Source organism: Hemitrygon akajei, chromosome 13, assembly GCF_048418815.1.
Source record: "Hemitrygon akajei chromosome 13, sHemAka1.3, whole genome shotgun sequence".
In the NCBI taxonomy this organism is placed as follows: Eukaryota; Metazoa; Chordata; class Chondrichthyes; order Myliobatiformes; family Dasyatidae; genus Hemitrygon; species Hemitrygon akajei.
In genome coordinates this window covers 17,022,229-17,145,770 of record NC_133136.1, presented here as the reverse complement: position 1 = coordinate 17,145,770, position 123,542 = coordinate 17,022,229, and the positions used below count along the sequence as shown (strand labels likewise).

Genomic DNA, 123,542 nt, shown 5'->3' with positions numbered 1-123,542 from the left:
TGAAGTCAGCATGTAAGTCCAGGTCAGGGTCTTCAAAAGAACCCTGAAAGGGGAAAATAGAGGTATTAAAGATAGAAATAGAGCTGTTGCCAAAAACGCAAGCAAAGGAGTTGCTGTTAGGCGCCATCATTCTCCTAAGCTCCTAAAGTGTAAACAATTCATTAATTGGTCATACACTTGGGTAGAAGAAATGAAAGAGCTGACTATTTTCTAAGTGGAGAGAAAATGCAAAAAACTGAGGTGCAAAGGGACTTGGGAGTCCTTGTGCAGGATTCCCTACAGGTTAATTTTCAGGTTGAGTCTGTGGTGAGGAAGGCAAATGCAATGTTAGCATTCATTTCAAGAGGACTAGAATGTAATGTTGACAAGGATGTAATGTCGAAACTTTATGAAGCACTGGCGAAGCATCACTTGGAGTATTGTGGGCAATTTTGGGCCTCTTATCTTAGAAAGGATGATTTGAAACTGGAGAGGGTTCAAAAGAGGTTCAGGAAAATGATTCCAGGATTGAATGGCTTGTCATATGAAGAGCATTTGATGGCTCTGGGTCTGTATTCACCAGAATTTAGAAGAATGAAGGGTGACTTCTTTGAAACCCATCAAATGGTGAAAGGCCTTGATAGAATGGATGTGGAGAGGATGTTTCCTATGGAGGGAGAGTCTAAGACCAGAAACATAGCCACAGAATAGAGGGGTGTCCTTTCAGAATGGAGATGAGGAGAAATTTCTTAAGCCAGACAGTGGTAAATCAGTGGAATTCTTTGCCACAGGCAGTTGTGGAGGCCAAGTCTTTCTGTGTATATATGAAGGAGGTCAGGCAGCATCTGTGGACAATGAAACAGATTTAATATTTCATATTTGAGGCCCTTTATCAGATCAGTTCTAACAAAGAGTTGCAGATCTGAAATGTTAATGCTGTTTCTCTTGCTACCGGTTCTGCCTGACTTGCTGAGTTTTCCAGAATTATCTGGTTTTCATTTCAAAATTCTAATGGGTTTTGACAATGTAACTGTAGAGTTGATGTTGCAGTTCACGATGGTGTCCAGATTCAGAGTCTTGGTTTTAGTCCTCCGATGGTCAGGGTCCATCATGGATGTTATGTCCTAGCTGTCAATGCACAAGCCAAGGCAAAACAATATGGAGAGCGAGTGGTTGCCCATGCAAGAGACTCCCCCTCCCTATCCAGCAGATGAATCAAAAGGAACAGGGAGGGCGTACTTCACGCTGTATTGCTAAATAAATATGATAAAATAAAATATCCAAAACCTGTTCTTCAGTGCAACTCATGGTGTATTACCACAAACTGATTACCTCATATAGAACCAATCATTTGCATAAACCTTGCTATTTCATTATTATGATGCACATAATGTCACCGGGAAGGCTTTGCGAGTAAACCCCCAGGGAAAAATCCAGAGCTGGCAGTCCTATGTTGAGTTTAATGCTGACTGGCACCTCCTGTCATGCTACTGATGCCAAACTGTACTGGTCTCCACTTCCCGGCAGTGGAGATTCGAGGTCAGAGTTTTCCTTCTCCTAGATGAGCTGCCAACCCCCCATCTGCCTGAAGCAACTGACTGTAAGATGCCAATAATCCTTCCTTTGCCCCCTTCTCTGGTCAGTAGAAACAGCACCACCAAGCTTAATAGCTAAGCCACATGTGAAGACCAGGAGCCCGACTTGGTTTTCAGAGGCAGATGACATTGGGAGCATTTAATGGGTAGTGGGAGCATACCCCCACACCTCCTACCCCCTTAAGGAATCAATCCAGAGTCACATTTGCAAAATACCGGGGTTTGGCCATTCAGGACAGAGATGAGAAAAAAATACTTCACTCTAAAACTGGTAAACTTGTGGAATTCTCTTCCCCAGATGACAGAGATGACAGTTAAAGTTCAGTTCAGATTCAGATTCAGATTCAGTTTATTGTCATTTAGAAACCACAAATGCAATGCAGTTAAAAAATGAGACAACGTTCCTCCAGAATGATATCACAAAAGCATATGACAAAACAGACTACATCAGAAAATCCACATAACGTTTGGCAATCCCCAATCCAGAGTCTGGAGACGCTGCTGCGTATTAATATCGCGCTACTGTCTTAGCGCGTTCCTTGGAAAGGAGCTCCAAATCCACCAGACAAAACAAAACCAAAAACTAAAGCTACAAGACCTGCACAAAACCACATGTGCAAACAATAGCATAATTGATAAAAAAAACAGACCATGGGCACAGTAAAAATAGTCCAAAGATGTTAAAGGACTGTAAGTTCAAAAGAAATCACCACACAGTTTCCACAAGTCCCCAGGGTCCTGACAGACTCGCCATCCCACACCGGCGGCAGAAGGGAATACCCCCGCTATGGACTTCCATGGCGCCGCCCGACTCAGCCTCGCAGACGCAGCACACAATGACAGCAGCACACACCAACAGCGACCTGACCACAGTGGACTCCAAGTCTGTCGAACCTCCGAGCCGACGACCATCCCCTCCGGCACAGCTTCTCCGAGCACCATCCTCTGCCAAGCGTATTAAGATGGCCCCGCCAACGGCCATCGGCAACGTGACCCCGAGGACTGGGGGCCTGTTCTTCCCAGCAGAGTATTCAAGGCACAGATTAATTGATAGCTAGAAATCAAAGGATATAACATGAATTGAATTGACTTTATTATTTACATCCTTCACATATATGAGGAGTAAAAATCTTTACGTTATGTCTCCGTCTAAATGTGCAATGTGTGATTTACAGTAATTTGTAATAAATGGTATGTACAACTGGACAGTTAATATAGCATAGAGATACAATTGTGTCAGCGTGAGTTGATCAGTCCGTTGGCCTGGTGGAAGAAGCTGTCCCGGAGACTGTTGGTCCTCACTTTTATGCTGTGGTACCGTTTCCCGGACGGGAGCAGCTTTAACAGTTTGTGTTGGGGTGAGTGCAGGAATGTGGCATGGAGGTAAAAAGTCAGTCAAGATTTTACTGAATGGCAGGACAGCTGAATGATGTTTCCCTGCCTCTTATGTACTTAGGAACATGGTTATTGTAAGAGAATTGTATTTGATAACCTATCTGCTCTTAACCAAATGGGCAGGTTAAGGCAAGTCAATGTTCCCTATAATTTTATTTTTCCCAGCTGTGCAGATATTGCTCTGAGGAGGCCTGAAACATTCACACAGCCTGAAAACTGCACTGCACTATAAATGTGCTTTTTTGGTAATATGCATACTATGAATACTTAGAGTGAAAACTGAAAAATCACATGCTTTTGATTTTATTTATTAACAGAAGGGTATATTGAAATATAGTACAAAGAAAATCTTTCGCGTTTCATAATCTTTTTCTTTATTCCCCTGCGTAGCAACAAAGGCTATGTTCTTGGGAGCATTTCAGTTACACCTGTGCAACTTAAGGGAAGCAGTGGCTAAGATCTAGGGAACGCACTTTGACCATTTGGTACTATCAAGCTCGAAGCAGAAGAATGACTTGCAGCTGACAATGTGTGTATCTAAATAATGAAATAGCAAGGTTTATGCAAATGATTGGTTATATATGAGGTAATCAGTTTGTGGTAATACACCATGAGTTGCACTGAAGAACAGGTTTTGGATATTTTATTTTACCGTATTTATTTAGCAATACAGCGTGAAGTACGCCCTCCCTTCCCTTCGAGCGGTGCTGCCCCAGCAACCCCACAGCCCTAGTTAACCCTAACCTCATCATGGGACAATTTACAATGACCAATTAACCTACCCAATTTGTCTTTGGACTGTGGGAGGAAACTGCCACACATTGGTAAAACACATGCATCTTATGAGGAGGGTGTACAGAGACTGCTTATGGAGTAGTGCTAGAATGAAACTCCAAACTCTGGAATGCCCAGAGCTTCAATGAAATCATGCTAACCTCTACACTACCGTGGTGTAACATGGGGCTATGCTAACGTAACACAGTGATGTATAAACAACTCAATGGGGAAGTGCTATACGACATGAAGTACATTAAATGATCAAACCTCTGTCATTCTTCTTCTTCTGAAGCCCATCACCCTGTGGTGACCTACATATACCTGTCTGGACACGCCCCCCCCCCCCCCCCCCGCTGACTGCTCCTGTGGCTCCTCCCACTGACCCCGGTATAAAGGCGATTGGAGACTCCGCCCCGGCCTCAGTCGCCAGGATGCAGTATGGTGGTCAATTACTGCTTGTTCTTTCTTCCAGCCAATGAAAGCCTATATCTTGCCTCACGTCTCCAAGAGTTATTGATAGTGCATCACACCCCTACTGGGCAATTGGCTACTGACAGGAGCTCACTGGAGTCCTCTGTCCTATGCCAGTCTTCCAAGTTGTCTCCAGGTGAGGCCATTTTAAGAGTTCCAGGTGAACATCCTTCCTCTCCCAGGGATGAGGTCTCTGAAGCTTCTGTTGATGTTTTTGTAGCTCTGAGTGTTTATGGGATGGGCTTGCTAGCCCCATGCCCAACCCTCCTCCTTCAACAGCTGGGTCTGGGACTGTCCATGGCAGGGTTCAATTAAAAAAATAACCTTATTGGTGCTGCATTTTAATGAAAAGAGAGCTAGAGCTTAGGTTTACAACTGAAGGCTGAAGGGATCTATTGGTGAGCGATAATTATCTATACAATTAGAGGGGATCATTGAAGGAATTTACAATGACAATTTGGATTCCTTGCTAAATTATAACATCTGCAAGTTGCAAATCTGATGTGTCAAAAAACATTGTAACTTTAAGTAGCAGCTCATGTGGCCTTTTGAAGATGCATTTGTTTTAGTTACAGTAATGTGTGACGTTGGTCTTGCAAGATAAGTATTTTTACCACCAAATCTAGTCTCACCGAGATAAAGGAGGTCAGATATGGTTCTGGAGAAAATGGATTGATAAACAGTCAGTCGCAAGGGGTCATGTCATTAGTGCGATTCTCCTTGGTGAAGGAAGTGAGAGTTGTGACTCCACTCACTCTGGTAGAGCCTTGGCTTCTTGGATATGTACTCTAGTTGAACCATTAACCAAACACTCTGTTGGAATCATTTATTCAAATTCAGTTCAGTGATATTAAAGCTGGTTCAGATATCGATTCACTCACTTCAACACTAACTGATTCCCCAAACTCTAGACTCAATTTCCAGGACTCCACAACTCATCTTCTCAGTATTATTTATTTACTTGGAGTATTTTTTTCATTTACACATTGGCTGTTTGTCAGTCTTTGTTTGAGTGTAGTTTTTCATTGTATTTCTCTGTTCTGCTGTGAATGCCTACAGGAAAATTAATTTCAGGTGTTGTATATTGTATGTTGTTGCAAGGACGTGGTGGAGGACGGACCCAAGTGCAGGACACAGGCGCGGAGGCAGAGTTGTGAACGGGGAACCGGTATCCAGGAGAGTCTTTACACAGTGACAAGGTTTAACGTAGAGTATCCAGGAAATGATACAGAGCTTAGAACTGACAGTCCTAAGGAATCAGGCAACAAGGTTTACTCACACTGGAGTCAACCAACAAACTGGCAAAGCATGGCTGTGACACCCGAATTTTATCCTATGTTTGCTAATAGGAACCAGGTGTGCTGTATTTACTGGAACTGGGAATGATTGGAAATCAGACGAGGGGATTAAGGCCCAATTAAGGAGGTTATAGCAAGATGGGGAATTGCCAGACGGGACCATGACAGTATGTACTTTGATAATGAATTTTCTTTGAACCTTTGAACATATTCAGACAAAATTATTGCCAAATTTATTGATTTCTATCGATACCCTCTATAGGTTCATTCATCAGCCACCCACAGGAAGAGTGTGTGCCATCAACATTGCAAACTCCATCTGACTGACATTTACTAGCACTGTACAACACACACACACACACACACACACACACACACACACACACACACACACACACACACACACACACACACACACACACACACACACACACACACACACACACACACACACACACACAGTAATATTCCCAACCCACAAAGTCAATGAACAAATAATAAGGTGCATTTACCTCACAAGTTAGAAGGTAAACAGTATAATGCTGCTGGTGCTTCATATGTGATGAGACCTGGGTTGTGGCAGGGAGTTCAGTAGTCTCACAGCCTGGGGGGAGGAAGCTGTTTCCCATCCTAACAGTTTTTGACCTAACACTACAGTACCTCCTGCCTGATGGTGGGGGGAGTCACAAAATTACAACCTCATTAGGTCTAAAGAGTTTAGCTTCCCTCCATCTCCCCATCCTACTTTGGGAGTGAATTGGACAGATAAGCTTAAAGGTAAATTACGTAAGCCTGCGACTGGTCGAAACAAGCGTAAGAAAGGTAATGAGGGAGGGAGGAAATGCTGTGGAAAATGTGGGTATGGTACTGATAACTGGTCGCTGGTTTTCCAGTTCAAGGAGCTGTGACTGTACAAATATGGGCTGAGGCAAGAGTAAGATCCTCCTGGCCTTACCGTTCACAGAATGTCTCTGAGAAAAAGGGGAAAAAATAAGAGATTTGCTTTATCTGTCATGTGTAAGTAGAAATATACGATTAAATGCATTCTTTTGCAACCAAACCAACGCAGTCTGAGGGTGTACTGGGGGCAGCCTGCAAGCGTTGCCACACTTCCAGCACCAACATGGCACACCCACAACTGACTAACTCTAACCGTATGGCTTTGGAATGTGGGAGGGAACCCACGAGGTCGTGGAGAGAACGTACGAATTCTTTACAGACGGCAGCAAGAATTGGACACTCATCAGTGATCACTGGTGCAGTAGAGAGATCAAACAAACCGCTATGCTGCCAGGATGCCCTAAAAAATGATACCATGTTGATATAATGAAAGTTGTGTAAGCAACTGGGTGGACACATTTTTTACTGTGAATTGTAACACACTGTATGAAGTTATAAAGTTTCAAGTTTTACTGATCGGTCGTGTCTTTTGGAAAAATCCGTTGCTGCGTGGTATCAATTGGAATACAGAATGCAGTCGGTTGCAAGGTCACTGGACTCTGATGAAGGATCACTGAGGGAGGTTCACTGAGCACTCAATCTGAATTTACTTTACTTGTTTAGAGACACAGTGCAGAACAGGCCCATCTGGCCCTCTGAACCACGCCACCCAGCAACCCACCAGTTTAACCCCAGCCTAATCACGGGACAACTTACAATGACCAATGAACCCACTGATTGGTAGTCCTTGGACTGTGGGAGGAAACCAGAGCATCCGGAGGAAACCCACGCGGTTCATGAGGACAGCATCCAAACTTCTTACAGGTGGCACTGGAATTGAACTCCGAACTCTGGACCACCCGAGCTGTAATGGTGTCGCGCTAACGGCTAGTTTACTGCTTATTACTGTCGTTGGGAGGGAAACTGATGACTTGGTCAGTCAAGCTCAATATGACCTGCCAAGAGTGGATGTAATCACTGACACCTTCTCAGCATATTTATTGCACCAACTGCGCATAATTACTGACATCTCTTGAGGAATACTTATTGCCGTTTTGAACATATTAAACAGCCTCAAGCACAGTTACTACCCTTCAACTATCAGGCTTCTGAACCACCTTCAACAGAGAGATTGCTTGCCTGACCATGTCAAGGACATCTTCAAAAGATGATACCTTAAAAAGGTGGCATCTATGAATAAGGACCTCCCCCCATATCCTATCATCCAGGACATGCTCTCTTCTCCTTGCTACTATCAAGGAGGAGGTACAGTACAGAAGCCCGAAGGCAGACGCTCATCATTTTAGTAACAGCTTCTTCCCCTCCGTCAACAGATTTCTGAATAGACAATGAATCCATGTACACAACCTCACTATATTTCCCTCTCTTTTGCACTTCGTATTTAATTTAATTTTCTATATATATTTATTATTTATAAATAATAAGAAAAATAAGACATTTATTTTATTTATACAGTATATATTTTTCTTGCCGTAACATAGTATTTTATTATGTATTGTACTCTACTGCTCCTGTAAAACAACAAATTTCACAATATATGCCAGTGATATTAAATCTGATTCACTCACTTCAACACTGAACTTTTCCCCAATCTCTGAATTCACTTTCAAGGGCTCCACAAATCATGTTCTCAGTATTATTTATTTATAGTTTTTTTTTCATTTGTACATAACTTGTTTGTCTTTATGTGTAGTTTTTCATTGATTCTATTATATTTATCTGTTCTGCTGTGAATGCCTGCAAGAAAATGGATCTCAGGGCAATATATATTGGTGTGATACTGTATGTACTTTGATAATGAATTTATTTCGAACTTTTGAACATAGTTGGTGGCGTTTTTGAACGTATTCAGACAGAATTATTGCCAAATTTATTGATTTCTCCTGATACCCTCTATAAGTTCGTTCATCAGCCACCCACTGGAAGAGGCTTTGCCATCAACTTTGCAAACTCCATCAGACTGATATTTACTACCATTACCACCATCCAATACCGGTCAGAACTCTGCTTCTCACCTCCTCGCAACTGCCACTAGTAAATGCAAGTGATGATACAAATTAGATCCGGGATTAAACAACTCAGCCCCTCAGCATTCAATAAGATCATAGCTGATCTGACTGCAAACTCAAAATACATCCTCGCCCATCCACAGTAACGTGGCATCCCTTTGCGGCCTCCCTCTGGGATAAAGGTCATCTGAACGTCAGCAACTGAGCTGCATTATGCAGATGGCACTTGCATTTGCTCACACTTTGAGACCAAGCTCCAGGCAATTGTTGACTTATTCATTGAAGCATGTCAGAGTATGAAACTCAATATCAAACAGACCAGAATCTCTTAAGCATAGCTCCCAGCCATTGCTGAATTAACTGATTCTAGGCAGAACATACTTGGATTCAAAAGGCAAAATACCTGAGATCCTGTTCCTGGTCACTATTCCTATTGATTTTATTTTAATTATTCTGAGATACAGGCTTTTCTGGCCTTCTGAGTTGCGCCACCCAACAACTCACTGATTTAAACCCTGTCCTAATCACAGGAGAATTTACAATGACCAATCAACTTGCTAACCGGTACATCTTCGGACTATGGGAGGAAACCAGGGCACCGGGAGGAAACCCACGCACACACAGGAAGGACATACCAACTTACTTACAGAGGATGCTGGAATTGAATTCCGAACTCCGGCGCCACAAACTGTGATAGTGTCGCGATAACAACTACACCACCGTGGCATGATCTGCTCACTTAGTTTCTCTTCTCATTTTGTGGCCTGACTTGCTGAGTATTTCCAGCATTTTCTGTTTTTGTATTAAAATGTGCAGTTACAAGAAATTTCTCACTTTGTTTGCCTTGATTCATATTTATCAGCTCCATATATCTGAAGTAGCAGAGGACAAATGTGAAATTGCACTCACCATAAATACGAATTTTTGGGGATGGAAGCAGTTAAAAATAAAGAACCCATAAAATATCACCTAATTATACCCCAATATTTCAAGGGAAATTAGCAGCCTTGCAGCAGTACTAATATCCTACCACCTCCAAAATTCACAAATTACCTCTTGAAATATTGTCTGTTGAACTATTTGTTAATCAAGTTCAAATGATTTTCATAAAACTGAAACAATTATTGAATTTCAAATGGGCGATGACAGGTGTATTTTGCAAAACAATATTCTCTAATAATAAAAGTAACTTATATTCCAAAAAATACTTATGTGTGGAAGTAGGACATGGACGAGAATTATAAATCATTTGCGTGTTTTACTTGCAGTATTCCTGTCAGCTGAACTTCTTGATCAAATGACTATGCTATGTTGTAATCATTCTTAGGTATTCATTATTCAACAGATGGAACACCCACCTTTTCATTTTTTATGAACCAATTTAATTTAATTGGTAAGCAAATACTATATTTTGAAGGCAAATACTTTAAAAATTGGAATTTGGATTTATTGCTTAAGAGTATGGTTTTGATGACCTCTCGCACCAAATGACGCTATTTTTCTGATAAGTAAAAGAAAACTATCCAAGAGCATAAAAAAGCCACTCATTTAAAAAACTTCGTCCCTCAGATTGGATCATTTGCAATTCACTTCATCATAGATTCCTGCTGCTCATCACATTTAAATCTGTAATGGAATATGCTGTTTAAATATTTAGACATTTCAAAGGTAACTACAACTGTGGAATATTAATGCAACACAATATCATTCCTAACTGCCACTGCTTGTGACAAATGAAAATCCTGTTTATACAGACCCTTGCAAGATCTACAGTATTTCGCTAGTCTTAAGAAAAAGCATCCTTTCTTCTTAAAGAAATATTTTATTATCTATATCACAAAATTCTGAATCAGTATCAGAATTAGGTATAATATCACTGGCATATGTTGTGAAACTTGTTAATATTGCAATATCAGTATAATAGAAAAAAAACTGTGAATTACAGTATCTAGGTAGATTAAATAAGCGGCGCAAAAAATAGGAATAAACAAAGTAGTGAGGACGTGTAAATGGGTTCAATGTCAACTCTGAAGTTAGATGGTAGAGGAGGAGAAGCTGTTCCAGAATCCAGAATCAGATGAGGACAAGGCTCGTCCCGGTTACTGGTGGTCCTTACCGATGGATGCCACCTTTTTGAGGATTTGCTCCTTGAAGATGTCCTGGATACCATTGAGGGTAGTACCCATGATGGAGGTAACTAAGTTTACAACTCTGCAGCTGACTTTGATCCTGCGCAGTAGCAACTTCCCTCCAACCCCCCCCCCCCCCCACGCCAGATGGTACTGTAGCCAGTTGGAATGCCCTCCTCCACAGTACATCTGTAGAAATTTGTGAGAGCTTTTGGTGACAATCCATTATAAAATTATAAAATAATAATGGAGACAAAGGACTTCAGATTTGACAAAGATTTTCCATCAAAATAACGACAAGGCTAATTTTGATGTTAATTTGGTTAACAAATGCCAACTATTTCATTAAAGTAATTGACAAATGTTGTTCCTTGTCCTATCATGTAGATATCAAATAAATTTACTACAGTTGTTTGAATTATTTTACATCTTACATATCATCAGAAAGGTATGACAAGGTAAAGTCCCTCCGACAATGAAAATAAAATCATTACCAGTGTAGGGTCTCAGCCGCTAGGAGTTTAAAAAAACTGAATCATTTTACAGTGTTCCTTTTCCTATTTTCCACCTCTTTTAATACAATTTTCTGTAATTTTTCCACCGTCAAGGACATCTTCAAAAGGCAGTGCCTCAGGAAGGCAGCATCCATCATTAAGGACCTTCACCATCAGGGACAAGCCTTCGTTTCATTATTACTGTCAGCTAGGAGGTGCAGGAGCCTGAAGACCCATGCTCCACATTTTAGAACCAGCTGCTTCTCCTCCACCATTAGATTTCTGAACCGTCCACTAACTCATGAACACTACCTCACTATTCCTTTTTCGCACTATTTATTTATCTTTTACTGTAACCTACGGTATTTTTTTAAATAACTTACACTGTACTGTCGCCACAAAACAACAAATTTCATGACTTACTTCAGTGATAATAAACCTGATTCTGATTCAGACTTATTTCTCTGTGCTTGATTTGTCATTCTGACTTCAGCGTCCTTACAAAGGAAATACATAGTTGCTCCAGGACCCACTCAGTCAGCTCACAGATGCACTTCACTGTTCCAAACTTCAAACCACGTGATGGCGATGTGAATTGTCGAGCTGGATCCAAAGTTGTCTTGACAATTGGATGCTGAGCGTAGTGGTGAATGGATGCTCTCCTGACTGGAAACCTTCACCAGGAATTGCTGCTTTGCTGTTTGTATTCAATGTAAATGAGTTGATTGTGTTATTACTAGGTTTGCAAATGATAAGAAAATTGCTGAAGTCATTGATAGCAATGAAGCTTGTTTCAAGATTGCCTTCAGATTATCCAGAGGTAACCTTCAGAATTCAGATTTCTGAATGGACAATGAAGTCACGTGCACTACTTCATTTTTTTAACTCTATTTTTGCACTACTTGATTAATTTCATTTTTGAAAATATACTTTATTGTAATTTATAGCTTTTTATTATTATGTATTGAAATGTACTGCAGTAGATAATAATCTAAAAATTATGATTTTTTTTATACTTCAAAGAGGACCAGAACCCTGTGTGCCTCAATGACCCAGAGAGCTATGCCGACCGCGATTTGTGCTTTGGCTCTTGGTAGGGTCACCCATGCCAAACAGGTCAAAGGGTAGGGGGACAGACTAAGAGTGGTCCACTGTTACGGAAACATTCTGCATGTGAGTGTGATGGTATTCCTAAGTCTCCACCCGGGACTTGCATGACTGGCAGTAGTGAAAACTGAAAGGAAGTTATTGGCACGATGAAAGAAGCCCCGAACACCGCCAGAGATGGAGGACCTCCATTGCCACTCTACATGCCAGTGACGTAACAGGTAGTAAGTAAGTACAAATTTTTATATTGTGAAATCTGTGAAACAAATTCATGACGTATGCCAGTGATATTAAACCTGATACTGCTTTTGATTCTGATATAAATCAGCAAGAAACACACACAAAATGCTGGAGGAACTCAGCAGGCCAGGCAACACCTATGGAAAGGAGTACAGTTGACATTCCAGGCCGAGACCCGTCATCAGGGCCCTTCCTCCAGCATTGTGTTTGTGTGTTGCTTAGATTCCAGTGTCTGCAGATTTTCTCTTGTTCTAAATCTACAGGGAAACTGGGCAAGGCAATGACAGATGGAATCTAATGCAGATGAGTTGTGGTGAAGTATTTTAGGAAGTCAAATGACTGGGACCCTAAGAGTTTTTGATGTACAGGGAGACTTTAGGGTTCAAGTCCATAGCTCGCTGAACGTGGTGACACAGATGGATAGGGCAGAGAAAAAGTCATTTACTATGCTTGCTTTCATAAGCCAAGGAATTGAGTAAGAGTTGGGGCATCATGCTGCAGTTGTACATTTGGGGCGACTGCACTTAAAGAACAGTTCTGGTCACCACACTTCAGGAATGATATAATAACAGTAGAAACAGTGCAGAGGAGATTCATTGGGAAGGAATGCATGTATGGAGAAATTACACAGATTGGTTTTATATTAACTTGAATGTAGGTGGCTGATAGATAACCTTATAAAGATATCCAAAATTATGTGGTTTGTAAAATTATGTTAAAACTATATAAAATATTTTCCCCAGGACACAGGATGTAGAACTGAAGAGAACAGTTTCAGAGTGAAATAGGAGAAATTTAAAAGAGACCTTAAGGGCAGATTTTTCACACAGAGGGGTGAATATTTGGAAGAAACAGCTCCATTGCAATGGAGGCACAGATGCAATGTTTAAAAAGAATTTAGACAGATGCCTGGAAAAGAAAGGCGTAGAGCAATATGGACACAATGAGGGTAAATGGAATAGCATAGAAAGGCATCACAGTCAGCATTAGGGCATATTTTTACAAGGTGCAAGATTCAAGATTGTTTAATTTCATTTCCAGTACATAAGTACAAAGGAGAATGAAATAATTGTTACTCTCAATCTGAAGCAGCACAAAAGAACACAATAAGATAAAGAGCACAATAATAAAAAACACTATGAATAGAAACAGAAATATATAAGAATGCTGTATACATACAGTACTGAGCAAAAAGTCTTACGCGCTCTGGATTTTTGATATGGTTTCAGATGGTATGGCCTCCATTGAACCTGATCTCAACATAATTGAAGCTGTCTGGAGAACCAGAAGCAATCAAGACAGCCATAGTCTGCAGAAGAACTGTGGAAGTTCTCCAAGATGCTTGGAACAACCTAACAGCTGACTTTCTTATAAAACTGCACGGCAGTGTACCTAAGAGAAATGAAGATGTTTTAAAGGCAAAGAGTAACCACACCAAATAATGATTTCTTTTCTTTTTAAATCTTTTTATTAATTTTTAAGCAAACATAAATGAAACATGAATACAGAGAGTTTGAGAGTACATAGTTAACAGTTTAAGTAGACATTCAAATATATGATAATCAATATATAATAACCTCCTAAACTCATAGTATTTATGAACAAAAGAAATAACCCCCCACCCAAAAAAAACCACACTAACCAACATGGGCCATTGCATAATGTCAAATATATACAGTAGTGCCAATAACTCCGAACCTCCATCCAAATAATTAAGGATAATAAAAGTGAGGTTTAGGAAAAGACAATTTAACTCATATGAAAATGTTGAATAAATGGTCTCCAAGTTTCTTCAAATTTAACTGAAGGATCAAAGACAACATTTCTAATTTCTTCTAAGCTCAAACAAGAGATAGTTTGAGAAAACCACTGAAATATAGTTGGAGGATTAATTTCTTTCCAATTCAATAAAATAGATCTTCTAGCCATTAATGTAACAAATGCAATCATTCGTCGAGATGAGGGGGATAAACGACTATTATCTGCCATTGGTAAACCGAAAATTGCAGTAATAGGATGCGGTTGGAAATTGACATTCAGAACTGTTGAAATAATACTGAAAATATCTTTCCAGTAATTTTGCAAACAAGGGCAAGACCAAAACATATGGGTCAATGAGGCAACATCAGAATGACATCTGTCACAGGTTGGATTAACATAAGAATAAAATCGAGCAAGTTTATCCTTAGACATATGAGCTCTATGTACAACCTTAAATTGTATTAGGGCATGTTTAGCACAAATAGAAGATGAATTGACTAATAGTAAAATTTTCTCCCATTGCTCAGTGGGTATAAGACAATGAAGTTCTTTTTCCCATTCCTTCTTAATTTTTTCTGATACTTCTGGCTGTATTTTCATGATCATATTATAAATGACAGATCCTAAACCCTTCTGACAAGAATTCAGAGCTAAAATTCTTTCCGTAATGTCCGATGGACATAGTTTCGGAAAAGACTGTAACTCATTATTCAAAAATTTTCTAACTTGCAAATATCTAAAAAAATGAGTTTTAGGTAAATTATATTTATTAGATAGCTGTTCAAAGGACATAAAGCTATCATCTAAAAATAGATCACGAAAACATGTTATACCTTTTGTTTTCCATAAAACAAAAGCTTGATCCATAAAAGAGGGCCGAAAAGAAAGTTAAATATTATAGGACTTGATAAGATGAACTTATTCAAACCAAAAAATTTACGAAATTGAAACCAAATTCGCAATGTATGTTTGACTATAGGATTAGTTATTTGTTTATTCAATTTAGATAAAGAAAAAGGAAGTGAAAATCCTAAAATTGAAAACAATGAAAAGTCTTGTACAGATTTACATTCCAAATTTACCCATTGTGGGCAAGCTGCTATAGTCGATTCTTGTGTCCAAAATATTAAATATCGTATATTAACTGCCCAATAGTAAAATCTCAAGCTTGGCAAAGCCAAACCACTCTCCTTCTTAGGCTTCTGTAAATATTTTTTGCTTAGTCTAGGATTTTTATTCTGCCACAGATAGGAAGATATTTTGGAGTCAATAATATCAAAAAAAGATTTAGGAATAAAAATTGGTAATGCTTGAAATAAATATAAGAATTTGGGTAATACCATCATCTTAATAGCATTAATTCGACCAACCAATGACAAAGATAATGGAGACCACCTGGTAGCAAGTTGCTTAATTTGGTCAATTAAAGGTAAGAAATTAACTTTAAATAAATCTTTATGTTTTTTGGTAATTTTAATACCCAAATAAGTAAAATAATCTGTGACAACTTTAAATGGTAAATGTTTATAAATTGGAACTTGCATATTTAATGGAATAATTCGCTCTTATTAAAATTCAATTTATAACCAGAAAAGTTACTAAACTGAGCAAGCAAGGACGAAATAGCAGGAATAGATCTCTCAGGGTCGGATATGTATAGTAATAAATCATCAGCATATAATGATAACTTATACGTCCCTTCCGCACGAGTAATACCTAAAATATTAGGTGATTCATGAATGGCTATAGCTAAAGGTTCCAAAACAATGTCAAATAGTAAAGGACTTAAAGGACAGCCTTGCCTTGTACCATGGAATAACTGAAAAAAAGGAGATCTTTGATTATTGGTAAAGACCGAAGCAAAGGGTTTATAGTATATTAATTTAATCCATGATATAAATTTCAAACTAAAATTAAAATGCTGCAATGTATTAAATAAATATGGCCATTCGACTCTATCAAATGCTTTTTCAGCATCTAAAGAAATGACACATTCTGGTATTTTGGGTGAAGGAGTATAAATAATATTAAGTAATTTTCTAATGTTTAAAGATGAGTAGCGGTTTTTAATAAATCCAGTCTGATCTTCAGAAATAATTTGAGGTAATATATTTTCTAATCTAGTGGCCAAAATTTTACTAAAAATCTTAAAATCCGCATTCAGCAAGGATATAGGCCGATAGGATGCACATTCAGTAGGGTCTTTAGCTTTTTTAAGAAGTAAAGAAATAGAGGCTTCATAAAAAGATTGTGGCAATTTGCCTATAATTTACGCATCTTTAAGAATTTTACAAAGCCAAGGAGAAAGTATAGAGGAAAAGGATTTTAAAAATTCTACAGTATAACCACCCGGACCAGGAGCTTTACTGGAATTCATTGAAAAAATAGCCTTTTTTATTTCAGTTTCCGTAATAGGTGTATCTAGGAATACACTATCCTCTACTGTTAATTTTGGAATATTCAATTTTCTTAAAAATTCATCTATTATAGAAGAATCCTCAACAAATTCTGATTGATATAAGGAATTATAAAAATCTTGAAAGGCTTTATTTATCTCTTTATGGTCGATCGTCAGAGTGCCATCTTGTTTACGAATCCTAGTAATCTGTCACTTAACCGAAGCAGTTTTCAATTGATTAGCCAATAATTTGCCAGACTTATCTCCATGTACATAAAACTGGGTTCTAGATTTAATTAACTGATTTTCAATCAAAGAGGATAATAACAAACTATGCTCCAATTGAAGTTCCACTCTTTCTTTATAAAGTTCTTTGCTGGGGGTCAGTGAATAAATCTTATCAATTGCTTTGATTTTATCAACCAATGTTAATATTTTAGAATTAGTTCATTTCCTAACTCCAGCAGAGTATGAAATAATCTGTCCACGAATAAATGCTTTAAAAGTGTCCTATAAAATTCCACTAGAGATCTCTGCTGTAGAATTTGTTGAGAAAAACAAATCAATTTGTTGTTTAATAAAATTAAGAAAGTCTAAGTCCTGCAATAAAATAGAGTTGAACCTTCAAGATTTAGCATTAGTAGATGAGTCCATTGTCTTAATAGATAGCTTCAAAGGTGCATGGTCAGAAATGGTAATAGGGTCATTTTTACAATTGATAACATCTGTAAGTAAACGGTGATCAATGAAAAAGTAATCAATTCTTGAATAATTATGATAAACATGAGTAAAGTATGAAAACTCTTTGTCATTGGGGTGTAAAAAACAGCAAATTTCGGAAATTGCAGAATCAGTCATAAAGGAATTAATAAGAGAGGCCGATTTATTCGGAAGAGCTTGGGTGGGCTTAGATCTATCCATCAAAGGGTTTAAACAACAGTTAAAATCCCCACCCATTATCAGCATGTACTGATTCAACTTGGGAAAGGATGTAAATAGACACTTAAAAAATTCAGGACAATCAGTGTTTGGAGCATAAACATTAACTAAAACAACTTTTTGATTAAAAAGTAGACCAGTAATAAGCAAAAATCTACCTTGTGGGTCTGAAATTGTTTCATGGTGTATAAAGGAGGTTGAAGAATCTATAAAAATGGAAACGCCTCTTACTTTGGCTTGGGAATTCGAGTGATACTGTTGGTCTTTCCAAAACCTAAAAAAGCGTTGACTATCCACCTTCCTCACATGAGTCTCTTGTACAAAGATAATATTAACATTCATTCTGTGGAATACTTTGAATATTTTTTCCCCGTTTGATCGGATGATTTAAACCATTAGTATTCCAAGAAACAAAATTAATAATCTTATCCATCTTGTCAATATTTATTACAATTAACATATAAGGTTAAACAAAAGATGACCTCATGAATCCGGAAGAGGGAAGTAAGTTCAAGGAGGAACCGGAAGTCGTGACACTGCAACCATTTTTGTAGTTTCGAATGAGCCCATGAAGTAAAACTAAGCGTAAAGCAAGCAAAAAGAAAAGAAAAAAGAAAAATCCCCCTCCCTCCACCCTCAAAACCCCAGGAAAAAAGCCAAAAAGAGGCAAACAAGCAATCTAATACTAAAATTACCCCCATGTCTCAAGACGGCAACTCAAACAAAAAAAAGTTGAATAAAAGATACAAACCACCCATATTATAAGAAAGGGTTGGTATAACAAAAATTAAAGTATAAAATTAGTATTATATATATAAAACAAAAGGATTAAAAAAATTAAAACGATAAAACCCATAAATCGATAATATTGTAATAGTGTTTTAAAAGAAAGTCCTTAAACTTATTCAGACACATCAAAACAATAATGATTTGATTGTTTTTTTTACTGTTTATTGTTCTTTATAGTTTTTTTTGATATTTAGAGACTTCTTATTTCATTATTTTTGAAAGCATCTTCACTTTACAGCATTTTTTTATATGTAACTAAGACTTTTGCCCAATATTGTAGATTGTATGTCCAGAAAGTGTTGTGAGGTTTATAAGATGACTCTGTCAGGAAATGATAAAGTAGAGGTGTTTCAGGTTGTGGAGGGGTGGGTTAGTGGGTGGAGGTGTTGATTATCTTCACTGCTTGGTGAAAGTATCTGTTGTTGAGTCTGGTGGTCCTGGTGTGGATGCTACGTAGCCTCCTCCCTGATGGGAGTGGGACAAACAGTCCACGAGCAGGGTATATGGGAACCTTCATTATGTTACCGGCCCTTTCCTGGCACCTTTCTGTTTAAATGCCCTTGACGGTGGGAAGGCTGGTGCTGGTGATGTGTTGGACAGTTCTGACTACCTGTTGTTGAGTCATCCTGTCCACCATAGTGCAAAAATGCAGCATGTTTGGGTGTGCATCTGTAGAAGGTCGCTAGTACAGATATGCATAGTCCAGCTCTCTTCAGAAAGTAGAGGCATTGCTGAGCTTTCCTGATTGTGTAGAATGTGTTCTGGGACCATGAGAGGTTGTGTAAGATGTGCACTCCTATGAGTACAGCAATGGGCTCAGCACACAGCCCCGGGGGACGCCCTTGTTGAGGATGATGGGGAAGGAGGAGTGGTTGTGCATCCTGACTATCTGAGGTCCTCTATTTAAGAAGTCCAACACCCAGTTGTGCAGTGGTATACTTACACCGAAGTCTAGGGGTTTGTTCACCAAGGACTGTGGGACAGCAGTGTTGAATGATGGAACTGAAATCCAGAAACTCTATTCTGACATAAACGTCCTTGTTTTCTAGGTGTGTCAGGTGTGCACACCTGTTGCATCTGTTGTTGAGCGGTTCTATTGGTAAGCATATTGTTGAGGTCCAGTGTGGCAGGAATAGATTTATGATGTGCGCCATTTGTTCAAAGTACTTCATGATGATTGGTGCCCATTCCACTGGGCAGTAGCTGTTTCGTTCATCATCCTCTTCAAATAAATCTTGCTGAACCACCCAACTTCTAATACCATTTATCACGAGTCACACTATGCGTGCTGTGGTGAACTAGATATACCTGTCTGACTGCTCCTGTGGCTCCTCCCACAGACCCTGCTGACTGCTCCTGTGGCTCCTCCCACAGACCCCTGTATAAAGGCGACTGTGGTCTGCTGCTCTCCCTCATTTTCCCAGGATGTAGTGTTGTTCTTCAGTCAATAAAAGCCGATATCTCACTTCCTAAGTCTCAGCGTGAGTTATTGATGGTGCATCACGTGCTATCATAGATAACTTCCTTAACTTATTTAATGAAACTAACTATTCTACATCATCTCAAAGATCAGTTCTAAACTCACCATTTATATTGTGCTAATCATGCCAATTGATTCATGTGTCTTCAGAGTGTTAACTTAAGTGATTGTGGGAAAGTAAGAAAAGCTTAAGGCAGGAGAAGTTTTAATGCAGGTTCAAATAAATTCCTGAGATGAGTATACAGTAGTTACTCCTCTAATATTGTGCAGTGTCTAAGAATTACAAGGTGGCCAGGACTGGGCGTTCAATAATCCAAGTTATCCTGTGTTCCAAAACAAGAGCCAGTGGAGAAAGGAGGTGAACTGGCATTGTTAATAAGGGAAGGTATCAAAGCAGTGTTGAGTTGTCAAATAGAAGCACTGGATTGAAATCACTTATAGCAGCAGAAAGAAGACATAAGACCATAAGATATAGGAGCAGAAATAAGCTAGTTCATCCATGGAGTCTGCTCTGCTGATTGTGGCTGATCCATTTTCCCTCTCAACTTCACTTTCCTCCCTTCTCCCATATCCCTTCATGCTCAGAATAATCAAGATTCTATCAATGGTTCAATATACAAACTGAAATTAAGGAAACAGACAGCCTGCAGAGAGACTTAGATAGTTTAGGGAAATGGGCAAAGAAGTGGCAAATGAAATACAATGTTGGAAAGTGTATGGTCGAAGGAGTCAGCGGGAGACGCTCATGGAGTGAGTACTGTTTTAGATTCGCTCCATAACCTTTACTTTTTTTAACCTTTGATCACCCTTATTCAACTTATTTTTACCTACACCAAAAGATTCTTGCTATTTTTTTGGACTTATCGTTAAGAGTTTATTGTGAATTTTTGAAGATATGTACTCAGAAATGGCTCTTAGATCTGAAGGACGAGAACCTGGGCGGAACCCGAATGGTAATGGAAAGAAGCAAGCTCATCCGCAACGCACTGAATTAACTTATGAACTGTTTATGGAGGTTTTGGATAAAAAATCTGATGAACAACAACAAATTTTTAAACAAGATATAAAGGCTTTTCGAGATTATATGGATAAGACGGATTCAGTAATTAACCAGCAGCAAGTTCTTATCGCATCTCTGCAAGAAGACGCTCGGAAACGAGATTTGATCATTGAAAAATTGCAACAGGACTTACTTTTGACTACTGGTGGAAACACTTAAAACCAAGAGTGTCAACTTTGAGAATCGGTCCAGAAGACAGAACCTACGTATACTTGGTCTCCCAGAAGGTATCGAAAAAGACGACCCCAGGGAGTATTTCGCTCAACTTTTAAAGGATGCGTTCTCGTCTGTTTTCCCAGACAGCCCGCCGTTACTTGATCGCGCGCATAGAATTATGCGTCGATCACCGAGTGCTTCAGCTAAACCTTCGGTTGTAATTGTCCGGTTCCATTATGTACATATTAAAGAACAACTTATTCGTGTGGCTCGACGTGTAGGTATGATTAAATTTCAAGATCACAATTTCCGCTTAGTGGAAGATTTTAGTCCTGAGGTAATGAGGGCACGGCTTCTTTTTAAACCGCTGATGTCTGAATGTTATGAGAAAAATTTAAAACCAGCGCTCTTATACCCTGTGAAGCTCAGAATTTCTCCACCGAATGCTCCTCGCCGGGTTTTTCTTTCTACATTTGAAGCGAGAAGTTTTCTGAATGAGAACTTCCCTACTGCTATGGGCTCTCAGGCCGAATGAATGAGTGATTTCGATCGTGTAAGATGGTTTTTGATCCTCCAAACCAGATTTTGTTTCTGGTTGTTGGTGTAGGTTTACTCTACACTTTATACTCAAGTTAAAGTGTTCTTTCGACATATTAATCGTTTTGTTTTACACACCTTAACCATTATACTGTATCGCTGCCTATTTTCTGTTCCTTCGAAGGTGAATACTTTTTTACTAAGATGGTGGTTTTTTGATAAAACATTTTTGGTGTCTTTTAAGATGGCGCTATTTTTTTTCTCTTGTCTTCTTCCTACAGTGCATCGCTTATCACAGTTTAAATTTTTTTTTGGTTTGTTTGGGTTTTAACCCGATTTATAAGTTTTTAGTGTTTATATTTTCTTCATTTTTTTTCTACTACCAATTATATTAAGAAGTCTGGTTCTAGTATAGTGATTATAATTTTTAAAGTTTGGGTGTTTTTTTTAATATATATCCTTTATATATGGAGTGGTCTTCCGCTGATATGGGGGTAGGGTTAGTTTCATTTTTGCTTTTTCCCGGCCTTTTTTTGGCTCTGGTTTTTTTTCCTCTTTCTTGAGTGGGAGGGGGTGGTCTTTTTTCTAATTCTATATTTTACTATCAGTTTTTTTTAGTTTTTTCATTTGGGCTGATTTTGAACTACAAATATGTCCGCGATGTCGTCACTTCTGGGTTCGCTTTTTATTTTTGTTCTTCTTCCGGGGGCATGAGTTTGTAATTTGGTTAACCCTTTTTATACCAAAGGGTTGATCTTAGAACTATGGCTCAGACCATTAATTTTGTTTCTTGGAATACTAATGGTTTAAACCATCCGATTAAACGAAAGAAGATTTTCAAAGTATTCCAAAGACTTAATGCTCATATCATTTTTGTACAAGAAACTCATGTGAGGAAGGAGGACAACTATTGCTTTTTTAGGTTTTGGCCTAAAAATTCGAATGCCGAAGTAAAGGGAGTTTCAGTTTTTATTGACTCCTCTATTACATTTGTCCAACATGATATCTTTTCGGATCCGAATGGTAGATTTTTGTTAATTACGGGTTTACTTTTTAATAAAAAGGTTGCTATGGTTAATGTCTATGCTCCAAATGTGGATTGTCCTGATTTTTTCAAGTCCTTATTTACTTCTTTACCTAATCTAAATGAATATAAGCTAATAATGGGTGGTGATTTTAATTGTTGTTTAAATCCTTTGATGGACAAATCTATATCTACTCAGACTGTACCCAATAAGTCGGCCACTTGTATCAACTCTTTTTTGACTGATAATGGAATTTTTGATATTTGGAGATTTCGGCATCCTAAGGACAAAGAGTTTTCTTTTTTTCTCATGTGTTTATCATTCTTATTCAAGAATTGATTATTTTTGTATTGACTCTTGTTTGATTCCTTCGGTAAATGGTTGTTATTATGATAGTATAGCTATTTCTGACCATGCTCCATTAAAACTTTCTATTAAATTTACGGACACAGTTCCTAATGCTAGACAATGGTGATTTGATCCTACCTTATTGCAAGATCCGGACTTTATTAAATTTATGAATGAACAGATCGATTTCTTCTTCTCAACCAACTCCAAGGAAGATATTTCTTACGGAACACTTTGGGACACTTTTAAAGCATATATACGTGGACAGATTATTTCTTATTCTGTTGGTCTGAGAAAACGCATAAAGAAGGAAACTCTTTTATTGGTTGATAAAATTAAAGAGATTGACAAGAAATATTTGATTACTCCTAGTAAGGAGCTTTACAAACAAAGGGTTGAACTTCAAATAGAATATAGTTTATTACTTACATCTTCGATTGAAAATCAACTGATGAAGTCCAGATCTGATTTTTATATACATAGTGATAAATCGGGTAAACTATTAGCTAGTCAATTGAAGAATGCTTTGGTTAAACGTCAAATTACTAAGATCCGTCAGCAAAATGGGGATTTGACAATTAACCATGATGAGATAAATAAATAATTTCAAGATTTTTATACTTCCCTGTATCATTCTGAATTTCCTCAGGATTGCAGTGCCATGTGTGATTTTCTTGGGAAATTGAATTTCCCAAGATTATCACCAGATGATCTTTCAATATTGGAAACTCCTATGACTGATGCAGAAATCAGAGGGGTTATTTCTTCCATGAATTCAGGGAAAGCACCTGGTCCGGATGGGTATACAGCAGAATTTTAAAAATGTTTTTCCGCTACTCTCTCTCCTTGGTTATATAAGGTTTTTGAAGAAGCAATTAGATTGGGCAATTTGCCACAATCTTTTTATAGAGCTTCTATTTCTTTAATATTGAAGAAAGATAAAGACCCTACTGATTGTGCATCTTATAGACCAATATCCTTACTGAATGTAGATTCCAAGATTTTTTCCAAGTTACTTGCATCCAGATTGGAGAAGGTATTACCCCTAATTATTTTGGAGGATCAAACCGGTTTTATTAAAAATCGTTATTCTTTTTTTAATGTTAGGAGGTTATTGAATATTGTGTATACTCCTTCACATAATATCTCAGAATGTGTTATTTCATTAGACGCGGAGAAAGCATTTGATAGAGTTGAATGGCCATACTTATTTAATGTGTTGGAGAAGTTTAATTTTAGTCTGACATTCATTTCCTGGATTAAACTGATTTATCATACCCCAGTAGCCTCAGTGTTTACTAATAATCAAAGATCTCCCTTTTTTTGTTTATTTCGGGGCACTAGACAAGGCTGTCCTCTTAGTCCACTATTATTTGATATTGCTTTAGAACCCTTGGCAATTGCTATCAGAGAATCACAGGATATTCTTGGTATTAATCGTGGGACAGATATTCATAAGTTATCTTTGTATGCAGATGATTTATTATTACTTATTTCCAATCCTGAGAAATCTATTTTTTATCATTGTAGTTTTATCATTGTTGGCTCAATTTAGTGATTTTTCTGGGTATAAGTTAAATCTTAATAAGAGTGAATTGTTTCCTTTAAATAGACAGGTCCCAATTTATGGAAACTTACCTTTTAAATTAGTTAATGATTCTTTTATTTACTTAGGGATTAAAATCACAAAAAACCACAAAGACTTATTTAAGGTTAATTTTGAACCCTTAATTGATCAGATTAAATGCTTGTTTACTAAGTGGTCACCATTATCTTTATCTCTGATAGGTCGAATTAACACTATTAAGATGGTTATTTTACCTAAGTTCTTATATATTTTTCAAGCGGTACCAATTTTTATTCCAAAATCTTTTTTTACTAATGTTGATTCAAAAATTTCCTCATATATTTGGCAGAATAAAAATCCTAGGTTAGGTAAAATATACTTACAGAAGGCAAAGAAGGAAGGTGGATTAGCATTGCCTAATTTTAGATTTTATTATTGGGCAGTTAATATCAGATATTTGATATGTTGGTTGAAAGATTGGGATGGATCTTTTAGCCCTCATTGGGTGAGCCTGGAAATTGAATCGGTACCAGGTTTTGCACTGGGTTCTATTTTGGGGACTTCTCTCCCTTTTCCTCTTTCTAAATTGCCGAAACGAATTGACAACCCGATAGTTAAATATACTTTACGTATATGGTTTCAATTTCGGAAATTTTTTGGGTTGACTCAGTTTGTTTTAAATATTCCTATTGTATCCAATTGTTTTTTCCACCCTTCAATTATAGACCAAGCTTTTTTGGCTTGGAAGACTAAAGGAATACTACGATTTTCTGACTTATTTTTGGATAATTGTTTTATGTCTTTTGAGCAGTTATCTAATAAATATAATTTGCCTAGATTTCATTTTTTTAGATATTTACAGATTAGGAATTTTTTAAATACTGTACTTCCTACTTTTCCAAACTTTGTGTCTTCAGGCATTTTGGAGAATTTGTTTGAATTAAACCCCTTTCAGAAAGGGCTTATATCAAAACTTTATAATATAATGATGAAGATACATTCAGAGCCCCTTTATAAGACAAAAAATGATTGGGAAAGAGAGCTCAACATTATTATTCCTATTGAGAATTGGGATAAAGTTCTTCAATTAGTTAATATATCATCTATATGTGCTAAACATTCATTAATACAGTTTAAGGTTGTACACAGGGCTCATATGTCCAAGGATAAATTGGCTCATTTTTATTCCTATATAAATCCTATTTGTGATAGATGTCAATCTGAAATAGCGAATTTAACTCATATGTTCTGGTTGTGTCCGCTTTTGAAAAAATATTGGAAAGATATTTTTGATATTATCTCTGCGGTATTGAACATTGATTTACAACCCCATCCTATTACCGTAATTTTTGGCTTACCAATGATGGACTCACTTCATTTATCTTCTTCCGCTTGTCGAATGATTGCATTTCTTACACTAATGGCTAAAAGATCTATTTTGTTAAATTGGAAGGAAATTAATTCTCCTACTGTATTTCATTGGCTTTCTCAAACTATGTTATGTTTAAATTTAGAAAAAATTAGAAATGGTGTATTTGACACTTCTACTAAATTTGAAAAGATATGGAGACCATTTATTCAATATTTTCATATGATGTAATAGGACCCTGTTCCAGGCCTATTTGATTTTCCAGTTTTGATTGCATATATGTCAAGAGGATCAGAGTTGACGACACTGATGATTTTGTATTTTTGTGAGATATTATAAACAGCCCCTTTTTTTTCTTTTTCTTTTTTCTTTTTCTCTTTTTTTGTTTTTTTCTCTTCTATTAGTTATTAGATTTTTAGATTAGTTTTTTGCATAATGATTTTTTTTTTTCTTTTTCTTTTTTTATTTTATATTATGATACACTTAGGTTTGCCTTGTCTATTTGTATATTGTATCATTTATGATGTGGGAATACTCATTTATACTGTAATCATTGCTCTTGTAATCTTTTATAGTTAGTTGAAATATGTATGCTTGTAATCTCATTATCTATGTATCAATTTTATTTTGTTGTTATTAATAATGATAATAAAAAGATGGAAAAAGGAAAGTGTATGGTCATGCACTTTGGTTGAAGAAATAAACGGCCAGGCTATTATTTAGATGGGGAGAGAATTCAAAATGCAGAGATGCAAAGGGACTTGGGAGTCCTTGTGCAGGATACCCTAAAGGTTAACCTCCAGGTTGAGTCAGTGGTGAAGAAGGCGAATGCAATGTTGCCATTGATTTCTAGAGGTATAGAATATAAGAGCACGGATGTGATGTTGAGGCTCTATAAGGCACTCGTGAGACCACACTTGGAGGATTGTGTGCAGCTTTGGGCTCCTTATTTTAGAAAGGAGATACTGATATTGGAGAGGGTCCAGAGAAGATTCATGAGAATGATTCCAGGAATGAAAGGGTTACCGTATGAGGAACAGCTCTTGGGCTGTATTCCCTGGAGTTCAGGAGAATGAGAGGGGATCTCATAGAAACATTCTGAATGTTAAAATGCCTGAATAGATTAGGTATGGCAAAGTTATTTCCCATGGTGGGGGATTCTAGGACAAGAGGGCACGATTTCAGGATTGAAGAACATCCATTTAAAACAGATGAGAAGAAATTACTTTAGTCAAAGTGTGGTAAATCTGTGGAATTTGTTGCTATGAGTGGCTGTGAAGCCAAGTTATTGAGTGTATTTAAGGCAGAGATAGATAGATTTTTGATTAGCCAGGGAATCAGAGGGTATGGGGAGAAGGCAAGGGAGTGGGGATGACTGGAAGAATTGGATCAGCCCATGATTGAACAGCGGAGCAGACTCGATGGGCTGAATGGCCTACTTCTGCTTCTATATCTTATGGTTTTATGGACTAATTCCTAATTCTTTGCAGACATCCAAGAAATACAGAGAAAAAACCCAAAGAAGGAATTACAAAAAATTAGAACCCCAAAGGCCCCCTCCCCTCTCCCATGCACAAACAGAAGCAAAGCATCAACTCCCCCTCTTCTTCTCCCCCACTTATTCCAGCAGAAAGCATCAGCCCCTCACCCCACTCACCATGCAAGCAATGGCAAGCCTGCAGAGACCATGATTTATAGTCCATCCAAAACTACTGCCCATCCCAACACCTTGACATCCTACAGGTCCCCTCTCTCACTAATGAGGGAGAGAGAGATATTGCTCCTGCAACAACAAGACGGGAGGCCAACAGTTCACTGTTCTACTGTTACAGTGCCTTAAATATACCACATGACATGACCTTCAACTCATTACATCGGCCTTCTGACTACTCCTCCCTACTTTATGTAGGAGTAGTCAATAGACCCCAAAGTGTGACCTCTCCATGGAGTGAGCAAAAAGGCGGAGTTGTCTCTGACATGTCTGAAGGGAACTGCAATTGTCATGGAACATGGTGAATGGGTGAACAAAATTGGCAAGGAATCTGTGGAGTGCACCAGGGACTGCTTCATAGAATAGAATGTTATGGAACATATCCAGGTACTGGCTATTTTAGATTTGGTCATGAGTAATGAGAATGGATTACGAAGTGATTTTATAGTTAAAGATTCCCTTGGAGCCGTGACCACAATATAAGACCATAAGACCATAAGATATAGGAGCAGAATTAAGCCATTTCGCCCATCAAGTATGTTCCGCCATTTCATCATTGGCTGATTAATTTTCCTTCCCTGCCCCAATCCTCTGCTTTCTCCTCAAATCCCTTCATGCCCTGACTAATCAAGAATCTATCAACCTCTGCCTTTAATATACCCAATGACTTGGCCTCCACAGCCTCATGTGGCAATGAATTCCACAGGTTCACCACTCCCCGGCTAAAGAAATTTCTTCTCTTCTCCATTCTAAAAGGATGCCCCTCTATTCTGAGGCTGTGTCCTCTGATCCTACCTGTCAACTTAATTATAATAATTATGATGGTATTAAGCTGAAGTTGTCTAGGGTGGATTGGGGAAATAAGTTCAGAAAGCATTCAGTCAGTGAACAGTGGCAGATATTCTAAATGCTCAGAGTTCATCTTATTCAGGAGGAAATTATTCCACTTAGAAAGAGGAAATCTAAGAAAAAGGGGTATAATCTGTCAGCAATAAAGAAGGTCAAGGATAAAGATTAAATTGAAAAGTAGGACATTCAAAGTGGCAAGGGCTGTGAAGTTTTAGGCTCCTGTAATGAAAGACTTAAAAAAACCTCAAAAAACGAGAAAATTATATTTGAGAAAGTACTTGCATGTAATATCAAAACAATTGGAAAGAATTTCTACTAATGTTCAAATTCAAAGATTCAAAGTACATTTATTATCAAAGTGCAGTATCTCTACGGTATACAACCCCGAGATTAGTCTTCCCCACAGACAGACATTAGCCGGCTGGTATTGTAGTGACAACAGCACTGGACTTTGAGGTAAATGGTCTCAGGTTCGAATCCAGCCGGCTCCGTGCACACTTTCCATCTGTGCAACTCGGCCTTGTAAGAAACAGCCAAATGCTACAGAAATGTCAAAAATGCGCCCGATACGCCACAAGGTGTGAAAAAGAACAGCTCTAGACAGGTATGAAACAAAGAAAGAAGATCATGGAACCTGTACAAAGTAAAACAATATACAACCCCCCACACAAAAAAAAACGAATCCTGCAAACGGCAACAAAAGAGCGAAAAACACAGATTATAAAACACAAAATCAAAGGAGCCCAGGCATATTGTTCAGCCCAGCATTCATTACCTACGGGCTGTCCTGATTCAAAATTGCCCAAATTAGCAGCAAAAAACAGAGCAACCGGAAACCAGAAGCACACCATAATGTGAACTACAGAGCCCAAACCACAAACCACATCAATTAAACCTTGCCCAAGACCCAATCCTCCAGAAGAATCATGGGAGAGAGAGAGAGACCATCCGAATGTTGGGACCTTCCTCCGGCAGCAGTGAGCGAGAGGCCGGTAGACAGTGCTGAACATACCCTCACTTTCCACACTTGCCTCAATGATTTCAATCTTCTTTGGTGCTTTAATCACAAGTTACTGCCTGCTATGCTGGGGCATTTAGGGGAGCAAATCTCTATCTGTCCTTAGCCACCTTTTCTATTGTGCCTCGGGTGTGATTCAGCATCCTCAGTTTTTCCAAGCTGCCTTTGGTCTCCTGTGTTTCCTCTGCTCTTCAGGGGTCCAATGAATTGCTGTCCTGTTGATGGAGTTGGCCTCTCTTCTCATCACGAGCCCAATCTATCTCCATCGTTTCCTCATGATGATTGTGGCCATGTCCTCTTGGTGACACCGAAGGAGTAGTGGGTGTGTTTGGAGATTTTTCTTGTCCAGAAAAATACAGAGGATCTGCCATAGGTTCATGGCGTGGAATGATGACAGGACATTCTTTGTCATGCGCCAGCATCCTGACCCGTAGAAGAGTCTGGACAGAACACAACTCTGGTACAGCTTCACCTTGGTGTGGACGCTTGCCTTCCTGAGTATAAACAGTTGCCACCTTTACTCTGCCAGACCTCATCCATCTGCTTTCACTGACACCCAGTATGTGTAGGTTGTAACGACGCATTTCTGCAGTTTCTTTTTTTGTAATTTATTTTTTTATTGAAGTTCATCATCAAACAAACATTTCCATAAGATGTACTTCAGACATTGTACCTATATATCATATAATCATATATATCACAAATCTCCACAAGGTATTTATCTGAGGTACACACTTATAGAAAAGAGCGGAAAGAAAAAACAAGCAAAAGGAAAGAACTATGTACAAGTAGGGAGTGATCTTTTTTTAACAACAGATTCATTGATTTGTGAGAATTAAATCAGGCCTATGAGGCATTATGTAGTTAAACCATTTTTCCCAGTAAGAATCAAATTGTTCCAAATTGGATACAATTAGCTTATGTTTGATTGGATTTAATAGCCCATTGACATTAAAAGAAATGAATTTTACCTTGTCCTTAGCCATCTGTATTTATTTGTCAATGTATCATTGAAATTAGAATAAAACTTAATTGATCTACTCTGTGAACAAACAAGAACCAAGAAATGCAAATAATAACAAAAATGGCAATGAACGTGTGATTCCAAGACTGAGGTCTCTAGTAGATGACCCTGCGTTGAGCTAGAGGAAATGTCTAGCTGTGGGGGATAACCCCTCCTACTTGTGAGTTGAGGTCCCCCAGTGCAGTATTCATAAAAGTCAGTGAACAAATCCATTACACAGAAAAGATTTCCCTGTGTACTCCTCCTATATATACATATATGCACACACACACAAAAAATATATATATATACACACACATACATTACATATATATACTCATTTTGGTGGGTGTAGTGTTCTCGCACAGGTGTAAAAGAACTCTGAACTAAACACCGAGGTAAACCGTAGTCAATGAAGACAGGATCGCAGTAAGATTAACCGTTTACTGTTGACTCTTCCACATTAACATATGATGAAAACTGTTGATAAAACAATTCAAAATATATACAGTATTTGTTTCCTTCTTGATATCACATTTACATCATAAATACTTGCAAAAGTAAAACTACAACAACTACATTACATTAAAGTGCAACATACTGTCAGAATCTACCTATGCCATTGACTGCTTTAAATACACTTCAACACAAACTATCCGCAACTCTTTAAATAACAAAAACATAAACCTTATCAACCGTCATTACTTTTAACAGAATCAGCGTTAACATTTTAAATTCAACATATCGATTATCTCATGAACTTACGGCGTTGTTTCACTAATGTTTCTAGTGCGTAGAAAGAAAACTTTTCTTGCACTGATCCTGCACATGTGAGCCCCCTCCTTCTCGTTTCTCCAAACCGGTATTTTCCCACAAGATGCAGCGAAACCGGGTGTGACATCATCGCATGCCGCGATATATCACAGACAACAGATTTACTTTAAACAATCTTAACTTTAACTAGAAAACGATAACAAACGAATTACTAAAGTGAAAATATAATAAACTAAACAAATGCCATTAAAGGCAACACATTACATATATATATATATATATATATATATACTCATTTTGGTGGGGAAAAAGGAGTAAGTGAGCGAATAAAGAATAACAACTAAGTAATATAAAATCCACATTATAATAAGTATTTCTCAAGATAGGTATATCACCATGTACTTTTGCTTCTGTTTAGCTTCTCAACATTTTTAAAGTTAGCCAAACCTTATGGCTCTTCTGAAGGGGGTGAGGACTGTCTTTAGGAAACTCTCGGTCTCTTCCTGATATTTTTCTCTCGGTCTCCTCCCGTCTCCTGCCTTCTCGATTCTCGCACTATTTCCCAAACGGAGCGGGATAATTCCTCAGCCAGGCTTTCCTTTGTTTTGGTCATGCTGACGGGCAACCCTCTGGCCTTCATGTCTGTAGTTGCCTCTTCCACTGTCTGTACAACCGCATCCCGTTGTCATAAAACACTCGAAGTTTAGCAGGGTACAGAGTTTGAAATTTAATCTTTTTTTGCTTTAGTACTCGCTTTACTTCAGAGTATTCTTTACGTTTCTGCAGGACCGCGGGGGGGGGGGTTAATCTTGGTTGAAATATATTAATTTATCGTTGAAAAACACTCCCTTCTTACCCCAGGCCCTTCGTAGAATCTCCGCCTTGGTGCTGTACCGAAGGAATTTAATTATTATTGAGTGTGGCTTTCTATCCTGGGTAGGTTTTGGGATTAATGCGTGGTGGGCTCTTTCGACTTCCAGCTTCATAGCAGAGGGAATATCCAACGCGTCCCGCAGTAACTTTCCGACAAACTCCGTCATAGACGAGCCCTCCGCTCCTTTGGGAACATTGTAGATTCTGATATTTTTCCGCTGTGATCTTCCCTCCACGTCAAGCAGTTTACGTTCTTGGTGATGTAACATTTTGTCTTACTCAGTATCCGTTCCACAGTTTGAACGCGATCTTCTACCTTCTCAATTCAAGTCTCTGCCACCGCTATTTTTTGATTGACGTTGGCGAGCTCTGACTTAATATCACAGAGCTGCTGCTTTATTTCTTTCTGGACCTCCATTATTTCTTTCAGGATTTCGAAGCTTCACCTGAACGAGGCCCAGCAGCCACCTCGCTAGGACGTGGTCATGTAGGAGAGCCGTTCGCTGCATACCTCTCAGCCGCAGGCTCCGCAGTGTTGCTTTTTTAATTTCCATTCCTTTTCCCCATTCTTGCCCCTCTTTTCAGTTCAAATATTTTTCAAAAAATATTATATTTGATGGGATAACGGGGCTTAATACACGTTTTTCCAGAGGAGCCAGTGACTTAAGCTGCCATTCTCGACGATGACGTCACCAGAACCATTTCTGCAGTTTCTGCTGTTAGCTTGCCATTGTCATAAATGGTTGGTACATTCCAAAAGCCAACTTTGGTCTTGACCTTGGCAGTGTTCAGGCTTTCTTCATTGTGTCAGTTGCTTCCTCTCAGTTTTCACTACTGTCAGTTATGCAGATCCCGGGTGGAGACTCAGGAATACCTTTGGACGCAGATATACGATTCTTCATTGTTAGTTCCATAACAATTTTCGTTTGACCAGTTAAGGTTGTTAGCTGTGAACTGAACCCCTATTTCTGGAGGACCAGTGAACCCCACCCCTTAGTCTGGCCTCTACTCTTTGACCTGTTTGGCATGGGTGACCCTACCAAGAGTGAAAGCACAAGGACCTGACTCCAGCCAATGTAGCTCTCTGGGTCATCGAGACACGCAAGTCTCCAAACCATGACAAGGATGTGGTCCTCTTGGAGGTTAATCTACAAGATTGGTGAGAAACTGAGCCAATCATGATCTCACACCCCTTCTCCAGCCTTCTTGGCCTTGAGGGCATGAGGACACCCTCTTGCAACACCTTCAGAGACAGCAAAAGTGCCAAACTGCTCAATCAAATAGGAAGAAGGTAGTTAAATCATACATACGAGAAATTCTGCAGATGCTGGAAATCTAAAGCAGCACACGCAAAACGCTGGAAGAACACAGCAGGTCTGGTAGCATCTATGGAAATGAGTAAACAGTCAATGTTTTGGGCTGAGACCCTTCTTTAGGACTTAGGTTAGCTAAAGTAAGTGTAGGACCTCTAGAGAATGGGAGTGGTGAATTAAAAATAGAAAATAATGTTAGATTTGTTAAAAAAAATTACTGCAGCCCCATTGTGAAGGACACTGCAGGTGCCCCTTAGATGACAGATTGGCTAATTTCAAATGACAGAAAGGGAATTATTAAAATCTGAATTATTAGAGAATCTTCTGGGGCTTGAGACAGACAAATCACCAGGACCTCACAGCCTGTACTCAAAGATTTTAATGGAAATGTTGGCAGAGACAGTGGACTCATTGTTTGAGAGTTTTCAAATCTCTTTAACTTCCAGAAGGACACCGGAAGTATGGCAAGCAGCCAATGTGACTCACTTGTTCAGAATGGAAGGAAGACAGAAGCTGGGGAACTACAGGCAAGTTAGTTCAATACCTATTCTCGCCAAGATGCTGGAGTCAATCATCAAAGGGGAAATTTGGAGCATCGCGGTAGCGTAGTGGTTAGTGATTCGCTATTGTAGGGTAATGTAATGGGTGGAACCATATGCAGAGTTCACAACTGCCCACAGTGAGTTGGGTTCACTTTAAGAGGCTGGTCTGTCATGATGATGTAATGAAGTGAAGATTTTTACCATGCTTTATGTTCTGTGCTTGGTTGACAATAAGTGAGTTGTTACGGATTGCCTTAAACTTAAAATGCCTCTGCAGTTTTATTTACAAAAACCTACACTGTTGCAGATCGGGGCATCGGATGTCAGAGTACAATGCTGGTGGCCTGTGTAAGGCCCATCTGGACATTAAGAGCATAAAGTAGTGCAGGTCTACTCCATTAGTTAGTTGCTTGCTGGTGGAGAAACTGAAGGAGCTGGACTTGGTGCAAATCATGCTACTGCTTACATCAGAGGAGTCCATGCATGAAGGTGGTGTGCAGACTAATGACAAGTGATCATCTGCTATTCTTGTGATTGCACGGCCCTGTTGGACATTGTTAATGTGGAATACTGCAAGTGTGATTCACTCATTCATTGGCGGCCGATGAGGGAGCTGTGTGGCTTCGGTTATAGCAAGGACTAGGCCTCAAGCCGGGGTGTTGCCTATTTCCAGCTGCCCAGGAGAGAGGCATTGGAGTGCCAGGATGGTGTGGCATGGCATCCAGTGTTCGCTCGGCTGAAGACAAGCTGTATTGTGTTCCATTGCCTACTGCTGCAACATTCATGAACTCTGTGCATTGGACTATTTTCTTTTTAAGTAACTGTACTTTGCTGATATCTTATACATGTTTGCTAGCTTATATGTGCCATATGTGCCTTGTACTGTGTGTGGCTGTGGGCACTGTGTTTTGCTCCTTGGCCCTGGAGAAATGCTGCTTTGTTTGACCGTATTTATGCGTGTTGAACGACAATAAAACTTGAACTTGAGAACTAGCATAGAACACAGAACCCTTGACAGCATCTCTTTATTAGCCATTCCTGTGTTTTCACCCTCTTTCCTTTTGGACAGGGAAGAAGAAAGATGTTTTGTTGAGCACATCTGCTCCATCCAAAAAGCAGAATTTCCCTGTGGCCAAACATTTAAATTTCGATTCCCGTTCTATTCTTACATATCAGTCCATGGCTTCCTCTTGTGCCTCTAACTGTCCTCCTTCCCCTCCCTGCACCTGGCATCTTCCTTTCCAGTCCTGATGAAAAGTCTCAGCCCAAAGAGTTGTCTATTTGTTCATTTCCACGGATGTTGTCTTACCTCCAGCATTCTGTGTATGTTGCTTTGGTTTTCCAGCTTCTGTGGAATTTCTTGTGCAAGTATTGAGTGCCAAGAACAAAACTGCCCATTTCCTTGCCCAGGAATCCTTACCCTAGACCAGAGGCTCTTTATCCCATCTCCAGTATTCCTGGTTCACCTGGACCCTCCCCATTTCCTAAAAAGTTCCAGTGAAGAGGTTTTCTGCTCTTGTGACTCTGAAATGTCTTCTTCCTTCCTGAAATATGACTTCCCCTCTACCATAGAGGAGTAGAGTTCTGAACTGCATTTCCTCTGTTTTGCACACAATTGCTTCACTCGCTCTCCTCTGCCCTCCCTGCCCCCCCCCACTGAACAAAAGTAGAGTTCCTCTGGTAGTCACCTTCAACCCTAAGCCTTCACATTCAAGTTCAAAGTCAATTTATTATTAAAAGTACATATATGTCACCATGAGATTTATTTTCTTGTGGGCATTCACAGTAGGTACAAAGAAGCACGAGACAACTCATAAAAAGCTGCAAGTGATAGAGACAACCAATGTGCAAAAGACTGCTCAAATACAAAAGAAAAGCAATAATTATCAAGAACATGAGCTGCAGAGTCCTTAAAAGTGAGCCCACAGGTTGTGAAGTCAGTTCAATGTTGAAGTGAGAGAAGTTACCCCCTTTGGTTCAAGAACCTGATGGTTGAGGGCTATTAATTGTTCTTGAACCTAGTGTGAGGGACCCACCATATCATAATACCATACATATTTTCCTTCACAATTTTTGCCAACTTTCACTTGTGGGCACCACGGTTGTGTAAGGGTTAGCATAACTCTATTCCAACTTGGGCTATTCACAGTTCAGAGTTTAATCCTGGTGTCCTCTGCATGGAGTTTGTACATCCTCCCCGTGGAATGTGTGTGTTTCCTCTGGGTGCTTCTGTTTCCTCCCATTGTCCAAAGGTGTTATGATCAGTTGGTTAATTGGTCATTGTAAATTGTCCCATGTATTAGGCTAGGGATAAGTTGATGGTTTGCTGGTGGAGCAGCTCAAAAGGCTGGAAAGGCCTATTCTGTGTTGTATCTCTAAACAAAATAATAAAATAAGACATGATACCACCACCAGTCACTTCTTCCCCTCCCCTTTCTTCATTGTAAAGGACCACTCGTTTTGTGATTTCCTGGTGCTGTGACTGTGACCAAAGTCACCAAAGAGACATTAAGCTGTAAATAGAAATCTTTATTCATCATAACATGTATTCTTCTGGATATCCTCATGGTAGAACCTCACAAACTCAAAAGTACATCAGATTTTTATACCATTAAGATCAATAGGTGATTCAACACAGTTTCTATAGATACAATGACATTGTTTACTTTAATACTTTGAGTTGACGGTGCTTCCTTTGATTTACAGTGAGAGACATCTCTGAATTTTCAAATAAACACTTCCCTGAACTTGTTTACAATGATGCAAATTACTTAAAAATAGCCTGGAGTGATGCTGGGAAATGATCAAACCCATTTATCTTAATGTTTGGCTGATGCATATGCAATCTCATCATCTGTGGGCCAGCCTGTGTAATTAACTTCAATTTACTACCTGCAATTTTCAATAAGAACTTAAGACCTTAAGTTCACATAACTTGAGAATTTTCTCTAAAACCTGGTCTGCTCTGTTGCCAGCTGCTATCCGCTGCATCTGTCGTGGTTTCTCGTGCCCCACAAACGACCAGGAGACGCAGAAGATTCTTCAAGAAGTATTAAACTTTAATTTGCAAATCAAAGCTGAGACAGTCACTGAGCTAGTCGCTGATTGCCCACCGATCCTTGTACATAGCGTTTTTTATAGCAATCTCCTGGTTATATGCAACTTAGCATATCCAATCGGTCTACAGTTGCGTATCACAAGTACATCTGTCACTATTGTTTCTACCCATTGACTTAATCATGTTCTAATATACATCTCTTAGTTACTTCTACATTCAATTGGATACATGCATAGCAAATAGCAAACTCAGACTACATAATCCACATCTCTTAGCTACCTCTCATTAACACACCATTGTCTTCTACATTCTTAAGATTTCATTCTCCTACTGAATTGGATACATGCATAGCAAATAGCAAACTCAGACTACATAGTTTTGGTTACACGGCAAACAATGCAACTTCTATACTCCAATACATCCCATGCCACTTTCTCATGCAACCGGAGGGGATGCTATACCTGTCCATTCAGCTCTTCATTTCCAACCATTCCATGCAAAGCAAAAAAGTAAGTGGTAACGTATGTGGAGTTTCAGAAGACCAGTGGGACTAGGTAGTATAATAGTTTGGTATGAACTAGATGGGCTTAATGGCCTGTTGCTGTGACTATGTTTTTCAAACAAGGAACCACCTAGTCATCTTATCAACAAAATAAAGCTCATGCCATGAAACAGAAGCTTGGTATGGATACAGAGTTGATAGAGAATGAACAACTGATTGGTTATTTACTGCAATGAAGGAAAAGAGTAGCTTTGCCCAGGTGTCAGTTTTCAGGTTCATTGTTTTTTTTTTGCATTAATGACCTAGATTCAGGCATCCAAGGCCCAAGTTCTGAATTTATGGATGATACATAAAATAACAATATGCACTTGTGGAGTGTGTAGATGCATTGTAGACAAATTTGGAGAAATAAGAGATTATGCACTTTGATAGGAAGAATGAAGAGAACCAAGAAAGAGTAAAGGATGCTGTTGTAAAAAGGGGTGTAGAATCAGAAGACCTGGGTAATACATACTGAAAGTGATGAGGCAAGGCAAGAAAGCATTAAACTAAAACATACAATCAAAGATGTCACTTCTTTTGGCCATGCATAACCAACATTGTGAAAAAAGTACAAAACGAAGTTTGATTGTACAGAACTAGCTCCTGAAAAGTTACAAACACGAAGAAGTCTGAGATACTGGAAATCCAAAGCAACACACGCAAAATGCTGGAGGAACTCAGCGGGACAGGCAGAATCTATGGAAATGAACAAACCGTCGACGTTTCGGCTGAGACCCTTCTTCATGTTAGCCTGTTTTGTTTTCTTTCCACGGACGCGCATTTTCTGTTTTTATTTTGCCAGCATCTGTCTTCTTCCTCCAATGTTGACATTGCAAAAGTGTGACTATTACAATTGATATTTTCGGCTGTTCCAAGGCGGAACATATTTTAACGAGTGTTTAACTGTGCGGTACAGAATTCTTGGGATAGGCGGTGGGCCCTTCAGAGTAAAGTTTAAAAAAAATCTCCATCACATTGCCGCAATGTAATAGCTTGGTGCACTGTAATGCTGCCAGCAAAACTGGGACAGAGCGTGCTGCCCGGCGTTCTAAACACGACTGCGTAAGAAGAGCTGTATATGTGCGAGCTCCATTTCCTGGATTAAGATTGTAGGCTGCGTATTTGCCAAGGTCAGACCCGATGGAAAAAAAACCGTGAAGCTGATTGGTAATCAGTGGAGATGAATAGACCAGCTGCAACGTGTTTCTTTTCGTATAGTTCGTTGCACAGAAACAAGTGGATCTTTATTATTTTATAAACATAAAATCTCAGTGAGTCGCTTTTCGCGAATCTCGGCTCCGGTGGGGAAAAGGGACTCAGATGTATTGGAACATCGAGTGGTGATCTTGACTGCTGCACCAGCCCTTTTCTCTGTGGACCGGATAAAAGGTATGGATTTCTTCCGTACGTTGTGTTGTTGTGTTCTTAATTCTGGTGTTTTCGCCTCGTTTGGCGATTTAAAATAAAAGGTAAATCCTCCTTTTTCCTGTGCGATCGGCTTTTCCTTCGTGTAAATGTTTAAAATGAAAAAAGGTGGGGGGGGGGGGGTGGTGGTGGTTGTTCCTGGAAAGAGAAGACTACAACTCCCAGAAGTCAGCGGCGGGGCAACGCATGCGCTTTGTGCCTTCCCCTGACAGTGACGTCTTTCTCCACAGGGTACACACTTGAAAGGTAAAAGGTCGTCGTTGGTCGCTCAAAGAAACCCCCATGATTCCTATATGCCCAGTTGTTTCTTTTACGTATGGTAAGTGAAATTGACAACGTTAGAAAATAAAACTTATTTAAAAAACTTTAAAGGGAAAAGGTGCTGCTTTCGGCTTGAGGAGAATGCTAAAGACTTGAGTAAAGAGCGGCTTTTTTTTTGTTCCTGTGTTTGCTGAAGCTGGGCGATGTGATGTGTGGGCTCTGATGATGTTTTACTGGTCTCTCCCTTCTCCCTCTTGTTTGTTTGGGCGCTTCGCGTGGTGCTCAGTGCCTGGCCGGCTAGGCGAAGATGCCAAAATGGCTACCAGTAACTACTTTGGATTTGCCCATGGTGGTGCTGCGCAGTACAGGTACGTTCTCACTGCACACATGCCGCGGCCTCCCTCACACTCCATTCAAATCCACAGCCTCCCTCCCGCCCCCCCCCCCTCACCCCTCCCTCTCCAGTCCTTCGTTTATTTAATTTCATTGTCGCGGAGGGGACAGAACCCCACTTAAAACACTGCGATTCTATAAGGAATTGACCGCATGGTCTCTCTGATTCAAAGACTTGCTTTCTCCCTTTGTTGTGCATAAATTAAAACTCCCTTTTGAGTAGTCACAAAATGGCGACTTGGTGTGCGGTTTCGAATAATGCGGCTGGTTCGAGCTATTTATTCTGATTAAAATTAAACTCGTCCCTCCTGCCTCTTGAGCCGTAACTCTTCTGAGCGTTATCAACCCGTGCACTCCACTTTGATCTTTGTATTTTTAAAGAAAAATACCCTTGATTTGTAACGGTAACCCAGTCCGTTGCATGCGGACATCTATCATCAAACAGGTGCGACTAGCGTCCGAGCTCTTGGTGCATTAGTATGCAGGTGCAAAATAAAAATCAGAGTTTTCATTGTGGTGGGTTTGGTGGAGCGGGGGGAGGGGGTTGGGTTTCGAGTGAGGATAGAAAATCCCTCCTGCCTCTTGAGCCGTAACTCTTCTGAGCGTTATCAACCCGTGCACTCCACTTTGATCTTTGTATTTTTAAAGAAAAATACCCTTGATTTGTAACGGTAACCCAGTCCGTTGCATGCGGACATCTATCATCAAACAGGTGCGACTAGCGTCCGAGCTCTTGGTGCATTAATATGCAGGTGCAAAATAAAATTCAGAGTTTTCATTGTGGTGGGTTTGGTGGAGCGGGGGGAGGGGGTTGGGTTTCGAGTGAGGATAGAAACGAAGAATTTAGCCCACGTTCAGCATTCCATATGTGCAATTGGCTATTTCGGTTATATATTCAATGGCCCAGTCTAACCATTAATGTCACATTTGGATCTACTCGCAGTTTCACCAGAATTTTGACTGCACGTGCTGTCGGCAGGCTTTTTAAGTATTAATGTGGCGTGCTGCGATCGGATACACGTCACGTATGGGAGTACATTATTTATACCAAGTTTCCAGTACTTTAAATTGCACTTCACGCAGCTTCCCAGAAAGGAGTTAACACACAGTGACAGCAGAAGGAAAATTTGAAGTCAAGTCTGGTGTCTCGGTTCAGAACCATGTCATTCACTATCAAATTCAGTGAAGTTTTTGCGTACTATCACTGATCTGTAGGATTTCTGAACTGGGTGTTGCAGTGCTGTGATTGGGGTTGGTCATTAAAATGAGATGGGATGAAATAGCAGCTGGGGGTCTATAATTGGAATTTGACCCTTATTCCCTACTGTTGAAAATATCATCGATTTGTTACTTCAATTCTTGAATGTTTTTAGAAATGGTTGATCACTAAAGGCACATTTATTCCATGATAACTATATTTTAGCACAATAAAATAGCACTTAAGTAAGCAATCTTGTAAAACTGGAAGCAACACACAAAATGCTGGAGGAGCTCAGCAGACCAGGCGGCATCTCTGGAAAAGAGTAAACAGTCAACATCAGGACTGATGGTCTCAGCCCTAAGCGCCAGCTGTGTACTCTTTTCCATAGATGCTGCCTGGCCTGCAGAGTTCCTCCAGCATTTTGTGTGTGTCGCTTTGGATTTCCAGCATCTGTAGATTTTCTTGTTTGTAAAACTTAAAAGTTAAATTGTTACGTGTTAAAATACTTATTCTTGCTGCAGCAGTATTAATTGGCAAGTTTGATCACAACTGGTAAAGTATTGATTCCAAAGACCTCTATTGTTTTTCTTATCCCTAGTGTGTATTTTTAATACAAGTCTAACAGTTCTGTGGAGTAGGAGGGATTTTTGGTCTGGAATTTAGAGTCAAGCTTGCTTCTGGTGCAGTGGAATCAAATGTGGGCAAGAATGCAGGCCCACTGAAATCAAGAGATGGTAGTGCAGAATGTAGGTGTGATTAGTCAATGCATACTATCTGTGTGAACAAAAATAACTTGGATTGACAGGAACAGTCTTGGAGATAAATGAGGTGATGTTACCAGGGAGCATCAGTCTGGTACTTTTATTTATGTGGTTGCTCTGGTTTGATGGGCAGTTGTATGTCTGTAAATATGTGGATTGACTTGGTAAATTTGAATTTTTTTCAGGCAGCCTGACTTTCCAGTAGAATGAGTATATAGTATGGTAAAATATACTTTCTTTGAGACTGCTTACAATGCCTGGTTATGTTTTTGTCACACAAACCAACAGTCCATAGAGTTGTTTTGTATTTTAACCACAGAAACAGGGTAATTTTATTTCAAAAATTTGTGTACTATCTTCTACCAATGGAGAGAATTGTTTAAAAAATGTTTTTGGGCATAACTTATTAAAAGGATTGGTTATATGCACACTTTCCCATTGGGATACAAAGTACTTTCAGGAGAGCTTTGTTTGAGTGCTGGTAGCTGTACCTGTACTTGAGGTAAGAATAGATGGCAGGTTTGGCAGTGTTTATGGAAAAGCATAAACAGTCGCTGTTTTGGGCTGAGACCCTTCATCAGGACTGGGATTTTCATGCCTCTTCTGTGAAAATTATAGACAATAGGTGCAGAAGTAGACCATTCGGCCCTTCGAGCCTGCACCGCCATTCTGAGATCATGGCTGATCATCTACTATTAATACCCGGTTCCTGCCTTGTCCCCATATCCCTTGATTCCCCTATCCATAAGATACCTATCTAGCTCCTTCTTGAAAGCATCCAGAGAATTGGCCTCCACTGCCTTCCGAGTGGCAGATCATTTACTTCAGCATTTTTCTGCACTCATCCCAAGTCACTTTATTCTATTAAAACACGAAAATCTGTTGCTGTTTCTTGAATTAACATAGAAACAAAGCTTTCAGAGTCCTCAGACAAATAATTCTGGAGATTCACTACTCTTTGTATGAAGAAACACTTTTTCTAACCCTTATTTTGGTTTTAGACACTCAAGATCATGGTAACATTAATTTCAGAATCTGCAGTCTTTGCTATTCTATGTGGTGCATCTATAGAACTTTGTCAGTTTTAGATAACATGCCAAATCTTCGATAAACTCCAAAGTAGAGAAGCTGCTGCTTTCTTTGTAATGACACTGACATGCTGGTCCCAGGACAGATACACTGAAATGATAACACCAAGAAATTTAAAGTTGCTGACCTTATCTCTGATTTCCCTGATGACGTCCGTTTTCCTCATCCTGAGTCAATAATCAGTTCTGGTTTTGCTGATATTGAGTGAGGGGTGGTTGTTGTGGCAGTATTAAGCCGGATTTTCAATCTGCCTCCCATGTGCCAATTTGTCACCACCTTTGATTTGAACAATAACAGTGATGTAATTGGCAAACTTAAATATGGCATTGCAGTTGTACCTAGCCTCACAGTCACAAGTATAAGATGATAGTGCAGGGGACTAAGCACATGGCCTTATAGTGCACCTGTACAGATGGTGATTGTGGAAGAGAAGTTGCCAATCCTGACTGACTGGGGAAGTGAGGAAATCGAGGTTCCAGTATCTAGGCCTAGGTTTTGGAGCTTATTGACTAGTTTTGAGGGGATAATGGTGCTGAATGTAGAGTTGTAGTCAATGAAGAGCATTCTGATGTATACATCTTTCACTGTCCAGATGTTCTAGGGCTATGTGAAGAGCCAATTTGATGGCAGTTGCTGTTGCCCTGTGGTGACAGTAGGCAAACTGGAGCATGTCCATGTCATTAATTAGGTAGGAGCTGATGTATTTCATAACCAGCCTCTCAAAGCACTTTATTACAGTGGAGGTAAGTGCTACTGGACGATAGTCCTTGAAGCAGGTTACCACGTTGTTGTGCACTGATGATTGAAGCCTGCTTGAAACAGGTGGCTATCTCAGACTGATGAAGCTAGAGGTTAAAGATGTCAGTAAATACTCCAGCCAGTTGTTTAGCACTGATTCTCAATACCGTCTGGGTCAGATGTGTTTGGTGGATTCTGCTTCCTTCCTGAAGGGTACTGTTTAACGTCAGCCTCAGAGTCTGAAATCATGTGGGTATTGAGGGCAGTGGGAGTTCGTGAAGATGCCTCAAAGTGAGCAGAAAAAGCATTGAGCTCATCTGGGAGTGCAATCTTATTGCATCATCTGCTTGTGTATTATGAAATGAGAGCTGGGGAAAAATATTTCTTTTTGCATTAATTCCTTGACAGTGATTTTTATCTAATCTCATTTCTGGGTAGTGATTGACAGAAGGGAGACGTGATTGAGGAAGATTATGATAGGTATAGAGTAGATAGCCAAAATCTTTTACCCGAGTCAAAATGTCTAATATTAGAGGGCATGCATTTAAGGTGAGAGGGGATAAATTCAAAGGAGATGTGCAGGGCAATTATTTTTTCACAAGAGCAGCCTGAAGTGTGCTGCCAGGATGGTGGTGGAAGAAAATATGATAAGTGCATTTAAAAGCTCTTGGGTGGTTATGTGAATGTGCAGAGAATGGAGGACTATGGTCATTGTGTAGATAGAGGGGATTAGTTTTGTTACACTGTCAGTTACTACTTTAATTAGTTTGGCACAGCATTGTGGGTTGGAGGGTCAGTTCTTGTGTTGTTCAGTTACCTGAATGGTCACAACCTGGTAGTCCCTTGTAAATTCACGAAAAAGAGTGATTAATTTAAGGGAACTGAAGGATATAGAGTCAGCGCAGTGACGTGGTACTGAGGTGACAGGTCAACCATGATCTTACTGAATGGTGGAGCAGGCAGAAGGAACCAAATTACCTACTATTTGTGGAATCCCTACGTAGCTTTATTTGGGGAAAAAAATCATTGAATACCTTTTAGTATCTGTTACACTTTGTAAAAGTTTGTGCACTTCCCAGCTATAATTTTACTCATTTCAAGAATGTCATTGCACACTACACTGTGAATCTTAAAATAGCGAACTATTCCAGTGCTTTCATGACTGGCATCTCTGCATTCTCTAATCTAGATAGAGCTCATCCAAACTTGTACTGCCTATGTTCTAACCTATATCATATTCTGTAGCTTGCTGAGTTATATTAGCTTCAGTGTCAATCTCTCCAAAATCTGAACCCCACCCGTTTTTCTTTAGTTTGATATCGTCAATCTCCTTGATTTTTTAAAAATTGCTCAATAGTGGCTAAATCCTGTGGATTTTCTGTCCTGTACTGTATTTAGCTGCATGTGCTTGAAATCGGAATCGGGTTTAATATCACCGGCATATGTCGTGAAATGTGTTAACTTTACTGCAACAGTAAAATGAAATAATAATAAGCACTTTATTGATCCCAAGTGGGAATTTTCATTACAGTAGCAACATTTAAAAATACGCTTAGCAATGTGCAGACTTAACTAATAATAAAGTACAGAATAATCATATACACAATCATGTATCACTATGCAAAAATAATGTACGAAATAAAACAGACTATTGAACTATGATGTGTGTTCTCCTGTTGCACAGAGATGAACTGTTATATATGCTTATAGCATTTGGTAGGAATGATTTTCTGTAAGATCTATGTGACAGTGGAACTGAATGGGTCTGTTTGAAAGGGTGCTTCGCTGCTTATTCAGTAGGTCATGGAGAGGATGTGCCATAATGGATAACAGTTTGTTTAGCGACCTCCTCTCCACCACTAATTCAAAAGTTGTAACCAAGGACAGATCCAGATTTTTTGATGAGTTTATTTGTCTTTTTGCATCACCAGCACAGCACCAATGCTGCTCCCCCAATATAAAGCAGCAAACAAGACTGCACTTGCTACAACAGACTGGTAAAAGATCTCCAACATCCTGCTGCACACATTGAAGGATCTCAGCTTCCTTAGAAAATAGTCTGCTCATCCCCTTCTTGTAAACAGCCATGGTGTTGGTTTTCCAGTCAAGTCTGTTGTCGAGGTGAACACTCAAAGTGTTTGTATGCCACCACTGCAACCTCTTCTCCCAGAATGTATACAGGATTCGTCACAGTCCCTTTCCTCCTAAAATCAATCACCATCTTCCTGGTTTAGGCCACATTCAGGAGTAGGTGATTCCTCCCGCACCACTCCACAAACGTGTCCACTGGTCCTCTGTACTCCGACTCCTGCCCATCTCTAATACACCCAACCACCACAGAGTCATCAAAGAACTTCTGCAAGTAGCCAGACTCAGAGTTGTACTAAGTCTGAGGGGTACAGTGTGAACAGAAATGCAGACAGGACCCCAATGTCACTCACCACCAACTCAGACAATTACCCAGCTGTACAATCTGGGATCTATCTGTCAGGTAGTCAGTAATCCAGGAGATAATGGATTTGTCTACTCCCGTCCTTTGCAACTTCTTGCAAAAAAACAGTTTGTATTTTTCCTCTTTATATCTGATAAAAGGTTGTCAAAATATGGCTGATCTGTGTTATAGTTTAATTATTATATGTTGGAACAGTCAGTGAAGTGTTCAGCAAATATTAGCAGAACAGTGGGCCATGGGTCTTCTCAAGTAGGAAAATTAATCTGGATGTGTTATGTGTTGAAAAATATTTCATCATTGCCAAGGCTCATCCATGAAACTTGACTGATTGACCAAAGAACCTCTGGAATTGTATTCCAGTAAAGTTGGTACCCAGGAGCTGAGGTGAAAATTTGAATTTTGAATGGGAGTCTTCATGAGGAACATGGGTTGCTCACTGAACAGAATGTAGGTGGTGGCTACCAGTAATTGGAAGTGGATTTAGAAATTATCAGGATTGGTGACCTTTTTTTTCCCCAAATGTACTGTCCAGTTTTCATACATAACATGTATGTGGTAGAAATTAATAGAGGTCGTGATACTAGACAAGTAAACCAGGAGCATGGATTAATAGTCAAGAGAGAAGAGTTTACGATTTGGCCCCAGTACATTATCTTTAACTCATTTCTTAGAAATGACCTTGTAAAACTTACTGGAATTAAGGATGGTCAATCTTCGACAGCACTGGAGTTCTGTGAATGATTTGGGCAATACAGAATCTTGAAGGAAAAATAAGTGATCACGTGTGCTTTTATTAAAACATTAATAATCTTTCGAATGCTTATGTTTGAATATTCAAATGACATAGTTGACATTTGCATTTCGAGTGGGGAAATTTAATTTAAAAACACTTATGTTGGTCCAAATAATCCATGCCCAATGTGTAATCTTATCAATATGTCCTTCCATTCTGTTCTTTGTGTTATGAGTATTATCCTTAAATACAGCTTTGTTTTGCACCTCAGTTATGATTTATGATCAGACATCTATTTTTTTTTCTAATTTTAACAAAAGCATTTTCTGTGTTGCTTATTGGGATTACTAATATCCATCTTAAACCTCCTTTCAATTCACCTGTGAGCAGGAGTGTCTTTAAAACAAAATTTAATATTGTGGCACAGTGAGGTATTAGTGGAAAAGCTTTGTCTGACCTAAGTGTTAACTGTTTAAAAGTGAAGTTTAGTGAGAATCCAGAGCCAAAATCTTAGTGGTAAAGCAGTCTGAAAATTTTCAGAACAGAATTTCATTCAATAAAAAGCATTCTGCTTTTAACAAAGTATAGCTTCATGTATATAACTTCAAGATTAACCCAAATGAAAAATGTAGCTGGACTTCATGTTAGATTTATTTGAAAATTTATGCCTGTAATGCTTTTTTGCACCTGTGTGGAACAAGGTTACTCACTTTGTAATCTTAAAAGTTCCCCTCCATGCCTTCACTCTCATGCCCTGCTCCATTTAAAAGGCATTGCATATTTGTACATTTTGCAAGATCTTGTTTTAGAATTATGCACAAAATTAACTAAATTCATGTTTCAAAAAATCAAGTGCATATTAGTTTACTGTTAAATATTTATCTCCTTGTATTTTGATGCATAATTTTGTAACTTTTTACAGATGTTATGAATGCTAATTTCAAGGTCTTGAAAGAATGCTTTTGAGCAGCTCTTAATGCAAAATCATGTGAAAGGCATGGGTACTCAGCTTTATACATGCTTTATGAAAGGGAAATTCTGTTAAGCAAAGTTGTTATTAGTTATTTTAAGGATGTAACCAGTAAGGATGTAACCAGCAAGATAGATGAGGATCCAGATTGTATAATAGATTCAAATTTTGAAGCACTTCCAAAAGTTGCTACATAAAATGACACTATGAGCTTAGTTTATGGGACAGAAGTTAATATTATTGTAGCTGGAGGACTAATTGTCAAAAAGCAAAAATTATGGATAAATGTTAAACAAGAAATTCTGCAGATACTGGGAAATCAGGGCAGCACATACAAAATGCTGGAGGAATTTAGAGGGACAGGAGGCATCTATGAACAATTGATGTTTTAGGTCTTGACCTAACCTGCTGAGTTCCAGCATTTTGTATGTGTTATGGATAAATGGACCATTTTTGAGTTGGCAAGCAGTAATGATGCTTCATGAATCAGTTTTGAACTTCAGTTATTTAGATTCTACACCAGCCTTTTAAGGGATAGATGAACACTGAAAGTCTGGATATCTAAAGTATAATTACTTTGAAAAGAACAGATAAATGGTGGAATATGTTGGATAGGAATCTTGGCAGTGATGACGTCAACCTTCACAGTACATGTAATTGGGTAAATAAAGGGTTACTTTAAGCTCTTCCTATTAACTTGTTCTTGAAATTAAATTATTTATTCATGGCAAGTTCATAAGAAAAAAAGTACTGTATTCTTCAGATTTTGTATCCTGTAAGTACAAAGCGGGTTCTCATTGGCAAACTAGATCACTTGCTCAGCATAATGTTGCTGGAGTGAGGGGAACATGTTTGCAACATTAACTTGTAACTGTGGTTACAGGCAGAATTCCAGCTAGCCGATTCGATTTATTTTGGCTAGCAGCTCTGTATCACATACAAGAGAAAATGATGGGAGTAACAAATTCTTCCTGTTCATTGTTTAATAATTGTAAAGGTTCTTCCAAAATTTAACAACTAGTTCTTTTAGGACTAATGCTTAAAAGTCAGCTAAGAGAAAAGTGCTTCTTTATTGGCATTTGAAGCATTTTTGACAAAAAAGCTATTTACATTTGAGTTCTTCATTCCTAGATTTTTTGTTTTAATTTTCTGTTTGCAAAAGCATAATTAAGTACTATCATGTGTCAAACTTGCTTGAATACTAAATACAGGAAATTCCTTTATGGACTACAGCAAAAATGTCCGACGCTTTATCCTCTCGATTTCTTTATTTTCACTTGTATCCAGTTTTCTTATTAGTGTGGGTATTTCTGAATTTTTCTTAAGAAGTTTGTTTTCAGATGAGTGCAATATCATCTGAATATGCCTTTTTTTCTGACCGTGCAAACTTGACTCTTTTCAGTGGTATCTCAAGTGTTTGCAAATCCTGAGGACTGAAATGGTAAATTTCTCCTGCTTTCTTGCCCCTGTGCCTGAAGCAGAGAGTCCACTTTTATTCATACACTATGTCATAGGTCACTATAGTAAAACATGCTAACTGAAAATGAAAAAGCGGGCTATTGCTGGAGAGGTTTTATGCTTATTGTGCGTAGGATTTAATAGGGGAGATAGTGAGGAGAAGAGAAATTGTAAGTGGGAGCAGGTGCCTTTAAAATGAAAGTTGGGTGTTTTAGGGATGTTGTAGGAAAGTGCTTCACACGGGGCATTGAAATTCTGGAGCACTCTAATCTTACGTAGTTCATTAGTGACTAAGGGAGACTTCCAATCATGTGCTAATTTGGCTTCCAACAGGCATGCATGCATGTAATTCGTGATGTAATGGAGAGGTTGGGGTTCTCATTTTAAGTAGAAAAAGCTAAGAAAATTTAATACTTAGACAATTGTGAATAGTTCAGCCAGGGTGAATAAAGAGAATGATCCCCTCCTATTTTGGCCAATTATTACAGGAGCACCATCAGGAGTGTCCTGACCAGCTATATCACCGTCTGGTACAGGAATTGCAAGGCATTTGACCGCAAGTCCTGACAAAGGATTGTGAGGACTGCTGAGAGGATCATCGGGGTCTCTCTTCCACCCATTAGAAATATGAGAGATTTTTATCAGGAGTGCTGTGTGCGTAAAGCTGTCAGTATTGTCTATGATCTTTCCCATCCATCCAACAATTTCTTTGACCCCTACCGTCAGGCAGAAGGTGCAGCAGAATTAGGGAAATGACTGTTAGGATGGGAAATGGCTTCTTCCCCCAGGCTGTAAGACTACTAAACTCCATGCCACAATCCAGGTCTCATCATGTCTGAAGCACTGGTAGTCCTGTTTACTTTTTAACTTGAAAATGTACCTCATTATTTGTTAATTTGTGGTAATATTCCTTTCTGTTCAATGTGTGAGTTAAAGATGCTGTGTTGTGCTTCTCAATCCGGAGGAATATTGTTTTGTTTGACAGTATACTTGTGTATGGTTGAATGACAATGAAGTGAACCGGTCATCCTGAAATGGATCCCTTATGGAGGGATTACCTACTGAGTCAGTGTGGGTGGAAGTCAGAAACAGGAAGGGGGCAATAACTACTGGGTCTTTTTTTATATAGACCCTCCTCTTCTCCCCTCCCCCCATAGTAACAGAGACATTAAGGAGCAGATAGGGAGGCAGATTCTGGAACAGTCCCAATAATATTACGGTTGTTGTTTTCAGAGATTTTAACTTTCCTAATATTGACTGGCATCTCATTAGTTGGAGTTTGTTAGGTGTGTTCAGGAAGGTTTCCTGACACAATATGTAGAGCCAGCTGGAGGAGAGGTTGTAATTGATCTGGTATTGGGAAATGAGGTTAATTCCCAGGATGGTGGGACTGTCATATGTTGAAAGATTGGAGCCACTGGGCTTGTATACACTGGAATTTAGAAGGATGAGAGGGGATCTGATTGAAACATATAAGATTAGTAAGGGATTGGACACGCTAGAGGCAGAAAGCATGTTCCTGATGTTGGGGGAGTCCAGAACCAGAGGCCACAGTTTAAGAATAAGGGGTAGGCCGTTTAGAACGGAGTTCAGGAAAAACTTTTTCACCCAGAGAGTTGTGGATCTATGGAATGCTCTGCCTCAGAAGACAATGGAGGCCAATTCTCTGGATGCTTTCAAGAAAGAGTTAGAGCTCTTAAAGATAGAGTCAAGGGATATGGAGAGAAGGCAGGAACAAGGTACTGATTGTGGAAGATCAGCCATGATCACATTGAATGGCGGTGCTGGCTCGAAAGGCCAAATGGCCCACTCCTGCATCTATTGTCCATTGAACCTGATCAGGTGTCATCTCTCAGTGGGAGAGCATTTTGGAGATAGTGCTCACAACTCCATCTCCTTTACCATAGCACTGGAGAGGGATAAGAGCAGACAATTTGGGAAAAATGTTTAATTGGGGTGGGGGAAAATGTAATGCTATTAGGCAGGAACTTGGGAGCACAAATTGGGAGTAGATTTTCTCAGGAAAATGCACGGCAGAAATGTAGCAAATGTTCAGGGAATATTTGCATGGCATTTTGCATAGGTAGGTTTCATTCAGGCAGAGAAAGGATGGTAGGGTAAAAGAATGATGGTGTGCAAAGGATGTTGAAAATCTAGTTAGAACATAGAACATAGAGATTTACAGCACATACAGGCCCTTTGACTCACAATGTTGTGCCGACTATGTAACCTACTCTAGAGACTGCCTAGAATTTCCCTAGAGCGCAGCCCTCTATTTTTCTAAGCTCCATGTATCTATCATCCTCTGGTTCTCCAAGGAGAAAAGGCCAAATACACTTAACCTATTCTTATAAGGTACAACCTCCAATCCAGGCAACATCCTTGTAAATCTCCTCTGCACTCTCTCTTTAGTATCCATATCCTTCCTGTAGTGAGGTGACCAGACTGAACATAGTACTCCAAGTGGTCGTTAAAAAGAAGAAAAAATTCAAGAAACTAGCTACTGATAGAGTTCTCGAAAAATAAGAGGTTGTCAGGAAGGAGAGAATGAAAATGAATGAGAATGAAATTAGGAGAGTTAGAAGGGGCCATGAGAAGGCCTTGGTGAACAGTATTAAGGAAAACCCTAAGGCATTCTATAAGGTTGTTAAGAGCAAGAGGACGAGCCGTGTGAGAATTGGACCAATCAGGTGCGATAGTGGAAAAGTGTGCATGGAGTCAGAGGAGGTAGTGGAGATACTTAATGAATACTTTGATTGAGAATTCACCAGTGCAAGGGTCCTTGGCAATTGTGGAGATGACTTACAACAGAAACGCTTTAGCATATAGACATTAAGAAAGAGGATGTGCTAGAGCTATTGAAAAGCATTAAGTTAGTTAAGTTGCCAGGACCAGATGAGATATACCCTAGGCTACGGTGGGAAGTGATGGAGGAGATTGCTGAGTCTCTGGTGATGATCTTTGCATTATCAATAGGGATGGGAGAAGTTCTGGAAGATTGGAGGGTCACAAATGTTGTTCCCTTGTTCAAGAAAGGGAGTAGAGATGGCCCAGGAAATTACAGACCTTACTTCAGTGGTAGGCAATTTGTTGGAGTAGATCCCGAGAGGCAAGATTTATGAGCATATGTAGAGGCATAATCTGATTCGGGATAGTCACCATGGCTTTGTCAAGGGCAGGTCATGCCTCATGAGTCTGATTGAATTCTTTTGAGGATGTAACAAAACACGTTGAAGGTAGAGCAATGGATGCAGTGTATATGGATTTCAGTAAGGCATATAAGGTTCCCCATGCAAGGCTCATTTAGAAAGTAAGGAGACATGGGATCCAAGGAGACCTTGCTTTGTGGATCTAGAATTGACTTCCCCACAGAAGGCAAAGGGTGGTTGTAGATGGTTCATAATCTGCATGGAGGTCAGTGACCAGTGTGTTACACAGGGATCCCTCTTTTTTTTTTTATAAATGACCTGAATGAAGAAGTAGAAAGGTGGGTTAGCAAGTTTGCTGATGACACAAAGGTTTGGGGTGTTGTGGATAGACTGGAGGGTTGTCAAACGTTATAGCAGGACATCAAAAGGATGTAGAACTGGGCTGAAAGTGGCAATTGGAGTTCAACCCAGATAAGTATGAAGTGGTTCATTTTGGGGTCAAATTTGAAGATGGAATACAGTGTTAATGGTAAGACTCTTGGAATTGTGGAGGATCAGCAAGATCTTGGGGTCTGTGTCCATGGGACTCTCAAAGCTACTGCGCAGGTTGACAGTGTTAAGAAGGCGTATGTTGTGTTGGCATTCATCAACCATGGGATTGAGTTCAAGAGCCATGAGGTAATATTACAATTATATAAGAAATTGGTCAAACCCCACTTGGAGTACAGGTTTCCCCCGCTATTCGAAGGTAGAGCATTCCTATGAAATGGTTCGTAAGCTAGAATGTTGAAAAGTGAAGTAGCAATTACCATTTATTTATACGGGAAAAATTTGTGAGCGTTTGCAGACCCAAAAAATAACCTACCAAATCATGCCAAATAACACATAAAACCTAAAATAACAGGAACATATAGTAAAAGTAGGAATGATCTGATAAATCCATCATCTGACAGTCCATATAAGGTAGGAATACTTTTCTGTAATTATTGCAGCACTGTCCAGCGTAGCGAAAATCTCACGCAAGCGCTCTCGGCAGCACTCTCAATAGACTATAGACAATAAGTGTAGGAGTAGGCCATTCGACCCTTCGAGCCTGCATCGCCATTAAATGTGATCATGGCTGATCATCCACAATCAGTAACCTGTTCCTGCCTTCTCCCCATATCCCTTGACTCCACTATCTTTAAGAGCTCTATCTAACTCTTTCTTGAAAGCATCCAGAGAATTGGCCTCCACTGCCTTCTGAGGCAGAGCATTCCATAGATACACAACTCTCTGGGTGAAAAAGTTTTTCCTGAACTCCGTTCTAAACGGCCTACCCCTTATTCTCAAACTGTGGCCTCCGGTTCTGGACTCCCTCAACATTGGGAACATGTTTCCTGCCTCTAGCGTGTCCAATCCCTTACTAATCTTATATGTTTCAATCAGATCCCCTCTCATCCTTCTAAATTCCAGTGTATACAAGCCCAGTGGCTTCAATCTTTCAACATATTACAGTCCCGCCATCCGGGGAATTAACTTCATGAAATTACGCTGCACTCCCTCAATAGCAAGAATGTCCTTCCTCAAATTTGGAGACCACAACTGAACACAATACTCACCAGGGCCCTCTTTGCTCCTATACTCAACTCCCCTTGTTATGAAGGCCAACATGCCATTAGCTTTCTTCACTGCCTGCTGTACCTGCATGCTTACATTCAGTGATTGATGTACAAGAACACCTAGATCTCGTTGTACTTCCCCTTTTCCTAACTTGACACCATTCAGATAGTAATCTGCCTTCCTGTTCTTGCCACCAAAGTGATAACCTCACATTTATCCACATTAAACTGCATCTGCCCACTCACCCAACCTGTCCAAGTCACCCTGCGTTCTCCTAACATCCTCCTCATATTTCACACTGCCACCCAGGCAAACACACTCGGTGCAAGCGCTCCTGGCAAAAGCACACTCGCCACTAACCTTTAAGCTATGAAGCTGCCAAATCATACCAAATAACACATAAAAGTACACAGCCTATATAAAGTAGAAATAATGTACGTCCAGTGTAGTTTCACTTACTGAAATTGGGAAGACAGTGAGTACACTTGATGGTGTGTTAGGCTGAGTCGTCAGAGGTTGGGGTGGTGGGAGACTGGGGTGTCAACTCATCATCGTCTGTTTCCATCAGGGCAGGCAGATCACCTTCTATGTCTGCCTGACTCGATGTTGAAGGTCGAGTTTCGTCGTCTGCTGTGGCTGATGCAGAATGCTTGAAAAACAACAGTATGCTTGACTGCTTAGCTTCGCGCATTTTTCTATCATACAGTTCTCTGTAAGCACTCAAACCATCCTGCAAATATGCCCTAAACCTACGTACCCTTTCAAAATTTTCTGCACTTTTCAAATTTTCAAAATTTACTTTTTTGCAGTCATTCCAGCGTTGTCAATCACAGCGAAAATCTCACGTAGTGGCTTCACGTTCAGTTCCTGGAAGATTTCACTTTCGAGCCGTTTGCTACTGCGTTCGGCTTCAATTGTTATCCTTTCCTCCTCTTCAGCTCGTCATCTGTCAGTTCTTGGTCATGGGATGCCAAAACCACTTCAACATCATCTTTGTCAACTTCCACAAACCCATAGCCAAACTCACTATATTCTTACTTTGTTCACCACGATCGAAACACTTTATTATGTCCAGTTTTACGCTAAGTGTAGCACCCTTACGCACTCTTTTAGCCTTTTTCAATACCTTAGAATTCATCTTGCTAACGGATGCACAAAATAAATCAACATAAAGCACAGATGGTCACAGGCACGTGTTTAAGCAATGCCGGCTAGAATGCAGTTCAGAGGGAGGAGCTTGGCTGCTCGGCGCGCGCGCTGCCTTTTTTCATAACACTGAAAACACCTGTTAGTGAAAACAGGTAACTAATGTAGGTCTTTCGTAACAGCGAGGTGTCGTAAAGTGAACGTTCGAAAAATGAGGGACACCTGTACTGTGTTCAGTCACCTCACTACAGGATGGATGTGGATATTGTAGAGAGAGAGTGCAGAGGAGATTTACAAGGATGCTGCCTGGATTGGAGAACGTGCCTTATGGGAATAGGTTGCGTGAACTTGGTCTTTTTCCTTGGAGCAACGGAGGATGAGAGGTGACCTGATAGAGGTATATGAGATGATGAGAGGCATTGATCGTGTGGATAGCCAGAAGTTTTTTCCTCAGGGCTGAAATGGCTAACACAAGGGTTCGTAGTTTTAAGCTGCTTGGAAGTTGGTACAGAGGAGATGTCACGAGTAAGTTTTTCACACAGAGAGTGGTGGGTGTGTGGAATGCACTGCCTGCAACGGTGGTGGAGGCGGATACAATAGGGTCTTTTAAGAGACTCTTGGGTACATGGAACTTAGAAAAATTGCTATGCGGTAGAGTAATTCTCAGCAGTTTCTAGAGTAGGTTACACGGTCAGCACAATATTGTGGGCCTAAGGGCCTGTAATGTTTCTGTTTCTGCCCAGATCCTGACTTCTGCCAGTCAGCCAGTTTTCTATCAGTGTTCGTACATTGCCTCGTTCCCTACACCATAGGTTCTTATCTTGTTTAGCAGCCTTGGGTATAGCACTTTGTCAAGAACTGAGAATTATTGTGTGCTAAAATAGCATTGCTTTTTTTGTTGTAAGTAATAAGCATGAATGCAGAGAAAACATTGCTGTAGTTGTTGTGATTCCATTGGATTTGTTACGAATAAAACTGCAAGGATATTTTCCAGGATATAGACAAGGCAGGATGGTCAGTAGAATGGAAATGGACAGATAATGAGGAAGATGAAATTTCATTGTAAAATCAGAGCTAACAAAATGTGAATTTGGTGAAAAATTGTACTGTAAGAATATTGAATGATGAATTTTAAGGAAATCTATTAGTGTTAAGATGGCAGCATGTTCAAGGACTTAAGAAGGAATGATGAAAGTGAGATTTGATGGCTGAATTATGGATTTTTGGTTCGAAGCATTGTTTAGTAATTACCTTTTTAGATGTGGTGCTTGAAAACATTCACTGACAATACCATAATCGAAAAGCAAATAACTACAGATGCCAATAATCTGATATTAAAGCAAGCTGGGAAGTCTCATCAGCACAGGAAACTTTTGTGGAGAGAATAGGTAATGTTTCGGATTGACGACCTCGATTTAGAATGGGCCTTTTCATAGGATGTTCAGTTTCTCTGTCTATTAATTTGTACGTAGATAATTCCCATAGACCAGATGCTGAAGAAGTCATTTGCAACTATGCACAGAAGGCACTATATTGGAGAATTTGATGTGTTGAAGTACGACTAGTGAAACATTTTCATAAAAATGGGGAAAACTATATGTTATTAGGCAATACTCAGCTATCGTACTCACTGTGATGGATTTCTTGAACAGCATGTTACTGAACCTACAAGGAACGTGCTATCTTGGAAATGGTCCTGTGCAATGAGACAGGTAAAATTAGTGATCCTGGAAAGAGTGATCACAGTATGACTGAGTTTCTCATAGAAATGGAGGATGCAATAGTTCGATCGAAAACCAGTGTATTATGCCTAAACAATGAAGACTATAATGGAATGAGGTAGGATTTAGTTAGTGTAGACTGGGAACACAGGCTATATAGTGGAAGAGTTGAGGAACAGTGGAATACTTTCAAAGAACCTGAATCCCTGCCCCCTGCACCAGTTTCTTAGCCACTCACTCAACTGTACAATCATTCTGACTAGCACATGGCACTGGGAGTAATACAGAGATTACTACTTTGGAAGTCCTGCTCATTAGCCTCTTCCCTAACTCCCTATACTCACAGGGACCTTTTCCCTGTTTCTTCCTAGGTCATTGATGTCAATGTATACCACAGCCTTCGGCTGCCCCGGGACATAGCCTCAATACTTGGGCAGTAGAGTAGGAAGCAGATGAGCAGAAACTGCTTTTCAAAGAGTGTGGTAACTCTATGGAATTCTCTGCCCAATGAAGCCGTGGAGGCTACTTCAGAAAATATGTTTGAGATAAGATTGGATAGATTTTTACATAGTAGGGGAATTGAGGGTTATGGGGAAAAAGCAGGTACGTGGAGATGAGTGCATGGCCAGATCAGCCATGATCTTATTGGATGGTGGAACAGGCATGACAGGCCAGTTGCCCTATTCCTGCTCTTATTTCTTAATGTTATGTTTTGAGACAAATGTTATTGGAGGCATTTAATAGGTAGTAGAGCTTATTCCCATTACCACCACCAGATATAACAACCTTAAGGAGCCAATTTTCTCCCATATTCCTTTAAAAACTGCAAATGACATGTTTTGTAACAATTTTTAATGCCTGATGCCCCTTTTCCCTGATCAAAGCTTCAATATCTGTTAATAGCTGTTGTTACTTTCAAGGGACATGCTGACTTTTTACTATATTGCTTATCAATGCCTCCTGTTCTTCAGATATTTTTCTTCCCACCCATCCTTGCAGTGGCTCCCAATTCTGCCTCTTCCAGCTCCCATCTTAAACTGTCAGAATCTGCCTTGCCACAGTTTAGGGGCCTATCTTGATGACCAAGCTTGCCTTTTTCCATGACTACCTGAAAGCATATCAAACTGGTCACTGTTCCCAAAGGATTCCTTCTCAGAAATTCCATTCATTTGCTTAATCTCATTTCCTGAGGTAAGGTCAAGCAAAGCACAACCTGTCTCCCCACTCCTCTGCATCAAAACAAAAAGGACTTCCCCGCACTTATTGAGAAAAACCTCCTTGGATGGTTTTGTGCATTTTACCAATTCCTTCTCATTTAAGCCTCTTGCTCTGAGGCAAACCGAGTTAACATTGGGTAGTGTGAAAATCCCTGACTGCTACAGCCCAATTCCTTTTAACCTTTCTATGCTGTACCTGTATAATCTATTTTAATTCCTGACTAGTGGGAGGCCTATTGCATCATCCCATCAAAATGATCACCACTGCATTATGTAGCTTAATTGTCTGATGCAGGCTTGCCTCCCCCCCACCCACCTCTTTTGCACCTTTCTATCATATCTCAAACTTCTATACCCAGAATATTAAGATGCCAGTCCTGTCCTTCTCTTAATCTGCTTTTGTGTTGGCAACGATATCATAATCCCGTGTGCTGATCCATGCTTTCAGCACATTGCTCTACATGTGACGATCCTTGCACTGAAATAAATGCAGTTAAGACTACTAACTGTGTTGTGCTTCTGTACTTGTCTCGGCTTACTCTTTCCACTGACGTATTGGAAGATGTTACTTTGTCTGGTGTGAATACATTGGCTTTGATACATTTCGGTGTTTGATACCAGTGAAGGTTAGGTGGCGAAGAAATAAGCTGTTTTGCAAACAAATATTGTGTTCTTCTGCTTTGAATTATGTTAGTCTATATTGCAATCAAGAAACATTGGCAGTGTGTTCTCACATTAAACAAATATTGTGTTCTTCTGCTTTGAATTATGTTAGTCTATATTGCAATCAAGAAACGTTGGCAGTGTGTTCTCACATTCTGTGCTGAGTTGTTGTTCATGCTCACATTGAATAGTATTCCCGCTTGCCAACTTTGTTTAATTCAATTTTCCTGCAACCTCCACCAGTCTATTCTGGCCAAATTAATATATGGAATACAGAGTCCAAATGTATCTTTTTCAACTTACAAGGATCAATATGCATTTGTAGTCTGTATTAGCAAACTTTAAGAGGGGACGAATGGCATGAAGAAAGCTGGTGGGTGTGTTATGATGACTGCATCTGGATATTGGTGAGCTGAGTGGGTGAAAAGTGAATCCATAGTGTCTTCTTGGAGAGGATGGTGACCCTCTCTCTAATTATGAACCTTTGGGATTGTGGAGGCTGAGTCACTGTGGGTATTTAAAGAGAAGTTAATAGATTTGACTTTGGAATTGAGGGACATGGGAAGTTGGCAGAGGAGTGGTGTTGAAGCCTATGGCATATTAACCATAATTGTATTGATTGGTTACAATGGAGAATGGTGTACTGTTGCTTTTGTGTAGTTGGAAAAATGAATAATCTTTTCCTTCTGCTGCCCTGATCACAGACTGTGTCAGCTACAATCTAGGGCAGAAATGAATCTGCTAGAACTTTCCACAGTCACTCAATATCCCTCTTAGCTCAAAAGCAATTGAAAACTATTCAACTCTAAGGAAGTAGCACTTAAATCTGTTACACTCTGTCATTTCTTGGTACAGTACATCTGCTGCCCCCTCACCCCCCTCCACCTGAGGGTACAGGGTTAAGATCAAAGAAACCACTCATGAACCCCTAGAAAAGGCAACATTCTACCTGATTGGAAAGAAGTATTGCAGTTTATCATGTTAAAAGAAGCATTTTGGAATAGAACAGCTAAAGCAAAATATTTGAACTAATACATTAAATCTAAAGCAAGTTAACATTTCTGTACCTATTGGATCCTACCAATCTCTTCGGCACTTTCTGAGATGTAGCTTGTCAAAATCAAATTCTGAGCGTCCGTTTCAGGTTTTGTATTTCTAAACACTGAACGTTTTGTCTTTTTGACTAGCCAACAGCCGGCCACTGGCATCGCATACTCCCATCCAACCACAGCTGGCAGCTATACAGTCCACCAGGCACCAGTAGCTGCTCATGCTGTCACAGCAGCGTATGCTCCTGCAGCTGCTGCTACGGCAGCCAGACCGATCCCTGCTGCAGCTGCAGCGGCTGCTGCCACAGCAGCCTATGGAGGATACCAAACAACCCATACTGCAGCAGACTATGGATATACGCAGCGGCAGCAAGAAGCCCCACCACCACCGCCACCGGTCACCTCGCAAAATTACCAGGTATGGATTGGATCACTTTTTGTAACTGTATTTCTTAATTCCAGAGAGTTTTCCCCCCACAAAGTGTCAGAGGAGGAAGAGAGATAAATTATATATTGTAGGAAAAATTAATATAAGCTACCAGCACAATGCATTTTTAATCAATTTTTTTTTAAAATAGCTTGTCTGTTTATGTGAATAGAGTTCAATGCTTTGCATTGTTAGAATTGTAAAATAGACATCTTTTTTTTCAGGGTATATAAAATATATAATGGGAGATTGGAGGCTAGGGGAATATAATAGAAGCTTTATCATTTCAGAGAGATGGAGAAATAATTTTTGGTAGGTTGATACTTAACAACATGACTCATTCTTCATGAACAACACACACAAAATGCTGGAGGAACTCAGCAGGTCAGGCAGTATCTATGGAAAAATGTACAGTTGACATCAGCATCTGCAGATTTTCTCTTGTTTGTCATTCTTCAGGAGATTGAACAATGGGGTGAATAGAATCACATTGGTTTTGAGGCCAAGGCAAAAGCATGTTAGAATAGAATTGTGTCGATATTTCAAATGGGGGGTGAGGTGGGGGTATTCAAGTGTGAGCATTCACTTTTAATACCGTCCATCTACGTTTGCTGCAGTCTGCACTTTCTACAGTATCCTTGGATTGCCAGCAATGTACATGTTCCAAAAAATAAATAGAAAGAATTCCACATATTGCTTTATCATTTTAAAACATTAAGGCTGAATTATTTTTAGAGATGTTGCATAGTTAGATTTGCATTTTTGATTATAACTTGTATCAATTTCATAACTATCCAGAATCCAAGAACTATCAGTTTTTATGCACATTGATGAAGATAGATACTGATATGGGTTCATGTACTATGTTGTTGGGTGCCCATAGGGCAAGATACAGAAGTAGGTTGCCAAGCCTTTCTTCTGCATAGATACTGCTGATGACCCGGTTGGGATCCAGCCGGATTCGAACTTGGGAGCCATCCGCTTCGAAGTCCAGTGCTGATGCCGCTACACCACTGGCTGGCTCTTCATGTACTACATTAGGCTAAAGTTTATTTAAAAAGTCTGCTTTTCAGTTCATATTTAAAAGCTAAAACTTTAAGATAAAGTTTTAATTGAATCCTTCTATTTCAGGATACTTACACATATGTGCGCTCTACAGCACCAGCAATAGCCTATGACAGTAAACAATACTATCAACAGCCTGGTGCTGCAGCACAGCCACAGCCAACTGCTGCTGAAGCCTACTATCAAGCTGGTGAGTCTGCAGCTGTGTTAAGAAATTAGAAATGAATTGAGAGTTCCTTAACAAAATTTAATGGAAAGGAGAGGTGTATAATTGGCTACAAGTTCTTTATAGGGTCTTTGGAACAAGTGCTCCCTTTTGGCGCTCCCACTCCATCTGATGACAAAAATAAGCCTCTACTCCAGGGGTTCCCAACCTTTTCTCATTATGCTTGGACCAATACCATTAAGCAAGAGGTCTTTGCACCCCTGCTCTACTCCATATCTTGCTAAGTTTGGGTGATATACTTTCTGGATACCATCAGCTGGGGAAAGTAGAAATGCCTATTTGTTGATCTATGAAAAGGTGACTAGAGATGTAAATGTATGTTTAAACTAATGTGTTAAAGAGTAAAATATTAAAGCAGCAGGTCATCTGAACTGCATTGAGCGGCATACTATATTGGAGTAGATGAATTATAAATTGGGTTTTGTGTGTACTAATGGTTTTAACGAATATTGATGAGAAACTACTATTTTGTATAAATTCCTAAGAGTTAAGTTTTTGTTCCAGCTGCCAAGGCAGGATACAGTCAAGCTGCTACACAATATACACAAGCTCAACAGACTCGACAGGTGACGGCCATCAAGCCCGCTACACCAAACCCGACTACTACCTTTACTGTTTATCCTGTTTCGACTACTGTGCAGCCAGCAGCTGCAGCTGCTGCCACTGTGGTTCCATCCTATACACAAAGTGGTACATATAGCTCCACTGCTGTGACGTATACTGGTACGTATAAAATATAAACAAGCATAGATTCAAAGATGCAATACCAAATTTCCAAGGAAAGGCACATGGAAACTTGAGCCTTTTGGGTATGGATTTTTTAAAATAGATTGTTCTATGTTGGGAATCAGCTTTCAAGCTTTTTTTTGAATTGAGTAGCATGAAATCAAATTTGTATATTGACTTTGATATGATTTGCTTCTTGTGGACTGTTAACATATTTTCATGCACAAATATAAATTTTTGCTCTAAAACTCCCTTGATCCAGTTGAATGATAATATCTTCAGATACAATATGGCATTCATGCAGAGTAATAGCATGAAAAAAAAATTCACTGGGTCATCAATTAAATCTAACAACATTAGTCACCAAGAACACAGGATTTGCTTTTCTGGCTTCAAGATGAGCATCCTACAGATACTAAGAAATACTTTAATATTATGTCATAGTGATGAGTTTATAATCTTTCTCTCAAAACTGAAATTCTCTTGTGTTTGAAAGCTTGGAAGTTCTGTGAGGGATTAACAATTTGTTTATTTTATAGGGGCTACATATGCTGGATATGAAGCTGCGGTGTATTCTGCTGCATCTTCCTATTACCAACAGCAGCAGCAGCAACAACAGCAACAACAAAAACAAGCTGCAGCTTGGGCTGGGAGCACTTTCACTAAGAAAGTTCCTTTCCAGAATAAGCAGAAGCCAAAGCAGCCCCCCAAGCAACCTCAGATCCATTACTGTGATGTTTGTAAGATCAGTTGTGCCGGGCCACAGGTAAGGATGAATTGGATTTTAAATGTGCTAGTGTTAGACTAATGTTAACTGTTGATTTATGGTTCATGTTTGCAGGATATTTTCTGCAACTGTGACTGGACATGAAGTCAGATATCCATTGCTGCAGTTAACTTCCAACATAAATTGGTCTCTGCAATCTTCCTGAAGCAGGATTCTGTTTTGTTGCTTGTAGAGCTTGGGAAGGTTTAGAATGTGAAATGCAGCAGTTGAGTTAAAAAGAAAATTTAGACGTATTTATAAATAAATGCTTTTATTTTAGCATGATCCATAGATTTCTGATTGTGGTACTCTTGTAGTTCTGTTGGATAGGAAGTAAGGTATATTGACCCATTAACGATGAGTGAGCTGTTAGGATAGTGAGCAATTGGACAAACCCACTAACTTCTACAATCAGGTAAGACAGCTGATAGTATTACTGTGCACCAGCTGTCCTACCTGATTGTAGAAGTTGGTGGGTCTGCTCGGTGTACTTTTCAATTAGCCTTGGTAGGTGACATTTATGCACTCTATAATACACAATGCAGCCATTGTGCACTAATGGTGAAGGGAGTGAATGTAATGTAATCAGGAGGTTTGGTCTGGCTTCTGGCTGCTTGAGTCTTGTTAGAATTGCAGTCTTCCAGACAAGTGATTTTTCATTTGTAGAGAATTTAGAGACTTTGGGAGTAAGGAGCTGAGTTTCTTGCTATGAAATAATCCACTGAAGCCACATTTATCTGGTTATTCCTGTTAAAGTTTTAGTAGATAGCAGCCTCTTAGGATGTTCCTGTGGAGACTTTGTGGTGATAATAAAAGCCAGTATTTAATAATGGCAGGGAATAATCCTTAGCAAGCTCTTACATGATTTGAGTGATTTTTGCCTCTTATTAGCCCTACCTGAATGAAGTCAAAGTAAATTTATTGTCAAAGTATATGAATGTCACCATAAACAACCCTGAGATTCATTTTCTTGTGGGCATAATACATCCAAGAGCAATAATAGAATCGATGAAAGACCACATCCAACAGGACAGACAAGCAACCAGTGTGCAAAAGACAACAAACTGTGCAAATACAAAAAGAAAGAAATAATAAATAAATAAGCAATAACTATCGAGAACCTGAGATGAAGAGTCCTTGAAAGTGGTGGTTCAAGAGCCTGATGGTTGAAGGGTAATAGCAATTCCTGAACCTGGTGGTGTGAGTCCTGAGGCTCCTGTACCTTCCTGATGGCAGCAGTGAGAGCAGAGTATGACCTGGGTGGTGGGGGGGTGGGGTCCCCTGATGATGGATGCTGCTTTCCTCTGATATTGTTCTGTGTAGATATGCTAAGTGTTGTGGAGGGCTTTACCTGTGATGGACTGGGCCATATCCACTGCTCTTTGTAGGATTTTCCATTCAAGGGCATTGATGTTTCCATACTAGGCTGTGATGCAGGCAGTCAATATCCTCTCCACCGCACATCTATAGGAATTTGTCAAGGTTTTAGATGCCATGGTGAACCATCGCAAAATCCTAAGGAAGTAGAGGTGCCACCGTACTTTTTCATAATTGCACTTACGCGCTGGGCCCATGATACATCCTCTGAAGTGATAACACTGAGGAACTTAAAGTTGCTGACCCCCTCCGTCTTTGAGGGGATGATAGTATTGAATGTTGAGCTGTCGACGATAAAAAGCATCCTGATGTATGCGTCTTTGCAGTCTAGATGATCCAGTGGAGTGAAGAGCCAATGATCAGCAGAGCTCTTTATTACTTGGCCAGGTACCTGGTCTGGGCCGGGTGCTTTCGTGAGTTCACCCTCCTGAAGGATGCTTGTACGTCAGCCTCATCCTGAAATCACGGGATCATTGGGGACTCTGGGAGTTTGTGATGGTCCCTCCCATGTTTTGACAGTCAAAGCAAGAATAGAAAACATAGGGCTTATCTGGATGCAAAACCCTGTTGTTGCCTATGGCACTTGATTTTACTTTCTAAGAAGCGATGGCATTCAAGTCCTGCCACAACAATTGAGCATCCTTTGTTGATTCAAATTTAGTCTGGATTTGCCACTTTACTTGTGAGATAGCTTTTGGGAGAGCATACTTGGGCTCCTGTAACTTGCTTGGTTGTCAGACTTGAATGCCTCTGATCTGACCCTCAGCAGGTCGCAGATCTTATGGTTCATCCAGGACTTTTAATTGGGGAAGATGGAATGATTTGTGGGGACAGACTTGTTTACCACTGTTATAATCATGGTGTATTCGTTCAGATCCACAGATAAGTCCTTGAACACAACCCAGTCCATTAACTTGAAGCAGTCCGGAGCTGCTACTCTGTCTCCCACGACTACCTTTTTGTTCTCATCCCAGGAGCTATGCTCTTTAGCCTCTGTCTGTATGCAGGTAGAAGGACAGCCAAGTGATCAGATTTCTTGAAATGTATTCTGGGCATGGTACAGTAGGCATTCCTTATTTTAGTATAACTGTGGTTTACTGTGTTGGGAGCTCCAGTGCTATAGGTGTTGATGAATTTGGACAGGGAATTTTTTCAAACAAGCCTGGTAGAAGTCCCATACTGTGATTAAAAATGCGTTGGGATGGACTTTTTCTTGTTGGTGACAGCATTATGCATTATCTCGAGTGCTTGATTATAGTTGCCCACTGGTATAAACTCTGGTGAGGATCACAGATGAGAACGGACAGCATTTGATTGTTATCTGTCCAAGGTTGGGGAAACACAAGTTTGACAAACTGTGACATCGGAGCACCACTAAGAGTTTATCCTTCGGGTCTGATCGCCATATCTGGCATGCTAGGGGTAAGTCGTGTCTTGGTCTCTCCTTTCCCTTTGATGCAGCAATCTTGCCCTCAGGTCCTCAATTTTGGTCTCCAGTGACTGCTCATATGCTAACAAGATGGTGTCACATTTCTGTTTCAGCCTGGTTTGGTGTCTCCCACCCCCCTTCCTTGCTTCCAGCCATGGTGATGAACTTTTGTCTGCTTAAGGGTGCTTTACTACTTGTTTGAGAGTCAAGTCCATTGAGATCTCCAGAAGATTGTAGATTATTAAGTTGATTTAAAAGTACATTGTACAGAGGGAAATTACATGCTATAGTGGGAATAATTTAGGAGGTATATTTAGAAAACCATAAGATATGCAATTGAATTAGGCCACTTGGTCCATTGAGTTTGCTCTGCCATTCAATCATGGCTGATCCTTTTTGTCCCTCCTCAGCCCTGCTCCCTGGCCTTCTCCCTGTAACCTTTGATGCCATGTGTAATCAAGAACTTACCAAGCTATGCCTTAAATATGACCTGGCCTCCACAGCTGCTTGTGGTAATAAATTCCACAAATTCACCACCCTCTGGCTAAAGAAATTTCTCTGCATTTGTTTTAAATGGACACCACTCTATGTTGAGGCTGTGCCCTCTTGTCCTAGACTCCCCCATCATGGGAAACACCCTTTCCACATCTACTTTGTTTAGGCCTTTCAACATTGGAAAGATTTCAATGAGATTTCGCCCCCCCATCCCCCCCCCACAATCCTAAATTCCAGTGAGTACAGACCCAGAGCTATCAAACGTTCCTTGTATGATAACCCTTTCATTCTTGGAATCATCTTTGCGAACCTCTGAACCCTCTCCAATGCCAGCACACTTTTTCTTGGATGAGGAGTCCATAACTGTTCACAGTACTCAAGATGAGGCCTCACCAGTGCCTTATAAAGCCTCAGCATCACATCCCTGCTCTTGTATTCCAGACCCTTTGAAATGAAATGCTGACATTGCATTTGCCTTCCTCACCACTGACTCAACCTGCAAGTTAACCTTTAGGGTGTTCTGCACAAGGACTCCCAAGTCCCTTTTCATCTCAGATTTTTCTTCCCATTTAGAAAATAGTCTGCACATTTATTTCCACTATCAAAGTGCATGACCATGCATTTTTCAACATTGTATTTCATTTGTCACTCTTGCCCATTCTCCTAATCTAAATCCTTCTGCAGCTTACCTGTTTCCTCAACACTACCTGCCCCATCACCAGTATTGTACGTAGCCTGTAGATCATGGTTCACTGGCGCTATCTTAGGGACTGCATTTGTCTGTCACATGAAACATGCATTAAAATGTACTGTTTGCATCAAGGATGTGCTGGGGGTAGCCTACAACTGTCGCCATGCTTCCAATGCCAACATTAAAATTCAAAGTAAATTTACTATCAAAGTACATTTATGTCACCATATATAATTCTTTGTGGATCAAAGCAGTAATACTGGAACTGCTCGAAGCGTACAAGCTCCTTAGAGACAGCATCAGAATCAAATTCTGAACTCTGATGCCCCAAACTATAATAGTGTAACTCTAACTGCTATGCTATTGTGGTGCCCCAATATTTCTGACAAATGAAGAGATTTGGAAAGGTTTAAAGATTGGAACTGCAAAGAAGGACTGGCTGTTTCTTTTGGTTACGGTATTTGGAAATAGTGTGCCAATTACCGCAGCATAGAGTCTCTTGTTACAGAGTAGTTAAAGTGGACATTATTTTCTTGAAGCAGGTGAAATTGGATAAGTATTTGGTTTAGAAAAATGAGGCAAGTTTATGGAATTGTTATTTGTTTTGAATTAGTAAAGACCCAGAGCAGCCTGCTATTTGCCCTCTGTTTTGTATATCTGTTCCCCCTTTGAGCAAACAAATAATGGTTTATTTTCATTAGCCTTAAGTTGGAAAAGTTATTCATTGCTTACCATTCAGGTGGAAAATCAAAACTTTCTATTTCCTCAGACTTACAGGGAACATTTGGAAGGACAAAAACACAAGAAAAAGGAAGCTGCTCTAAAGACTACTAATCAAAGCAGCAATACTGGGACTGCTCGAAGCATTCAAAATCAGCTGCGGTGTGAACTCTGTGACGTCTCTTGCACTGGGGCTGATGCATATGCAGCTCATATTCGTGGAGCAAAGCATCAGAAGGTAAATCGTTTGCATTTCTATAACCAAGAAACTTTAATTTAAAAAAAGGTGAGTAAATTTCTATATATGCACGTTAACTGACCTCTTGTACTGATTTTCTCAAATTGATGTTTGGAAGATGCAGCATTGGAGAGACTTGGAAAGGTTTAAAGATTGGAACTGCAAAGATTGGAGTTGTATTCCCTTTGCTCCCCAACAAGTTTCCATTTCCTCCCTGATAGTTGTCTGAAGTTGGACTAGGTGTTGCATTCTTACTTGACCCAAAGATGAGGTTCTGACTGCATGTGTGCCAACACCAAACCTAGTTATTCCTTTCTGCATAACACTGCCTGATTTCTATGTTACTGAAGCCCTCTTTCATTGGTTTGCCTGGCTTGACCTGACTGTTCATGTGCATGCTTCTCGTAATTCCAGTTTTGAATTTAAGCTCACCCAAGATATTGAAGCCCATGTTTCAACTTTCATCAGTCATTGTTTTTCTGCCTTCTGTTCAGTGAACAATGCTGACTATTTGTTAAATAAGAGACAAATTTAAAATTCATTGTTTCTGATCTTAAGTGACATTAAAGCTTGCTATCTCAGTAACCTTTCAGGTCTACAATCCTGAAAGGTTTGTACACTCCACATCTAGACTCTTGTTTATTCATTTACCTGGTAGCTGCCTGAGACAAATTCAGACTTAGTATTCTTATTTGAGAGGTCTTCAGTGAGTTTTTGTCCAAATATTCAGGTAAGTGGCTAAGCAAAAATACCTTAGGTCTTTGCGGCAATGGCTTGAATTTTCACCATATCATTCTGCCATTGGCTATTTCCGCTGCCAGACCTGACTCTGGAATTTCCCATTTTCTGACTAAATTTTTGTTACCTTCCTTAATAGCTTCTTTGTCAAATTTTGGTAACAATTCTGTGAAATGTTTAATGAGTAAAACAAATTTGTATAACAGTTGTAATTGCATTTGGCCCACTGCATTCGTAAATTACTTTGCTAATGAGAATGGATTTGCATGCAAGGCTCTACCATTGTTGGTAGAATCTCAGGTGGTGACAAGAGTGTGTACGGGAGTGAGATATGCCAACTAGTGGAGTGGTGCCGCAGCAACAACCTGGCACTCAATGTCAGTAAGACGAAAGAGCTGATAGTGGACTTCAGGAAGGGTAAAACGAAGGAACACATACCAATCCTCATAGAGGGATCAGAAGTGGAGAGAGTGAGCAGTTTCAGGTTCCTTGGTGTCAAGATCTCTGAGAATCTAACTGGTTCCAACATATCAATGTAGTTATAAAGAAGGCAAAACAGCGGCTATACTTTATTAGGAGTTTGAAGAGATTTGGCATGTCAACAAATACACTCAAAAACTTCTATAGTTGTACCATGGAGAGCATTCTGACAGGCTGCATCACTGTCTGGTATGGAGGGTAGTGGTGGTGGGGCTACTGCACAGGACCAAAAGAAGCTGCAGAAGGTTGTAAATCTAGTCAGCTCCATCTTGGGTACTAGCCTACAAAGTACCCAGGACATCTTTAGGAAACAGTGTCTCAGGAAGGCAGCGTCCATTATTAAGGACCTCCAACACCCAGGGGATGCCCTTTTCTCACTGTTACCATCAGGTTGGAGGTACAGAAGCCTGAAGGCACACACTCAGCGATTCAGCAACAGCTTCTTCCCCTCTGCCATCTGAGTCCTAAATGGACATTGAACCTTTGGACACTACCTCACTTTTTTTAATATACAGTATTTCTGTTTTTGTACGTTTTTCAATTATTCAATATACATAATTGATTTACAGATCCTAACACACAACATGTTGTGGTTATTAACTTTGACTTTTTATTTAAGTTTATAAACCAATTTTAAGAAAATAGTTTTTCGTAGTTTAATTCATTTAAAAATTCCTACATCTGTTAGCAAACTTGCTTTAATGTCAAATTAATCTCCATTTAAAAAAATTTTGTATCTTATAGGTAGTCAAGTTGCACACAAAGCTTGGCAAGCCCATCCCATCAACAGAGCCTAGCATGGGCAGTCAGACAACAACTACAACTACAACTGGGACCTCTGTCAAGCCAGTTACTCCAAGTCCACCTGCAGGATCCAGCAGTGGTGCCGCCACTGCAACTCCCACTGTTTCCACTGTTGTGAAGACTAATCCGGTTGCTGCTGTGTCTGTGAATAATGTTGCTAATAAGGTGCTTACTGCAAAAAAAGCACCAACTCCGAAGATTACTTTTGTAGGCAAGTACACAGATTTATTAAGTTTCTTGCACATCTCACTTTCAATCAACAAGCTGGCTCTGCTGCAACTACAGTTCCTATTTGCTAACTTGTTGAGTACCACCCAGAGGTGGTAATTGAAGAGTATCTGACTACCCTATTTGCCATATTTGAGATTGAAAACTGGAAGGAAGAACTAGAATAATAATTGTCATGACAAAAATATGGTTGCCAAACAGTAAATATAGAAACTCTTGAGTTATGTTCTAAATGCCCTAACCTTGACTTCATGTGGATAAATTTAAAATGAAATCCTGGTTGTGGCATTGATGTTGACAGCTGTTAAATTTGATTTAAAATGTCATGCATTCAACTGAACCCCAGGTGCAATGTAAATGCAGAAATTAGCTACTGTTTGTGTTTTTAAAACAAAGTTGTGAGAGAGAAAAAAATTCTTGACTGGTTGAAGTATTGAATTGTTCTCTAGGTGGTAACAAGTTGCAGACTACAGGAACTATAATTGAAGAAGCCAAAACACCTGAAGTAAAGTTGGCAACACCACCTGTTCAAGAGACCAAATCAGAGGCAGTGGTGGAGCCAATAAATGCACTTGCTGCATTGCAGAGCGATGTTCAGCCTGTTGGTCATGATTACGTGGAAGAGGTAACTTTACAGTGATCTGCCTATGAATGATGTTGGTTCCCTATTAATTACTAAGGCACTTTTTATAATTAAAAGAATAACATGCTTTTCATAAGAGGAGGGCAAATCAGGATCCTATAAATTTTACACAGAAAAATGAAACTCTTCCATGTATTACTTATTTGAAATACTGAGGGAATATCTATTGAAAGCTCATTTTGCGTTTATGTTTGTATAATTAGCTTATTTGCTGAATAGATAGATATTAAATAAGTTTTAATGAACATACTGAAAAGTTAATGAATCTTTAGTGAGGTCAGAATATTGAATTTATTCATTTACTGCCCAGAGGCACAGCTTGTCCTTTGTGTGGAAGTATGGAAATCAAATGTATGTTTTCACTCTAGTCCCTGCCATCTGTAGCCTGCTAATTACTGTCAAAATTCATACTGCAGACCTATGTTCATTATGTGATGGAGCTGGTACATGCCCTTTAATGTTGGGTTCATATCTGGATCCTGGGCTTGAGCACATTTTCTAAGCTGACACTTGGCCAACCACATTTGAAGATGTGCCAATTTTGAATACATCTTAAATACAAGTCCTTATTTGGATGGATATTACTGAGTGTTTGGTAGTTTGAAAAGATAAGGAGTTATTCCTGATTTCTACCTTCCATTCATTTCTAACTAAGAAGAGCCAATCATTGTTTTCAGACCCTCATGACACATTTCTTCCATTTTCAATTTTCTTAGCCTTGTGTTCTCTTAATTTTCCTTTTAAGTAGAAATTGGAGGATATGTGGTTACTGTGGAACTGCATTGCAGTAAAATTAACACATCTGGCCAGGAGTGGTGGTGATGTAATATATCAGTATCAGATTTATTATTAACGATTTGTGTGATGTGAATTTTGTTTTCTTGCAGCAGCAGTACAGTGCAAAAGACATTACTCTAAATTACAAAAATAAGTAGTCCAAAAAAAACCCAGAATTAATGAGGTAATGCTCCTGGGATGAATAAACTCTTCTTGGGCTTCCAGATGGGTACAAGTGTTGATTTTAACTGGCATTTCAATGACAAACACTGCTGTCATCAGGGATGGTGCCTAGGCAAGTTTAATCCGGTGGTGTATATACCCCTGTTGTTTGTCCCTCCTGATTGGTTGATTCTCAGCCAACCAGGTTTCTGCTGTTCCACCTTGTTTACAATTGAATTCCAGTTCTTACTGGAGCGAGACCTTCATCTTTGTTAAAATTCTTTTTCTCTAGGTTTATTTCAATGGCTTCCTTTACCAGGTTGTCCTAAAAGCCATTGGCACAGCACAATAGTTTTGTGCCAACAAAGTCAATCCTATGGCTGATTTCTTCAGGTAACCCAAACTGGTAATACCTCCTATGCTGTTTGATGTGGGTTTCCACCTTGCATCCTGTCTGGCTGATACACACTGCTCTATATTCACAGGGAATCTGGTAAACGCTAGTTGTCTTGAGTCCCAGGTTATCTTTGACCAGCGTAAGCTTTGATTTGAGCTTCCTTATGGATTTGTGGATGGATTAATCCGGCACTTCTTCAGAATCCTGGCGTGATCCTTCCAGAAACCATGGAAATGTAGGGAAGACAGGCGGTAGAGACGGGTTAGGTGGTTTCCTGTTTTTGTTTTTGTTGGCTCATTTAGTAGCCCAATTGATTTTCTTCACCTTGTAGCCATTCTGTCAGAACGTCGTGTGTAATCTTATTTCCTCATGGAGACTCTCTGGCTTTTGTAAGGAAGCTCAAATCCCAGCTTATATGGGTGAAAGAGGACCTGGGACTCAGGTTGGCTGGCGTATACAGGATTCCTTATGAATGTGGAGCAGTGTATATCGGCATGGTGGAAACCTGCATCAAGGAGCAAAGGAGGTGTTATCCATTTGGGCTACCCGAGAAATTGGTTGTGGCAGATCATTGTATTCTCAAAGGCCATAGGATTGACTTTGGTACAAAACTACTATGAAGTGCCAATGGGTTTGAGACTGTTTGCTGAAGGAAGCCATTGAAATAAAATTAGAGGAAAAGAATTTTAACATAGACCAAGGTCTCACTCTAAGGAAGAACAGGAATTCAATTGTAAGCATGGTGGGACAATGAAAATCTGATTGGATGAGGACTAACCAATAAGGAGGGATGGACGATGGGGGGTATAAATACCACAGAATTTGACAACCCCAGGCATCATCCCTGATGAAGAGTTTGTCATTGAAATGTCAAGAAGAGTTTACTCATCAGATTTGCCTGGAAAGCAGTAGATCCTTTTTTATTTGTTTCTAGGGTGTTAAGAAATTTGATGGCACTGGGTATTCCTGAATCATTGGATGAGATTCTTCAGGACTTTGTGAAAGGGTGTAGTTTCTTATTTTTAGAAAGGACTCCAAATGTGCTCCTGCTTATTTTTTGGCGTTTTTGTATAAAACAACAACGCCAGATCCTTATGTATCAGTATGGATAGAAACTCTTCTAATCATTTGGCCATGATGGAGGTAAATCATCTATGCAGGTTTCCCCCACAATCCAAAGGTAGAGTGTTCCTATGAAACAGTTTGTAATCTGAAATGTCGTAAAGTGAAGAAGCAATTACCATTAATTTATATGGGAAAAATTTTTGAGTGTTCCCAGACCCAAAAAAATAACCTACCAAATCAAAGCAAATAACACATAAAACCTAAAATAACACTAACATATAATAAAAGCAGGAATGATATGATAAATTTACACTCTATATAAAGTAGAAATATTGAAGGTACGGTGTAGTTTCACTTATCAAACTTGGGACGGCAGCGGGCCAAAATCGTTTTGGAGAAAAAAATCGGCACGTACACGCATACGTATGTACACACATGCGCAAACAACTGCCCGCACAAGTCTTCACGGTCATTGTAGTCTTTCTCGAGGTAAACACACGTATACAGCGGGTGTCTTTTTCTCGTAAAAGCGAAAATCCTCTTTGGTTAGCAAAAACAGGTACTAATGTAAGTCTTTCGTAACAGCGGGTTGTTGTAAAGCGAACGTTCAAAAAGCGGGAGCCACCTGTAATCTACATTAAGAACGGATATTGGTCTAAATGATCTACATTCCATTTTATCCTTGCCTTCTTTCGGTATAGCTGAGATTATCGCTTCCTTCCAGCTGGGTGGCATTTGTGCCTTTTTTAGAGCTCAGTTCAGTGTGGGGAGTAAGACAGGAATCAACTCATTTTTAAATTCTTTGTACCACTCTGGTGTATACCCATCTTATCCTGGTGACTTGCTTAAATTAAGCCTACTAGTTGCAGCCTTTTAGTTCAACTTCAGTTATGTCAGCAGTCATCATTCTATTTTGTTCTTCGCTTAAAGTGGGTAACTCTAGAGAATTCAGGAAGGTGTCAATTTGGGTTATGCTTCCCCCGGAACTTTGGAATATAGAGTTTTGTCAAACACTTCACAAGCTTCTTGAATTTAACTTACGCAAACACAAGGAAATCTGCAGATGCTGGAAATTCAAGCAACGCACAAAAAATGCTAGTGGAACGCAGCAGGCCAGGCAGCATCTACAGGAAGAAGCACAGTTGACGTTTTGGGCCGAGACCCTTCATCAGGACTAACTGAAAGAAAGGATAGTAAGAAGTTTGAAAGTAGGAAGGGGAGGGGGAAATGCGAAATGGTAGGAGAAGATCGGAGGGGGTGAAGTGAAGCTGAGAGCTGGAAAGGTGATTGACAAAAGGGATACAGAGCTGGAGAAGGGAAAGGATCATGGGACAGGAGGCCTAGGGAGAAAGAAAGGGAGAGGGGAGCACCAGAGGGAGATGGAGAACAAGCAAAGGGTGATTGTAAGAGGGGCAGAGAGAAAAAAAAGAGGGGGGGGGGGAAATAAATAAATAAATAAATAAGGGATGGGGTAAGAAGGGGAGGAGGGTCATTAACAGAAGTTAGAGAAATCAATGTTCATGCCATCAGGTCTGAAGCCACACAGGTTGGAGGAACAACACCTTATATTCTGTCTGGGTAGCCTCCAACCTGATGACATGAACATTGATTTCTCTAACTTCCCGCTAAATGCCCCTACCCCCCTTACCCCATCCCTTATTTATTTATTCTCCCCTCTTTTTTTAAACTCTTTTATTTCAGTCCTGACGAAGGGTCTCGACCCGAAACGTTGACTGTACTTTTCCTTTAGATGCTGCCTGGCCTGCTGCGTTCCACCAGCATTTTGTGTGTGTTGCTTGAATTTCATTTAGCTTATTTTTTATAATTTTTGTTCTTGGATCCCAAATTCTATGAATTGTATTTTCTGCTATTTTTTTTCTAGTTTCCATGCCAGTATTTTCATAGACTTAGATCCACTTTCATAATGTCTCTGTTTCAGAAACATTAAATTTTCCTGATTTCTTGTGTAGCCAAACTAATAATTTCATTCCTAATTTTAAAAAAATTCTCTAATGTATCCTGTGCCAAATTCAATTTGTGTTTTTTCTAGTGCCTTTAGCCTATTTTGTAATTCCTCTAATGTTTTATTCCTTATTTTTTTTCTTACATGAAGATATTGCTATAATTTTCCCTCTTAAGACAGCCTTCAGAGTATCCCATAAAATGGGAGGGGAATTCTCTCCATTATCATTGAATTCTAAGTAAAGACCAATTTCTTTTTTAATTTGTTCCTTAAAGTAGGGACATTGAGTAGATTTGAATTTAGTTTCCAAATAATATTCTTTGATTGTAGTTCAAAATCAACAAATAAGTATATAGGTGCATGGTCACTTATATCTATTGTCCCAATTCCACAGGTGTTTATTTTGTCTGTCTTTTCCAGATGTTATGAAATAGTTTATTCTTGTATATACAGAATAATGAGTGTAATCCCTTCTGTCGGGGAAAAGGCCCGACAATTAGACCAACATCCTCAAAAAGTGTATTAATGTTCTTATGTAAGGATTTTGTTTCATAGGTTTTTCTATTGTAAGAGTCTAACTTTGGTTGTAATTGTAAATTTAAGTCTCCCCCACTGTTTCTGTTACCGTAATATTAGTAATTTTCTGAAAGAAACTAATATCACTTCCTGGGGGTGCGTATATATTCAATAGAGTAACTGAAGTTCAGTCTATATTCCCCCTTACCAGAATATATCTGCCCTCCTTATCTCCCATTTCAAATACTTTTTCAAAATTTAGCATGCTTGAGATAAGAACAGTAAACACCTCTCCTATGTCCTGATTTATATGAGAAAAACAAATTATTGAAGCCCATTCTTTTTAGTTTTCCATGCTCATTGTCACTTAGTGAGCTTCCTGTAAATATACTTACATGGGCTTGTTCTTTTCTCATTTTAGATAGAATTTTACTGTGTTTGACTAGATTTAACCAGGCCATTGACATTAAAAGAAATGAATTTTACTTTGTCCTTTAGCCATGTGTATTTCTCTGTCAATATATCATTGAAATTAGCAGAATAAAACTTAATTGACCTACTCCCTGAACAAATAAGAACCAAGAAATGTGAATAATAAAAAAAGGCAACAAAGGTGTGATTCTAAGGCTGAGGTCTGTAGTAGATGACCCTGGGTTGAGCTAGAGCTAGAGCTAGATGTCTAGCTTATCTGATTGAATTTCCAAAACTAAAGTATAAATTGTAAACTGTTGGTTTTGAAATTGGAAGATGAACCCATAGTGCCGTTTCCTAAGAACTGAACTGGACAGAGATCTGACTATTTGCTGAAGATAATGATCTTAGTTTATTTGTTTTTTACGTTTTAAAAATGAAAAAAGTTAATTTATTTTAATACCATGAAAAGGCAAGACTTTTATCTCATTCAGACAAGGCACTGTCCTCAGTTCTGTGGGTGTGTCAACCAAGCATATGTTCTTGGGTTTTAAGTGAACCCTGTAATTAATTCTCTGTATATTTAATAGGATCCCATTTCCCACTGTCTTCAAATATCTTATAATATTTTTTTACGTTCTCCCTTTACTATGATGCATAAATAAACTTTTTTTTAAAAAGAGGTTCTCTCTCCAGGAGATTAATTGGTATTTAGCTTATTGTTGGCAATAAATGTGATTTATTGAATCAAAACCTATGCCTGTGTCAAAATATTTGGATTTGAGTTGCAGTCATTTAAGATACAGGTATCACTTCATCCATTGCCAGGCAAAAACAAATATTGATCAGCAGCTTTGTAGGTCAGTACTCTGCAGGTCCAGGTACTTTTTAAAACATGAAAAATCCCATTTCAATCATCTATTCTGTCACAGTTTTGGACATTACTATTGTTGTGATGGAAGTTTTATTTCTCGGAATTCCTTTCCAATATCAGTTATATTTTGAAACTATTAGAATACCAGTAAATATCAGAATATTCTTCTGTGCCTAGCAGTTGCTTTCTTACCCTGTCATCCCTGGTCATCCAAAATACTGCTGGCATTTTTAAACATGATGTGCAGTAGTGTGCAGAAAGTTGGACTTTCCTTTAATTACATTATAGCTTATAAGGAAAAATCCATAATTTTTCTCATGAATTAACTTTTAACATTTTTCTTCTCTTATAAGGTTCGAAATGATGAAGGAAAAGTTATTCGCTTTCATTGTAAGTTATGTGAGTGTAGTTTTAATGACCCAAATGCAAAGGAAATGCATTTAAAAGGAAGAAGACACAGGCTGCAGTATAAGGTAAGCTTTGCATTGATTAAATGATTAACTGACAAAATATCTCACAGAGTCTGAAATATTTATCCTTTTCTCAATGAAGAAAAAAGTAAATCCTGAATTGCAAGTGGAAGTAAAGCCAAGTATTAGAGCAAGGAAAATCCAAGAAGAAAAAATGAGAAAACAAATGCAGAAGGAAGAATACTGGAGGCGGAGGGAAGAAGAAGAGCGCTGGAGAATGGAAATGAGGTAATCAAAAAAGTCTTGTATATTTTAAGGTACTTATCCATAACCTCAAATCCTGATCTTTGTATGTCAAAGTTCTGAGGAATTTGTATGTATTCCCCCACACCTACTGCAATTTTAGCTTTTTCCTTAGTTTGTTATTTTCTGACTATCCATTTGCCACTTTTTTCTCTTTCACACATGAAGAAGCATATCTGTATGAATGTTTTTTTAAAAAAAAAACAACTTTGGAAATATTCGTCAACCTGCTAGATTTTGCTTAAAAACTACTTCCGGTTTGATAATGATATTCTGGGTAGGAAATCTGTTGTGCTCCCCCAGACTAGCCAGTGTGATGCCAGGGTGCTGATTCTTAGTTACTTTTTCAATAAACGCTCAGTTTTCATCCAAAGTTGTGAATAGACATAGAACAGTACTACATAGTACATGCTCTTCGGTCCATGATATCATGCCGACCTGTTAACCTACTCTAAGATCAGTCTTATCGTTTTACTTCCTGCATAGCCGTCCAACTTTCTACCATCAATACATCTAAGAGTCTCTTTAATGTTCCTAATGTATCTGCCTCTACTAACATCCCTGGTGCCAGGCACCATTTATTTATTTAATTTTATTTTAAAGATACTGCGCTGAGTTTGCCCCAGCAGCCCCCAACAAACCTGATTAGCCCTCGCGCATTCTATGGGGAGGATGTACACAAGGAGACTCCTTACAGAGGACTGTGGAATTGAATTCTGAACTCCGGAACTCCACAAATTGTAATAACATCTTACTGCCATGGGTTCCAGGCACCCACAACTGAGTTTTTAAAAGAACTTTGCTCTGACAAATGTTCTTACAATCACCTTAAAAATTACTTTTAAAAGCTCTCCTATTGCATGTATAGTCTTTTTATTGCATTTTTGAAAAAAGAGATTCTGAAGTGAAATTAGTTTATTTTAGATATTTAGATCAGCTGAGGTCAGAAATACTGACCATCAGTTGGACCTTTGCAATGGGTGACAAATGTGCATGCTTCTTGTGTTATTCAGGCGGTATGAAGAGGACATTTACTGGAGGAGGATGGAAGAAGAGCACCATTACTGGGATGACCGCCGCAGAATGGCTGATGGATATCCACCAGGCCTCCTTGGTGTTCGACCTGGAATGATGCAGCCCCAGGGGCCAGTGGTATATTGTTTTCTTAATAATTTAATATTCCTTTGATAAGTCTGAGAAGAAAAAATACTTCTGACTTCCTCCCATTTTAATAAGTGGAGGAGCGGAGGACCAGAAAGCACAGCCTCAGAATAGAAAGAAAATTTAATCCCTGCAGCTATATCTTGTAATTTGTAACCATTGATGAAAGATTTGCAGATTTGGCTTTTCCTTTTGTACAATAGTTGCAAGAGTAAGATTGGTTTGGATAAAAGTTGTCATTTGTATACTTCAGAAGGGATAATTTGCAGCAAATAAAATCTTGCTGCAGGCAGCGTTCCTTTCAGCTTTATTATATTATAATTTACAGAGGACATGCATAATTTTGGTGCTAATTATATATCTCTACTTAGCCTCCTAGGCGTCCAGATTCATCAGATGATCGCTATGTTATGACAAAACATGCTGCTATCTACCCAACTGAAGAGGAGTTGCAGGCTGTCCAGAAGATAGTTTCGCATACTGAGCGTGCACTTAAACTTGTGTCTGACTACATAACAGAGCAAGATAAACCAAAGAACAAAGAGGAAGATAAGAAAGATATCGTCAAAGATAGGTATGGTATTTAATGCTTGCAGTTTCTGATGCGTGCAGTTCTGTGATAAATTTTGTGATGAGTTAAGATTATTTACGTAGAATATATTCATCTAAAGGCCTAGATAGAGTGTGTGTGGAGAAGAAGTTTTCTGTAGTCAGGCAGTTTATGACCAGAGGGTTCCTGAAGAAGATGGCAGAACGTCGATTATATTCGACACTTCTACCCAGCTGGAAGCTTGAGAAAGATTTATAAGCATATTAATATTTGCTGAAAATCCATCCCTGATTTGTTATGAAGTGATTCATAAAACAACTGGAAAACATAAGGAATGAGGAATGTGGTTTCATCTTAAAATCCACATTAATTTTTCTTATTAGCAGCCTTTGATTGAAAAATTGAGAGCTAATTGCTACAGGGACACTTCGCGAAGCAACTAAATGGAAGGAGTCAGTTGTATTTACTGCTATTTGACAATTAACTCTTGCTTAAAGAAGTTACTACTTTTTTTCCCCCTCTCTGCTGCCCCACTTGCTACAGAAGAGATGATAACCAGAGAGCTTTGAAGGGTGTTATGCGAGTTGGTGTACTTGCTAAAGGGTTGCTGTTACGTGGGGACAAAAATGTGGACCTTGTGCTGCTCTGTGCTGAAAAACCGACTGGAGCACTGCTGAATCGCATTGCAGATAACCTGCCAAAACAGCTTGCGGTATGGTACATTTAGTCCTACAACACAAATCCTAATTTCTATTGCTTAAAAAAAACTTCATTGTAACTTTTCTTAACTGCTTTAATGTTTCTTTTTGCTTTTGGCAATCAACTCCATCCTACAAATAGGAATGTTGAGCAGTATAAGGTCAAGTTCACAGTGTTCTTAAGGGGGATGGTGAGCAGCCAGGCCTCTTGCTTAAATATTGGTGCCAGCAATATAGCTAGGGAAAGGGATGAGGTTGTGGAGAGGGAATATAGGGAGCTAGGAAGGTAGCTAAAAAGCAGGACCTTGAGGGTAGTAATCTGGATTGTTACTTTTGCCATGTGCCAGTGAGTGGAAGAAGGATGATAATGGCAGATAACTATGTGGCTGAAGAATTGGAGCAGGGGGCAGGGTGATCTGCAGGAATGTATTCTGGGATCACTACTCTGTGATTTTATAAATAACTTGGATGAGAAGGTGGGTGGGTTAATTAATTTGCAGATGACACAAAAGTCGGTGGTATTGTGGACAGTATAGAAGGTTGTTATGGTTACAAGGTTGTAGCTTACAACAGGACATTGATAGGATGCAGAGCTGAACTGGGAAGTGGCAGATGGCATTCAATACACTTGGGTCGGTTGCAGGTGGATTAGATTAATGGCAGGATTTTTAGTAGTGTGGAGGAACAGAGGGATTTTGGGATCCACATCATAGATCCCTCAAAGTTGACAGGGTGCTTAAGAAGGTACATTGTGTGTTGGCCTTTATCGGTTGCAGAAATGAGTTTAAGAACCGCAAGGAAGTTTAATAGAATTGCTCTCTATTGAAACTCTGGTTAGAACACACTTAGAGCATTGTGTTCAATCTGGTCATCTCGTTATAGGAGTTATATGGAAGCTTTACTAGGGTGCTGCCTAGATTACAGAGCATGTCTTGTGAAGTTAGGTTGAATGGGCTAGGTCTTTTTGGAGCAAAGGAGAGTGAGAGGTGACTTGATAGTGTTGTTGAAGATGATACCGGGCATAAACAGGCTGATAGCCAGTGTTTTTTCTCTTGGGGTAGCAGTGGGTAATACAAAAAGGCATACTTTTAAAATGGTAGAAGGAAAGATGGAAATCAGAGGTAGTTACTTTTAGAGTGCTAAGTGTATGGAACATGGTGGTGGTAGAGGCAGATACATTAGAGACTCTTGGGCATGTGGATGAAATAAAAAGAGGGCTATGGGGGAAGGAAGAGTTAGATTGATATTACAGTAGGTTAGAAGATCAGCACAACATTGTAGGCTAAAGGTAAAATATCTCTTGCAGCTGAGACATTCTGAAGCCTAATTTTCAACCTTATTTAGAATGTGTCATGCCAAAATAAGCTATTCACTTTTTAAGTGTTTTTTTAAAAGGGACATTTTTAAAATAAAACATTCCAAATGCAATAAGTAAGGAACAGAAATTCCTGGGATACAGAATCCCTTGGCATCTGTAAAGAGAACATTGCCTAACGTTTACGTTAAATGTGGTGGTTGTATTTTCTAGTAATATTCTGTTTTTTGTTTTGATGTTTCCCTGTTTGTTTGTGTAACATTGCTTTTATTTGAAAAAATGATGACAGGTGACCACTCCTGAGAAATATGAAGTGAAGTGCTCTGTTCCTGACTCGGCCATATTCATTACATCAAACATGGAACCAAAAATGCAAGTCACCATCACACTTACATCACCGGTCATTAGAGAGGAGAACATGGGAGTTGGAGGTTGGAAGTCTAAGATTCTTTACCTGTCTGCTTTTCTCTTTCGTTAACTTTCTGCTATCATATGCCAATGGGCCCTAAGAGTTACTCTATGACACTTTTCCATCCATAAGAGATTTGAAAGAAAACGATGTTCAAAGCATGGTAGTGTCTGTAGAATGTGGTCACCTATATGGCAGCAAAGGAAAGTGTTGTAGAACTTGCTATTCTGTGGTCCCTTGGTATTCAACGTATAGCTCCCCTGAGTACAAGTTGAACCTGTATTTTTAAGAATATTTTTGTACTGTAATTTATAAGTGTGCTGATGTTTATATTTTTACACATTTATCTTCAAGGAAATGCTTATGGCAGAACAGGGCTCTTAAATTCAATTTTGTCCTTTCAAAATTTTGAGATCTCTAAAATATATTATCCAATAGAATTGAAATCAGGATCTGGATAATTGGTTAATTGTCTTTGTTTGCCCTATTGTTTTGAGTTACATTCAATAAACTTTGAAACAGATTTTTTCCTTTTATGCAGAAACTTTAATAGGAGTGGATGTAGTACATTAAATATTAGTTTGGAGTAAAGACCTTTAAAATCCAGACATCCACGTCTATATTATTTAACTATGAACTTTTAGGCAAATTAGTGGTATCATTTTTTTCCTAACTTCTGCTTTAGGAGCAGCACAAAATTCTTTTTTCTATTGAATTTTAGAGCCCTGGTGATTTAAAATTATGGATTTCATTGGGTTCTTGGAATCCCCTTGGTGGAGTTACTAAACTACTAATGAAGGCTTTGTGAGAGGAATCTCTGATGGATGAGGGACGGGGTATAATGAAAAAATCTTTGTTAGATTGCACCCGTTTACTGAGTCTGCGTGTTCTGCTCCTGTTGACTCTGCAATAACTTGTGTTGGGATGTAGATTTCCTGCAAGATGGTTGTTTTTATCTATCCATAGCTCATGGATTCAGTCCAAAGCCTTCTAGCATCAACAGCAAGAGTGGAATCCTCTCAGGGGCTGCTGACACGTCATCGGAAGGATTTTTGACCAAGGTTTTTGTAAGAGCTTAGCCACACCTGCCACACAGTTGTTGGATGGACTGGGGCCACTCCAGCCTTGCTTACATATAAAATGTATCCAGAGATCGAACAATGCCACTTAATGTTGATATCAGATATTTCTGTTTGTAAATGGCTTTTGTGATGCTGCCTTCTGGAAAATTACATTTAATTGAGGCTGTAATTTAAGAATTCAATTTCAAATAAAAGCATCCAAATTTAGTTTTAGGGTTATTTTGTTTACAATTAAATTCCTGGTATGTCATGCCAGGATATTGCATGCTGCCAGATATGTGGTATCGGTCTATCTCTTAAGTATTTCTTGCAGAATTCCATTTCCTTTCTTGCTTTCTTTGACCTGGTTTAATGCCGCTGACATAAAAGTAAATATTTTCTATGAAACTTTAGCAGGGCCACAAAAATTCATTTGTTTTTAATGGTCCAGTAATCATAAGTCCTTTACTCTGGTCAAATACTTGATTGTAACATCTATAATTGAGAATACCATTCTTCTTGCCGAAGAAAATGGCAATTAACTGATTTGAACATAACAGGCTTGCCCTCAAAGACAGATTAAGTACACATGTATAACAAGGGCCAAGTTCATTTCAAGCTAGCGTAATAGCTTCCAAGCTCGAAGGGTCCATAATTACTGAAAATTAAAAGAAAAATGCTGCAAACCCAAAATATAAAAAATAATCTGCAGGTCGGGCAGCATTGGAGGGAAAGGATTCGTACATTGGTCAGTGACCCTTCATCTGTAATTATTGGTGCAGATTTTCCTTAATTCAATGTCCAGTCACTTTTTTGTGTAAATTATTTGTCTGTTAGTGACTTTAATACCATGCATGTCCTTTCTGCAGTAAAAGCTTATAAAAGCTAAATCTAACAGCCAAAGATTGGCATTATTAATTTGGAGATTAGCATGTTTTTAGGAAAACATTTAAATGTGATAAACGTGTTTCTTATCCAAATTTCTTAAAAGTCAAGCAAAGTTGCTGATTTTGCTGTACACTTATTAGAATTTAGTACTTTTCTGACATTAGTAGCAAAGCTGCAAAATAATTTTAAATTATTTTTGGATCTGGGACCACAAGTCCTAAAGATAATTGGCTTGTAAACTTAAATGCTGGCTTGGTAGTTCTCTTACTTTATTAGTATTTACACAACATTCCATACAGTAAAGTGTCTGCATAATCCATGGTATTGACTGTACTTTTTTAATAAATGTTGGAAATGCTCAAACTACTGAGGTATCAAGTATAACGCAAGCAACAGTTGATATTATCAGTCCATGAGTTTTCATTAAATCCTCAAAGATTAAACAGATTTTATTTTTCACTTTTCAAATGCAATTTTTTGGAGTAATTTCAGTAAGTTTTTTAAAAAAGTGTAAACGTGTTGCAAGGGTTAACCTTTTCTGGTTTGTGCATTCTGTAGTTACTGGATACTTTTAAATAGCTCATTAAGGCAAATAGTTTGCCAATACCACTTTGTAACATGGCAATGAACAATAGCCCAGTTTCGCCAGAACATTTTTGTAGCTTACCTTAAAGTCATTCCCAACAAAGTCATGAACATGAAATACAGTGAACTAGCTAAAATATACATCTTGTCAATTGACCAACTGTGGTACATAAGATTCTTTTATTGTTAATTCTATACATGGATTTCTGGAGGCCCTTCTATTAAATGTTCTGAATTGGCTGGTGAAGTGTGGCTACTAGTCCTCCGTGTACTTTTAGGGAAAACTAATATTCTGAGCAGTATCATTCCTTTTGTATATACCAGGACATTTGTGAATATGCCATTATTCATCATGCTACTTGAGATGCCAAAAGCTCAAGTACAGTGAAATGTTTAATTGGAAGTTATTGGATATTTCAAAAGAAGGTGATATTGATAATTCCCTTGTGTATTGTAAATTTTTAGTAGAATGTGTGGCAGTATGGCTATGTTTCTGAAATGTCATGCCTACCTGGTCAAACACCCATTCCTCACTGCACTTTGCCAATTCGATCCATTTTAGATGTAACCTCGGTTATGGTGAAAGACCCACCGGACGTCTTGGACAGGCAAAAATGCCTTGACGCTCTGGCTGCTCTCCGCCACGCTAAGTGGTTCCAGGTTCGGAACATCATTTTACTTACTTACTTGTAGCCTTATGAGAGATGATTGAGTTTGACTTTTCCATGAAAATGAGCTGTTACATTAGTAAACCTAATATTCCCAAGGCTGCCTACGTTGATCGTGCCTTTGCCTCGGAAAGTGACCAGGAAAAATACTTTTTTTCCCCCCATTGTTTAAAACTTTAAATTCAGCTTTGACTATTTTTTTTCTGGTCATTGCCTGTAGCATGAGGCATCCTTGTGTCGCTTTTTGTAATGTTTGCACATCAGTATTGTGTTGTAATTGTTCCATAAGGCTGCAGTTTAACTAGCTTTTAAAAGGGTATCTGTAATGCTTTTTTGCTCAGCTTTCATAAACTTTTCTTCACCTGCTTCATTTATAATTTGTAAGATTTAAAGTTTATGTTGGAGAGCGGGAGACAGAAGTAGCTCCAACTTACTGCGACTTTGCAGCGTGGCAAACGTGCAGTAAGAAAAGGTAGCCTACTCTGTGTTCCGTGATTTATATTTTCCTTTTAACATGTGCAATAATGTATTTTCCATGGATAAAACTTGTATTCTTTTAAAAATGTCATAGAGGAAGAACGTGGGGGAGAGGAAGTTCTCAAGAGGCCAGGAAGATGAGCTAGGACAGCTTCTTCCTGTATCTGCTGTGCACTTTGACCCCCATTTCTTCCACAGAAGAATTCTGCTGTGGACAGAAGGCTCATGAGTAAAGTGCTGGATATGTTTTCTTTAAATCCATCATCTTTACAAGCTTTTGTTTCAAAACAGCAGTGTTTTCCCCCATTACTTAGTCTCTAGCCTTGAGGCTTGCTGACGTCCATGTGATTTCAGATTTTTGTTTCTGCTCCAGGCTAGAGCCAATGGTCTGCAATCCTGTGTAATTATTATTCGCATCCTACGTGACCTCTGCCAGCGGATGCCAACATGGGGAGTTTTGCCAAGCTGGGTGAGTGTATCCTCTTTTTGATTGTAACAGTTATTTAAGAAAATCTTGCTTTGACTTTGTCAGTATACAGAATAATGTTCTAATTATACAGAATTGCATTTTTCTATTCTAAGAATTGGCCACAAAATAGTTGTCAAAAGTAGCATAACTACATTTGTTACTGTTATCCTATTACAATGACATCTTTAAAGTACTGGACATTTATGCTCCAGAACTATCCATGCCAATGCACTTCAATGGCTTCTAACAAACAGTCTGGAAGATCTTCCAGGAATGTCCAGGAAAAAAAGAAAGTAGGATAAATCCAGTCTGGTTAATTACTATTTTGTCCTCAGCCTGATAAACTTGGTGGAGTCTAGGACTAGAGGGCACAGCCTCAGAATAGAAGGGCATCTCTTTGGAACAGAGATGATTAAATTTCTTTCGCCAGAGGGCAGTGAATCTGTGGACTTCATTGCCACAGATGGCTGTGGAGGCCAAGTCATTGGGTGTTGGTAGGTTCTTGATTAGTGTGGACATCAAAAGGCTATAGGGAGAAGACAGGAGAATGGGGTTGAGAGGGAAAATAAGTCAACCCATTCTTGACGTTTCACTTCATGATCGTGGGGTCATAGTTACAACAAAGAAACAGGCCCTTGGCCCATCTAGTCCATGACAAACTGTCATTCTGCCAAGTCGCATCAAACTGACCCTAGACCATAGCCCTTCATACCCCTCCCATCCATGTAATTATCCAAACTTATTGTTGCAATCAAACCCACATCCACCACTTTCTCTCACAGCTTGTTATACACTCTCACCATCCTCTGAATGAAAAAGTTACCCCTTGGTTCCGCTAAAATATGTCACCTTTTGCTTTTAACCTCTGACCTGTATTTCTAGCCTACTAAACCTTAGTGGAAAAAGTCTGCTGGCATTTACATCTTCTATGCCTCTCATAATTTTATATACTTCTATCAAATCTCCCATTATTCTCCTAGGATACAGGGAATAAAGTTGTAACCTATTCAACCACTGTTCCCTTTAAGCTGTGCAGGTGCAGGACTGCACAGTAACTGAAATGCTCCCATGTACATAGCTTTTGTTGTCGTAAAGCTGGAATTTTCTTTTATATGATGGTAAATTTTGAAAGTGTGCTAACACAATTTTGTAATCTGTTAATGTAGTTGTGCAGTGCCCTGTAATTAATTATGTTAATGAATATAGCCATATTTTTTAATGTATGTACCACACCTTTATTTTGAAACATTTTAGAGCTTCAATGTATTTACATTTTCAGGGTTTCAAGTTGCAAAACTCCTTCAAATTGTAAAGGAAGTCAGTAATTCATTGTTAATAAATACCAGCCCGCTGAACACCACCACTAATTAAAGTGCCATGCAGTTTTCTGGCTGTTCATAATTTTAAAAATTGCTGCTCAGAACAATGGTTGATCTGTGCAGTTGTTTTTAAAAAAAAAATAGTGAATATTTTATTCAATCTGTCCCTATAGCTCAGTTCCTTAAGTCCCACTAACATTCCTGTAGATTTTTTCTGTACTCTTTCAATCTTATTGATATCTTTCCTGTAGGTGGATGATCAAAACTGCACACACACTCCATATTTGGCCTCAGCAACATCTTGTGCAGCTTCAAAATAACATTCCAGCTCCTGTACTCAATAGTCTGATACATAATGGCCAATTTGTCAGCTCTCTGTACAACCCTATCTACCTGCGATGCCACTTTCCAGGAATTTTGGATCTGTATTCCCAGATCCATCTGTTCTGTCACAACTCCTCAGTACACTATTGTTCACTGTGTTTGTCCTGTCCTTGTCTGTTCTCCCAAAGTGCCACACCTTACACTTACCTGTATTAAATTCCACCTGTCATTTTTCAGCCCATTTTTTTCCGGGTGGTCTAGATCCCGCTACAGGCTTTGATGGTCTTCCTCACAGTCCACTACTCCCTTAATCTTGGTGTCAACCAGATGGTGTGTTAGATCCTGACGACAACCATTCTCTACTGATCAGGAAATTGTAACTAAATCAGCAACTGAAATCATGCACTTACAAGAACAAACCGAGGTTTGAGAGTAGCCAAGAATTCCCAAATATTTTTCAGCTGAGGTACAAGAAGTATTATGTTGTAACATCCTTATGCTCATGTCACCTGTCACATCCAGGGCAAAACAGCCTGTTTGAATTAATACCATAAATGTATCATTAGTTCAAAATAAGTTGCAGTTACTCTCCTAGGGTACTTTAGTGTTTGCCAAACCCAAAACTTTCAGCAAAAATCAAGTCAAGAATGGCAGTAGCATGAGAACACCACCCTTCCTGCTTCCCTTGTAAATCTTCCTCCATTTTAACTTGGAAAAATCTTATCAGACTGAAATTATTAGAAATAAATATCAGAACCCCTTACCCAACATGCAATTTGCAGTTATATAAGGACAATGAATCTGTTTATGCAGTTAACTTGTGTTTAATTATGACAATAGAGATTCAACTGCATCCACATTTTTGACTTGCAAGTGAAAATATCAGAGCCCCTTATCCAATACTACTTATGGAGTAACTTCACAAGAAGGTCTTCACTTATTCATGGAAACAGCTCTCCACTTCTATCTTCTGAAGGACATTTAGAACCAGGCAATAAAATTTTCTCAGGCAGTGATACCCACATTTTAAAATTAACTTTATTAATATTTCTGCAACCAACCTTTTTCCAAAGGTGACAATCAGATATATAAAGTGCTGTTTATTGTAACTGCTCTAACACTGTGTGCACCCTGTTGTAAGCTTGCTCTTATTTAGGCTATAACCAGAATTAGTTTTGTTCAATATGATGGAGCAAAACGCATACTTTGTAAAGAAATCCTGCTTTGAAATGCAAGAAATTTGGTGTGTGTCTTCAGGCTCCAGTACTACTTAATGTTGGTAATGGGAAGAGGGCACGTCCTGAATGGTGAGGGCCCTTAATGATAGGTGTTGCTTTATTGAGACATCACCTCTTGAAGATGTCCTTGATAGTGGGGAGTACCTTGCCTATGATAGAGCTGGCTGAGTCTAACATCCTCTGAACTTTTCTTCAATCCTGTGCATTGGAGCCTCCATACCAGACAGTGAAGCAACCAGTCAGAATCCTCTGTAACCACTCTACAGCTGTAGAAATCTTTTAGTCTTTTGGTGACATATCAAATCTCCCTCCAAATGAAGTATAGCTGCTAGTTTTCCTTCTTTGTAGTTGCAGTAATATGTTGGGCCCAGGGATCGATCCTCTGATCCCTAGGGTCTTGAAGCTGCTTACCCTTTCCAATTCTGACTTCTCGTTGTGGACTACTGTGTGTTCTTCCGACTTTCCCTTCCTGAAGTTGATAATGAATTCCTCTTTCTTACTGACAATGAGTGCCATTCAACCATCCCATCTATCTAACTCTTGTATGCCACCTTATTACCATCTGAGATTCTGCCAACAGCAATGGTCATTGGCAAATTTGTAGAGGCATTTGAGTTGTTACTGGCCCCATGGTATGGAGAGAGTAAAGCAGTGAGCAAAGCACGTGCCTTCGAGGTGTTGATTATCAGCAAGAAGGTGGTGTTATTTCCAGTTCACGCTGACTGTGGTCTCCTGATGAAGTCAAGGATCCAGTTGCCGAGGGAGATAGAGATGATTAGTCTTGAGGGGATGATGGTATTGAATGCTAAGCTGTAATCAATAAACAGCTGTCTGGCGTAGTTTGTGAGATTGCATCTACTGTCAACCTGTTAGGGTGGTAGGCAAATTGCTGTGACTCCTTATGCAGGAGTTTATTCTAGCCAAGACCAACCTCTCAGAGTAGTTCATCCCAGTAGATGTGAGTGCTGCCGGGCGAAAGTCATTGAGCAGCTCACCCTGCTCTTAGGCTCCGATAAAATTAACACTTTTGAGGCAGGTGGAAACCTCCGACTGCAGCAGTAAGAAGTTGAAGAGTTTGAATCCTTTGTACGGATACTTTCTAGCAACCATTTTAAGCTTGGAGCCTGTAAATGGGTCACCTAATTTAAAGGAGATCCTGAAAAGGTAGAACTTGGAGACTGTCTGTTTCTCTGTCTCATTTTAAATGTAAAATCTTGTGCAGTAATTCTAAATGGAATGTGATTTTTAATTGGAAGGATCTGTCAATAATGGCATTAGTAATATTGGGAAACTTCTTATCATCCATCTTAAATTATTTTCTCTGCTCATCCACTGATGTTAGTTCCATTTAATATGACAACTAATCCTCTAATACCTGTTAGTATACTGTAAATTCTTTTAAATATTGATTTTTTTTTTTGGATTCCTACAGCTTTGTCCATCCTCCTGAGAAATTTTCCTCAATGATGTCTCAACCTGCTCTCACCAGTTTTCTTATTTCCCATATCATTTGAAGCTTCTCCTTCAGATTTTGTCACATAGAACATTCTCTCTACCTTGCAGAGGCTCGACAACAGCTCTTAGACACTTTAAATGCTTCTTGAGCGTGGTCCCAAACAAGGCTCATCAGGCTGCTGGGATCTCCCAGTGGCCACACATTTTAATTCCACGTCCCATTCTCATTCTGATATGTCTATCCATGGCCTCCTCTACTGTCAAGATGAAGCCACACTCAGGTTGGAGGAACAACACCTTATATACAGGCTGGGTAGCCTCCAACCTGATGGCATGAACATTGACTTCTCTAACTTCCGTTAATGCCCCTCCTCCCCTTCTTACCCCATCCCTGATATATTTAGTTGTTTTTTTCCCTCTCTCTCTCTGCCCATCACTCTGCTTGTTCTCCATCTCCCTCTGGTGCTCCCCTCCCCCTTTCTTTCTCCCCAGGCCTCCTGTCCCATGATCGTTTCCCTTCTCCAGCTTTGTATCCCTTTTGTCAATCACCTTTTCAGCTCTTGGCTTCATCCCACCCCCTCCGGTCTTCTCCTGTCATTTTGCATTTCCCCCTCCCCCTCCTACTTTCAAATTTCTTACTATCTTTCCTTTCAGTTAGTCCTGACGAAGGGTCTCGGCCCAAAACGTCGACAGTGCTTCTCCCCATAGATGCTGCTTGGTCTGCTGTGTTCCACCAGCATTTTGTATGTGTTTCCAGCATTTGAATTTCCGGCATCTGGAGATTTCCTCGTGATGGAATGGTGGAGCAGACTTGATGGGCCAAATGGCCTGATTCTGTTGCTCTGTCTAATGGTCTTAATGCAGAGGAGAAATATTTATTTAAAAAATCCCACCCATCTTCTGCTTTATACATAGGTGGCACTACTGAGTGCTAATGGGATCTATTCTTTTACCTAGCTACCCTTTATTCTTAATATTGTTATCTCCTGTCCATAATTCACAAACAGAACATCCTGTTAGGCCCATTGTTTCTGCTTGCTCTTGCTCCACCTAAATTTATCTCCTCGTATCTCGGCTCCATCCTGTCTCCCCACGCTCACCGTGCCTTCTCCAGTGCCCCTTCCTTTGTGCCTCATTTTCACCCGAATGTCCAGTCCTGTTACTCTTCCATTGTCCATCGGTAAGGTCTTGGGCCTTTCTGTTCCTAAAAATAAAATGGATCCAACTAGTGCCCCTCCTGCTCACAGCTCAGCAGAACGTGTTCTTGTTTTAAACAGCTTCTCTCTTAATTCCTCCCACTTCTTACAAGTCAAAGGTGTAGCCATGGGTACTCGCATGGACCCTGGCTGTGCCTCTCTCTTCATTGGCTATGTGGAGTAGTTTCTTGCTCCAAATCTGCTCTGGCATCATTCCCAAATCTATCTCCACTAAATCAATAATTGCATTGGCGCTGTTCTCCCCCAACCCCAACTGGGCCCTCACCAGCATCTGCTCCTATTTTCCATACTTTTTACTCTCACCCAGCCTTCTGCCTTCCTTCAAGCAACCAGGCACGGGATTTCTGCAGTCTTTGTCTTTCACACACCATTCTACATACCCAGTGCGTCATTTCTCAGTTTCTGCTAGCTACAACATGACCCACTGTCAGCTGCATCTTTCCCTCCCCAGCCTTTGCTGCCTTCTGCAGGGATCATTCTCTATGTGACTCGCTGATTCACCCATCCCTCTCCCTCTCTCTCCTCAGGCACTTTCCATGCAACCGGATCAGGGTTCAGTTCCTGTCACTGTCTGTAAGGACTTTGTACATTCTCCTTGTGACTCCACGAGTTCCTCTGTGTGCTCTGGTTTCCTTCCACATTCCAAAGATGTTACAGGTTGGGGTTAGTGAGTTGTGGGCATGTTGTGTTGATGTCTGAAACGTGGTGACACTCTTGGGCTGCCCCCAGCACATCTCATACTGTGTAGGTCATTGATGCAAAGAATGCATTTCACTGTATGTTTTTATGTACGTGTGACAAATAAAGCCAATCTTTAACCATAGGAGCTGAAATATCAGTCCCTACATCTCCCTCACCTCCATCCAAAGACGTAAGCAGCCCTTCCAGATGAGACAGTGATTTACATGTACTGCTTCTAACCTTGTTACTGCATTCAGTGCTCTTGATGTGACCTTCTCTACATGAGACCAGGTGACTGCTTTGTTGAATACTTGCACTTTATCTAACATGGCCACCTGTAGCTTCTGCTTGCCAGCCATTTTAATCCCCTGCCCATTCCCACATGAACTTGTCTGATACAGCTTACTCCAGTATAGGGGTTAGGGTAAATGCAAAATAGAGGAACAGCACCTTATATTTCCACTTGGGTAGTCCACAACCCAATTGCATGAGCTTTGAATTCTCCAATTTAGGGTCACCTGCTGTGCCTGTCCCTTTTCTTTCTCCGGAGCTACCCAGTTCCTCCTACGTGCACTAGTACTACACCCCACTCAGCCCTTTCTTTCCCTCCTCTGCTATTCCATCTGCCCATCTCACCTCCCTTATTCTATGCTTCACTTTCTTCAGATTCCATTATCGATGGGTTTTGCCTCCACCTATCACCTCCCAGAGTTGTGTCATAACTTCCACTCCTGCTTACCTGGATCTACCTATCACTTGCCACCTCTTGTTCCATCCCTTCCCTCCACCTTTTTATATTGGCTATCTCCTCTGTGGATCTACTTCAGTCTCGATCCCATTTTCCACTGAAAATGCTGCCTGATCTGCTTGGGTTCTTGCAACAGTTAATTTTTCACTCTCAGTTCCTGCATCTGCAGTCTCATCTTGGTTTCCTTGCAAAATACTGTTTTTGCTCACTCTTTGAATCTTTAGTCTGTCCTTTCTCATTCTGTTTCAAGCTCTATGTGCCTTTTCTGTACCTTCACCTTCTTTTGAGTGATAATCAGTTACTGAGAGAATATGAATAAATTAATTGTTTTGAAATATTCTCCATTAACCTTTGTGTAATTTACTTAGGCCATGGAGTTGCTGGTGGAAAAAGTAATCAGCAGTGCCTCTGGACCACTTAGTCCTGGTGACGCCATGAGGAGAGTTTTTGAATGTGTTTCATCTGGAATACTCTTACCAGGTGAGTTCTATAAACCTCAAATGTTCGCTACTGTTACTGGATCTGAAGAAAAACATTTGTTCTCTTATCTGAGCATACTAATAATTTGAGTAATCCACCTCACTGTCCTTGCACACCTATTCAATCTTCTGCATTAAAAAAAGTTCTAGGATGCTTTCTAGTTTCAGGATACTAATAATAAATTGTTATCGTTGTTCAACGTATTGCTAGTTGCAGCTCTGCATTTTTCTAAGTCTTATATCAACATAATATAAGAACATAAATAGGAGCAGGAGTAGACCATTTGGCCTGTCGGGCCTGCTCCGCCATTCTATAAGATCGTGGCCATGAACTCATCTCCACTTAGCTGCCTTTCCCCCCCAAAACCTGTAATTCCCCTGCTATGCAAAAATCTGTCCAACCTTGTCTTAAATTCATTTACTGAGGTAGCTTCCACTGCTTCATTGGGCAGAGAATTCTACAGATTTACCACTCTCTGGGGAAAGCAGTTCCTCCTCATCTCAGTCCTAAATGTACTCCCCCGAATCTTGAGGCTGTGTCCCCTAGTTCTAGTCTCACCTACCAGTGGAAACAACTTTCCTGCTTCTATCTTATCGCTTTCATAATATTGTATGTTTCTATAAGATCCCCTCTCATTCTTCTGAATTCCGGAGAGTATAGTCTCAGGTGACTCACTCTCTCCTCATAGTCTAACCCCCTCACCTCTGGAATCAACCTGGTGAACTTCCTCTGCACCACCTCCAAAGCCTATATCCTTCCTCAAGTAAGGAGACCAGAACTGCACACAGTACTCCAGGTGTGGCCTCACCATGTACCCTGTACGGTTACAGCATAATCTCCCTGCTCTTAAATTCAATCCTCCTGGCATTGAAGGCCAGATTTCCATTTGCCTTCTTGATAGCCTGCTGGACCTGCAAACCATCCTTCTGTGTTTCATGCACGAGCACTCCCAAGTCCCTCTGCACAGCAGCATGCTGCAATTTTTTTTGCTATTTAAATAATAATTTGCTCTTTCATTTTCCCTTCCAAAGTGGATGACCTCGCATTTACCAACATTGTACTCCATCTGCCAGATCCTTGCCCTCTCACTTATCCTATCTATATTTCTCTGCAGACTCTCCATATCTTCTGCACAGTTTGCTTTTCCACTCAATTTAGTATCATCAACAAACTTAGATATGCTTGGTTCCCTCTTCCAGGTTGTTAATGTATATTGTGAACAATTGTGGGATCCGCACCGACCACTGCGACAAACCACTCACCACTGACTGCCAGCCAGAGTAACACCTATTTATTCCAATTTTCTGCTTTCTATTTAACCATTTCGTGATCCATGCTAATACATCTCCCACAACTCTATGTATCCTTATGGCTAAGTCTTTTATGCGGCACCTTATTGGACGCCTTCTGGAAATCCAAGTAAATAACATCCATCTGTTCCCCTCTATGAAAACAATGAAAAAGAAACTTTTTGAAGGTTGAATAATTCCAAGAAATGTAGTTTTAATTTAATGTCTATCTGCAATTTGTTCTTGCCTGACCGGCCACCCTAAACATTAACTTCTTTCACTATCTGTGCTGTGGCTTTGCAGTGTACTATCTCAAAAGTTCAAAGTAAATTTATTATCAAAATACATAAAAATCAGTATACTGTAGCGATGTGCTACACACAGCGCTGAAATAACGACACGCAGTCGGTTAGCCGTTTCGAGACTAGTTTATTCAAACTTCGCGGCGCTGGCATTTAATCCCTAGCGCCCGCCCTCGCTGGGCGGATATGACATCAGAGGTGCATTACCAAAGTCTCCCCCCGCGCGCTGGCTATTTGTGAGCCGGTTCGCCTGCACAGAAAGTGGGTCACCACATAACCCACCCCCCCACCCCCAGAACCGGCAATACACCCACCAATGTCCACAGTCTGGATCAGCCTCTGTTTGGGAGGTCTGCCTCTGCGCCGCGGTGCCTGAACCTCGACCGGCTGTGCCAAGTCCACATGGGCTGGTTTGAGTCGGTCCACCATGAAAACCTCCTCTTTCCCCCCCAATGTCCAGAATGTATGTGGACCCGTTGTTGTTGATCACCTTGAACAACCCCTCGTACGGCCGCTGTAGCGGTGCCCGGTGTCCGCCCCTTCGTACAAACACAAACTTACAGTCCTGCAGGTCTTTGGGTACATGGGTTAGGGTCCGTCTGTGCTGTGAAGTTGGTATGGGGGCCAGGTTGCCGAGCCTTTCGCGTAGCCTGTCCAGGACTGCTGCGGGTTCTTCCTCTTGCCCCCTTGGGGCTGGTATGAACTCTCCTGGGATGGCCAGGGGTGCGTTGTACACCAATTCGGCCAACGAGGCGTGCAGATCCTCTTTGGGCACTATGCGAATTCCAAGCAGGACCCAGGGAAGCTCATCCACCCAGTTAGGTCCTCTCAGGTGGGCCATGAGAGCCGACTTCAAGTGATGGTAGAAGCGTTCCACCAGTCCGTTCGACTGTGGGTGGTAGGCAGTTGTGTGGTGTAGCTGCGTTCCCAACAGGCTGGCCACAGCTGACCACTGGCTGGAGGTGAACTGGGCGCCTCTGTCGGAGGTAATGTGGGCCGGTACCCCGAAGCGTGCTACCCAGGTTGCGATCAGTGCTCGGGCGCAGGAATCGGCAGATGTGTCGGTGAGCGGGACCGCCTGTGCCCACCTTGTGAACCGGTCTACCACAGTTAGGAGGTACCACGCTCCTCGGGACACTGGTAGGGGGCCCACGATATCCACATGAATGTGATTGAATCTCTGGTGGGTGGGTTCGAACTACTGTGGCGGGGCTTTAGTGTGCCGCTGCACCTTGGCTGTTTGGCACTGCGCGCACGTTCTGGCCCATTCACTGACCTGCTTGCGAAGTCCGTGCCACGCAAACTTGCTGGAGACCAGCTGGATGGTTGTCCTGATAGATGGGTGTGCCAAACCGTGTATGGAGTCGAAAACTGGCCGCCTCCAGGCTGCCAGGACGATGGGGTGAGGTTGGCCGGTAACCACGTCGCACAGGAGGGTCCTCTCACCTGGGCCTACGAGAAAGTCTTGCAGCTGCAAACCCGAGACTGTGGTCCTGTAGCTGGGCATCTCGTTGTCTGCCTGCTGTGCCTCTGCCAGTGCTGCATAGTCCACCCCCAGGGACAGGGCCTGGACAGCTGGTCTGGAGAGTGTGTCCGCCACAGCGTTGTCCTTTCCCGAGACATGCTGGATGTTTGTAGTGTACTCGGAGATGTAGGACAGATGTCGCTGCTGGCGAGCGGACCAGGGATCGGACACCTTCATGAATGCGAAGGTCAACGGTTTGTGGTCAGTGAACGCGGTGAACTAAGAAGTACCTAAGAACTAAGAAGGCCTTCTAAGAAGTACCTGAAATGCCGGATTGCCAGATACAGTGCCAACAGCTCGGGTGGTCGTAGGTGCTTGCTGAAGAATGCCAGGGGTTGCCAGCGCCCCTCGATGAGCTGCTCTAGCACCCCACCGACTGCTGTGTCGGATGCGTCCACCGTGAGGGCGGTCGGAACGTCCGTTCTGGGGTGCACCAGCATCGCGGCATCTGCCAAGGCTTCCTTGGCTTTAACTAAAGCGGCTGCGGCCTCCTCGTCCCAAGTAATGTCCTTGCCTTTAACCGACATCAGGGTGTACAAAGGGCGCATGATACGGGCTGCTGAGGGGAGAAAACGGTGGTAGAAGCTCACCATACCAACGAACTCCTGCAGGCATTTGACCGTGTTGGGCCGGGCAAAGTGGCGGATCGCGTCTGCCTTGGCGGGCAGAGGTGTTGCCCCGTCTTTGGTAATCCTGTGGCCCAGGAAGTCGATGGTATTGAGACCAAACTGGCATTTGACTGGGTTGATCGTGAGGCCGAAATCACTCAGGCGGGAGTAGAGCTGGCGGAGGTGGGACAGATGCTCCTGACGACAACTGCTGGCTATAAGGATGTCGTCCAAATAGATGAACGCAAAGTCCAAGTCGTGTCCCACCGCATCCATTAGCTGCTGGAACATCTGTGCGGCATTCTTCAGGCCAAATGGCATTCGGAGGAACTCAAACAGGCCGAACGGGGTGATGAGTGCTGTTTTGGGGATGTCTTCAGTGTGCACCGAGATTTGATTATATCCCTGGAAGAGGTCTACTTTGGAAAAGATTCTTGCCCCGTGCAGATTTGCTGCAAAGTCCTGTATGTGCGGCACGGGGTAGCGGTCTGGAGTTGTAGCCTCGTTCAGTCTGCGGTAGTCGCCGCATGGTCTCCAGCCCCCGGCTGCTTTGGGCACCATGTGCAGGGGGGAGCCCATGGGCTGTCGGACCTCCATACGATCCCCAATTTCTCCATCCTCTTGAACTCCTCCTTCGCTAGGCGGAGCTTTTCCGGGGGAAGCCTCCGTGCGCAGGCGTGGAGGGGTGGTCCCTGGGTCGGGATGTGGTGCTGTACCCTGTGTCTGGGCGTGGCTGCCGTGAACCGCGGTGTCAGAATCGATGGAAAGTCTGCCAGGATTCTGGTGAATTCATTGTCCGACAGCGTGATGGAGTCCAGGTGTGGGGCCGGCAACTTGGCTTCACCCAGGGAGAACGTCTGGAAAGTCTCGGCATGTACCAGTCTTTTCCCTTGCAAGTCGACCAGCAGGCTGTGAGCTCGCAAGAAGTCCGCTCCCAGGAGTGGTTGGGCCACGGCAGCCAGTGTGACGTCCCATGTGAACTGGCTGGCGCCAAACTGCAGCTGCATTGTGCGGGTGCCATAGGTCCGTATCATGCTGCCGTTTGCGGCCATCAGGGTGGGTCCTGGCTTCCTGTTGCGGGTGTCGTACCCCGTCAGGGGCAAGATGCTGATCTCCGCTCTGGTGTCGACCAAGAAGCAGCGTCCCAACTGTTTTTTCCCAGACGTACAAGAGGCTGTCCTGGTGGCCAGCAGCCATAGTCATTAGCGGCAGCTGGCCTTGGCCCTTGCATGGTGGGCTTTTGTGCCCCACCGCTGGTGGTAGAAACACCACTGTTCACCGGCCTCCTCACTCCTGCCTCTGTGTTGTGTGCGCCCCCCTGCCGGGCCTGGTCTGGTCTGCTGTTGGACACGTGGCTTGGTAATCTGACTGACAGACGCCACGCTCTCCCTCTTGGCTTTCCACAGCACGTCTGCCCGGGCTGCCACCTTCCGGGGGTCGCTGAAATCTGCGTCGGCCAGCAGCAGATGTATGTCCTCTGGCAGTTGCTCTAGGAACGCTTACTCGAACATGAGGCAGGGCTTGTGTCCATCAGCCAGGGACAGCATCTTGTTCATCAATGCTGACGGCAGCCTGTCTCCCAAACCGTCCAGGTGAAGCAGGCGGGCACCTCGCTCACGCCGCGAGGGGCCAAAGGTCTCAATGAGCAGCGCTTTGAATGCTTCATATTTGCCTTCTTCCGGGGGCGACTGTATGAAATCCGCAACCTGGGTGGCCGTCTCCTGGTCAAGGGTGCTCACCACGTAACAGTAACGCGTGGAATCAGAGGATATCTGCCGAATCTGGAACTGGGCTTCTGCTTGGCTAAACCACACGCGTGGTTGCAGCGTCCAGAAAGTCGGCAGTTTTAGCGAAACTGCGTGAACAGATGAAGACTCGGTCATCTTTGGTCAAAATCCTGTTTGGACCATCGGGGTCACCAATGTAGCGATGTGCTACACACAGCGCTGAAATAACGACACGCAGTCGGTAAGCTGTGTCGAGACTAGTTTATTCAAACTTCGCGGCGCTGGCATTTAATCCCTAGCGCCCACCCTCTCCGGGCGGAAATGACATCAGAGGTGCATTACCAAAGTCTCCCCCCGCGCGCTGGCTATTTGTGACCCGGTTTGCCTGCGCAGAAAGTGGGTCGCCACAATACTACCCTGAGATTCCTTTTCTTGCGGGCATTCACAGTAAATGCAAGAAACACAATTGAATCAATGAAAGACCACACTGGATGGACAAACAACCATTGTGCAAATACAAAAAGAAAATAAACAAATAAATAATATGAGATGAAGAGCCCTGAAAATGAGGGTGGGAATGGTTCAGTGATGAGGTGAGTGAAGTTGTCCCCCTCTAGTTCAGGAGTCGGGTGGTTGAGACGTAATAACTGTTCCTGAACCTGGTGGTGTGGGTCTTGAGGCTCCTGTACTGCCTTCCTGATGGCAGCATTGAGAAGAGAGCATGGGTCTTGATGGATACTGCTTTCTGGCAACAGCAGTCTGTGTAGATGTGCTTGATCATGGGTGAGGCTTTTCTCGTGATGGATTGGGTCCACTGCTGAGCATATCTACAAGGAGCGCTGTCGCAGGAAAGCAGCATCTATCATCAGGGACCCTTACTTTCCAGGCTATGTTCTCTTCTCGCTGCTGCCATCAGGAAGGAGGTACAGAAGTGTTAGTTTACTTGCCCCAACACCAAACTGATTGCACAAACTATGGGCTCACTTTCAAGAATTCTACAACTCATGTTCTCAGTATTATTTATTAATTATATTTTTATTTTCTTTTTGTATTTGCACAGTTGGTCTTTTGCAGGTTGATTGTTTGTCCATCTTTGTGTAGCTTTTAGAAAGTACAGCAGAGGAACAGGCCCACACATTTCTGCCAAACCAGCTAAAAAGGAAATCAAAACCACACAAACACTAAACCCTCCTACCCACACCATGTCCATATCCTTCCATCTTCCTTACATCCATGTGTCTATCCAAACATCTTTTAAAAGCATCTACCACCGTACCAGGCATCCATAATTCTTGAGTAAAACAATTTAACCCTCACGTCCCCTTCTCACCTTCAATGCATGCCCTCTGGCAACAGGCATTACAACCCTGGGAGATGCTCTCTGTCCTATCTAGGTCTCTCAAAATCTTGTAAACCTCTGTGATCTCCCCATAGTCTTCAATGTGCCAGGAAAGAAACAACCCAAGTTTATCCAGCCTCACGTTCTCCAAACCAAGCAGCATCCTGGTAAAACTCTTCTGCATCCTCTCCAAGACCTCATCATCGTTCCTCTAGTGGGGCAGTCAGAATTGTATGCAATACTATAGATGTGGCCTAACCAGAGTTTTATAACGTTGCAAATTAACCTTCTGACTTTTGAAAGCAATGCCTTGACTAATAAAAGCAATCATTTCATAAGCCTTATTAATCACCCTATCAACCTGATTATATTGTATTTTGATTTACTGTGAATGCTCACAATAAAATTAATCTCGAGGTTCTATATGGTGGCATATGTACTTTGATTATAAATTTACTTTCAACTTTAGGATTAAGAATTCTACAAAAAAAATTGCCTGATTATGACAGTTGGTCTTTTATTCATAGTCAACAGTAGACCAGGACATGATCAAGGGAAAGAATCTCTGCTTTATCAAAATAATGTTTTCATTGATGTGACATCTGTGACAAAGGTGGCATTTATTAACCATTCCTGTTTGCTCCTAGGTAGCTTTATAGGTCAGCTGTGTTCAACTGCATGAGTGTTTCTGATGTTGATGTTGGCCAGGGCAGGCTAACTAAAGATTATAGATTTCCTTCCCTGAAGCTATTTGTGAAACAATTTGTTTATTGTAACCCATTATTACCCATTTAAATTCTCTCAATTGTACTGAACCACTGGACTAGTTTATTAATAATGATGGTGTTGTACCTTCTAGATGCAACTTTGGTGCAAGTCGATGGGACCAGGCTGCATAACAGTTTGACATGAAATAGGTGGGCCGAGGGGCCTCTTTCTTTGCTGTAATTAAGCTGGGCCAAAGCTTAAATAGGTCCAAAGTATATGTACTTTCATGTCATTCATTCATATTCTTGTGTTTGAGGAGACTATTTGGCTCATGTGAACCTGCGTCTGCTCTCTGCATTCTCATCAGTAACATTCTCCCACCTAGTTCCTTGCAATCTGCATATTCCCTAATTGAGCATGTCTTTGGGATGTGGGAGGGAACTGGAATGCCTTCTCATGACCAGTATCTGAAGTCAGGTTTGAATCTGAATCATTAGAGCTGCTAGACAGTATTTCTAACTGTCATGGGGAGATGTGACTTCAAGCAAAAGCCAGAATTTATTCAGGAGTAAGTGGAAATGATTAGCTAATGGCACATGGAATTGGTGTGAGTTGTACTGTATCTATTGTAGTTTGTGAAGCTGGGGAACAGAAGATCATGCTTCCTTTCAGCAAGCTAGTTTTGGTTCAGCGTTGGTATCCTATAAAATTTAGAAACTGCAATAATGTTTGAAAATAAATCCTAAATGCTGTGAAGTAGCTATTTTTCTGAACTTTGTTTTCAGGTGGTCCTGGTCTCTATGATCCTTGTGAAAAGAATCCTACTGATACATTGAATTCAGTGACGGCACAGCAACGGGAAGATATAACAACTAGTGCACAGGTATGACTCTCAGCATGAAAGGCCAGCTATAAAAGTCCGTCTTAGTTATTGTAATGGTCTGTCCTGATGGTACATTTCTAGAATAAACTATTCTGGATTTTTGTAGTTAGCTACTGATGCTAATTACTTCCATTATTTTGTTCCCTATTTGGTATTAGATTGGTTTCCATGCCTCACCCCACCCTCCCATTTGTCTAGACTCTGTTTAGACTACATGCTAGTAATCCATGTTCAATATCATAATTCTCCATTTGCCTCATGATCTATAAGCATTTGCAAATTTTCCTTACTGTGACAAATTCACCTCTAATTAGTTTGTATGTTGCTTTCTATGCACATCGGCTTCCTCTGGGTGCTCCGGTTTCCTCCCTCAGTCCAAAGGTGTACTGGTTTGTTGGTTAATTGGTCATTGTAAATTGTCCCATGATTAGACCGTAAGATTTAGGAGCAGAAGTGGGCCATTCGGCCTATCGAGTCTGCTCCGCCAATCAATCATGGGCTGAGCTGCTTCATCCACTCATCCCACTCCCCTGTATTCACCCCATACCCTTTGATGCCCTGTCTAATGAAGAACCTGTTAGGCTAGTGTTAAGTTGGTAGGTTGCTGAGCGTGCAGCTCAAAGAGCCAGAACGGCCTGTTCCGCACTTCTATTTCTGTTAAATCCTCCTAACAATTCAAATGGTTAACTAGATATTTTTGTAATGCTTTTTAATTTGCTTACAGTCATTAATTCCGTTATTCCACTGCGTGTATGAAGTTGTGGAGGGAGGTTGTTTGCATTTGAATTTAGTTACATGCACAGTAGTGTAGTGGTTAGTGAGACACTTGCATCTCAGTGTTTTAAAGTTTGATTTTGACACTGTCAGTATGGAATTTGTATGTTCTCCCTGTGATCCATGTAGGTTTCCTCCATGTGCTCTGGTGTCCTCCCTCAGTCCAAAGGTGTACTGGTTAGTAGGTTAATTGGTCACTGTAAATTGTTCTGTGATAGGCCAGGGTTAAATAGGAAGTTCTTGGCCATATGGCTCATTGTATCTCTAAATAATAAATAAATGAATACAGTTTGTGTCTCAGGATTCAGATATTGCTGCTACCAGTCATATTTAACATATAACAATTTAAAGTGACTAGATTTTGCTCTTGTATCCTGCTTTTTTTAAAAAAGTATGCTTTCTATTTAGATTGTGGAAATTAAGTGGAAATTGAAATAGAAGAAAAATCTCAAGGGTTTCCTGTGATAATTGGAAAATTGAAATGGGTGCTGACAATTACTCCCATGATTAGAGATGATGCAAATTACCTTGCATTTGAAATGCTATTGCCTTGTGTTTGGGAAGGTGGGTGGTAGGAGAGTGGAATGGTTAGTGCCAACAAAGTAATACATTCATTGATTTTCTTCTGTGTCTACTAATTGACTTTGGCCCACCCTGTTAGCTCTGCCAGAACCATTTGTTTGTATCTTTCAGTGCATGTTTCAGAGCAGAAAATGGTACGTAGGTTCTAGTTCCATGCCTTTTCCAAACAGCAAAAGAATCAGTGTGGCCAGCAGTTGGACTGTGCATTCCTTGTCATAGGTGAAACAAGACTAATGCATGGTCTTGCTGCAGCTTCGAGGGGCGATAAACTTTGAAAGCAGCATAAGGTGCAGCAATGATTAAGGAATATTTTTTGCAGATGGCAAAGGGGGTAATTTTCCTAGTGAGCAGCAAGAAGCTATCTATTGTAGCTCAGTTACTTATATTCTTTCTAGAGCTACAGCATAGTAACAGGGCCTTCCACCCAATTACACATGCGTGACCAATTAGCCTACTGACCTGTACATCTTTGGAAAGTGGGAGGAAATCCATGTGGTTATGGGGAGAATGTACAAACTTCTTACAGGTGGTGGTGGGAATTGAACCCTTGTCAGTGTAATAGCTTTATGCTAACTGCTACGCTACTGTGACGCCCTAACTGACACAAATTTGGTATAATTTGGATAAGGAGAATGCATAACTGGAATCATGGGAATAACTCCAACTTTTTTCAGTGCACTAAGATTTATTTGCTTCACCCCTTCCCCACTTTTCTTCCTGCAAGAGTGGCAGGTTGGAATTGTAGGCTCCACCTATGCAAGTTCAGTTCTCCAGTAGGCAGGTAGTGTTAGCAGACCGTCAGAACAAGGAATGTTTGTTGGTTCATCCTAAAGATGGCTTCTTGGTTTTCAGCCATCATGGATCAGAGATGAGTTGGCAGATACCTGGAGTAAAAGTCGAAAGCTAAAGTCTTCAGCTTGCTGGGTACATTGAACATAGTACAGGACAGGTCCAGGCCCTTCAGCCCATAATGTTGTGATGAACCCATAAAATTAGTAATTGAATGGCTAACTAAATGAATCCCTTCTACCTACACAATGCCTCTATTCCATTTTCCTCAAATTTATGTGCCTATCTAAATGTCTCTTAAAAGTCCCTTACGTATCTATTTCTACCCACCTGGAATGCAGTACATTCCAGGCACCCACCACTATCTGTGGGGAAGAAAGATTTGCCCTTGCCATCTCTTTGAAATGACTCCTCTGGTATTAGATATTTCAACCTGGGGAAGAAGATGCTGTGTATCTATGCCTCTCATACTCTTATAAACCTCTATGAGATCTCCCTCAGCCTCCCCTACTCCAGAGAAAACATCACAAATTTATCTAACCTCTCAGTATAGCATATGCCCTCTAATGCGGTGAACCTCTTCTGCACCCTCTCCAAAGCCTTGGCATTTTTCCGCAAATGGGGCAACTAGAATATACAATACTCCTGCTGTGGTTTAACCAGAGTTTTAGAAAGCTGCAACGTAACTTCCTGACTTTTGATCCCAGTGCCTTGACTAATACAGACAAGCAAGCCATATGCCTTCTTAACCACCTTATCAACCAGTGTAGCCACTTTCAGGGAGCTATGAACGTGGACCCTGATCAGCAATATTGTTAAGAATCTATTCCTTAACAGTGTACTGTCTCTACATTTGACTTGCCAAGGTGTAACACTTCATACTTGCCCGGATTAAGCTCCATCTCCAAGCCCAGATTCTGTAACCTTGTCTTCGGTTTGTCATTAACTTCTGTAAGGGGACTTGAACCACCTTTCTACATTATAAACATGATAAAAAGTGGAATGTTGAATTCTACCTTGATCTGGTATGTAATTTCTATTCAGAGGAAACAAACTACAATTTGGATTTTTTCCGTTCCATTCTACAGTTTGCTCTGAGATTAGTAGCATTCCGTCAGATTCACAAAGTCTTGGGAATGGATCCATTACCTCAGATGAATCCACGTTTCAGCGTACGTAATCGAAAGAGGAGGAGGGACAACAGCGATGGCACGGATGGATTGGAAGCGGAGGGAAAGAAAGATAAAAAAGATTTTGACAGTGGAGAATTTTAAATCATTTTGCAGAATGTCCAAGGTTGTTCATATAAAATTGACCATCTATGGACTTAAAAAAAAAGTCTGATTTGTAAGTGTTTCGATATTATTTTAAATATAGTTATGTTAAATGTAAATAAGGTACTCACGCTTACACTCAAGTGGCATGATGTCTAAGCATATTTAAACAAACCAATTGTTAATGGCCCCATTTGTGACACTTATACAGAACTACTAAATTACATAATTTTTCTCTATTGTTTAATGACCAGTGCTAAACTTGTTTTATAATTTGAAGAGATGCGTATGTAAAATAGTATTGCTTCCTTAAACATTCATCTGTCTAGAATGTTAAAAGCAGGGTGGAGGGTCATGTGGATTTCACTAATACAAGTGAAAGTATTTCTAAGGTCTTGCAATGTAGTACTGGAACTTGAATTCAACTAAATACTTGCTTATGCAGAACCTGTGACTTGTCTGTTAAGTATAAAGATGAATGTGAATAAGAATTTGATTTCTTCAGTCTATCTCAAGTTCATAGTTGTGCATTGAAGGAAATAAGCAGTTCTATATTGAGCTTGCCAGCAGTTTTAATGCAGTGCTTTACTTTCATTCCTAGTACATCAGCTTGCATGACTGATCTGTACCCTTCGAAATTTGTGTTGTAGAAATGCTTTTTATGAAGCTAACAGTCTTCATGTTTTTTTGTTTTTGTTTTCAATGGAAAAGTTATGTAGTTTGTTTTATATGGTTCAAATATGTAGTAATAAGCTTGTATGCAATTGCCATGTTGAACATTTCTGTTGTAATTGAGGTTGGATTGTACCCCTGTGTATACTTTGTCAATTCTTACTCAACAATAAAACTTAAAGCAACACAAACAGCCCCTTAAGTTTCTCATTGGATTTTGCTTGGTGTAACACAGCACCTAACTGTGTGAAATGTTTTTGTTGTGTTCTAAAGGCCCTCTGGTCGAGGTTGACCATGGGTATGGTGTCCCAGCTGTAAAAGTCAATATGCAAGCCAGGGTAGTTAGTATGATGTGGAGAGCAAGCTGCTGCCTCTCTCCATGCAGTTGATGAATCCAAGGGAACGGCAGAGACCCATGCAGTTTGGCACCAGTGGTGGTGCTGGAGTGTCCAGTCAGTTTTGAACTCTGTAGGACGTCTTAGGAACTCCAGCACCAGGTTTTTCCACTGGGTTTACTGCCTGAAGCCTTCCCCTTAAGCGGGTATAGCGCCAGGCAGTGGAGGTTTGAGACCATGTTTTTGCTTCTAGATGAGCTCCTGACCTTGACTGAGGAGTTCCATCTGCCTGGAGTGATTGGTTTTAAGGTTCCAGTAACCCGCCTTTGCCTTTCTCCAGTCATAGTAGCTACATGACAGTCAGGAGCTGAACTTGGTTGTTAGAGGCTATTTGAGACGCACACCATTGGGATCATGTAATGGGTAGTGGAAGCTCGTCCCCACTACCTCTCCTAGCTATGACAACCTTAAAAATATCTTGTATTTTAAGAGGGAGCAAAATCCAGAGGTTACAACATAAAATTAGGTATCTATTTTATGATGAACTGCCATACAGTTTTAAATTACTGGTTTAAAGAAGGCTGGGTGGCTGGATCACAGGCTGAGGAGCAAATCAGAAGTAACAGTAGTTAAAATAAAAAACTAGTGCCCCAAATATGTGTACTGGGAACACAGACTAGAGTTCAAATCCCACCATGGTAACAACATTTAAAATCAATTAATTACTTGGCTCTTTTTTTTAAAAGCAGCTAACAAGGGCACTGTTTGTTCAGTACCACCAGGCCCACAACAATGCATATGATTCTTAAATGTCTGGAATATTCTAGTGAGCCACTCTGTTCAGAGCATTTAAGATGGACATTAAATGCTGCTCACACTTCAAACCTTGGACAGCAATATAGCAAATTAATAGTTCTCACTGCACAAACTGCTGTTAGAAATCAAAATTAACACTGTAGCTATGCAATTTTACTGCATTTACTACTGATTTTGTACTGGGGGAGAATGCAGAGGCAAAATAACGAGAATTTTACTTGGAGCTGTAAGACTAAAATACACAGGTGCTGTTGTATCTTGAGATCACAGGGTGGTGGTGGAGAGCAGTGAGAGAGGGTTTCACTGAACTCCTGTGGAAGGGAAGATTTAAACTTCTTAAGAGTAGGCATCCCTGGAAGAGACTTTGCAGTGTAATAGTCCAATCATAAATGAGAAAATCTGCAGTTGCTAGAAATCCAAACAACACACACAAAATGCTGGAGGAACTCAGCAGGCCAGGCGGCATCTATGGAGAAGAGTGAACAGCTGATGTATTGGGCTGAGACCTTCATCAGGAGTCCTGAGATCCCCCAGCATTTTGTGTGTGTTGCTTGGATTTCCAGCATCTGCAGATTTTCTCTTGGTTGTAGCTGTTGTATCCTGAGGTTTTTGATCCAATGGTTCTTCAGAAGTCAAGGATGAGGCATTAAACTTGTTGTTTACGGCCATTTTAATTAAATGCTATAAGAACAAAGGAATGAGGAAGGGGAATGGCAAATGCAGAGTCTAATAGCCAGGAGGAAGATGAAGACAAAAGAGACTGATCCAATGTGGTCTAGTCGTCTTATGAGATTGCTAATTCCATTGAATAAGTTGACCAATAAGATTAGTCCCTATTCAAGTAATGCGATACCAGCAACTACAAGCACCAAAAAACGTACTGAACAATTAAAGTATATGTGAGCATATAAAAATAGAAACAAGCTTGAGGTTAAATAAAGGGAATAGCAATTATGCGATTTAATCCAAAATTCCTCCCTTTGATTCTAAATCACACATTTAGAATGAATACACACAAAATGCTGATGGAATGCAGCAGACCAGGCAGCGTCTATAAGGAGAAGCACTGTCGATGTTGAAGGGTCTTGGCCTGAAACGTCAACAGTGCTTCTTCCTATAGATGCTGCCTGGCCTGCTGCGTTCCACCAGCATTTTGTGTGTGTTGCTTGAATTCCCAGCATCTGCAGATTTCCTCGTGTTTGCTCTAGAATGAATACATCTGCCAAGAACAATCATAGTCATGGAAAGGGCATGATCATCCGTGTCACAGGACACAGCACATAATGAATGAACATCCAAAAATTTCAGAGGCAAAAAAACATGATACCCAAGTGTTAGAAACATAGAAAACCTACAGCACAATACAGGGCCCTTTGGCCCACAAAGCTGTGCCGAACATGTCCTTACCTTAGAAATTACCCAGGGTTACCCATAGCCCATAGTTCTGCTCCTCAATTCTGTCCATGCTGCATTGAGGCTACTTCATGCACCCACACTGAGCTCATGATTTTCATCAAATTTGTCTCAGACTTGTTCCCTGGTTTTGGTCCATTTCTAACACCTCTCTTCCCTTTCTTGAACTCTCTCTCCATCTCTGAAGGGTACTGTCTACTGACCTCTTTTATAAACCTGATTCCAATAGCTATGTTGACTACATCTCTTCCCATCCTGTCTCCTGTAGAAACGCTGTTCCCTTTTCTCAGCTCCTTTGTCTCTGTAGCCTCTGTTCCCAGGGTGAGGCTTTCCTTTCTAGATCATCAGAAGTTTCCTCCTCCAAAGAACGCAGTTTCTCTTCCGCCACCACTGATGCTGCCATCACCCACATCTGCTCCATTCTCCTGACATCTGCACTTACCCCATCTTCCTGCCTCCTTAATAAGGATAGAGTTTCTTTTGTCCTCATCTACCACCCCATGAATCTCCGCATCCAACACATCATTCATTGCAACGCCTACCACCTTCAACAGGATCCAACCACTGAGCACGACTGTATTTCTGTATTCCACCCCTCCCCAGCTCTTTTGCGGCTTTCCCAAGTGATCACTCCCCTTGTGATCCCCTTGTCTATTTGTCCCTCCCTGCAAATCTCTCTCCTGGAATGTATCCCAGCAAGTGACAAGGAATGCTACACCTGCCCATTCACCTCCTCTCTCTCCCCTCCATTCTGGATCTCAGACAGTTCTTCCAGCTGAGGGGAACACTTCACCTGCGAACCTGTTGGGTCACCTATTGCATCTGAGTTTCTCCAGCATTTTGCTTGTGTTGCTCTGCATTTCCAGTATCTGTGTTTGTGGTACCTGTGTTAAGTATAAAAATAACCAAGAATTCACTGATTTTTTTTGGAATTATCAAAGGATATTCATAGGATTGTGTCATCATCAGGTTTGTAAGTAGGCACACTTACGTGAGTTTGAACTGCTCTATCAATGATTGCCCTTTTACAAGTTAAAATGATACCTATCAGGGCAAATATTATGACTCATGATATTGAGTAACCCCAGCTTCCTGGACTAAATTGAATCCAAACAAAGAGATGCCATCCATCAGATTGACATACTTTAGCTGTTTCTTTACAAATATTGTTCAGCCAAATCAGTTGAGTCTTCAGACTTGTCAGGTATATAAGGACAGGCCCCCGCCCCTAACCGCCAAGAGAAGATCTAATGCCATATGATTTTGAAGATCCATGTTACATATGGCAGCTGTTCAAATTCAAAGTAAATTTATTATTAAAGTATATACATATGTCACCATATACAACCCTGAGATTAATTCTCTTGCAGGCAATCACAGTAAATACAAATAAACACAATAGAGTCAATGACAGACCATGCACAACAGGACGGACTACAACCAGTGTAATAAAAAGCAGCAAAATGTGGAAATACAGAAAGAAAGAGGAAAACAATAATTAAAAATAAATAATAACTAGGGAGAACATGAGATGAAGAGTTCTTGAAAGTGTGTCCATAGGTTGTGGAAACATTTCAATGATGGGATGAGTGAAGTTATCCCCTCTGGGTCAGGAGCCTGATGGGTGAGGGGTAATAGCTGTTCCTGAATCTGGTGGTGCGGGTACTGAGGCTCCTGTACCTTCTTCCTGATGGCAGCAAAGAGAAGAGAGCATGGTCTGGATGTTCGGGGTCATTGATGAAGGATGCTGCTTTCCTGCGACAGTTTCTGTATAGATGTGCTCAATGGTGGGGAGAGCTTTACCCATGATGGGTACCCTTTCATAGTGTCTGGTCTGTATTGACATATTCCACAGCTAGAGGTGTTAACAGCATCAGCAAACTCATGTGATACCTGCAAGTACATATTATGAGCCAACCCAGTTGGCACATTATGAGTAGGGAAAATTGGCAGAAGACCTTAAGACAAAAGAGCAGAAGTCAGCCATTCGGCCCATCGAGTCTGCTCCGCCATTTCATCATGAGCTGATCCTATCTCCCCTTTAGTCCCATTCCCCTGCCTTCTCACCATAACCTTTGATGCCCTGACTACTCAGATACCTATCAATCTCTGCCTTAAATACACCCAATAACTTGGCCACCACTGCCTCCCGTGGCAACAAATTCCATAGATTCACCACCGTCTGGCTAAAAAAATTTTTTTGCATCTCTGTTCTGAATGGGTGCCCGGCAATCCTTAAGTCATGTCCTCTCGTACTAGACTTTCCCACCATGGGAAACAACTTTGCCACATCCACTCTGACAATGCCTTTCAACATTCAAAATGTTTCTATGAGGTCCCCCCTCATTCTTCTAAACTCCAAGAGTACAGTCCAAGAGCGGTCAAACTTTCCTCATATGTTAACCCTCTCATTCCCGGAATCATTCTAGTGAATCTTCTCTGAACCCTCTCCAACGTCAGCACATCCTTTCTTAAATAAGGAGCCCAAAACTGCTCACAGTTGTCCAAATGAGGTCTTACCAGTGCCTTATACAGCCTCAACATCACATCCCTGCTCCTATACTCTATTCCTCTAGAAATGAATGCCAACATTGCATTCGCCTTCTTCACCACCGACTCAACCTGGAGATTAACTTTAAGGGTATCCTGCATGAGGACTCCCAAGTTCCATTGCATCTCAGAACTTTGAATTCTCTCCCTATTTAAATAATAATCTGCCTGTTTATTTCTTCTAGCAAAGTGCATGACCGTACACTTTCCGACATTGTAATTCATTTGCCCCTTCTTTGCCCATTCCCCCAATCTATCCAAGTCCCTCTGCAGACTCTCTGTTTCCTCAGTACTACTGGCCCCTCCACCAATCTTTGTATCATCAGCAAACTTAGCCACAAAGCCATCTATTCCATAATCCGAATCATTGATGTACAACGTAAAAAGAAATGGCCCCAACATGGACCCCTGTGGAACACCACTGGTAACTGGCAGCCAACCAAAATGGGATCCCTTTATTCCCACTCTCTGTTTCCTGCCAATCAACCAATGCTCTCTCCACGTATGTAACTTTCCCGTAATTCCATGGGCTCTTATCTTGTTTAGCAGCCTCATGTGCGGCACCTTGTCAAAGGCTTTCTGAAAATCCAAATACACAACATCCACTGCATCTCCCTTGTCTAGCCTACTTGTAATTTCCTCAAAAAATTGCACAAGGTTTGTCAGGCAGGATTTTCCTTTAAGGAAACAATGCTGAGTTCTGCCTGTCTTGTCATATGCCTCCAGGTACTCCGTAACCTCATCCTTGACAATCGACTCCAACAACTTCTCAACCACCGATGTCAAGCTAACAGGTCTATAATTTCCTTTTTGCTTCCTTGCCCCCTTCTTAAATAGCGGAGTGACATTTGCAATCTTCCAGTCCTCCGGAACCAGGCCAGAATCTATTGACTTTTGAAAGATCATTGCTAATGCCTCCGCAGTCTCCACTGCTACTTCCTTCAGAACACGAGGGTGCATTCCATCTGGTCCAGGAGATTTATCTACCCTTAGACTATTCAGCTTCCTGAGTACATTCTCTGTTGTAATTGTGACTGCGCACACTTCTCTTCCCTGACACCCTTGAATGTCCGGTATATTGCTGATGTCTTCCTCAGTGCAGACTGATGTAAAATACTCGTTCAGTTCCTCCGCCATCTCCTTATCTCCCATTACAATTTCACCAGCATCATTTTCTATCGGTCCTATATCTACTCTCACCTGTCTTTTACTCTTTATATACTTGAAAAAAGCTTTTAGTATCCTCTTTGATATTATTTGCTAGCTTCCTTTCATAATTCATCTTTTCCCTCTTAATGACCTTCTAGTTTCCTTTTGTAAGCTTTTAAAAACTTCCCAATCCTCTGTCTTCCCACTAATTTTTGCTTCCTTGTATGTCCTCTGCTTTGCTTTTACTTTGGCTTTGACTTCTCTTGTCAGCCACGGTTGCATCCTTTTTCCATTCGAAAATTTTTTCTTCTTTGGAATATATCTGTCTTGCACCTTCCTCACTTCTCGCATAAACTCCAGCCACTGCTGCTCTGCCGTCCTTCCTGCTAGTGTCCCTTTCCAGTCAAATTTGGCCAGTTCCTCTCTCTTGCCACTGTAATTTCCTTTACTCCACTGAAATACCAACACATCGGATTTTGGCTTCTCTTTCTCAAATTTCACAGTGAACTCAATCATGTTGTGATCACTGCCTCCTAAGGGTTCCTTCACTTCCATCTCTCTAATCACCTCTGGTTCATTACACAATACCCAATCCAGTACAGCCGATCCCCTAGTGGGCTCAACAACAAGCTGTTCTAAAAAGCCATCTCGTAGACATTCTACAAATTCTCTCTCTTGAGATCCAGTGCCGACCTGATTTTCCCAATCCACTCGCATGTTAAAATCCCCCACAATTATCATAACACTGCCCTTCTGGCAAACCTTTTCTATTTCCTGTTGTAATTTGTAGTCCACACCACTGCAGCTGTTTGGAGGCCTGTAGATATCTGCCATCAGGGTCCTTTTACCCCTGTTATATCTTAGCTCAACCCATAAAGATTCTGTACCTTTCGATCCCATGTCAACTCTTTCTAATGATTTAATATCATTTCTTACCATTAAAGCCACGACACCTCCTCTACCTGCTTGCCTATCCTTCCAATACACCGTGTATCCTTGGACGTTCAGCTCCCAGAGACATGCGTCCTTTAGCCACGTCTCAGTGATGGCCACAATATCATACCTGCTGATCTGTAACTGTACAACAAGATTATTCACCTTATTCCTTATGCTGCATGCATTTAAGTACAACACCTTAAGTCCAGTGTTTGGTACTTTTTGCATTGATTGCACTGCAACTTCATTGCACTGCAACTCATCCCAATGGCTGCAAATTTGCTCCATCACCTGCCTGTTCTTCCTGGCATCCTTACTGCTCACTACCTTAGATCCATTTCTGTTTTCCCTCTCCTCTGCTCCATCATTCCGGTTCCCATCCCCCTGCCAAATGTTTAAACCCTCCCTAACAGCTCTATTAAACCTTCCCGCCAAGATATTGGTCCCCCTAGGATTCAAGTGTAACCCGTCCTTTTTGTACAGGTCACACCTGCCCCAAAAGAGGTCCCAATGATCCAGAAATCTGAATCCCTGCCCCCCGCTCCAATCCCTCAGCCACACATTTATCCTCCACCTCATTCCATTCCTACTCTCACTGTCGTGTGGCACAGGCAGTAATCCCGAGATGACTACCTTTGCAGTCCTTCTTCTCAACTGTCTTCCTAACTCCCTATATTCTCCTTTCAGGACCGCTTCCCTTTTCCTACCTATGTCATTGGTATCTATATGTACCACGATCTCCGGCTCCTCAACCTCCCACTTCAGGATATCTTGGACTCGATCAGAAACATCCCCCCTGGCACCAGGGAGGCAAACTACCATCCAGGTCTCCTGATTGCGTCCACAGAATTGCCTATCTGACCCCCTAACTATCGAGTCCCCTATTACTACTGCCTTCCTCTTCCTTTCCCTACCCTTCTGAGCTACAGGGCCGGACTCTGTGCCGGAGGCACGGCCACTGTTGCTTCCCCCAGGTAGGCTGTCCCCCCCAACAGTACTCAGACAGGAGTACTTATTGTCAAGGGGTACAGCCACTGGAGTACTCTCTAGTACCTGAATCCTCCCCTTCCCCATCCTAACCGTGACCCACCTGTCTGCCTCCCGTGGCCCCAGTGTGACCACCTGCCTGTAACTTCTCTCTATCAGCTCCTCACTCTCCCTGACCAGACGAAGGTCATCGAGCTGCAGCTCCAGTTCCCTAACACGGTCCTTTAGGAGCTGCAGCTCGGCGCACCTGGCGCAGATGTGGACGTCCGGGAGGCTAGGAGACTCCAGGACCTCCCACACCCGACACTGAGAACAACAAACTGCCCTCACACTCATACTTCCCCTTTCCTCAAATAACAGGAAAAACTGAAACCTAAACCTACCTTGCCTCGCCCGCTTCCGCTCAAGCCCGTTGAGCCAAGGCCCTTAAGCCTTCACTCTGCTCCTGGCTCACTCCGCTGCCCGCAAATGACGCTGCCTGCTGTATAAGGCTGTGTCCTTTTAAAATCTTCCCCGCTTCACTGCCCGACGTCACACGCCTGCGCAGTCCTGCCTCTCTTAACTCCGATGAGAATAAGGAAAAATCCGAATGGCTCCCGCCGCCCTCCTGTTCTGATCCTCTGACTTCCTTCTCCAAACGAAACCCAATTTAGAATTTCTGCCCTTTTAAAATCTTCCCTGCTCCACTGCCCGACGTCACACGCCTGCGCAGTCCCGCCTCTCTTAACTCCGATGAGAATAAGAAAAAATCTGAATGGCTCCCGCCGCCCTCCTGTTCTGATCCTCCGACTTCCTTCTCCAAATGAAACCCAATTTAGAATTTCTGCCCTTTTTAAATCTTCCCCGCTCCACTGCCCGACGTCACACGCCTGCGCAGTCCCACCTCTCTTAACTCCGATGAGAATAAGAAAAAAATCAGAATTGGTAGTAGGCATTATTATCTTTTGTTCTTATTTTCATTTACAGTTCTGGGGGTTTGAATGCTCCGATTTATATTTCCTACATCTTGCAGTGGTTGGTCTGGAGTTTTCTTTTCTGTGGGTGGGGGGGGGGGGGGGGCGTGTGTGGATACAAATTCTACATGACTTTATTTTGGGTGCTTTTTCATTATTATTTTGAACAATATTATTACTGTATGTTTATCTTGCACTGTATTAATCTCTTATTTTGTAGTTGGCTTTTTGTCGTAGTAATTGTAGAAATGCATAAAAAAATCAATTTAAAAAAATCAAAATGACTCCCACCGCACTCCCGTTCTGCTCCTCCGACTTCCTTCTCCAAAAATATAACAACAAGTAATATTAGAACATGCATCATAACGAACAGCAATTTGAAGTCTTCGGGCTGGTTAGTGATTTGCCACTGTAACCCAGCAGTGCAGGTACTGAGTCAGAGCTTGCCTTTGTTGGGTACCACTTCAGCATGCATTCACTTGCTCTTAACTTCTCCTTTCACCGCTGGCATGTTATTATCCTTGCACAGTCATGGTCATCATAGTCTTCCATATCCAACGGTAACAGTGTAGCTGGATTCACTGGAGCCGTTTGCTGAATGATTACATTGGGCACCTCAAGAACAGAAGACCGCTTGTTACTCCAGAGGCCCTGCTCATGGTCGGTAAGGTGTGTAATGTGTGCGGACATCAAACATTTAAAACTTGATCAAACACAATGCTACCAACAGACATGACTGCTTGTAAGCATGAACCCCATCCTAGTTCTACATTATCCATTTTGGCAGAGTAGGAACCACCAGGACACTGTTGGTCTCTATGTTCTTGAGTTATGATGGAATTCTATTTATTTTCTCATCCTTCGGGTTCTTCCAGGAGTCAAGAATGAAGGACATTCATAACTCTTATGATGGTTAACCTTAGAGTACAAACAAACCTACAAATCAGAATCAGAATCAGAATCAGACTTTAATCGCCAAGTACCTATGCACATACAAGGAATTTACTTCCAAGGAATTTGAAAATACTAAGCAAAGTAATTAAAGACTGAGGAACAATATGAAGAGGCAAATGGATACAAAGACAAAAGAATAAAGATGGCACCACTGAAAAATGCATCATTTTTATAGATAAGAAGTTCCTTAGTGGGGATAAACTAGTTAATAAATTACATAATTAAAACATGGGTAATGTGCCAATGTTCAGTCAATGAAAAATGGCGATAAACTGTTAGCTTAGTTGATTTCTGCCAGTGAGTGTGAAAATTATGAGTTTGTTAAAAAGAACAAATCTTATGAAAAGTATTATTAAAAATCAATGGTTTCCGCCATCAATTAGCCATGCTCCTTGTTGACATACAAAGTAAAATGTTTGCCTGTATCGGGGATTCCTAATGCAGGTGCGGTACATTATGTCACCTTTAAAGTTTGAAACACTTCCAGTTGTCCATCATTAAGAGTCACATTATCTGAACGCTTACTGCTCTTCAACAGCTTGTTGAATGGTTGTGCAATTTCAGCATATGAGTCAACCCACGCTCTGTTGTAGTTCTATGAGCCCAGACACGATCAGAGTTGCTAGACTGTTGTAGGTGGTTTTGCTAATTTAATAACCTTTAGGCAAGCTGCAGTGATTTCCCATTTACCTTGGGAAATTCTTGTTGCAACTGTGCCTTGTCTAGATTTGTGTTGTGACCCTTGGAGCATAGATAGTTGAAGAAGTAAAGCTTATCATGATCATGCTGGTCTGCCATTTTGGATGCAATCAAGACATCATCTACATACTGTATGATGGTTTAATCAATGGCTGGTACAGTACTGTGAAAACACCCTAGGCACACACACACATATATATAATGACTAAGGTGCCTAAGATTTTTGCACAGTACAGTATTGCACTGTACAGGAAACAAATTTCATGACATATGTGAGAAGTGATGAACCTGATTCTGATATGGGTCTCTATTGTGGACTGAGAGTGGGAAGAGGACAGGGAGAGGGGAATTATGGCTGAAATTCCCCATGACAATTGTAACAGTGCCCTTTTTACGTGCCTTTTCTATTGCCCATTGCATGCCCTCTTTCATTTATTCATATTGGTTAATATATTTTTGGACTTTATAATATTATGTTATAAAACTATTTAAAATAGTTTACCAATTTTTTTCAATTTACAGAATGATCAGCAGAACCATTAAAAATCACATACGTTGCTTTTGTACACTTTGGGCCCGTTGAAAAAACAATGGGCGACTTTCTGATTACTTGTGGACATTGGCGCCATCAGGTGGCTAAAGGTAGCAATAGCAGATTTAAGCAACACACACAAAATGCTGGTGGAACGCAGCAGGCCAGGCAGCATCTATAGGAAGAAGCACAGTCGACGTTTCGGGCCGAGACCCTTCGTCAGGACTTTTGAGTCCTGTGTGTGTTGCTTGAATTTCCAGCATCTGCAGATTTCCTCGAGTTTGCTTTTTTAAATAGCAGATTTAATTTACTTCCCAGGAAATCACAGCATTGAAGTAGCTCGAAAGACCAATGCCAGTATTTGTGAATCTCATTCTACAATGCACCTGATCAGCATGTCCTATTCCTTCCTGTCTCATATATTCACTAAGTTTCTCATCTTCTGTTCAACATTACATGTACTCAGTGGCCACTTCATTAGGTACACATGTACGACTGCTTATTAATGCAACTATCTAATCAGCCAATCATTTGGCCGCAACTCAGTTCATAGAAGTATGTGGACATGGTCAAGAGGTTCAGTTGTTTTGCAGACCAAACTTTCGAGTGGGGAAGAAATGTGATCTAACTGACTTTGACCGTGGAATGATTGTTGGTGCCACACACGGTGGTTTGAATATCTCAGCATCGGCTCAGATTTTTAAGCACAGCAGTTTCTAGAGTTTACAGAAAATGGTTCAGAAAACAAAAAAAACATCCAGTGAGCAGCTGTTCAAAAATGCCTTGTTAATGGGAAAGATCAGAGGAGAATGACCAGACTGTTTCAAAACGACAGGAAGCTGATGGTAACCCAAAGCATCATGTATTTTAACAGTATTGTTTTTAGAAAAGCATCTCCGAATGCACAGTGTCAAACCTTGATGTGGATGGACTGCAGCAGCAGAAGACCATGAACATACACTCAGTAGCCACTGAGTGTATATAATATATTGTACATACATACAGCTGCAAGAAAAACTTTGTGAACCCTTTGCAGTTACCTGGTTGTCTGCATTAATTACTCATAAAATGTGGCCTGTTCTTCACCTGAGTCACAATAATGGATGAACACAATCTGCCTAAACTAAAAACACACAAACAATTGTAGTTTTCATGTCTTTATTGAACACATTGTTTAGTCATTCATAGTGGAGGTTGGAAGAAGTATGTGAACCCTTGTATTTAATAACTGGTAGAACCTCTTTTTGCAGCAATAACCTCCACCAAACATTTCCTGTAACTGCCGATCAGACTTGCACAAGAACAAGGAGGGATTTTAGACCATTCTTCCAAACAAAACTGTTTTAGTTCATCAATATTTCTGGGACACTTTGCATGAACAGCCCTCTTCAGCTCATGCCATAACATCTCAGTTGGGTTCAGGTCTGGACTCTGACTTGACCATTCCAAAACATGAATGTTCTTCTTTTTAAACCATGCTGTTGTTGATTTACTCTCGTGTTTCAGATCGTCTTGTTGCTTCATCCAAGCTTTTTACAGAGCGATAGGTTCCTGGAACAGGCTGTCGGGGGTAGTGGTGGAAGTGCCCATGATGTTAGAGTTTAAGATGTATTTGGACAACACAACAAAGATGCAGGGAATGCAGGATCATATGCAGCAGATAGTTTTAGTTTAATCAGGGGCAGCACAGACATCATGGGCTGAAGGGCCTATTCTAACACAAGAAACGTGACAACCAGACTGTTATTTAAGGAATCTTACGTCTAAGTATGAACAAGACATGACGTACACGAATCTAAACACGGTTTATAATGACACTTCCTGTTTATGTATCCTTTGTACTCACCCCACATCTGAGGGAGTCCTAGGTGGGGACAACGCTTCCTGCCATAAATTTCTTCTGTTACTTTGCAAGGAAATGAACTCTACCAGTTCCTTTTAGCAATCGATCAAATAAAACAAGCATTTGGATCACTGGCCTTCATCAGTCAGGATGTTGAGTGTGGGAGCTGGAGCGTATTTTTTAATGAACAAAATAAACCTTATACATAATAAAAAATTATTTGCAAGAAAACACCATTCAATCCTTTTCATTCTTTGCATTGCTAGTCAATGCTTTCCACACTGTGCTGTGGCATTCATGCACATCAAGAGCATGGCTGCCATTCATGTGACCCCTGGGGTGACATCCAGCTGCAATTACTGAGTGTCTTCCTCCCACAATCCGGCTCCTCCCCCCCGCCCTCCAGTGGCAGAGGGACCCTACGCTACGGTCCTTCTGCATCGGAGCGACCATACAGAGGTGTACAACATCATAAGCGTACAGAGGGCGTTGACAAGGTGAATGTGTTCAGTCTTTTACCCAGGCAAAGGGAAATAAAAGATAGAAGGCTTAAAATAAGAGACAAAAAAATCCTACGGAGAGAGGACCGTCAAAGAGCCATGCTTATCTGCGCAAAGCTACTTGTGTAGAGACTGGTTTTCCTGCAACAACGTTAAATCAATCAGATTAACGGAAGATGTTCTTCAGTGCTGGTTCTGAGCTCAGCAGGAAGCCGAGAGGATGTTTCACTCAACACTTCTGGCTGAATGTGGTCACCTTTTCTTTACATAATTGAGGATGGTTGCAGGATCTCCCAATGGCCTCCCATTTCAATTCCAATTCCCATTCCCATTCTGACACGTCAGTCCATGGCCTCCTCTACTGCCACAATGAGGCCACACTCAGGCTGAAGGAGCAGCACCTCATTTGTGGCCAGGGTAGTCTCCAGTCTGATGGCGTGAACATAGATTTCTCGAATTTCTGGTAATTGCCCCCCCCCCCCCTTCACTGTTCTCCATACCCATTTCCCTCTCTCACCTTATCTCCTTACCTGCCCATCACCTCTCTCTGGTGCTCCTCCCCCTTCCCTTTCTTCCATGGTCTTCAGTCCTCTCCTATCAGATTCCCCCTTCTCCAGCCCCTTAGCTCTTTCACCAATCAGCATCCCAGCCCTTTACTTCACCCCTCCCCCTCTCCCAGTTTCACCAATCACCTTCCAGCTTGAACTTCTTCCTCCTTCTTACTCTGGCTTCCTTTCCAGTCCTGGAAGGGTCCCGGCCCAAAACGTCGACTGTACTCTTTTCCATCGACGCTGCCTGGCCTGCTGAGTCCCTTCAGCATTTTGTGTGTGTTGGCCTTGGAGCCTGACAGGACTACTGATCTGATCGATTGGCTATAGAATCATTTAGCTCCGTCCTCTGGGAGCTAGTTTTGCAGTTCATTGTGACTTTGCCAGGTTAGCACCTCACTTGTAAATATGCTTGGTGGTCCTCCAGGCACGGCGTACTGCCTGACTGCTGAGGGGTAGAAATTTACAAGCTGTCGCCTCTCTACTGCACTTCAGTTTATTCATAATATATTGCCAATTCTTAACTTATAACTAAGATATAGAGTCTGAGGCTAATATACTGTAAGCTATTAATTTGGGGTTGCATATATTCCTCCAGTAGCTGAGAAGTTATAAATGTTAAACATTGTCTATTTATTTAGTGATACAGCCTCAAACAGGCCCTTCCAGCCCAATGAACCACACTGCCCAGCAGTCCACCGATTCACACTAGCCTGATCACGGGGCAAGTTACAATGACTATAACCTACTAACCCATATGTCTTTGGAATGTGGGAGGAAACCAGAGCACTTGGAGGAAACCCATGCAGTCATGGGGAGTACTTACAGTCAATTGTACCACGAATTCCAGAACACCACCATCCCTAATACTATCATCCCTAATACAATCATCCCTAACAACACTATTCCTAATACTATCATCCCTAACCCCACCATTCCTAATACTATCATCCCTAACAACACCATCCCCAATACTATCATCCCTAATACTATCATCCCTAACACCACCATCCCTGATACTATCATCCCTAACACCACCATCCCTGATACTATCATCTCTAACACCACCATCTGTAATACTATCATCCCTAACACCACCATCCCTGATACTATCATCCCTAACACCACCATCTGTAATACTATCATCCCTAACACCACCATTCCTAACACTATCATCCCTAACACCACCATCCCTGATACTATCATCCCTAACACCACCATTCCTAATACTATCATCCCTAATACCACCATCTGTAATACTATCATCCCTAACACCACCATCCCTGATACTATCATCCCTAACACCACCATTCCTAACACTATCATCCCTAACACCACCATCCCTGATACTATCATCCCTAACACCACCATTCCTAATACTATCATCCCTAACACCACCATCCCTGATACTATCATCCCTAACACCACCATCTGTAATACTATCATCCCTAACACCACCATTCCTAACACTATCATCCCTAACACCACCATCCCTGATACTATCATCCCTAACACCACCATTCCTAATACTATCATCCCTAATACCACCATCTGTAATACTATCATCCCTAACACCACCATCCCTGATACTATCATCCCTAACACCACCATTCCTAACACTATCATCCCTAACACCACCATCCCTGATACTATCATCCCTAACACCACCATTCCTAATACTATCATCCCTAACACCACCATCCCTGATACTATCATCCCTAACACCACCATCTGTAATACTATCATCCCTAACACCACCATTCCTAACACTATCATCCCTAACACCACCATCCCTGATACTATCATCCCTAATACCACCATCTGTAATACTATCATCCCTAACACCACCATCCCTGATACTATCATCCCTAACACCACCATTCCTAACACTATCATCCCTAACACCACCATCCCTGATACTATCATCCCTAACACCACCATTCCTAATACTATCATCCCTAACACCACCATCCCTGATACTATCATCCCTAACACCACCATTCCTAATACGATGTCCTCTGAGATATTGTGGAGTGGGGGAATGTGGTGTGGGGGATTATTGTGTGAGGGATTGTGGTGTGAGGGATTGTGGTATGAGGGATTATCGTGTGAGGGATTGTGGTGTGAGGGATTGTGGTATGAGGGATTATCGTATGAGGGATTATGGTGTGAGGGATTGTGGTGTGAGGGATTGTGGTATGAGGGATTGTGGTATGAGGGATTATCGTATGAGGGATTGTGGTGTGAGGGATTGTGGTATGAGGGATTGTGGTGTGAGGGATTGTGGTATGAGGGATTGTGGTGTGAGGGATTGTGGTATGAGGGATTGTGGTGTGAGGGATTGTGGTGTGAGGGATTGTGGTATGAGGGATTGTGGTGTGAGGGATTGTGGTATGAGGGATTATCGTGTGAGGGATTGTGGTATGAGGGATTATCGTGTGAGGGATTGTGGTATGAGGGATTGTGGTGTGAGGGATTGTGGTATGAGGGATTATGGTATGAGGGATTGTGGTGTGAGGGATTGTGGTGTGAGGGATTGTGGTATGAGGGATTATCGTGTGAGGGATTGTGGTATGAGGGATTATCGTGTGAGGGATTGTGGTATGAGGGATTGTGGTGTGAGGGATTATGGTATGAGGGATTGTGGTATGAGGGATTGTGGTGTGAGGGATTGTGGTGTGAGGGATTGTGGTATGAGGGATTGTGGTATGAGGGATTATCATGTGAGGGATTGTGGTATGAGGGATTGTGGTGTGAGAGATTATCGTATGAGGGATTGTGGTGTGAGGGATTGTGGTATGAGGGATTGTGGTATGAGGGATTATCATGTGAGGGATTGTGGTGTGAGGGATTGTGGTATGAGGGATTATCGTGTGAGGGATTGTGGTGTGAGAGATTGTGGTATGAGGGATTGTGGTGTGAGGGATTGTGGTATGAGGGATTGTGGTGTGAGGGATTGTGGTGTGAGGGATTGTGGTATGAGGGATTGTGGTGTGAGGGATTGTGGTATGAGGGATTATCGTGTGAGGGATTGTGGTATGAGGGATTATCGTGTGAGGGATTGTGGTATGAGGGATTGTGGTGTGAGGGATTGTGGTATGAGGGATTATGGTATGAGGGATTGTGGTGTGAGGGATTGTGGTGTGAGGGATTGTGGTATGAGGGATTATCGTGTGAGGGATTGTGGTATGAGGGATTATCGTGTGAGGGATTGTGGTATGAGGGATTGTGGTGTGAGGGATTATGGTATGAGGGATTGTGGTATGAGGGATTGTGGTGTGAGGGATTGTGGTGTGAGGGATTGTGGTATGAGGGATTGTGGTATGAGGGATTATCATGTGAGGGATTGTGGTATGAGGGATTGTGGTGTGAGAGATTATCGTATGAGGGATTGTGGTGTGAGGGATTGTGGTATGAGGGATTGTGGTATGAGGGATTATCATGTGAGGGATTGTGGTGTGAGGGATTGTGGTATGAGGGATTGTGGTGTGAGAGATTATCGTATGAGGGATTGTGGTGTGAGGGATTGTGGTATGAGGGATTGTGGTGTGAGAGATTATCGTATGAGGGATTGTGGTGTGAGGG

The 123,542-nt window shown here is 40.7% G+C and overlaps 1 protein-coding gene and 1 non-coding gene across 4 annotated transcripts; both read left to right on the top strand.

Moving 5' to 3' along the window:
- The first annotated feature begins 38,643 nt into the window (after positions 1-38,643).
- Positions 38,644-105,933, top strand: zfr (zinc finger RNA binding protein). 3 transcript variants are annotated; one of them, XM_073064197.1, is made up of 21 exons: positions 38,648-38,957; positions 39,224-39,312; positions 39,541-39,622; positions 59,735-60,014; positions 61,155-61,278; positions 61,819-62,037; positions 62,580-62,806; positions 67,568-67,756; positions 69,719-69,989; positions 70,456-70,631; positions 77,168-77,287; positions 77,367-77,512; positions 78,541-78,679; positions 79,060-79,262; positions 79,785-79,950; positions 81,541-81,682; positions 84,757-84,854; positions 85,713-85,808; positions 93,159-93,270; positions 101,554-101,651; positions 104,885-105,933. In XM_073064197.1, exons 2-21 carry the CDS (start codon positions 39,276-39,278, stop codon positions 105,068-105,070), a joined length of 3,111 nt encoding a protein of 1,036 aa, XP_072920298.1. In that variant the 5' UTR covers positions 38,648-38,957; positions 39,224-39,275; the 3' UTR covers positions 105,071-105,933. The 3 variants fall into 3 exon arrangements, 2 of the variants coding, with proteins under 2 accessions (XP_072920298.1, XP_072920297.1); XM_073064196.1 differs by having other exon boundaries at positions 38,649-38,957; positions 79,782-79,950; XR_012101222.1 differs by lacking the exons at positions 84,757-84,854; positions 101,554-101,651; positions 104,885-105,933 and having other exon boundaries at positions 38,644-38,957; positions 79,782-79,950; positions 93,159-93,176.
- LOC140738161 (small nucleolar RNA SNORA66) lies at positions 48,390-48,535 on the top strand. Its single transcript, XR_012101325.1, has one exon. It is a non-coding gene; the product is annotated as a small nucleolar RNA SNORA66 (small nucleolar RNA).
- Positions 105,934-123,542: the final 17,609 nt, after the last annotated feature.

Coding starts and splice junctions, on each gene's coding strand:
- zfr (XM_073064196.1), top strand. CDS start 39,276: ATGATTCCTATATGCCCAGTTGTTTCTTTTACGTATG. Junction 78,680..79,059: donor TGCAGCCCCAGGGGCCAGTG/GTATATTGTTTT, acceptor ATCTCTACTTAG/CCTCCTAGGCGTCCAGATTC. Junction 101,652..104,884: donor ATATAACAACTAGTGCACAG/GTATGACTCTCA, acceptor TCCATTCTACAG/TTTGCTCTGAGATTAGTAGC.